Source organism: Artibeus jamaicensis, unplaced genomic scaffold (assembly GCF_021234435.1).
Source record: "Artibeus jamaicensis isolate MK-2021 breed Jamaican fruit bat unplaced genomic scaffold, CSHL_Jam_final contig_335, whole genome shotgun sequence".
NCBI classification, from domain to species: Eukaryota; Metazoa; Chordata; class Mammalia; order Chiroptera; family Phyllostomidae; genus Artibeus; species Artibeus jamaicensis.
Genome location: NW_026521800.1, coordinates 6,759,403 through 6,903,581, shown reverse-complemented (window position 1 = coordinate 6,903,581; position 144,179 = coordinate 6,759,403). Strand labels below are relative to the sequence as shown.

General features: G+C 39.7%; 1 protein-coding gene, 1 long non-coding RNA gene, 1 other non-coding gene and 1 pseudogene across 5 annotated transcripts; 3 read left to right on the top strand and 1 right to left on the bottom strand.

Moving 5' to 3' along the window:
• The first annotated feature begins 2,202 nt into the window (after window positions 1–2,202).
• LOC119034531 (U1 spliceosomal RNA) lies at window positions 2,203–2,365 on the top strand. The gene has a single exon (XR_005079580.2). It is a non-coding gene; the product is annotated as a U1 spliceosomal RNA (small nuclear RNA).
• Window positions 2,366–27,040: 24,675 nt separating this feature from the next.
• Window positions 27,041–141,414, bottom strand: GCNT2 (glucosaminyl (N-acetyl) transferase 2 (I blood group)). 3 transcript variants are annotated; one of them, XM_053664076.1, is made up of 3 exons: window positions 140,059–141,414; window positions 34,198–34,290; window positions 27,041–29,247 (listed from the first exon to the last, which is right to left on the bottom strand). In XM_053664076.1, exons 1-3 carry the CDS (start codon window positions 140,978–140,980, stop codon window positions 29,057–29,059), a joined length of 1,206 nt encoding a protein of 401 aa, XP_053520051.1. In that variant the 5' UTR covers window positions 140,981–141,414; the 3' UTR covers window positions 27,041–29,056. The 3 variants fall into 3 exon arrangements, with proteins under 3 accessions (XP_053520051.1, XP_053520053.1, XP_053520052.1); XM_053664078.1 differs by lacking the exon at window positions 140,059–141,414 and adding an exon at window positions 99,330–100,248; XM_053664077.1 differs by lacking the exon at window positions 140,059–141,414 and adding an exon at window positions 72,328–73,838.
• Window positions 47,815–66,499, top strand: LOC119034526 (kelch-like protein 5; annotated as a pseudogene).
• On the top strand, window positions 99,863–108,342 carry LOC128627216 (uncharacterized). The gene is made up of 4 exons (XR_008391368.1): window positions 99,863–99,928; window positions 100,075–100,288; window positions 107,910–107,981; window positions 108,276–108,342. It is a non-coding gene; the product is annotated as an uncharacterized LOC128627216 (long non-coding RNA).
• Window positions 141,415–144,179: the final 2,765 nt, after the last annotated feature.

Below are 144,179 nucleotides of genomic sequence, written 5' to 3'. Positions count from 1 at the left end.
ATTTGAACAAACAATAAAGGAGAACTTCCCCATTCTGGCAAAGGAAATAGACTTCCAGGAAATCCAGGAAGCACAGAGAGTCCCAAAGAAGTTGGACCCAAGAAGGAACACATCAAGGCACACCATAATTATATTAGCCAAGATTAAAACGAAGGAGAAAATCCTAGAAGCAGCAAGAGATAAGGGGACAGTCACCTACAAAGGAGTTCCCATCAGACTGTCAAAAGAGGATTTCTCAAAAGAGACTTTACAGGCAAGAAGGGGCTGGAAAGAAGTATTCCAAGTCATGAAATCCAAAGATCTACATCCAAGATTGCTCTATCCAGCAAAGCTTTCATTTAGAATGGAAGGGCAGATAAAGTGCTTCTCAGATAAGGTCAAATTCAAGGAGTTCATCATCACCAAGCCCTTATTATATGAAATGTTAAAGGGACTTACCTATGAAAAAGAAGATAAAAAAGATGAACAGTGAAAGGACAGCAAACTCACAGTTATTAAAAACCACACCTAAAACAAAAGCAAACTAAGAAGACAGCTAGATCAGGAGCAGAACCGTAGAAATGGAGATCACATGGAGGGGTAGCAACAGGGGAGTGGGAGAAGGAGAAAGAGGGAGAAGGTACCAAAAATAAATAGCATAAATGGTAGGTAGAAAGTAGTAGGGAGGAAGAAAAGAATAGTATGGGAAATGTAGAATCTAAAGAACTTGAGACACGTGGTCATAAACTAAATGGGGGAATGGTGGGAGAGGGGGTATGCAGGGTGGAGGGAAATGAAGGGGGAAATAAAAGAACTGTAATGGCATAATCAATAAAATATATATTAAAAAGAATCAGAAGATCAGAAAATAAATATTATGTGTGTGTATGTGTATATTCTGTCGTGATCTCTTTTTTCTTGTGGCAAGGAATTATGGGTGATTTGAGTTTTTAATTTTTTTCTTTTTCACATGTTACTTCAGAGGGGAGAAGAAAAGCTCACTAGTAATCTTTTTAAGCAGTAAGAATATAGTATAGCAGTGTATTTAAAGTGCGAAACTGGAGCAGGTATCCATTTGAACATACTAGGTAAACAGGTGGAAGACTAATGCCTGAGCTGGAATATTCCTATTGTAACTATTCTCTCTTCTGGTAAGGATGACTGAGGGATTTTGTGGTGAAGCCAATGAGAAAGACACTGGAGGTCAACCTGTTCTCCAGGCTAAGTTCACGGGAAAAGGACTAACAGTGATGTATTTGATATAAAGGGAGTAAAAGGTGAAAGTGAGCATGTTTACTTTTCCACAAGCTTTGGAATTGGTGGGGATCTGTGGTGGCTGTCTGGAATATAAACTTTGCCTAGTTCTGCTCTGGGCCTGGCAAGCCTAACCTACATGTTGGGAAGGATCCTGGTGGCTGTATTAGATGGGAGGACTAAATAAGGTAAAACTAAATAGTTCTTAATAAAAAAAAAGACAAAGTTCAGAAACTGACGGTCAACATCAAATGTCAAACTGTAGAAATGAATCTAGAGCATTATGTAATCAGGAACTGAGGATATTAGGAAGAATAGGTGAAGAGGTTAGTGCAAGATTAAAGTGAATTATTTATGAACTTCAGGCTGTTTATTTCAGTTAAATTGAATTATTAGTGAAACTCAGGCCATCAATTGTATACAAGGCAAAAATATAGAGTTCTAGAGAGTTTTGTAATAAAACTTTATTTTGAAATAACTTTCAACTTAGAGAAAAATCACAAAAACAGTACAGAGAGTTCTTGTAGATGTTTCACCTGGCTTCTCCTAATGTTAATATCTTAGACAACCAAAGTTCAATTATCAAGACCAGTTTTGTTTTGTTTTTAATTCTGTGCTGGCTATGTGTTGAGAGTTGGGGCCAACTGTCTGTGACCTTTGCACAGGACAGACCAGATGGGTAAGGAGAGTCCTAACACCATGTGCCATTATATCAGACTGAATGACAGAAAGGGAGTGGTCTCAAGTGATACTTCCTGGTGAAAACTGTGCTATGAAAAGGGAAAATCTGTACATCCTCAATTCCAGTCTATGGAAATGAAGTAAAAGAAAGGGATGAGAGAGAAAAACAGATTCATAGTCATATCCCTAAGGAAATTGTGAAAGAAAAGCAGGTGTGTGGTAATTAAAATGTATTTTGCACCCGACAGATCACTGGTTGGAAAAACTCTAATTAAGATTCATTTTCTCACACTTACCTGGCAGGGGAGATACTGTGATCGCAAAGGTTGTTTTCCCAAGGCAAGGTTTATCCATTGCATTCCAGATGTGCTGACCCTTGCAATTTCTCCAAATATGGGAAGCTTGATTGCATAATTTACAATAGGAGGGCTTGCGTTCATGCTTTGCCCTGAGGGAAGAAAAGGGAAAAAAAGAGATTCATTTTCTCAGAATTTTACTAAATAGATTTCATGAGTCATGAAGGAGGAAAAGCACTGATTACTGCCATGTCTACACATTTAAACGCTACTGCTTCACACCTTTGGGGATTCTCTTCCACATACCTCCGAGCAGGTGAGGCATGGTAACTCCACGATTAGCATTCACATGATGGCTTTCACAGATGAGTGAGATGGAAGTGCTTAAATTAGGTTTTCCAATTGCACCATGGTATCAGAGATGACCCAGTGAAAGAAGAATAGTTTAAAGAGTAACCACAGTAATAGCTTGATACTCTTTTGGGATAACAGTTACAAAAAGCAACAAAGTGACTTCAATCCACTACAGGATGGTAGAGAAATATTTGAAAATGTAAAACACTTACTAAAACACTGATGTAGTTATTACCATACACAGAAATTTCCTATCTGGATATGGGATCAAGAAACTTTTCTAAGGAATGGTGGGAATCTGGGCAGATACATTTGAAAATCTTCCACAAATATAAAATGGTGTAAACAAATGTTGTGTTTTCAAAGGACTTTTGAGCATAAGGATTCCATTACATCATTCATTTATATATTTAACAAATAAACTCTGCCAGGTTCATATTCTGGTTATATAGCTATGAATTAAGACTGGTAGATCTTTTATATTCTAGTTGAGGAAATAGAAAAATTACAAAAATATACCAACACAAAATAATTTTAGATAGTGATTTAACACTGTGAAAAAAAGAACATAGGATTAAGTGATAGAGGTCAACAGGTGTGGAGGCAGAGGGCCTCCTTCAGACTATGCTGCAGGCAAAGCCTCTCTGCAGAGGTGACAGTTTGATACTGCAGTTTTCTGTCTGCTACTGATCAGAAAGGCAGTAGTTAGACATCAGGACTTGCCTTTTCCAGTGTATTCCTGGACTTTGTTAAAAATTCAGCCAGTCAAGGGCCATGTAAAGACAAGACTGATCCAGAGCTCAGGAAGGGAAAGTATAGGATGAGTCATGCATACATATATGGAAGAGAAGAAAAACCCCTTACTGTGAAAGATCAACGGATAAACACAGAAAGAATGAAGAAGTTAGGAAATCACTAATGTTTGCTAAAACTAATGGGTGAACAGGATTTTGACATAGTTTCAAAACATTTTTCTATCGATGACATATTAATTACAAATATAAAGTTGTAACTTTACAGTAAAAAAAAAACATGGTGATATTGCCTAATCAAGTGATCAAAGTTACATCACTATCACTGGGCAAACTGACTCACATGCCTCCTGATGAGAAGCACTGAGAAGATAACATCACTCTAGTGGTGTTGCTATCAAAACTGCGTAAACTGAATTTGTAGTTATGAGAAACCATCAAAGCAAAAACTGATCAACAAAATAACTGGCCTGAACTCTTCAAAGATACCAAAATCTAGATAGATTTGCAGAATTGTTCTAGATTAAAAGAGATTAATTAAAATCTATACATACATGACCCTGGATTAGATTCTAAACTGGAGATATGAAGAAAAACTATAAAGGACATTACTGGAACAAGAGGGGAAAAATAGTCTATATACCATGGATTAGATAACAGTATTATGTCAATGTTAAATTTCCTGATTTGTTAAAAAAATTTTTTTGTACTTAGGAAGTACCAAAGTGTTTAGTGATATCTGCAACATACTCTCAAATGGTTCAAAAAAGGTATACACACGGAATGATGAAGCAAAAGAAATTTTGCAAACAATTAGTGGATCTGAGTAAATGGTATAAAAGAGTTTCTTGTAGTATTGTTTCAATTTTTCTATAAGTATGATAATACATCAACATGAAGAGTTACCAAAAAACCAACCAGCTAACCAAACGAACACACATACCTCAAACCTCAGTTGTTTGATCTTCATCTGGTAGTATGATGAAGTCATGATTCCTGAAGGAACTCCACTTCCATGGCACAGCCGTGTAAGGTAGAACCAAGCTCTTATTAACCTGTAACCCTGGATAAGGTAGTAGCAGAAGCCAAGTTCCAACCACACTCCTCTCTGCCCTCTGAGTGCAAACCTAATTCATCCTTCATACTCAGTACTTATCAATCTAGTCAAAACCATGATCTTTCTTTCCATTGGTTTTCCCAGAAATGTAAAACATCCAAAATATCTGGATATTTTCTCAGTGAAATTATTTTCTTATCTTCGAGTAGAAAGACATTATGAAGCAAGCTTCTTAACAGCAATCAACAGAAACTGATTCTGGCTGATTAAAATAGAAAAGAAATGTATTAAAAGATACTATACCTGATTTTTACTTTTGACAATTTAGAACAACATTCATACTGGAAATAACTAGGAAAGCTGAATGAAATATAAAATGTCCTTTCTAACAGCATCAAAGATCTGTAGCAAGACTGTGAGGAATTATTAAGCCAAGATAATAGAAACAGAAATCCAGATATTTCCAACCTGGGAAAAAGAGCTGAGAGTCTGATCAGTGCCTTTGACAGTCTGACTGGGCTAGGGTAGAGTTCTGAAAACTTTTCTTTAAAAGCCCAGATAAGTATTTTAGGGTTGAAGGACATAAAGTCTCTGGGTCTTCTGACATAACTCATCAACTCTGCCATTGTAATGCAAAAGCAATTATACTGGAGATATGTGCACACTCGTGTTAATGGCAGCACTATTTATAATAGCCAAATACATGAAAGCAATCTAAATGTCCACTGGTGGGTAACTGGATAAACAAAATAACACACACACACACAGAGTAGACTATTATTCAGACTTAAAAAGGAAGGAAATTCAAATACTTTCTACAACACAGATGAAACTTGAGGGCATTATGATAAATAAATCAGTAACAAAAAAACCCAAATAGTATATAATCCCACATATATGAGGCATTAAAAGTAGGCAAATTCATAGAAATAGAAAGTAGAATATGGCTACCAGGAGCTGGGGAAGGGAAAAGAAGTTAGTTGTTATGTAACAGGTACAGAGTTTCAGACTTGTAGGATAAAAAAAAGTTCTGGGAGACTTCCACCAAGATGGAGGCATAGGTGGAAGCATTGCACCTTCTCACACAACCAAGTTTAAAAACAACAAGGTTTTAGCAACAAAAACGCAGCCAAACCACAGAAAATTGAACTACACGGAAGTCTGACAACAACGAACCCTTCAACCAAACCAGTAAGAGGGGCAGAGCCAGCAACAGGGTGGGGTCGGGCAGGAAAGACCCACTGGACCGTCCAGGGCACCAAACCCAGGTGCTCCAGCAGCCGTGGGCGGATCCTAGGTGTGGAGTAGTGGGCAAACCCACTGAGGGCTGATCGGGGTCACACATGCGCATGCAGATAAACCGGTGAAGGAGCTAGCGGTGGTGATAGAGACCACACAGGCCCCAGTGGTGGGAAGCAGCAGAGAGAACAGCCACTGTCCCTCTCTGACCCCGTCCCCACCTACAGCATCAGAAACCAGCGACCTGGGTGGCCCCACCGTGGTGAACATCTAAGGCTTCGCTCCTCATACTTAACAGGCACAAACAGATCAAAACATGGCTCAAGAACAACTTAGAACCCCTGGGCCGATAAATCTAAGTGATGAAGAAATAGCCAAACATTCAGGTGCACAGTCCAAAACACTGGTGATCAGGATGCTCACAGAACTGGTTGATTTTAGTCACAAATTAGAGGAATATATGAAGGCTAAACTAATTGAAATGAAGGGAAATGCACAGGAAACCAATAGTGATGGAAAGGAAACTGGGACTCAAATCAAAGGAGTGGACCAGAAGGAGGAAAAAATGACCAAACAGAAAAGGATGAAGTAACAAGAATTCAAAAAAGTGAGGAGAGGCTTAGGAACCTCCAGGACATTTTTAAATGTTCCAACATCCGAATTATAGGGATACCAGAAGGGGAAGAGGAAAATCCAGGAGTGGAAACCTTATTTGAACAAACAATAAAGGAGAACTTCCCCATTCTGGCAAAGGAAATAGACTTCCAGGAAATCCAGGAAGCACAGAGAGTCCCAAAGAAGTTGGACCCAAGAAGGAACACACCAAGGCACATCATAATTATATTAGCCAAGATTAAAATGAAGGAGAAAATCCTAGAAGCAGCAAGAGATAAGGGGACAGTCACCTACAAAGGAGTGTCCATCAGACTGTCAAAAGGGGATTTCTCAAAAGAGACCTTACAGGCAGGAAGGGGCTGGAAAGAAGTATTCCAAGTCATGAAATCTAAAGACCTACATCCAAGATTGCTCTATCCAGCAAAGCTTTCATTTAGAATGGAAGGGCAGATAAAGTGCTTCTCAGATAAGGTCAAATTCAAGGAGTTCATCATCACCAAGCCCTTATTATATGAAATGTTAAAGGGACTTACCTAAGAAAAAGAAGATAAAAAAGATGAACAGTGAAAGGACAGCAAACTCACAGTTATTAACAACCACACCTAAAACAAAAGCAAACTAAGAGGACAGCCAGATCAGGAGCAGAACCATAGAAATGGAGATCACATGGAGGGTTAGCAACGGGGGAATGGAAGAAGGAGAAGGGGGGAGAAGATACAGAAAATAAGTAGCATAGATGATGGGTAGAAAATAGATAGGGGGAGGGCAAGAATAGTAGGGGAAATGTAGAATCTAAAGAACTTGAGATACATGGTCATAAACTAAAGGGGGAATGGTGGGGGAGGAGGTGTGCAGGGTAGAAGGGAATGAAGGGGAAATAGAACAAATGTAATGGCATAATTCATAAAATATATTTTTAAAAGTTCTGGATATCTGTTTCACAATAATGTGAATACACTTAACACTACTGAACTATACATTTGAAAAAGGTTAAGATGTTAATTTTCAGTTATGTGCTTTTTTAAACACAATAAAAATGTGCAACAGTAAAAAAGAATATCAATCAGGGTGTTAAAATAGTGATCAGGATTTTATGGTTGAAACAAACAAAAAAAGTTTTAAGAATCAACAAAGAGACTTCTGGCCAAGATGGAGATGGAGGTAGATACATTTTGCCTTTTTGCATAACCAAAATAAGGACAACAACAAATTTAAAACAAAACAAAACAGAACAAAAACAAAGCAGAACTGCCAGAAAATCAAATTGTATGGAAGTTCCACAACTAAGGAGTTAAAGAAGAAACCTTCATCCAGTAGGTAGGAGGAACAGAAAGGCAGCCAGGGCAGAGAGGATGCAAAGCAAAGGGGCAGATGAAGAACCGTGTGAGTGAGGAGGCAGCTGGCTGTCCCACATTTGTGTGTGGATAAATCAGGAGGAACAACTGGGGAGTGAGGCAGTCTGTGCAACCCATGGTTCCACTGCAGGAAAAGAAAGACTCAAATCATCAGGTTGTAAAAACCTGTGGGGGTTGTGGCAGCAAGAGAAACTCCCAGCCTCACAGGAGAGTTTGTTGGAGAGACCAACAAGGTCTTAAAATTGTACACAAACCCACCCACCCAGGAATCAGCACCAGTAGGTGCTGTGGGTAGCAGAGGAAGTGAGTGAAAGCTGGCCAAGGGCTAAGTAAGCAGCATTGTTCCCTCTCTGGCCTCTCCCCCACATACAGCGATACAACACAGCAACAGTGTGTTGCCCTGTCCTGGTGAATACCTAAGGATCTGCCCCTTAGAATGTAACAGGTGCACCAAGACAATGAAATATGGCCCAAAACAAAGAACAGATCAAAGCTCTAGAAAAAAATACAATCAAGCAATGAAGACAGCCAACCTGTCTGATGCAGAGTTCAGAACACAGGTAATCAGGATGCTCACAGAAATGGTTGAGAAATGGTCAGAGAAGAGCAAAAGTGAAGGCCATGCAAAGTGAAATAAAGAAAAATGTACAAGAAAGCAACAGTGAGGGAAAGGAAACTGGGACTTAAATCAACAGTATGGAGGAATAGGAAGAAATAAATATTCAACCAGAACAGAATGAAGAAACAAGAATTCTAATAAGAAAAGAGGCTCAGGAACCTCTGGGACAACTTTAAACATTCCAGCATCCAAATCATAGGGTGCCATATAAGAGACCATTCTGCTTGGCATGGCCCAGACAGGACCCATGCCCACAGATAGGTTCTTCCATGGGGAATCAGGCCTACATTGTACCTAGACTGCTACGAGACTTGCTTTTGCTACAGCTTTCTCACCCTGAATTGGGGCAGCAAGTCCTTACTGTAACTTTCTAAAGTCTGTACTAAACCTTCCAAGGATGAGTGCAACCAGTTCAACCACTTTTCCCTTTGCATTTGCAAATATCCTCCTTCTCTGATGTGATTAGCAGCATCCTCTCCTTTGTTTTCTGTAAAAGGTAACCACCTAAAGTGAACTTGTGCATAGTAAATGAGAACCATCATGTAATGTGCCCAGAAAAGCAACAAAAGCTTGTCAAAGCAAGGGGTGAGGCTTTTTCTCCTCTTGAGAGAAGCCATGCTGTCCCTTTTCTTCCACAGGACTCGGTAGTCCATGTGAATTTCTCATATCTCATCCACAATGTCAAGGAGCCCACAAGCTGGGGTCCATATCAGTGCCAGAAGGAGAAGAATAACGAGAAATTGAAAACTTATTTGAAAAAATAATGAAGGAGAACTAATAGTGAATGAGCAGCTAAAATAAGAGGGGATGGGGAAGAAAGAGGCCACAAATGAAAAAACAACAGAATTCTCCAGAGGAAGAACTAGATGAAATGGAGGCAAACAATGTATCAGATAGAAAGTTTAATGATTATAAACCATAGAAACAGCCAGTCAGAAATAAAGAACATATATCTGTAGTAAATAATACACTGGAAGGAATAAAGAGTAGATTAGATGAAGAAGAGGATTGAATCAGTGATTTCAAAGACAAGATAGAAAAAAAACCCAACAGAGCAGCAAATAAATAAATTAATTAATTAATTAATAAAAAGTGATTAAGAAACCTTTGGAACAACATGGAGCATAAGAAGCTCTGTATCATGGCAATACCAGAAGGAGAAAAAAGTGAGCAAAGCATTGAGAACCTATTTGAAGAAATAATGTCAGAAAACTTTCCCAATATGATAAAGGAAAAAGACACACAAGTCCAGGAAGCTCAGAGAGTCCTGAACAAGTTGGACCCAAAAAGGAGTACACCAAGACACACTGTAATTAAAATGACAAGGCTTAAAGACACTGAGTAATCCTAAAAGCTGCAAGAGAAAATCAGGTAGTTACATGCAAGGGAGCACCAATTAGACTGTCATTAATTTCTGAACAGAAACATTTCAGGCCAGAATGGCATGAAATATTCAAGGTGATGAAAAAGAAGGACTTACAACCAAGGACACTTTACCCAGCAAGACTGTCATTGAAAATGAAGAAGAAATAAGAGCTTCCCAGACAAGAAAAATCTAAAGTAGTTAACACTAAACCAATATTGCAACAAATGTTAAAGGACTTGCTTTAAGAAGAAGAAGAAAAAGAGAAAGAAAAAAAGAGGAAAAAAGTCTAACAATAAAAAAGTAATAAATAGGTATTTATCAACAATTGCCTAAAATATAAATGGCTTAAATACTCTGACAAAAGACATAAGGTAGCTGAATGAATAAGAAAACAAGACCCATGTATATGCTGCCTCCAAGATACCTACCTCAGATTGAAAGATACTCAACGACTAAAAGTAAAAGGATAGAATAGATACTTTGTGCAAATGGAAAGGAAAGAGAAACTAGTGTAGTAATACTTATATAGAAAAATAGACTTTAAAACAAAGTCTATTGTAAAAGATAAAGGACTCTATATAATGGAAAAAGAAACAATCCAACAAGAGGACATAACCCTAGTAAATATTTACACATCCACCATAGGAGCACCTAAATATGTAAAGCAAATCTTTGTAGACTAAAGCAAGAGATCAACAGAAATATAGTCATAATTGGGGATTTTAATGCCTACTGATTTTAATGGATAAATCTTCCAGGCACAAAATAAACAGAGACAATGCCCTTAAATGACACCCTAAATCAAATTGATTTAATTGATGTCTTTGGAGTATTTTACCCAAAATCAGAAGAATATACATGTTTTTCAAGTATTCATGGAATGTTTTCTAGGATAGACTACATGTTAGGACACAAAACAAGTCTTAATAAATTGAAGAAGACTGAAATATTTCAAACATCTTCTCTGACCAAAATGCTATGAAACGAAATCAACCACAAGAGGAACATCAAAAAACACTCAAAGACATGGAAGCTAAATAACATGTTATTAAACAATAAATGGGTCAGCTATGAGGTCAAGGAAGAAATCAAAATATACCTTGAAACAAATGAAAATGAGAATACAACTATCCAAAAATCTGTTGGACACTGGGAAAGCAATCCCAAGAGGAAATCCATAGCATTACAGGCCTATCTCAAATAGCAAGAAAAAGCTCAAATAAGCAATTTAACTTTACACTTAAAGGAACTTGAAAAGTAAAACCAAACAAAGCCCAAATTGGGTAGAATGAAGTAAATAACAAAGATCAAAGCCGAAATAAATGAAATAGAATCTAAAAAGAATGATACAAAAGATCAATATATCCAAGAGCTAGTTCTTTGAAAAGATAAACATGATTGACAAACCTTTAACTGCCGTGGTCCAGCCTCGGCAGGGTCCAGAGATCCCGAAGGTGGGTAAGGCGTCGGCGATGGGTAACAGACAACATCACGCCTCAAAGGACAGTGAAGCTCTGTTCCGTTTATTGCAAGTACAAGCAAGTTTTTATATTTTCATTTTAGGTAGTGATTAACATTTGCAGTATAGCATGATCAGTTAAGCAGAAAAAATCAATACAAAGGTAACCAGGAAAAATACGAAAGTTCCCATAGATTCAGTTATAATAAACAAAGATTATTTTGACCAGGAGAGCCATTAATCAGACAGTTAGAAATAGCTGTATGTACAGAATTTGAATGTCTTAATTGTATATTAAAATTTCTCAGAATTTATCATGGGGCAAAAGGATACGCTAGATTGAGTAGAGGTAATAGGAAATTTATTATAAGGCCTTTGTGATGTCTAACTTAGCTATCTATTATTTTCTGTCTAAAATGTTTCTCTGTGTACTATAAACTCTGACTCTTTAGTGACTGTTTCTATGTGTTTAGTTTGTAATAACTAGCCAGCTTTTGTTATTTCTTTGCCTGTCTAATTGACATATATTAAGGAGGGGCTGTTACTCCAACAACTTTTAAACATTCAGGGACTATTTCATTAGAGGGAACTTTGTTCTCTGGTCAAGAAATTATTTTTGTACAACTTCATAGGAATTATGTGAATCAATGAACCTGAAATATAAGTATCTAACAATTCCACCACCTTTTGATTACCTAAACAAACATGTAACTTGTTTTTCTTATTTCTGGTACACTATGGCAGTCCTGATAGCTTTAAGTTGCTCAAACCAGGGTAATTTATACAACTTGACATGTTTTCTCTTATGGTTAATGATTGTATTACCCTGGCTGTCGTACTCCCCTGTGTAAGGGAGAGGGGAATCTGTGGAGATTTTTCCATCCTTTCAGGCAGTTTTGTGGGGAATACTAATGTTTTCCCCTGAACTGTTCCTTCCTCTTGGGTGACTTTCACAGGAATAAGTAAGTACAGTTCAATGTCTATATTCAGTAGCAAGAGTAAAATAATTAAAACAAAACAGCCAATTGTTAACCCATTTTGGATGCCACATTCTCTTCCAGGGAGACAAATTCCTTGAACTCAAATCTTCCATGACCGGACCTTGTCAGACAACATGGTTGGAAGAGGATGTGGCATTTAACCAGACTCATCAAGAAAAAAGACAGGGGACCCAGATACAATCACAAAGAAAGAGGTAAAATAACAATGGACACCCAAGAAATACAAAAGATTCTAAGAAAGTATTATAAACAATTACATGCCAACAAACTGGACAATCTGGCTGAAATTGGATACATACCCAGAAGCATACAGTCTTCCAAAACTAAAGCAGGAAGAATCAGAATATAAATAGACAAATTATACCTAGTGAAACTGAAGCACAAGCAAAAGCCCTGGACTGGATGCCTTTACAGGTGAATTTTACCAATATTGCAGGAAGAACTAGTACCTTCCCTTCTCAAATTATTTAATAAAATCCAAGAGTAGGAAAGGTTCCCAAACTCATTTTATGAGGCCAAACCAGATAAATGACATTGCAAAGACAGAAAATTATAGGCCAATATCCCTGATGAACATAGATGCTAAAATCCTCAACAAAATATTAGCAAACTGACTATAGCAATGCATCAAAAAGATCATACAACATGATCAAGGGGGGTTTATTCTGGGAATACAAGATTGTACTGTTGAGAAGTGCCCTGCCTGGTTTCAGAAGTTGTAAACCCCCCTAGGCTAAGGCTGAGTGAGCAACCTTTGGATCATAAGCCACTAAGGAGACAAAGCTTATCTCCCTGGCAGAAGCACCGCTTCTGCTCCTTTTTTCATAACTGGCCCTCAATGTTTGATTAGTTAGCCAATGATGGGTAAGATTCCCAAGGGGGAATGGCCTAAGACAGGCATGATCACGTGGAGGCCCCAGGGAAGGACTTGGGGGCTATGGAGAAAGGGGGTGATGGACCCTCACCCCTCAGCTTTGATAAAGCCTGAGTCTTTATTCTGTCTATGAGAAGTCTCCTAATTTCTTGGCTGCCTTATTCCCCTACCTGACTTAAGCCTGAAACAATGACAAAGGGCAGCAGCCCTGTGCTGGAAAGGGCAGGCTCCCTGGAGATCAGGCCTGAGAAAGAATATGTAAAACCCTGTGAAACCTGTCTTGCTATGGATGCTCTCAAATAATAAGGGTCCGAGCAGGAAATAAGTTAGTTTCCCAAAGTTTTGTAGCCCTTTAGCTAACAGACCCTGACTCAGAATAGGCCGTCATAGTTTTTTGTATGCTATCTATTGTTTGATCCTTACTGCCTAACAATAATTAATGAACTTTACCTGTATTCCTGTTCTAATTGAACCCAATAAAAGCCTGTCCAGGTAAAGGTTGGCAAGCTCTCTCCTTGAAAGAGTAGCCAGGCCACTCTGAGGCACTCCCCCCTTGTGGGAGTAGCCGTGCCATCCCCTTTTTTCCACAGGACTCAGTAGTCCATGTGAATTTGTCTCATGTCTCATCCATAATGCTGTGGACACTACAGGCCAGTTTCTGTGTCATTGTACATTTGCAAATCAATAAATGTGATTCACCACGTAAACAAAAGGATGGAGAAAAACCACCTGATCAAATCAATATATGAAGAAAAAGAATTTGATAAAGTTCAGCACCCATTAATGATAAAAACTCTCAGCAAAGTAGGAATAGAGGGAACATATCTCTGCATAATAAAGGCCACATGTAGCAAATCCACTGCCAGCATCATACTCAATAGGCAAAACCAAAAAGCATTCCTCTTAAGATCAGGAAACAAGACATGGATGACACTTTAACCTCTTATTCAACTGGAAGTTCTAGCCAGAGCAATCAGACTAGAAGAAGAAATAAAAAGCATCCAAATTGAAAAGGAAGAAGTTAAACTGTTTTTATTTGTAGATGACATGATACTTCACATAGAGAACACCAAAGATTCCACCAAGAAACTACTAGAACTGATAAATGAGTTCATCAAAGTAGCAGGATACAAAATTAATATCCAGAAATCAGCTGCATTTTTATATGCCAATAATGAACTCACAGAAAGAGAAATTAAGAAAACAATCACAGCCTGGCTGGTGTAGCTCGACGGATTGAGCATGAGCCTGTGAAGCAAAGGGTCGCCAGTTCAATTCCTAGTCAGGGCACATGCCTGGGTTGCAGGCCAGGTCCCCAGTCGGGGACACATGAGAGGAAACCACATATTGATGTTCCTCTTCCACTTTTTCTCCTTCCTTTCCCCCTCTCTAAAAATAAGTAAATAAAATATTTTTTAAAAGAAAACAATCCCATTCATAATAGATTCAACAAAAATAAAATACCTAGCAATAAACCTAACCAAGGATGTAAAAGACCTGCACTTGGAAGATTATAAGACACTGAAGAAAGAAATTGAAGAAGATACAAATAAGTGAAAGCACATACCGTGTTCATGGATAGGAAGAATTAACTTCATTAAAATGTCCATGCTACCCAAAGCAAACTATAGACTCAGTGCAATTCCTATCAAGATTCCAATGATATATTTCACAGAACTAAAAAAAATATTTCAAAAATTTAGATGGAACTTCAGAAAGCCTCTGCATAGCAACAGTGATCCTGAGAAAGAAGAAAGTTGGAGGAATCATGCTACCTAATATGAAACTATACTAAAAAGCCCTAGTAATCAAAACAGCCTGGTACTGGCATAAAAACAGACACATATCAATGGAACAGAATAAAGAGCCCAGAAATAAACTCATGCACTTATTGTCAATTAATATTTGATGAAGGAAGCCAACATGTACAATGCGCTAAAGATAGTTTATTCAATAAATACTGTTGGGAAAATTGGACAGATACATGCAGAAAAATGAAACTAGACCACTTCTTACATCACACACAAGAATAAATTTAAAATGGATCAAAAACTTAAGTGTTAGATCTGAGACCATAAAAATGCCAAAGTAAAACATAGCAAAATTTGGGACATAGTTCATAGTTCATGTCATATATATCTCCCCAGGCAAGGGAAACAAAAGACAAAATAAACAAATGGAACTCCATCAAACTAGAAAGTTTAGATTTTCCTTTGCACAGCAAAGTAAATAATCAACAAAATAATAAGACAACCACAGAATGGGAGAATATTTGCCAATAGATCTTATAAGGGGTTCATATCCAAAATTCATTAAAAAAACTTAACACAACTCAACACACACACACACACACACACACACACACACACACGCAACTGACCCAAATAAATAATGGGCAAAGGGTCTGAATAGACATTTCTCGAAGGAGGACTAATGGCTGATAGACATGTTAAAAGATGCTTAATATCACTAATTGGAGAAATGCAAATTAAAACAACAATGAGATAACAACTCACGCCTGTCAGAATGGTTTTCAATAAATCAACAAACAATAAGTTCTTGTGAGGATGTGGAGAAAGGGGGACAATTTTGCACTATTGCTAAGATGCAGATTGGTGCAGCCACTGTGGAAAGCAGTATGGAGATGCCTCAAAATTTTTTTAAATGGATATGCCCTTTGACATAGCAATCCCACTTCTGGGAATATATCTGTAGGAATCCAAAACATTAATTTGAAAGGACATAAGCACCCCTATGTTCATTTCAGCATTATTTACAATTTCCCCAAGATATGGAAGCAGCCCAAGTGCCCATCAGTAGATGAGTGGATTAAAAAAATATGGGACATTTACACAATGGAATATTGCTTGGATATAAAAAAGAAATAAATTTTAACCTTTGTGACAATATGGACGGGCCTGGAGAACATTATGCTAAGTGAAATAAGACAGTCAGAGAAAGACAAATATCATATAATTTCACTTATGTGTGGAATCTAATGAACAAAGTGAACTAACATGCAAAATAGAGAAAGACTTGTAGACAGAGAGCTGGATGACAGCTAAGATTGGTGTGTGTGGGGGAGAGGGGTGGAAGAATTGAGCAAAAAGGAAAAAGGACTCATGGACATGGACAACAGTGTGGTAATTGTGGGAGCAAGAGGGGTATAAGGAGCCTGAATAGTAATGGAAAAACATACAATCAAGATAAAATAAAATGAAAATAAAAAATATAATAAAATAGTATTGCAAATTTATGTCAATGTAAGAATGTTACAGAACAGACCCGGGGGTGGTGGTATACAATATCTTTTGTGCTCCAGAGGTCCCCCATCCCATACTAGATTCCCCTTGCCTCCTGCCAGGGAAAGACATCTCTCAATGCCAGAGATTGGTGAAAAGGAAAGGGATTATTTACTTAAAGAGTTATATAACCTTAAGAGTAATAACTTAATGTCTTCATTGAGATCCCAAAGTCCTTTAGAATTCCCACAAACACACATTCCTTCCTTTCCCATTTGCCCAGTCAGGGGTACCATATCTCAGAAAAAGAAATAGTAGTCTGTGGTTCTTCTCTGCCCAAGCTGAGCGGTCGTCCCATGGCTGCTGCACATGGGTTTAAATACCATCATCAATCTTCCTCTGCCACACCATTTCCGACTCTTTCCACAATTCGCCACAGCTGCCAGCATTCCCATATTTTTCCCAGCTTTACTCAGCTGCCATAGTAAGTCCGGGAAGGTGCCACACTGTGGTATGGAGCCAATCATCCCCAAGCTCTTACACAGGCTCTGTAACCAGGGGAAATTGCCTCCCAGTCTCATCATGGGTTGAAGTCACTCCCATCCCCCTGGTTCAAAGCATGGCCACAGCTGTTTAACATATCTATGAAACCAGTTAAAGGTTATAGATGTGTTCAACAACTGTTCTAGAGGTTAGTTGCAAAACTGTTGCTGTTCAAAAACAACTCTCCATGGCCCTGCTCCATGCATCCCATCCCCCAGCTCAGACTTGTGGGGTGAGGACATCCTATATATATATTTCTAATATTTTCTGGACACTGAGTCCTGAACCCCATTACAAATCCTATTTGGGTCCCTCCCCTTGGCTGCATCCTGTTACAAGAAGACAGGAAAAAAATAAGATAAGTTAACATTGAGAACAGAAAATCAAAGAAGTATTCTTTACAGGTAAGTCCCAGAAATGGTGATATATAACACACTGAGGAACATTTAGAAATTGTGAGAAAGTTTAATAAAGTCCACATACAGGATCAAAATCAATTTTTTTCATTATACTATCAATAGCAAAACAGAAAAAGTCTTAAAAAAAACACCCATTCCCAATAAGTACAAAGAACTCTATAAAATAGATGACAATAAACATAACATGACATGTGTAAGACTTACATAGGAAAAACTCTATTAATGAAGGACATAAAAGAGGACCTGAATATATATGTTGACAGCTCACTATTGCTAAGGCTTAATTAATCAGTATGAATTCTGTGCAGATTCCAACATTCCAGCATGATTTTTCAAAGAATTTAATAAGCTATTTCTAATATTTGTCTAAAATTAAATGAGCAAAACATAGCCAAGAAAATACGGGAAAAAAAACCAGTAAGAGATTCTTAATCTTGTCATGTGTCAGAAATCTATAGTAATTTTTGAAATATGGTTTTGGCACATGAACAGAACAAAAGATCAATTGAATACTCCAGAAAAGACTCATAAGTTTATGTGAATTTATAACATGATTGTGTTGGCATTTAAAATCAGTAAGGCAAAGATGGTATTGGGTTAATTGTCTTTCCTTAACAGAGTTAAACATTTAGATCTCTACATGAAATCACATGACAAAATAAGTTCTAGATGGTGTGAATGCTAAAAATTATGAAAACCAAAGAAGAAAATGCAAGTGGAGAGCCTAAAACTGGAATTTATTTATAAAAAATTGTGTATTTATTCTTACATGTTTAAACTTCAGTCATCTAAAAAGTACTCTTTATTTGATGTAATACACATATTGAGATGTGTTTTCCATGGCTCAAAATAGTTTTTGAACTTGTTGATTTTGATGCCTTTTAGTTCTGCAGTTTTTTGTTTCACCTCTTCCACATCAGCAAAACATTTCTCTTTGAGTTTTTTTTTCATCCAGGTTTCCCTTGGATGAAATATAAAAATAACCCCTGTAGTGATATTGCATGAATAGGGAGGGTGGTACACAGGGGTCATGTCGTTTTTGGTAAAAAACTGCTGAATACTCAGTGTAGTGTGGGCAGGTACACTCGTAAATCACCCATCATAAAATGGACAATCACGTTGAGTTTTCAAAAAAATTCACTGAAGTTGAACACAGCCTTTTACAACAATGATAGTCAGCTGGTGCACTGATACAGATAGGCTCCTAGAATACTCACTTATCTGGGGAAGCCTGTACTACCAGGACCCACCCCTCCAGGAACCCATTCAGGACATCACATTACATATAGTCATTATATCTCCAGAAGCTTTTGTGGGGTGTTTCTCGGACTTTCCTTGTTTTTGATGACCTAGACAATATTGAGAATACTAGTTGGGTATTCTGTAAAATGCCCCCTAATTGGTTTTGTATAATATTTTCCTCAAGATTACTTTAGATTTTGGGTTTGGAGAGGGAAAACCATAGAGGTAAAGTGTCCTTTTCATCACATCATATCAAGAGTACATACCATACTGTCGATATGATTTACCACAATTGATGATGACCTTGATCACCTGTCAAGTACAATTGACATAAAATATTGTATCTGTTTCAGGTGTACAACCCTGTGATTAGACATTATATAACTTACTAAGAGATCACTTTGATAAATCTAGTACCCACCTGGTATCATATATAGTTATATAGTATCATTGACTACAATCTCTATGCTTTACATCCCAATGACCATTCTGTAACTACCAATTTTTATTTTTTAATTTCTTCCTTTTTCACCCATTCCCCCAAACCGCTCCCATTTATACACTGTCAAAATGTTCTTTGTATTTATGAGTCTGTTTCTGTTCTGCTTGTTCATTTATTTTGTTTTTTAGATTTCACATATAAGTGAAATCATATGGCATTTGCCTTCCTCTGCCTAACTTATTTCATTCAGCACAATACCCTGGAGGTCCATCCATGTTGTTGCAGATGGCAAGATTTCATCCTTTTTTGTGTCTGAGTCATATTCCACTGTGAATATGAACTAATTCTTCTTTATCCATTCATCTACTGATGGACACTTAAGTTGCTTCTGTATCTTAGCTATTGTAAATAATGCTGCAATGATTATATAGACATACATGTCTTTTCAGTGAGTTTCTTTAGGTAAATATCCAGAAGCAGAATTTCTGGATCCTTTGTTTTCTCTTATTTCTGCCTTTGTTTTAAAGTCTATTTTGTCTGGTGTAAGTATTGCTACCCCAGGATTTCCTTTGTTTATCTCTGTTTTCATGAAATAGCTTTTCCATCCCTTTACTTTCAGTCTGTGTGTATCTTTTGATCTCAAGTGAATCTCTTGAAGACAGTCTATGTAACGGTCTTGCTTTTTTATCCATTCAGCCAGTGTATGATTTTTGGTTGGAGCATTTAATCCAATTTATATTTAAAGTAATTTTTGATAGATATGTATTTATTTCCAGTTTATTATTCATATTTTATCTTTTTATTTCTTCATCTTAAAGAAGATCCTGTAACATTTCTTATAATACTGGTTTGGTGGTGGTGAACTCCTTTAGTTTTCTACTGTCTAGGAAGCTCTTCATCTATCCTTTAATTTTAAATGATAGACTTGCTGAATAGAGTAATCTAGGTTGTAGGAACTTGCTTTTCATCACTTTGAATATTTCTTGCCAGTCCCTTCTGGCCTGCAAAGTTGCTATTGAGAAATCAGCTGACAGTCTTATGGGAGCTCCCATGTAGATAACTAACTGCTTTTGTCTTGCTGCTTTTCAGATTCTTTGTTTGTAACCATTGCATTTTAATTACAGTGTACCTTGATGTGGCCCTGTTTGGGTTCATCTTGTTTGGGAGTCTTTGAGCTTCCTGAACTTGTATGTCTATTTCCTTCACTAGGTTAGGAAAGTTTCTGTCATTTTTTTCAAATTGGTTTTTAATTCCTTTCTCTCTCTTCTCCCTCTGGCACCCCCATGATGCAAATGTTGGTGGGTTTGAAGGTGTCACAGAGGCTCCTTATATTATCCTCATTTTTAAATTCTTTTTTTTTTTGCTATTTCATTAGGGTGTTTCCTGCTTCCAAATCTCTGATTTGATCCTCTGCTTCATCTACTCTACTGGTGATTTCCTATAATGTATTCTTCATTTTTTATTGTTTTTTTAAAGATTTTTTTTACCTCGGTTTTCATGTTTTCTATCACTTTATTGAAGTTCTCACTCAGTTCATCTATTCTTTCCCTAAGTTCATTGAGCATCCCTGAACTCTGCATCTGGTAGATACTTTGTCTACATTTTGTTTAGTTCTTTTTTTTTGAGTTATGTTCTATTCTTTCATTTGGGCCATGTTTCTTTATCTCCTCATACTTTCCTCTGTTAGTTTCTATGATTTATGTAGAGCTGTTCTGTCTCCAAAGCTTGGTAGAGTGTCCTTGTGTAGTAGGTGTCCTGTAGGGATCAGTGATACAGCCTCTCTAGTCACCTGAGCCAGGTGCACCAGGTGCACCCTCCTTGTGGGTTGTGTACACCCTCTTTTTGAAATTGAGCCTTGATTGCTGTTGGGACCATTGCTTAGTGAAAGGGATATACCTCAAAGCCCATAGGCTGTGAGGACTGGCTGCAATGGCTATGGAGGATCAGCTGTGCAGGGGCTGACCCCACAGAGCAAGACTGACATCAGCAAGGCTCTGGTCCTCGCTGAGTCTGCCCATTGAGTGTGTTGCTTGTGAAATTGGTTGGGTGGTGCTTTGATGTGGTTTAAAGCTGTCCACTTGGTGCACGGGTTCTGGGACCTCCTGGAAGGTGCAGGCCAAGGTCAACCACTGTGCCCTGCCCAGCATGAATTACAAAGTGATCTAAAGATGGCTGTTACTTGTTCTGGGCTAGAGGTTCCCAGGAGAGACCAAGCTGTGAGGCAAGGCTACCTGCCATTAATGCAGTGCCTAGGGCCATTTATCAAGAGGTATGGGACATACTGAGGCCAGATGCTCCTTGCTTGAGAGATTGTAGGCAAGTCTGAAGCATGAGCCAAAAGGCCATTCATATGGATACAAATGGCTTGGGTGGGTTCAAAAATTGGGTGGGCAGGGTCTCAGAGAATTATTAAAGTGAGGCGAACAGTGTTAGCCAGGCTTATGGAGACTCAGATATGGTGGCCATCTTCTAGCTCTGTGTGAGGAGGGCCCAGAAAAGGAAAAATGACTTCTATAAGCACTTTCATCTGGGAGAAAGACGCTTCCCTCAAGCTCTCACTCTGATTTCAGACAATTCAATTCCTCCCCACTTATCTCTTGTGCCTCTTGAGCTAATACCTCAGTGTGTAGCTCAGAGAGAGTGAGTATGAGTAAGTCTGTGTGTAGGCCCTTTAAGAGGGATGCCTGAGCTCTGGCCAGTTTGGCTCAGTTGGTTGGAGCATCCTCCCATAATCAAAAGGTTGCAGGTTTAATTTGATTCCAGGTCAGGGCACGTATCAGGTTGCAGGTTCAGTCCCCAGCCTGGGTGCATGCAATCACTGCTCTAGGCATGTAAATGAGGTAATTAATTGATATTTCTCTCACATTGATATTTGTCTCTCTCTCTCCCTCTCTCTCTTTCTCTCTCTCTTTAAAAGAAAGACAACAAAAATTGTCCTTGGGTGAGAAAAAAAAGAAAGAAAAATGCCTGGGACTCCATAAGCTCTCCATCTCACACAACCACAATCCTCACTGGCTTTTATAGAAGTTATGGGGACTTCTCTTGACACTGGAATTCTGGGCTACAGGACCTGGTGTGGGACTGGGTTGCTTTCCTCTTCAGGTGAGACCTCCACAGCCAAGATATCTCTCTGATTTTTATTTGCCACAGGTAGGTGTGGGACAAGCCTGTTCCACTTGTTTATCATTCCTACCAGTCTTGATGTGGGTTATTCTTTATATCCCTAGTATTGTAGTAGTACTTCCATTCAACTAGATTTTAGGTGATTCTGAATGATGATTGTTCTGTACTTTAGTTGTAATTTTGATGTGATTGTGGGGGGATTTGAGTACTGCATTTATCTACACTGCTGTATTGACCAGAACCTCTAAAAGTTTATTTTTAAAGGGCCCAAAAGCAAGTTGCAGATATAATTTCTACTATATACCTACATAATCAATTCATTTTTTAAAAGCCAGTACCTTGTATGTATTTCCACTGACTATCTAAGCACCTATACATAACATATACGAGGTCTCTCCAGAAGGTATCCAAGCATGTAATATGAAAAACAAAGATATTTATTAAAGAGGATATAAGAAACATTGAACATATGATAATGATGCACTTGGGACCTCACACAGTTCTCCCAATCACCATCAGCTGCCCCACTGTATTTTCCTGAATCTCACAGATGTTCTGAAATCTCTTCCATTTCAAAGGTGATTTTAGTTTCAGGAAAAGTCAGAAGTAATATGGCACCAAATTTTGGCTGTGGCGGTGCTCAATCATCTGAGTGATTTGATGTTTCACCAAAAAAATCTGCAGGAGACATGGTGCATGAGTGGGCACTTCATCATGATGAAGCTGCCAACCATCAGTTGCCCATAGCTGAGGCCTTTGAATCATCTGAATAGATTCTGAAGAGGAATGTTCAAACTTAGAACAAAATTTGATGCAGGTTTGGTGCTCTACTCACTCAGTCATTTTGAATGCAATGGCCACACAGTACACATGCTCACACAATGGTGTCCACTACCCACACTGACTAGTAGAGTGGAGTCATTATTGTTTACACATATGCATTTCAGTCCACAATCCTTGGCTGCCAGGGTACACTGATGTGCATAAACCATTCTCGTTATATTAATAATGGCTGTACTTTTTCCGTACAGACTTCATATACCTATAAGCACTGTGCTGTACAATAGCAACTCACGCCTGGCTATTTAAATTTAACTCATTAGATCTATCACTAAATGAAATAAAAATTAAGTAACATTTTCTCAGTCATACTTGTCACATTACAAGTGTTCAGTAGCTAATGTGACTGGTTACTATTTTGGACAGAACAGATAGAGAACATTTTCATCCTTGCAGAAATTCTATTGGACAGCACTGCTGTAAGGTATATACATATGTGTGTGCAGGTATATCACTGCATTGAAAATGGATTTAGAAATATACACCAAATAAGTGCTTACCTCTAGAGAAAGTAGTTCATTGTTATTCTATAATCTTCTGTATTCTATTTTTAATATAGATTTTATTAAGTATATTTTATTAATTATGCTATTACAGTTTCCCATTTTTTCTCTCCTTTATCCTCTTCCACCTCCCACTCCCCCTCCCTTCAGCATTACCCCCCCCACCCTTAGTTCATATCCATAAGTTCTTTGCATGCTCCATTTTCTATACTATTCTTAACCTCCTCCTGTCTATTTTGTGCCTACCAATTAAGCTTCTTATTCCCTATACCTTCTTACCCCATTCTCCCCCACCCTCTTCCCACTGATAACCCTCCATGTGATCTCCATTTCTGTAATTCTGTTTTTATTCTAGGGGTTTACTTAGTTTTTGTTATCATTTTTTTAGGTTCAGTTGTTGATAGTTGTGAGCTTGTTATCATTTTGATCTTCTTTTTCTTAGATAAGTCCCTTTAACCTTCCATATAGTAAGAGCTTGGTAATGATTAACTTGACCTTATCCGGGAAGCACTTTGTCTGCCCTTCCATTGTAAATGACAGTTTTGCTGGATAGAGTAATCTTGGATGTAGGTCCTTGCTTTTCATGACTAAACTCTTTCCAGCCCCTTCTTGCCTGCAAGGTCTCTTTTGAGAAATCAGCTGAGTCTTATGGCCACTCCTTTGTAGGTAACTCTCTCCTTTCCTCTATCAAAAAAATGATAACAAAAACTAAGTAAACCCCTAGAATAGGAACAGAATCACAGAAATGGACATCATATAGAGGGTTTTCAATGCAGAGGCAGAAAGGAAGAATGAGGGGGGAAGATACAGGGAATAAGAAGCATAATTAGTAGGCATGAAGTAGATGGGTAGAGATAAAGAATGGTACAGGAAACAGAGAACTTAAAGAGCTTATATGTACAATCCATGGGCCTGGAGTAAGCAGGGTGGTGGAGGAAGATGCTGGAGGGTTGAGCACTGTAGGGCAGAGGGGTGATAAAAGGGAAAAATTGGGAAAACTATAATAGCATAATCAATATACTTTTTTTTTAATTAAATTTATTTATTTTTTTGAATTGATTATGCTGTTACAGTTGTTCTATTCCCCCCCTCCATTCCCCTCCACCCTGCCCCCCCAACCCCACCATTACCCCCCTTTAGTTTATGTCCGTGTGTCTCAAGTCCTTTAGGTTCTATATTTCCCAAACTATTCTCGCCCCCCCATCTATTTTCTATCTACTGTCTATGCTACCTATTTTCTGTACCTTCTCCCCCCATCTCCTCCTCCCATTCCCCTGTTGCTAACCCTCCTTGAGATCTTCATTTCTATGTTTCCACTCCTGCTCTAGCTGTCCTTTTAGTTTGCTTTCGTTTTAGGTGTGGTTGTTAATAACTGTGAGTTTGTTGTCCTTTCACTGTTCATGTTTCTTTATCTTCTTTTTCTTAGATAAGTCCCTTTAACATTTCATATAATAAGGGCTTGGTGATGATGAACTCCTTGAATTTGGTCTTATCTGAGAAGCACCTTATCTGTCCTTCCGTTCTAAATGAAAGTTTTGCTGGGTAGAGCAATCTTGGTTGTAGGTCTTTAGATTTCATGACTTGGAATATTTCTTTCCAGCCCCTTCTTGCCTGTAAGGTCTCTTTTGAGAAATCTGCTGACAGCCTGATGGGGACTCCTTTGTAGGTGATTGTCCCCTTAGCTCTTGCTGCTTCCAGGATTCTTTCCTTCATTTTAATTTTGGCTAATGTAATTATAATATGCCTTGGTGTGTTTCTTCTTGAGTCCAACTTTTTTGGTACTCTCTGGGCTTCTTGGATTTCTTGGAAGTCTATTTCCTTTGCCAGATTGGGGAAATTTTCTTTTATTATTTGTTCAAATAGTTTTTCCACTGGTGGTTGTGTCTTTCCCCCTTCTGGTACCCCTATAATTCGGATGTGGGGGCGTTTAAAGATGTCCTGGAGGTTCCTAAGACTCTCCTCATTTCTTTGAATTCTTGCTCCTTGACTCTTTTCTGTTTGGCCATTATTTGGTTTCTTCTGGTCCACTGCATTGATTTGAGTCCCAGTTTCCTTTTCATCTCTATGGGATTCCTGTGGAATTCCATTCATTTCCCTTAATTTAGCCTCCATATGTTTCTCTAGTTTGTGGCTGTAATCCACCAAATCTGTGAGGAAGGTGATGACCAGTGTTTTAAACTGTGCGTCTGAGAGTTTTGCTATTTCTTCGTCATTTAGATTTATCTCTGGGGCTTTGAGTTCTGCCTGCGACATTTTTGGTCTGTTCTGGCCCTTTAAGTGGGACAAGCGGCGCCTTGGAGTCCCAGGTCGCTGGGTTGTGACGCTGTATGTGGGGGCGTGGTCAGAGCGGGAAATGGCGCGCCGCCGCTGCCGCCGCCCGCCGCCGGCCGGTCCAACCGCTCACTCCCTCACTCGCGAGCGTCAACTCGTTGCCACCGCCTCCCCACTGTGTCGCTCCCCCGGTGGGCTGCTCTGCTCGGCGGCTCACCAGGTCCAATCCTGGGTTTGGAACCCGCGCGACTGGATTTGCGCGCCCGGTCCCGAGCCCTCCTTTGTAAGTCCTCACCCGACGCTGGTTTCGCCCCTTACCGGTCAGGCTGAAGAATTTGTTGTTAGCGGACTTCCGAAAAGTTCAATTTTCCGTGTTCTGGTTGTGTTTTGTGATGCTAATATTTAGTTGTCCCTAAACTTGGTTGTGTGAGGAGGCAGGCACATCCAGCTAAACCTCCATCTTGGCGGAAGTCATCAATATACTTTTTAAAAAGAGAGAGGATGAAGAGAAAGAGAAACACTTATGTGAGAGAGAAACACCCATTGGTGGCCTTCTGTATCTGCCCCTACTGAGGATAGACTGGGGATTGAACCAGAAACCTAGCTGTGTGCCTTGACCAGGAATCAGACCTACAACCTTTCAGTTTACAGGATAATGCTCCAACTGAGCCCTACCAGTCAAGGAAGCATATATGCATATATTTTAAATATTTTTGTAGTTTGAAATGTTTTTTGTTTTAGTTTGAAAATATTTGTTTTAAAAATTGATGCACAAGATGGCCTTTAAATGAGTTATTTTCCTTAGTATTTCTATCATTTTCCATTTGTCTAGTAGATGTAATATTTGTTTAGCAATATTTATCACTAAAAGACTTCTCAAAAACTTTGGCATTTGATAATCGAGTAATTATGATAATAGTAACATGAGGCTTTTTAAAAAATTGTCTTATTTTTTAAAAAATGAATAAAACAGGTATATATAAAAAGATAACTTATTCCTGCCTCAAATTTTAAAATAGTTGTACCCAATTTAAATGAAATTGATTTTCCATTATTTTTCTTCCCTAATATTCTTGTGCATATTTTCAAAAGATTTTATTTATTTTTAGAGAGAAGGGGAGGGAAAGAGAAAGTGAGGAAGAAAAGCATTGGTGTGAGAAAGAAACAATGATCAGTTGCATCTCATACACACTCAGACCCGGGAGTGAGCCTGCAACCCAGGCATATGCCCTGACCAGGAATTGAACCAGTGACCTTTTACTTTATGGAACAACACCCAAGCCACTGAGCCACACCAGTCAGATCTTTCCTATCGTTTTCAAAACTCTCCCCAACACTCCAAAAAGGGAAAATTTAATTATTTTTTAGTGGATGGACATTTTTTAGACATGTGTTTGTGTATGTATAAATATGCTTCTTTATATATTTTTAAATGCTAGGAGAATTATCTTGTAAAACATGCTATATGATGAATATTAACCAACCATCAAATAAAAATACACAACAGCCCCAAAGGTGGAAAACAATATATTAATTTATTTCCAAGGAAACAATGTGGAACATTATTGAAATCAAACACAGACTCAGTAGTTTTGGGGCATCTCCACAGGAAGGAGAAACCCACTAGCCCAACACTACACTCTTCCAATGTTAAAGTATTAAAGACACGGGGGGGGGGGGTGAACAGCAACGAACATGTAAACATCTATTCCAAAAGATTTCTCATTCTATGTGAGAAAGATCCAGTGTAAAATATTTCTTCTTTTCAGGTGGTGTCATTTGAATAAATTGAAAAATAACTCTGTCATTAGTTCTCGCTGTGTTCCCTCCCTTCAGCCTTTCACCTTCCAATATAGTCCCATCTCTAAGCAGCAGGAGCAAAGAAAGCTTTATTTCAAAGTCACTCCCTTTAAACATGATTAACTTTCAATGGGCACAATTACAGAATAAAGAAAAATTGCATTAATTAAATGCATCATTAGTTGTAGTAAATGTTTTTCATCAGAATAAATATTGAGGAACTCAATAGACCAGTGGAATACAAACACAGACTTCACAGTGTTTTTGAGGTGATGGGACCTTTTCTCAATTTTAACACTGAGATCATTCTTAAAACCTACCTTCTCTGGTACAGTAAACATGGCTACATTTCACCTTCTGTAATATTCTACCTCAGGAAATGAACTAAGACCAGTAGGAGAATCTCAACTGTCAGACAGGAGCTTATTTCTTAGTGCTTAGCAATGGCCTCTCTAAACCTCACTGACCTCATCTGCAACATGGGGATAAATAATGAGGATATCACAGGAGGGTTGTGAGGTTTGAATGGTGAGCTAGCAGAATGCCTTGAACACAATAGGCTCTTTAGATTCTGTCTCCTCCTTCCCGTCTTTCAAATAATCTCTGATTTAAACCTCAATTCGTAATTACTGATATCACAATCTACAATCCTACATGTGAATTAAAATAAAACCATTATTTAAGGTTGTCTACAGCAGTCTTTCCAATGTTAACGTTATTACCAAGATTTTTAGAGTGAAAAAGCCTTCGTCTTAATTTTCCTGCTTTGTCTCAGCACATTTGGTGTACAATAGACACTCAAGAAATATTTATTGACTGGATGCTGAGCGAATTGGATGAGTGAATAGACAAGGGATAAATGAGACAGATGCTCAACCACAAATGAAAGCTCTTAAACATCTACGCATTTTTATCAGTACCAGGCATTGTAAAGCCGCTCAGAAAACACTATGGATAGAATTTGGTCTCCATTTTGCAAGTAATAAAACTTAGGTGGTGGTGGATGGGGTGGTGACAAAGAGGAAAGTGATTCATTTTGAGGCATCAGGGCACATTGTGACAAAATCGAGAAATATTCTGTTCTCCTAAGTCCTTTTGCTGAAGCACCTGGCAGGGACTGCTGTCTTAAAACACATCCTGTCTCCTAATTACTGTATATTCTATACAGAACTTCAAACAAGTAAACTGAAAATGCTAGTTTTAAAAGTTAGGAACAGGATCCAGTTCACAGTTCTAGTAGCTCAAGTTTTAGAGAAGATAGATGAGTTACCCCGAAAGCTGCTTATATGTCTATGTGCAGTTGAGCAAAGAGTGGTGTCCATTAATATGTGACTATAGACCTGTCTTAAAAGATTGCCTCTTTGAAGAAACCAAGTTCCTATTTTCCTAAGTTATATTACCTACAATCCTCCTTTTGATTAGAACCTTTATATATGATGACTATTTGATGCAATGATATGAGGGCACTGACATTGATCCTTGATCAGAACAACAAATAGATGTAGAGGTGAGCATCTAGAAACAGCCAGAATGGCCAAAGTGCCAGGATTGCTCCATGCATTCTTCCTGTTAGTGTATTTCACAGTGTCCAGTGGATATTGTATATGTGATAGGGTAGCAAGGTTCTGAAGCCATAATCTTAGTCCTTAAAATGTTAACCAAGGCAAAGTCTTCTCACAAAGGATCTTCCTCCCAATTGTGATTTCCCTTCAATCATGAATTGCAGTAGATCAAAAATACCAGCTGGGTTGTATTGCAGTTTCACTCTGATTTAGGGTTCTTTCTCGAAGTCTCAATTCTAGGCATTCTACAGTAAGTGGGTACGTAGTGAGCTCGAACTTGTTAGCAAAAAGGCTTGGTGAATTAATCAGCCACTTTAAGTCTCCATTTCCATAGATACAAATGCCATGTACATAGTGGCCTGCAAAGGAGAGAACAAGACACAGTCAAAACATGCTTGCTTTCAAAAGTCAGGGGTAGTGAACTTGCACAGTGGAAGAGTTAGCGCCTGACTATTGAGTACCTAAAACTGGCCAAGTGCTGTGAGATGCTAAACAAATATGATTGTGTCAGTCCAGCCTACAAAGAAGTTCAATTCTTTATAGGAAAACAAGAGGTACAAATACATATTTGAAGAAAATGAGAGTTAAACAACACAAAGCAATAACATACTAAGCATCATGAGCCAATTAATGTATTATCAAATTAAGACTTAGGGATGAGAAGTTCCAGAAGTGTACAGATGTCTTTATAGGCTTCACTGGTCAGGTTGCTTCCTGGAGCTCCGGCCTAGTCTCTCTAAGTGCCTAGATGAGTAATGAACCCAACCAATACAACACATCAGGACCACATTCCTGCAGTGTTGTATTGTAATTTTATTGTTTGGTGCTTTGAGCACTTCTCCCCTTTTTCATACCCCACATTCAATCTGACAGCTCAACTTTCAAACTACTAATAGAATTTGACTACTTTTCTACTACTCCCATCCTACTGTAAGCCATCTCCATCTTCCTGTCTTGAGTTGTTGCAATAATAACTGGTTTCTGCTGCCTCCACCTCACCAGTTCATATATTATCAGCATATCAGCTATGTCTCCTCTGCTTCAATGGCTTCTCAACTTATGTGGAATAAAAGCCAAAATCTTAGCAATGGCATTTAAGACTTCTCAGAGTTTAGCCCCTTGTAACCTGGACTTACCTCTACCACTTGCTCAATCACTTATAACCCTTAATAACCACTGCTCACCCCTTATGGACACAATGGCTTTCTTACTGGTCCCAAGCACACCAGGCATGCTCTACTTGAGAATCCCTGTTTGTCTTTCCTCCCCTGCACTGCCCTCTTTCCCCAGACATCCTCAAGGCTCCCTATCATACCACTCCAGATCTCTGCTTCCAGGCCATCTTCTCAGTAAGGGTATCTTTGATCTTTCCACCTTCCCTGATTAATTTTCATTTTCTCACTTTATGTATAAGCAGTGCCATGAAGAAAAATACTATTTTTTTATTATCTTCCTTAACAGAGAACTGTTAAGATCGTCTTTCTCCAGATGAGAATATGAGCTCCAGAAGAGCTGGAATTTCAGATTGTTTACTCCTATGTTCCCTGTATCTGGAACAGAGATGCGTAAATATTAGGTGTTAAATTAATAATTTTTAAATAAAAGGATGGAGAAAGACATCAGGTGGTTTCACTTGGAGAAAAAAATCCTCTGAAAAAAATGTCAAGGCAGGAATTTTCTGCTAGAATAGGAAGTTTTGTTGGGGAATGGGTTAGAAACAAGAATGGTAGGAAGTTGGAATTTTTTTCAGAGGTTTCTTGGTAGATAATAGAACTACTATGGATGACTGACATAAAACAGAATAAAGGCTTGGGCCTTTTTTGTCCCACAATTGTTAAGAGTCAAAAGATCTTTGAACAGAAGAACCAAATGATGAAATTAATTTTAGTAAGATTAATTTTGCAGACCTTTGCAGGGTACATTAGAAATTGATCAGGAGACTACAAACTTAATGAAAAGCAGAAAGGTCATTCAAAGTTGATGGTTGCTGTGAGTAGGAAAGAAAGGATATTAGAGACAGAACACAGAAGGACTGACAGGTCTTGATGATTAATTCAGCACAGTCGGGAGGAAGTGAAATAGAGAGTGAAGTCACTGGGGAAAGGAGCTGGAGTGATGAGAAGTTAAAGAATAACTGGGTAAGAAGTTTAAGAATAATTTGGTGGTGAGAGGAACTGAATGTATAGGCAGTATATCCATGTTTAAGAAAATGCAAGTGAACAGGAGAGAATACTTCAGTTTGTATCAGGCAGAGGGTATACAGACAACTTGGTCTTCAGGATAAAGGTGATACTTGCAGAGTTCATACTACCAAAGAGAAGAAAAAGAATCAGCAGAGGGGAAACACTGAGAATGCAAGAGAGCACAAAGATAATTTAAGGGGACCCACACATAACAGAGACCACAGATGGTGACCTCAGTTGTAAGGATGGGTTACTTTTCCTTTTGAACCAGGAGAAAACAATAAGAAAATGTACCCAAAATACTCTAAGATGGAGTAAAAGGATGATATGAAAAAGTAATTGATAAGGACAATTTGATGAAATGTCTTAAAAGTTCTTCCCAGAGCTGAAATGTTCATTTTTTGATAGTGGAAAGGCTGGTTTAGTATGAGATTGAGAGCTTAAAGGTGAGGGGAAAAGCTAAAACGGTGTATGTGGGAAGGGCACCAGGAAAATATAATGAGGTAAATAAAAGAATAAGTAGGCAGCTAGGAGCACCTAGCTGGTTAGATGGAAGGTCCCTTATCCATTCTCCAGTGATGTTCTGTTTAGGGAAACACAAGTGGCAAAAAGCAGGTGATGGTAATGATTAAGGGCAGGAATCATCCTTATAGGGTCAAATGGCAAGGGAACCTAAAATGTTAGTGAAAACAGCATGGGATGGTTGACAGAGTACATGAACTAGACAAGGAGTCCTTGGAAGGAAACTAGTAAAGGGAAAAAGCAAGAAAAGTTGAACCTCTGGAAATCCTAATTTTAAAAAAGCAAATACATTTAAAACAACAACAAAACAACATATTTTACATATGAACACAGCAATGAACACTTTGGTTAAAAATGCTAGCCCTCTTGGAGCTTCTATTCTGCTCTTGGGAAAAAGTAAATGCGTATGGTATGTAAATTGGTGAAGGAAATTAGTAGGGTAACCAAGAGATGGCAATCAGAGAGGAGAGCTCTAAGTTCAAGACCATAGAGCTAAAATGGTGCTCTGTGATTCTAAGTGCTAAGAGGGCTTATAAAGTATGTATGCACACGGGTTTGGAACAAATCCTATTACTCATTGCCAAAAGGGAAAGGTCCAGATTGTATTATTGACTTGCTGATTTGTCATTGCAATATTCTACTTCCTTTGGGTTGTGCTCTTTTCTTTTTCCTCTATGGAGGTTTGGGGGACAAATAATTTTTATGCTCTGAACCTGATAAGACTTTCAGGTGTTCATTGACGTAATGTTCCAAGAGAAGAAAAATAAGACATTTGTCTGAGAGGGGCTTGGACTACCCAAGCTTTGTACCCAATACAGGTTCCTGGCCAAGGGCTATGCTCATGGCCACCCCTGCCACATGATCAGTAAATGTTCCTACAAAAATGCAAACATGACTAGCCTATACCCTCTCTGCTGAGATAGGACCTGGATAAAGGTGATGACAAGAAAATTAAGGTAAGGCTGAATTTGGGGGGTGGGCATAGCTGCTGTGCAGTGGGAATGGGAGCTTCTGTGGTAGGGGAGGGCCAGAGCTGCAAAGGAATGTGACTTGGGTACCCGTTGTAGATACAGAAGTCCTGTTGCAACAGGAGAGAAGATGGAAAAGCAGATCAGAGGATGACTGCAGTGGTCCTAGAGGGAGGATAATGGGGGTTATAGAAGGATGTGGAGAAGACACATATATCAAATATTCGGACTCCAACTGATGGTGATGGTCCATTTTCTAAGAGCAAAGCAATCTCCTCCCCATTCTCCTCCTCCCAGTAAACAGGCAGGCCATAATAAGAATGAAGGCAGGTGGCAAGAACTGACCCCTGGAGAAAATGTAGGATAATTGAGGTAAAGGTATGAATGTGCTAAAGAATGGATTGAAATTTCTGCACAGTGATGTGAGGACACTGCCATCCACAGTGGGAGGGGACTCGTAAGAATGAGGTTGAGAGGTGTAGAAAAGCAGCAGTCTAAAATTAAGTGTAGATAAGATGGACCAGTCAGTGAAGCCATGGATTGAATAGAACGTTGGAGAAAGAAAAGCCTCATTTTTTCAGGGAAAAAATTGTCAAATTTCCATATTCTCTCATCGATTCATTCACTTAATCACTCACTCACTGAATACATATTAATTGTGTGCTATTATGGACTGAATTGTGTCCCCTCCCATAAATTCATACCTTGAAGTCCTAACCCCCCATACCTCAGACTGTGACTATATTGAAACAGGTAATTAAGTTCAAATGAGGTCATATAAGTAAGCCCTAGTCCAGTATGACTGGTATTCTTACTAGAAGAGATTGGGACACAGACGCACACAGAGGGATGACCATGTGAAGGAACAGGGAGAAGATGGCCATCTATCAGCCAAGAAGAAAGGCCTCCGAAGAAACCAAACCTGAGGACACCTTGCTCTTGGATTCTAGCTCCCGGGACAGTGAGGAAATAAATTTCCTTTGCGCAAGCCACCCGGTCTGTGGTTATGTATAAAATGAATTTGTTTTGTTATCCCTAGCAGACAAATACACATGCCTACCATGTACCAGGCAATAGTTTGAATGGAATGTATACAGGACTAATAATAACCCTTCTTCATAAGATTCTATAAAGAAATGAAACTACTTAAAATTTCAAGTTCTTATCCATGGGAAGAGAAATCTCTCACTGATGTCACCTGCCATCATGCTGGAGCTGCAGCAAACAACTTCCAGCCAGAAGCCTGCCTGTGGAGGGAGCAAGGCTGACAGGATGGATGGGGGTCCAGCCTGCTCTGTGGGGACGGCATGCCGTCACTGTGGACCCTGCCCACTTTCCTCTCCTGACTACTGTACTCTCAAATAGAACAAAAAGAGAAATAAGCAATAATAAGAGAGCAAAAACTAGCAAGAAGAAAGTACCACTATAATTTGAACCTACCTGGACAAGGTCTGTGAAATGCTTAAATCTACTTTTAAAGGACTGTGTCTTAAAGCCTCTAGCTACTCTTCTAATAACCCACAGATAGGTCTAAAGACACCAGCAGTTTTCTCAGTGAGCACCCTGTATTCTACAACTGCCTTCATGCCAGCACCAACAAGCAATACAGCCTCAAAATGTGAAACAAATGCCTCACCATGGCAACCTCCATGTTTATCTTCCATGTCAATCCACTTGACGGCTCTGAGGTTACCAGTCCATGATGCATTTGGCATGGAGCCAGGGACACCTGCAATGTTGATAAAAAAGAAAAGCATAAATAAGAACCAACAGAGAAGGGTGTCAGTTTCATCAGTTGACCCCACAAGTCATTTTCTTTCAGTGTTATCTTTCACATCAGATTTTTCATCATTGTTGCAAGACCCCAAAGGCTTATGACATGAATGTTTGGTGGTTACAAGCCTGGCCTTGCCACCAGTAAAAACAATCTACTGATTTTTCATACTGTCTGATCAAGCCTGAAAAGTGGAACTTAAGAAATATTGTAGTATAAAACCAAAATGTAGGGAATTTCAGGGGAAAAGGGGGAGGGATTTAGAGGAACTAGTATAAAGGACACATGGGAAAGAGCTAAGGGGGGTGGAAATGGGAGGAAGGTGGGGAGCATGGGGGGGTGGGCTGGGAAGGGAGTAAAAGGCAGAAAAAAACTGTACTTGAAAAATAATTAAATAAAAAAATTAAAAAACCCAAAATGTAGAAGAGAAAGTTGGGGAGTTTTGGTGTCTCATTGGCCTTTAACTAAGCTTACTTTAAATGCTAACATTAAATTTTTTAGGGCTTTCTAGATCGCTTCTATTGTATAGTGAAGGCCCAGGAAGCAGGCTACTCTAGGTTCTCAGTGCAGATCAGAGAGCAATTCCATGGTTGCTCTTCTATAAAGTTGCAATATTAGGCATACAGAAGGAAGACATCTTGTTCACTATGTTTAGAACTCATAAATAAATCTTTTAACACACTATAGTTTCTTTTTAAGTGCTTCTTGAGCATTTGGTATTGACAAGCAATGTGCTGAGAACTGGGGATGGAGAGAAACTAGACATGTTTCCTGACCGCCCAATAAAGATGATGAATTTTTCTACCCAAACAATGAGTTTTGAGCTTTGAGTTTTTCCTGTAAGATTGGTGTACACTGATCCACTCATCTTCTCTATTTTTTTCAGTTGGTCTTTGACCAAATGCTGTTGCTGGCCTGTTTTAAAACATAAACAATTATCTTTAAAAGGGGGAAGGGAGTTTTAGGTTGTCACCTGGCTAAGCGGAGGTTTCTCTAACTTGGCATAATCGATTGATATTTTTGGCTGGATAATCCATTGTTGTAGGCCCTGTCCTGTGCATTGCATGTTTAGCAACACTCCTGACCTCTACTTACTAGAGGCCAGTAATACATACCCTCTAATAGTGATAATAAAAAATGTTCAGACGTTGCCCAGTATCCCCTGGGGGAGCAAAATTGCCCTGTTTGAGAAACACTGTGCTAAGCTACTTCAAATAACCCTCTTCATCTCATTAAATTTTGGATAGTTCTCAGAAATCAAAGGGTCCATTTAATCACATGGGGTAGTTGCACCCCAAGATTTTCATTACTGGAAAAGGAGTATATGGGAATCAATGCAAATGCAACTAGAGAAGGCATATTTAACTTCAAAAGAACCACAGCAATTTTCACCAATGATAAATTTGATCTGAACATAATTTTGATGTAATGGCATTACACAAGTGATACCTGTATTCAAATTGCAACAGTCCTTTCTTTTTAGACCTTACATATTGATAAGATGTACTGCAGTAAGCAGAATAATGGCTCCCCTCCCCAAACATACTCATATACTTAAAGAAGTCTGTATCCTAACTCCTGGAACTTGAGATATGTTGTATTTTATGTGGCAAAGGGGAATTAAGGTTGCTACTCATCTGACCTTAAACTGGGAAATATGGAGGGTGTCCTGATTTACCCAGGTGGGTCCAATGTAATCACAGGGTCTTTAACAATAAAAGAAGGAGGCAGAAGAATTGATTGCACTGGTGTGATATGAGGACTTAACTTGTCTTTGCCATTTAAAAATGAAGGGAGGGGCTAAGGAATGCAACGGTCTCTAGAAGATGGAAAACATAGGAAATAGATCCTGTCCAGACCCCACAGAAAGAAACAGCCCCGTCAACACCTTGATCTTAGCCTGGTGAGACCCATCTTGGACCTGTGACCTACCGAACTGTATACATTTATGTTCATTAAGCTGATAAATTTGTGGAAAGTTGTTATATAGTGGCAAATAAAAAACTAAATACATGTTAATGAGAAAAAGTGACCCAAGATGATGGATATTTTTTAACAAGGAAAAAAATTAGACACAACTAGTATTTTTTAAAGAAGTTTAATTGGATAGGTATATAAAAGTATTTCCTCTTTAAGAATATAAACAGTTGGATAATTGATGTTTCTCTCCCTCTCTCTTCCCCCTTCTCTAGATAAATAATATAAAATATTTTAAACCCTGAAAATTGTTGAAAATTTAAAGAATAAACAAAAATGTGCATTTTCAGAAGAAAAAAAGGCTCTGTTCTTTTGCCCTGATGCCACATGATAATTATATGATGATATAAATCCAGAATTGTATGAAAGTTTCCCTACTAAAATTAAATTCTGTACAGCACTCCTGTAAAATAGCACGAGTCTTTACCCCTAAGGACTTTGTACAAGTCAATACTGTTTTCTGGCTGCCAAACTGGGAAACTTTGCTCATGCATGTCAAATATTTGGGAAAAATGCTATTTGTTAAGCAATATCTCTCCCCACTGTTTTGCTTTACGTTCAATACTTAAAAAATTCATTTACATGTTTGCCTATCCCCAAAGTAGCTTCTTTGTTTTGTTCTCAGCACACATTTTTAAAAACTTGGAATAAACCTTGCCTTGGTTAAGATGGGGTGGGGAGAAGGCAGTCTGGAAAACAAAGAGGTAATTTAGTATATTTATTCATGTCAGCAAGATTGGATTAATATTTCAATTAAATAACTACAGAAGAAAAGTGCGAATACAACAGTGTCATGGTGAAAAGTCCCTTACACTCTTTTCACTGATTACACATTTAAAAGAGCAAGGTATTTTTCTTCCTCTGTCATTCTCACTGACATTTATCAGCACAAACTGACTCTTCCTTAGAATCACATTCCATTACTCTGGAGATAAAATAGTGACATTCATAATTAATGACTGGTATCTTTAAAATAAACACATAACACCTATTAACCTCCTGCTAATAAAATTTCAAACCTCGACTTTGATACTTTCTTTGATGATAAATCTCAATTTTTTTTGTTTAAATATTATTCATGTTTGTGCATAAAAATTACATTTTTCAAAGCAGAAGTAGGAAGGTAAAACACAGATTAAGTTGAATTCCAGTTTGTCTCTTTTTACAAATAATACTGAGACACACAAATGCCTCCAGAAATGGACATAAAGCCTTGCTTTTTCAGCGTGGTTCTTGGCTAGGACACATCATCTGGGAACCTGTTAGAAATGCAGAATCTCGAGCCCCATCCAGACCTCCTGCACCAGAATGAACAAGCTCCCCAGAGGATTCCTAGGCATTACCAAGTCTCAAAAGTTCTGGGCAATCATCAGTGCTGTGAAGAGGACACAGATCCTTTTCCTCCTCTCCTTGAAGTCCTTCTCTCAGCTTTCGTCAAGTTTCTGAATTAGACCCACTCTCTTATTCTCCATCAAATTCTACTGATATGAAGAAATCTGGTGCTACATGCCTTTACATCCTTCAATTAATGTAACAAACTTGACCAACTGCAGGAATATATCAAATATGTGCATTTTAATCAGCTCTTTGAAGACAATCTGCCCAGCTGTTATGGGGAGAAGCCTTGTTGAGCAGAAGGTCAGTCCTCACAGTGCCCTTCATGTCACAGCGTTTGGCCCCCAGGAAACACTGGATCAATGTTAAAGGAATGAATAAATGAGTATAGCACAAAGGGTTGTCTTATCAACTCAGTCTTTAGTGCTGATGGTGAGGACCATTCAGCTTCTGTGTGGGTCAGACAGGCCTGGTTGCTGCCTTGCTTTCCTAATAGGCCACCATAATTTATGGTGAAATAATGTTCTACTTCTCCATATCTAAATGTACTTCTTCTACCCTTTCAGCGAGGGCCAACCTGTGTCAGCTTGCCCTCTGGCAATAGCCTAGGTGGCCATCAGTCATCTTATTCCCCACATCTGTCTTGCCTGGTACAATGAGCTCAGTGGGGAGAAAAATACTGAAGATTTCTGGTGACAGCTCAACTCAAATAATGTGCGGGCCTCACTTAGTTGTTATTTTGAAGAGATAATGGCAAGCAAAAGATTGAATAGCCTAAATGTATAGGGTACCCACTATACATTCAGTAAGTAATTTAATTTGGCTTGAATGAAAAGATATGAGGAGACCTAAAGCTACTGATCCCACCATCTGTGCCAACATCCAATTGTTTCTTCTAGTCTCTACAAGCATCTACTAAGTCTAACTTTGTTTCCTGTTTTTCTTTGAGAGATTTGCCTACAGCAGACCCCATGATGGCATACACACTGGCCATGGAATTGAGGGATTTAGTTCTCATCCCAGCTTTGTCGTTAACCAGCTCTGTATCCTTGTACATCATTTGATGTCACTCAGGCTCACCTTTTGAATGAAGTAGGTAGATTATATCACTGGTTTTTCAACCTTTCAGACTGCAAACAACCATCACACACTCAAAGTGCAAATAAAAGAAAAATAATTCTTAGGCTTATTACATGCAATGCACTTGCCTATTTTATATTATTTTCTGGTCTAGCTTCATGTTAAAAACTCTAGACAAAACTTACTAAAGTGGTTTCTGGATTCACTAATGGTATGCAACTACTATTTTAAAAATACTGGACTAGATGACTGTATTATTGTTGTAGATGTTATGATTATAATTATGGACCATTAAGATTCTAGGAAGGTAGTTGTGAGGTATATGGGTAACAGTCTATCCTCAATTCACAGGTATCCTAGGAAAGATCTATTTTTTATTCTTTCTGGGATGTAGCAAAAAGGACACACCAACATTTTAAACTTTAAAGTCCAATTCTCCTATTTCCTCTGCATAGGCTTATTTAAACAAAATATTTGAGATAGAGTTCACAGAGTAACCAGAGATGTTTTTCTTGGTGCTCAGCCTTCATTAGTCAAATAACTGCATTTGTTGAATAAATGAAAATGATTCTTTGAAACATAAACTTTATTTATATTGACTTGACTTTCTTATCATTCTTACACCGTGTGCCTGCATTTGGGGAGACCTATATCTGGTAACAAATTCTAGCAACTGCTAATTATTTAGGCTCAGATATGTACTTTTTGACTTACTAAATAAACACAGAATTTTGCTTTTAAATGTCAAAAGTCAGTGCTGATGTCAGTTTATTGAAAGAGATTTTCTCAGAATTAAATGGTGGTGTTGTGAATTGGTACAACTCTGGAGAGTTCATTTGAAAACAAGGTAGGAAAACCCACCATAATTGCCAATTCCCTTTAACCCTTTAAACCAATAGTTTCATAAAAACTAAGGAAATGATTCCTTTTTTTCCTTTTTATTGCATTTACTGGGTGTTGCTGGTTTACAAAGTTATATAGGTTGTATATGTACAATTTTATAACACATCATTTGTATACTGTTGGTGGGAATGCAGGTCGGTGCAGCCACTGTGGAGAGCAGCATGGAGTAACCTCAAAAAATTAAAAATAGAACTGCCTATGACCCAGTGATTCCACTTCTGGGAGTTTATCTGAAGAAACACAAAACACTAACTTGAAAGAATATATGACACAGCCCAGCCCCAACAGCTGTCACTCTGTGCTCTATCTGTGAGTCTTTATTTTGGTCGTTCAGTTTACTCATTAGATTCCACACATGAGTAGTATCATATGGTACTTGTCTTTCTCGGACTGGGTTATTTCACTTGCCATGATGCTCTCCGGGTCTATCCATTCTGTCACAAAACGTAAGATTTCCTTCTTTTTTAGAGTCAAGTAGTGTTCCCTTGTGTAAATGCAGCACAGCTTTTTTATCCACTCATCTACTGATGGGCACTTGGGCTGCTTCCAAATCTTGTTGATTGTAAATAACACTTTAATGAACAGAGGGGTGCACATATTCCATTCTCATGAATTTTTTGGAAAAGTTTGAGAAGAATTGGTGTTAGTTCTTCTTTGAATATTTGATAAAGTTTACCTATAAGCCATTGATCCAAGACTTTTGTTTGTTGGGAGCTTTTAAATTACTACTTGAATTTCAATAGTTGTCATCTGTCAATTCAGATTCTCTGAGTCTCCCTGATTCAGTTTTGGAAGATTGTATGTTTCTAGATATTATCCATTTTGTCCAGGTCCATTTTGTTGGCATACAGTTGTTCGTAATATTTTCTTACAATTCTTTGTATTTCTTTGGTGTCAGTTGTTATTTCTCTTTCATCCTGAATTTATTTATTTAGGTCTTCTTTCTTATTTTTCTTGATGAATTTGGTTAAAGGTTTGTCAATGTTGTTTATCGTTTCAAAGAACCAGCTCTTGGTTTTATTCATCTTTTGTATTTTTTTTCAGACCCTGCATCATTTATTTCTGCCCTGATCTTTATGATTTCCTTCCTTTTACTCCCTTTGAACTTTTCTTGTTGTTCTCTTTCCAGTGTAAATTTTGATTATTTATATGAGATTTTTTTGTTATTGTTTGTTGAGATAGGCCTGTAATGCTATGAGTTTCCCTATTAGGCTTGCTTTCACTATGTCCCATAGATTTGGAGATGTTGTGTTATAGTTTTCATTTGTTTTGAGGTATATTTTTATTTCTTCCTTGATCATATTGTTACCCATTCATTGATTTGTAACGTGTTGTTTAGCCTCCATGTCTTTGGGTGTTTTTCACTTTGTTTCTTCGACTGATAACTAGTTTCATACCATCTGGTCAGAGGAGATGCTTGATATGATTTCAATCATTTTAAATATATTGAGACTTGTTTTGTGTCCTAACATATGATCTACCCTAGAAAATATTCCATGTGCACTTGAAAAGAATGTATATTCTGCTGATTTGGGGTGAAATGTTCCAAAACTATCAATTAAATCTATTTGATGGAGGCCATTGTCTCTGTTGATTGCCCATCTGGAAGATCTATCCATCGAAATTAGTGGGTGTTAAAATCCCTAACTCCTACTATATTTCTGTTGATGTCTTCCTTTAGTCCGTTAAGATTTGCTTTACATATTTAGGTGCTCCTGTGGTGGGTGTGTAAATGTTTACTAGGGTTATGTCCTCTTGTTGGATTGTTCCCTTCATCATTATGTAGTGTCCTTCTTTGTCTCTTAGCATAGCCTTCTGGAAAGCCTTCGTTATAAGACTTCTTTTCAGCTAGTCTTCAGATGGTTATTCAAGATGATTTTTCTGGCCCTGGCTGGTGTGGCTCAGTGGATGGGGCACCAGCCTGCGAACCAAAGGGTCCCCAGTTCAATTCCCAGTTAGTGCACATGCCTGAGTTGCGGGCCAGGTCCCCAGTGGGGAGCATGCAATAGGCAACCACAAATGGATGTTTCTCTCCCTCTTTCCCCCATCCTTCCCCTCTCTCTAAAAATAAATTTGTTTAAAAAGATGATTGTTCTATAATTTAGTAATTCCAGTGTTGTCCTGGGAGGAGGTGAATGTAGTGTCCACCCACTCTGCTGCCGTCATGAGCACTGGAAAACCTTTTGGAAGTTCTGACTGTAATCCTGCAGAGAGGTCCACAGTGAAGATTTAGTATACCTCAACAACCGCTCCACAGTGAGCCCTACCAAGGTCCCAGCACTGCTGCTGGACCCGCAGTGTGTCTCTGCCAACCAGCAAAAAACAGCTTTTAAATTAAACTGTTTTCAACTTATTAAAAAGAAAACACCTCAGCTTCTAAATATAAGTGGTCCACACCACTCTAAGCTTTTATCTTACGTTACTTAAAACATTTACTTAGAATAGGCAGGAAGCAACCCTGCCCCACATTAAATGAAGGAAAATCAGAAAATAATGCTTAAAGTGTTAAAATCTGTATATAAAAATGTTCATTATGACATTATTTATACATGCTAACAGCACAGGCTTTTAAGTCAAACAGAAGGCATTTCAAATCACTATCTGCTATTACTGGCTGTGTGACCTTCAACAATTGTGTAATTTTTTGAAACATTATGTATTAACCTTCAAAACCTCACAGGATTTTGTTAGCGTTAAATAAGATAATGTGCATGTGGTGCTTAGCATACAGCCTAGCACATACAGCTACTCAATAAACGGTTGAAAACATAAACCCTCTATTAAAAACATGGGGACATACAGCTATAAAAGACATTGCTTTTTTACTGTAGAGCAAGTTTCTCACCCTTGACATTACTGACAGTTGGGCTGGGTCCTTTTTTGCACATAATTCTTTGCTGTGGGGTTGCTCTGTGTACTGGAGATGTTTGGCAGCAGCACCCCTGGCCTTTACCTACTAGATGTCAGTATCACTGCCTCCCATCCCCCTAGTGCAGCCCCAGCTGTGACCATCAGAAATGTTTCCGGATGTTGCCAAATGTCCCCAGGGAGGTAAAAACACCCCTGGTGAAAACATGGAATCTTACATTATGAATAAAACTGTGTATAAATATTTGCATATGAAATGAAAAATGTTTTAAATTCATAAAACTTTCTTTAATGTTATTATTGTATTGCTCTTATATTTTTACTTAAAAAACTTTAATCCTCACTTGAGGATATGTTTTTTTGTTGCTTTTAGAGAGAAATGAAGAGGGGGAGAGAGAGACATCAACATGAGAGAGAAACACTGGGTGCCTCCTGTATATGCCTTGCCTGGGGATCGAACCCATAACTTAGGTATGTGCTCTAACCAGGGATCAAGACTGCAACCTTTAGTATATGGAACAATGCTTCAATCAATTGAGCCACCTGGCCAGGGCACCTTTATATCTTTTAAAAATATTTTTTATTTATTTATTTTAGAGAGGGGTAGGGAGGAAGAAAGAGAGGAGAGAAACACCAATGTGTGTCTGTCTCTCCTGTTCCCCTTTTTGGGGACCTGGCCTGCAACCCAGACATATGCCCTGACTGGGAATCAAACCAATGACCCTTTGGTTTGCCTTTGGTTTGCCTTTGGCTGGAGCTCAATCTACTGAGCCACACCAGCCAGGGCCACTTTTATATCTGTAAAAGTTTTTTACATACATCTGAATATTACTTGCTTTACTGATTTGGTAATTGTGCTTGCAATAGTGTAAGAATACTTTAACACAATATAAAAACACACAATGTTCATGGTTATTAGCTTTCACAATAAAAATGGAAATTAGCTAATAAGTGAGAAATACAGTGTTAAATAACATATAGCCTCTTTTTCTCATTGTTGATATTTAGGAATGAAAAGATACAGTGTTGTTTTCACCTACCAAAGGTTCATTAATTGCTTGGGATTGTTAAAATGTGAAACACAAGATTGTACTTTGTTTCATGTGGGTATTTTCTGGAGTTCTGCAGTCCCTGAGATAATAAATGGTCTAACATCCTTAAAACGACAGCGCTTCATTCACCTCTGATAATTACCTACAAATTGACTCTTCTTTGGTTGTAAAAGGAAAAGATGGAATGGAGAAAGGAAGAAAAATCCAGAGTTTTGAACTCAGGAATTTTAGAAGTCTCAATGTTTTCGTATTTTAATCTTTTCCTCCTCATTTCCAAGCTGTGTAAACTAGAGTCTAGGAAACTTAAGTGAATTGCTCAGGAGTGTGGACACACTAAATAACTTCTTGGTTTCACTTCAAGATAATTTGTTCACTTATTCAATGGTTTCTTTTATTGCCCTAAATATTTTTTTGAATCTATTGATGTGGAATTGGTTAATAAAATTATATAGGTATCAGGTATTCGATTCTGTATCATCTGTATATTGTATTGTGTGTTCATCGCCACAAGTCCTCAATCACCATTTATCCCCCCCTTGCCCTCTCCTACTTCCCCCGCCTCCTTAATGGCTTTTTGTATGCTTTCCACGTTCTAAAATAGATGGTGGGGTAAAGCCATGAATGAGATGTTCTTAGAACTTTCAGCCTACTGTATCCAGTGGGTTTATATGCATTAATATTTTTACTAGCAGCCCAGGCACCTCTACTCAAGAGTCTTTCCTGGACAGTCTTCTGGTGAAGAACAGGAGAGGTCAGTGGGGCATTTGGAAAGCTGGGCCGTGCTTGTCTCAGAGCAGCTCACATTTCATTACAATCCTGACCTCTATCCATTGGCCCTCTGCTTACATTTCTTTGTGGCTTTTTATGATCTTTAGCTCTCAAACACCCTTTAAATTGTGGCAAATTTTTGTGAGGTAGGGAAGGTCTTCAGTTTCATTGCTTCCAGACTTGTAGCCTGACAACCTTCTCTTGTTTATTCCACTACACCATGACATTCTCCAAAATCCTTCTCCTTCATAATTAACCCAAATCTAGTTAATCCCTTCCAGCTATGACCATTGAAACTTTGTGCTGTACAGGAGTCCCCAACTGATTTCCAATCTACTGGCAGCTTTTCAAATCTTCCCTGGCTTATTAAAAAACAAACAATTGTTCTAGAATGTGAGAGGAGAATCCCAAATTTGACCGATTCAGGGCTGCATCAAAATGATGCCAACAAGGAAAGAAAAGAATACAAACACTCAACCTTTAAGAACTATTTCCCTCCCCAAAAGTGTGGCACAGTACAAGTTTCTGAACTCTAGCACTCTGAGGATAAACTCAGATAAATAATTTGTCTTTCAGCATCTTCCCTCTGTACATTCTTTAGAAGACTGACCTGTGTGAGTATATGTTGTGCTTTTTGTTTTTAATGTCAAAGCAAAATAAGTTTTCTTTCATCTGGTTTGCTTGTCTTTAGTGCAAAATTATGCTAATTCAATGCAGAAACGATATTAAAATGAAGAACAGCTGGTTTATAATTATATGCACTATTCTGTTATTATTTCTCACTCTTTCCTCCCACTAGTTCTGTTTAATGGGTCCTCTCTTTGGCATCACACATCTCTAGCACCGAAAATGGTCATTAGTTTCCCTTTGTAACTTTCCTTAAGTTACCCTGCTTACCTGAGAGTGAAGTTTTGTGAGTAAAGCATGAAGCAGTTAGCAAATTCATTATGACCATGTTGTTTCATGAAAGTCTGAGATCCAGTAGCCTTTCAAATGAAATGAGTGAGCCTTTTATTTGAAGGTTAATAAAAGCACTTAGCAGCACAAATGCACATTACGGTGTCTGCCCAAATCATTCACTGAGAGTGGCAGGGGACCCTTTGAGAGAGCTCTGTCAGGCAAGGCTGATTCCTGGGACAAACAGGAGGGAAGTGTTCTCACACCAGACTGTTATCAAGTGTTTCAGGAATGCTATAATGTCCAAACAACTATCAGAACACTGTCCGTGATATATAAACAGAGTCATCCTCAGACATGCGGCCGAATAACTAGCAAATACGCTGCAAATTGTTGAACAAAAAGCAGAGAAGGAAGGAAGGAAGGAATTTGAAGTACTATTTTCAAACTTAAGAATATATCAAAACTTCTTAGAGAACTTTTTAACATAAAAATTACTGGGTCCTATACATAGAGGGTTTTTTTTTCTTTTTTAAATTGAGATACAATTGACATTTAACATTAGTTTCAGGTGCAGAACATAATGATTTGATGTCTGTGTATATTGTGAAATTATCACCACAGTGAATCCAGTAAACATCCAACTGATTTTCTTGTGTGCTTCAACTGACCTCCAGTTGACTGACAGCTCAGTTCTTCAGGCCTTGCCAGGCTGCCAAATGTGCTGCGTTCCTTTGCGGGCACTGCCCTAGCTCAGGTGCACCACATATTTCACCAAGACTGTTTTAATTGGCTACAAAACAGTCTCTGCTCCAGACTGCCCACTTCATTGGCAGTACCACCAGATGGTTCTGTCTATAATCAGTGTTAACCCTGTTGCTCTTCTATGTGGGGGATGTGGAATTACTCCATCTAATGTCTGTTCCTTCAAGCCATCTAAAATGTCCACAGCCACTCACCCTATGCCATATGAAAGCAAATGCAGACTTACATCCTCCCAGACCTTTCCTGCTGGTACCACTCCACCTCTCACTCGAATCCGGACTCCTCACCCCCATTTTCATTTTACACTGCTGCCTTTGCACCCCCCGGACCAGCCTCACGTTTATGTAATTCCAACAAAAGCTCAACTAGGGTTTTTTTTTGCTTAAAATTGTCACTAATTGCCCTGACTAGTGTGGCTCAGTGGATTGAGTGCCAGCCTATGAACTGAAAAGTCATCGGTTCGATTCCCAGTTAGGACACACACCTAGGTTGCGGGCCACGTCCCCAGCTGGGTGCACGAAAGAAGCAACTGATGGATGTATCTCTCATGCATTGATGATTTGCTCCCTCGTTTTCTCCCTCCCTCCCTCTCTCTCTCTGTAAAAATAAATAATTAAAAAATGTTAAAAAGCAAAAGGATTGTCACTAATCAAGCCCCAGCCATCTCCTCAGAACTGCAAACCTGGCTGGGTCCATTGGTTTGCTGCTCTAGATCACATTCCAACCAGGAAGATACCAAAATACTCACTAAGCACATAAGGACGTTTTGCAATCCTGTCCCCAGACTACAAACAGCCCATAAACCACACCTGATGGGTGTCTTTGGTCTGACCACCAAAGGAGGGTGAGTGGAACACAGTGGTAAACAGATTTCCCATGCAAGTCTGGGTTGCTAGTGTCCGTCAACAACAATTCACTGGGGCTTGAGGGAGCCAGAGGCTCTGCTGCCGCCCTGCTGTCTGTCTAGCCCTGCTGACTTACAGTTTGCAACACTGTTTCCAGGCCTCATCTTTTATCAGTGTCCCCACGCACCCAGCTGTCCTGTCACCCTCTTGGGAATTTCTTGAACAGGTCTTCTTTTTTTCACCTAGTTCCCCATACCTTGGCTTATACAAACATCTAATATAAGAAAACAAACTCAAAATAAATCCTGGGGGTATAATGTACAGCATGGTGACTACAGTTAATAACAGTGTATTGTACATTCGGAAGTTGCTAAGAGTAAACCTTAAAAAGTTGTCATCACAAGGAAAAGATATTGGTAACCATATGTGGTGACGGATGTTAACTAGACTTATTGTGATGATCATTTTGCAATATATACAAATATCCAGTCATTATGTTGTATACTTGCAACTAGTATTATATATTTCAACTATACTTCGGTTAAGAAAAAGGAAAACTTCTCAGTCCGCACCGCCCTCCTTTTGCCCTCCACTTCCCCAGGACGCCATCCCCATGCTGGCGTGGGGTGCGCCTGAACACCAGCCGGAGGTACGCGGAGGCTGGGTCTCTAAGGCACGCTCACCAGCTGCTCACCAGCGAGGAGGGGCGGGGAGCCGCTGGCGCCAGAGCCCCACTGAGGGGCGAGCCTGTGCCTGCCCCGGACCCATTCACCACCCAAACCTCCACCGGATTGCGGAGAGTTTCCCGGGCCTGGTGCTCCTTGACAGAGTCAGAGTTGACCACCCCGGGGGCGACAGGTGCCAGTGGTGAGGCTGCCAGGAAGGGGTTAGGGGACCCCCAGGGGTGGAGTACCCTTCTCCTCTCCCTGTCCGGCCCCTGCCCCTCACCTTCCACCCTGCCCCTGCCCACCCACCCCCACCCCCGCACCATGGGGACCCCAGCCGCCTCAGGAGCCCTCTGCAGTCAGATACTATCATCTTGCCATACTGTGGAACCTTGTTCATCAGGCGAAATTTTCCAGGCCCTTCATCATGCTGAGCAAACACTTAAAAATAACAAGAGAAGGAAAACTACTTGAGACATAAACAGTTATGTGGTGCACTTCTAGTTGCTGATGATGGCTGAATTTCAGCTCATAGATTGGTGCTCTCCTCTGTCTCAGATTATCTTGCTGCCATGTTTACCAATGGTGTTGTGGAAGCAAGAGAAGAATAAAACCAGAAGGTGTAGAACCGAATTTGCCATGTTCCCTGATTCAGTATGTATATACGAGCCACTCTGAATTTAAAAAATGATAATATTGAGTCCCTATTATAGGCAGTTTGCCTTCTTCAGCTTTTGCAGGTTGTGGAAGCTTGCTGGAAGTTTTTAATGAAACAGCTTCACCCACCAACCTGTCTTGGAATCTGTTCTTTTGCTGATGCCCAAGGTTGTACAGGTTTGCATAAAGTGGCTCACAATTATACTATGAAACATTTCATGGAGTGATTCAAACCCAGGAATTCGTGTTATTACCAGAGAGTGAAATTGCAGGGCTTGGTCAGTGATGACATGAACATTCCTAATGAGGAGAAGTGAATGCACTTCTTACTTGAGCCCTTCATGATTTGGAACAGAGATGGAAAGATCTCGGTAAACTTTTGGCTTATAGAGGCTACCTCTTCTTACACCAAAGTTCCTGGTAGATATGGAAAATAATGCACTTTCCCAGGGCAGTGTAGAATGGCAGAAACTCCTTCTGGAAGTAAGGAAGTATCATTTATTACCAGAGAGACGACCCATGTTACAAAGTCCTTGGACAAAACCTAGGAAGTCAACTGTTGGTACACTATTTGCCCTTAGAGGAATGTATTCAACAAAAGGAGCAACAAACATTGAAAAGTATGATCTCTATAAATACATGGACTCCTGTGGCAAATATCAATGGGAGGAGGCTACAGTGCAATGTTGTGGCGTTAGATGACACACTGTGTGTGTTTGGAGGAAGAGATGGACCGAAGGTTTTGAATGCTGTAGAATGCCACAAACCCAGATAAAAACCTGGAGTGCGAAGCCTCCCTTTGTCCACACATAGGCCTGGCCTGGGCGTGGCAGCATTGGAAGATCCTGTGTATGCAGCTGGAAGGCACGATGGCTGGAGCCATCTGAATACAGCACATAGATGCCACCCTCAGGCTCGCCAGTGGAATTTTGTTGCCACTATGTCCACCCCCAGGAGCACAGAGGTGTGGCAGTACTGAGAGGAAAGCTTTATGTAATTGGTGGTCATGACAAAAGTGCTAGTCTCAAATCAGTAGAATGTTTTGATCCTCATACTAATAAATGGACACTCTGTGCACAAATGTCAGAAAGGACATGTTGAGTAGAAATAACTACCTGGAACAGATTGCTGTGTGCTATGGAAGGACACCGTGCTTCCGCACCTACCCTGACTTCCAGACTCTCAGACTCTAAGGAGAGATATGATCCCAAAACAGGTATGTGGACTGCAGGGGCACCTGTGAGCATCAGCAGAGAGGCAGTGGGGATCCATTTACTTGGAAATAAATTATATGCCATTGGAAGGTATGCGTAGTAACCATTGGAGTTACTAATGTTTAAATCTTAAAATAGCCTCCCTTCTTTTAAAAAAAGTTTTAAAATAGACTTTGTAATATTTTTGTTTAGAGCAGTTATAGGTTTACAGAAAAAATTGAGGAGGTACAGAGATTTCCCATATAGTCCCTGCCCCACTCCTTTTTTTCTACCTGTCAGCAGGCAAAGGCTTAGCAAATGCTAGTACCCAGTGGTGGAGAAGGGGGAGGAAAGTGTGGGTCTCAGACCTCACAGTTCAAGTATAAACAGGTGCAGTTTTTAGAAGAACAGTATGACACTCTGCATCAAAATCTTTATGTATGTGTATATTATTTGACTCAACAGTTCCAGGTATTAGAATTTGTCCCAAAGAAGCTATTTGCAAATTACTATTTAAGAGGCAGTATAGGAGAGCAGTTAGGAGCAGAGACTCTGATACTCAATTGCCTGGTTCAAGTGCCTACAATTACTAGCAGCGAGACTACTGACAGATAATCTAATCTCTCTGTTCCACAGTTTCCCTGTCGGTAAATGAGGGTAACGACAGTGCCTCATGGAGTTGTGAAATGCACAACGTACTTAAAACACTCTGACTGGTGCTTGGGTACATACCAAGTGCTTTAAAAGTATCAGTTATCATTGAGTACCAGTTTTATTCATAAAACAATGAACTGTTATTACTGGTAAAATGGTGTAAATATCCATAATTTGAGGCTTTGCTAAATAAATCACAGCACATTCAAATAATGGCATGCTACAGAGCTATTATAAATTATGGTGAAGAATTCTTCATGACGTGGGAAAACCATGGCATACTGTTACATAAAGAGAGCCAATCACAAAAGCAGTAAAAACACAAAAGTTATATGCTTTTAAATGAAAACAGAGAGGGAAAGAAATATACTAAAATATCTGCGTATTGAGTTTACTAATGATTTTTTTTTATTTTGGCCTTTGTCATTTTCTGTATTTTCCTCATTTTTAAATGTTGCTTCTGCAACCATTGTGGGTAGATAGCTATTTTAGAAATGGCTTAACTACTGTTAAATTTCTTTTCCAATGAAAGTTAAATGTGCATTCCCAAAATTAACTGGAAAAAAATTTTTTTACGTCCCACTATCTGTCTTTATCAAATGTCTTTGCTAAAAAAAGAATATAGTTTTATACATTCCAAAAAAATGCTCACGAATTCATCCCACTGCCATTTGCACACCTTCATTCAATATGACTGTAGCTTTCCCATCAAGAAGTGAAGAAAGTTTCTCTACTCCTTGAATCTGGCTTTGGCTATGTGACTTCCTTTGGCCTATGGGACATAACAGGGCTTGTTCTTCACAGAGTCTGCCAAGAGAAGCAGCCCTGAAGAGTTCACTAGGAAATGTGTGTGTGAGGGGGGGGCACACCTTGGGAGAAGCTTGGGTCTGGCAACTGATGCTATGAAGCCCACCCAGCCCTGGTGGAGCTGGTGGTCTTGGTTAGAAGAACTCACAGAATCAGAAGTCACTAAGTTTTGCAAGTTCTTTTCCAACCAGCAAAACCTTAATTGATTTTTTTTTCTGATGCAAATGGTAGGGAATATATGAATGCCAAGTCAATGAGATAATCAATTCCATTCTTCAGTTTTTATTTTCAGCTCAAGCCTTCATTTGTATCAGTGTCCCCCACTGTGGCTACATCTCAGAAACAGCTGTGGAATTTATTACCAATGACTGTGGCTCATCATCTTCCAGATATTCTGAATTTAGTGCATCAGCAGTAAGACTCAGGTGCTGATATTTTTTAAATGCCCTACATGAGTAGCTCAGTTGGTTCCAGCATCGTCCAGAAGCATCAAGGCTGCGGGTTCCATCCCCCAGCAGGACCCATACAAGACTATCACAATGAATGTACAGATACGTGGTACAACAAAAATCAGTGTCTCTCTCTGTTTCTCTTTCTCTCTCTCAAATCACTTTTTTAAAAAAAGCCCTGGATAATGGTAATGTGTAGCCAGGGTTGAGAACACCCGTTCTTCACACAATATTCTATTGAACATCCCTTCATAGGGATAATACTTTTAAGGTTCTAAAAGAAGTACTATGTCTCAGTAAGGGCAGATTTTATTTTTCACTGGATAAAGCAACATGATCTCTAAGCTTTCGAGATTTTATTTTTTTTAAGATTTAATTAATTTATTTTTAGAGGGAGGGAGAAAGAGAGGGAGAGAAACATTAATATGTGGTTGCCTCTCACATGCCAACTGGGAACCAGGCCCTCAACCTAAGCATATACACTGACTGGGAATCAAACTGGTGACCCTTTGGTTCACAGGCCAGCACTCAATCCACTGACCCATACCAGCCAGGGCATAAGCTTTGGAGATTTTAAAAGTACAAAAAGTTAAAGAAGAAACTAGTTATTTTTCAATTCCCCCCACTTAGTACATTACCTTGTGGACCTTTAGTCTTTTCCTCTTAAAAATATTATTCTATAATTTGTAAAAATTGAACAATATTATTAGAATAGATTAAAAAAGCCAAAAAACTACAAAATCTCATAAGTAACAATCATTAAGAAAACATTATTTCACAAAGCATCTTTTTGTATAAATAAATACTTCTATGTTACCATTAGACCACAACATAGCTATTAACTAGTTGAACTAACCTGTATTATTTTTTAATTTAATCTTCATTATATTTTTTCCATTAACATTTAGTATCCTTCTATCTCCCTCCCCCCAGCCATTACCACCCTGTTACCCATGTTCACGAGTCCTCTTCCTTTTGGTTCAGTCCCTCCTCCCCCTAGACTCCCCACCCCCACACTAGCTGTCATCAGTTCTCCATCTATCAGTCTGTCTCTGTTTTGCTTGTTAGTTCAGTTTGTTCACTAGATTCCATACATGAGTTGAATCATATGGTATTTGTTCTTCTCTGACTGGCTTATTGCACTTAGCATAATGTTCTCCAGGTCCATCCATACTGACTAACCTATATTAAATGTAGATTGCAGTAACCTTTCACAAGTGGCCTTTATCATTTACATACAATTGATGTACATGGGTCAGGTTTTCTTAAATTAAGAGGTTAGGCAATGCTTATGAACATGTTTACCGCTTTGATGGGTTTATCAACTCAAAACTCTATGTCCTTACAACTTAGGTTTTATTAGATTAGAGAAATTTGGGAAATTAGATTAGAGAAACTTAGATTAGAGAAACTTTATTAGATTAGAGAAACTTAGAGAAACTTAAAAATACAACTAGTATACGACTCAGCAATTCTACTTCTGGGTATTTTTCAAAATACAAAAACACCAATTTGAAAAGATATATGCACCCTTGTGTTCAATGCAGCATTGTGGAAACAACTTAAGCCATCAACAAACCAAAAAGACAACCTATTGATTCTGTTCCTTGCAGCACATGAACAGCAAGTAGTAAGTTTTCTCTGCGATCTACTTGTTCAGATGTGTTTTTTTCACAGTCTGAATCAGGCATTTACATTTCAAGTCACATTTCCTAGATTTGATGTGACTGTTTCAAATAAAAGTACTTGCAGTATTGATTTGCCTTCTCACTCAAGTGCATGTGAAAGTCATGCTGGGTTGTTCCTTATTGGCACCCGTAGGACATAGCATGCCCTGCGCTGCTTCGTCTGTTGTGTGGAGAAAGGTCCTTAATGGGTCCATTATACAAATTTTCATCTTGCTCTGCACACAGTGCCTTCTTCATCTTCAAAACAAGGTGCCAGGCTACACCCAGTTGAATATGAATCAAGAATTCACTTGCAAGTTGTAAAACATTCTGTCCAATTCCATATAAAAACAACCAAATAAAAATCATGTTTTCTTAGAACTCATCTAATTTTAACCCCTATTTACAACCTAAAACCGACCCAAAGGAGTCGAAGGTCAGTGGTAAATCCTGTTTGCTGCTACATGTACTGGGGTATATATAGATTGCTAATTCTAAGAACTAAGTGATTATTTATAGCAAGCCCAATCTTTTATACAGAACAGCAGACACAGTGCTTCTGCAAATATGATAAACTCTAAATAAACTTTAAAAAGAGAAGAGACATGGGAGAAAAAGCCCTGTGCTGTGCATGAAACATGTGCATAGCCCCCCGCCATCCTTCCATCCCTGACCTCATGGTATTTACAGCATTTTTAGAAATACAGGAAGCCACAGGGTAGGCCTGGCATTTCTTTCTGAAATGTCTATTGAACCTCAACATTTAGAGGAAAAGCACTGGGCTATAATTAGAAGTTACCTCATGAAAGCCATCAACAAACCAAAAAGACAACCTATTGAATGGAAGAAGATAATTGCCAATAATATATCTGATAAGGGGTTAATATCCTAAATACATAAGGAACTCAGACAGCTCAACACACACACACACACAATCTGATTTAAAAAATGGGCAGAGGACCTGAATTGACACTTCTCCAAAGAGGTCATACAGATGGCAATAGACATATGAAAAGATGCTGAATATTCTTAATCATCAGGGAAATGAAAATTAAAACCACAAAGAGATATCACCTCACACCTGTCAGAATGGTCATCATCAGTAAATCAACAACAAGTGTTAGCTAGGATGTGGAGAAAAGGGAATGCTTATGTACTACTGGTGGGAATGCAGACTGGTACAGCCACTGTGGAAAACAATATGGAGGTCCCTTAAAAAATTAAAAATACAACTAGTATACGACTCAGCAATTCTACTTCTGGGTATTTTTCAAAATACAAAAACACCAATTTGAAAAGATATATGCACCCTTGTGTTCAATGCAGCATTGTGGAAACAACTTAAGTGTCCATGAACAGACAATCGGATAAAGAAGGTGTGGTATATGTATACTCAATGGAATATTACTTGGCCATAAAAAATGAAAGGCTGCCATTTGTGACAATATAGATGCACCTAGAGGGTATTATGCTAAGTGATATAAATCAGAGAAAGACAAGTACCATATGATTTCATTTACATGTGGAATCTAAAAAAACAAAACAAAGCAGAAACAAACTCTTAGACACAAAGAACAAACTGATGGTTGCCAGCTGGGAGGCAGGTTGCGGGGCTGGGTGAGAAAAGCGAAAGGATTAGGAAGTACAGACTGGCGGTTGCAGAATAGTCATGGGGATGTAATCAATAGGTAATACAGTCACAGATATTGTAATAACTATGTGTGGTGTCAGGCGGGTGCTAGACTTATCCTGGCGATCACTTCAAAAGTTACATAAATGTCTAATCACTGTGCTGTGTACCTGACTAATATGGTATTGTATGTCAACTATAATTGAAAAAGACAAAAATTTTTTAAGTTACAGAACTACATGAAAAGAGGCAAAACTAATTTATGGGGTGGGATGGCTGTAATTTTTGGAGTAACTGAATGGACACATGGGGTTGGGGGAGTCCTACAGTACCAGTGGTAACACTGTTTCTTGTGCTGGTTACTCAGGGTAAGGGTCAGTCTGAAAATTCAGTGATCCTTTCAGTTCTGACACATGCAGTTTTGGGGATGTATGTTATATTTCAACAAAAAGTTTAAGAAAGTTATAGAGTGCACAGGACTGTGATATTTACATAAATTTATAAAGTAACAGATGAGACTTCAAAAAATGTTGGCCTCTCCAGTTCCTTGCTCTGGCCCCCTTTCCCTTCGCTCAGGGTCATGTTAGGGATCACAGTGTCACTTTTTTTTAAAAATATTTTATTTATTTCTAGAGAAAGGGGGCAGGAAGGAGAAAGAGTAGGAGAGAAACATCAATGTGTGGTTGCCTCTCATGTGTCCCCTACTGGGGACCTGGCCTGCAACCCAGGCATGTGTACTGACTGGGACTCAAACTGGCGACCTTTTGCTTCACAGGCCCATGCTCAATCCACTGAGCTACTCCAGCCAGGGCACAGTGTCACTTTTGAGTAACCAGTTTTCTGGCTTTGCGGGCTTGACTTTTAAGCACTTGAATACTGGTGTTTTCATTTGTGCAATAGTTATTTCAATATTTCATGAACTCTGCATTATGGGCATTTTCTGATCTAGAATCAATAAGTAATATATTGAGTTTATAGAAAAAGAAAAAGCCTTGAGACATCTACAAATGTAGACAGATCCTCTTCTGATAAGAAATCCTATTGAGGTGCTGTGGCCAGCTCATCATGATGCTCCCACACGATATGACTGATTGAAAGACCTCACTCATTATGGGAAGTTTTGTGAGTCTGTCATGTGTGTTCTAGGATAAAAGTGGAACACAGCTTTGGTTATTCTTATTCTTCCAGCTGAGTTCATGGTGTTCCTACTATTTATTCTGAATCATGGATATTGTCAAAGTCAAGGTAACAAAAGCATAGCATATCAAGGTTAATCGTGATATGATTATATGCTTTATCGACTTTTAGTTTATTACCACAAATGAATATTGCTAAAGCTGACCCTACTTTTTGAAAAATAATAAGGGGTCCAGCTGATTTATTATTTATAGAGAATAATAAATAAATAACATGGGAAAAGAAAAGTGAGCTGCCCTGGTCTGGTAGCTCAGTTGGTTAGAGCATTGGCCTGATACAACAAGATTGTGGGTTTGATCCCTGGTCAAAGCACATGAAATAATGAACCAATGAATGCATAAATATGTGGAACAACAAATTGATGTTTCTCTCTCTTTTTCTCTATCTCTCTTCCTATCTCTCTCTAAAAAATCATTAATAAAGAAAAGAAAAGTAAGCCAAATGTAACCAATACTCTATAGATATGAAAGCTGCCAGAAGATATATATGAAACTATTATAGACACCTTGGGAAATACAAATGCATTCATTAAAAGAAAAGCAGAATGGGAAGCTCCTTTTTCAAGCCCCAAAGGCTACATATTCTATGAATTCATGTTATGACATTCCCAAAAAGGCAAAATCAGAGGATGAGAACAGGTCAGGGTTTTCCAAGGGTTTGGACTGGGGTTAGCATGAGAGGATTTTTGGAGGAGATAGCATTGATCTTGATTGTGCTGGAGGATGCATGACGTTTTGCAATTGTCAAAACACATGGGACTGAATACCAAAGAAGGTAAATTCTACTCCAAATAAATTTTAAAATAAAGTAGAAAGCTGCTTCAAATTTAACAACAGTGTGTAACAGAATGGATCACCTTCACAATAAATGGATAAATTTTAATTCTATTTTGTTGTGTACTTATAGAATTTTCATTTGAGAAATACTAATATTCACTATCTTTTAACATAGGAATTCTGAACACTTTTTATAGAAGCTTGTCATTAAAACCCATTTTTCAGTATTAGGCAACATACAGACCAAAATGCTGTTGTTGCCCTTTTACTCCAATATCTAGGGTATTTCAAAGAGAAATTATGTGAAGCACTAAGCATACAAATATGGCTGTACTATGACTTAGAAGTCCTTTCTTCGTGACCCAGTCATCTACAAAATCATGCAATTTGATGTGTTTTGTTTAACCTTAAATGATGAGAATAGCCCTTCCAAGTCCAGTATGAAATTGCCCATTCCACTTCACAAAATCATTCTGTTATTCTTTAGGTAGCCATTCTAAATTTCTAATCCTTCCAGTAACTTCCACGTGAAAAAAAACCAAAACACACCAAAAACCATTACCATATTCAGTGGGCATCTTCTGTATGTAGGGAGTGGTACTACAGGCTTCAGAATTATGGTTCTAGAGTTTCTAGCTATAGCATCATTATAGAGTTATTCCATCACTCACTTCTCACAACATGTGCTCCCTATCACCACCACAAGAGATTATCAATCCTTGGCTGAGGAAACTAAGTTTGAAGAGCTGAAGGAACTGCTCATGATCACAAGCCAGAAGAAGCTGTGATCTGAGCCCCCTCCCCTTTGAGGGAGGGAGATCCACACTGTTTCTTTTTTTATTCATTTATTTATTTATTTTTGGTCTTTTTATTGTTGTTCTATTACAGTTGTCCCAATTTTCCCCCATTTGCTCTCCCCTGCCCTGCCTCCCCCGACTCCTACAGTCAATCACCACCATGTTGTCCAAGTCCATAGGTCATTAATACTTATTCTTTAACTAAGCACTTCCCCTTCTTTCCTCCCTTGTCCCCCTCTCGCCTCCCCTCTGGGGACCCACACTCTTCATTCTATAACAACTCTACAATCCATGTGGACTCTGGGGAATTCTAAAGGTAAATGAGGCCATTTCTATCTCACTTGGCACACCCTTCACTGTGCATGTCCCTACTGGGCCACAATGAATGGAAGCTGAGAGGGAGACGAGCAATGATGCCCCTTACTGAGACCCCTTGTTTCAACACGCTTCAGGTGCCTCCTCATTCTAGTAGAAACAACACTGCACTTTTTAAAACTGGGGCAGAGAAAGGAGATTCAGGTTATTTGGAAAATGCAGGTATCCTCAAGAGTCAAGCTCTCAATACTGATGTAAGATTGTTGTTGGCTACCTGTGTTTCCTACTATTTGAAGTACATGAGTTCATGCACATGGGACAGTCTATCCCACTAACCAGTGTCATATGCTCAGTTATTCTGCTCCTCTCATTTCCCCAAGCAGAGTGAGCCCTAGTAGTATTTTAAGTTGGGGATAAAATCAAGCTGATTTTGTCTGAGTTCTAGCGAAATCTTTCAGAACCTTTGGAGTAATCTCAGAGGTCACTGCATCTTGGAAGACTGCATTTTCCTAGCCCTTGTTTTCCCTTAATGAGGGCAAGTAGGATGAATAAAAACAACTAACAGTTATTGGTATATACTAGGCACTTGATATATATTAAGATACATAATTGGCTTACATTTGTAAGAACTATTGCCATCTCCATTTTATAAATGTAGAAGCTGATATCCAGAGAGATTATACACATTTCTTCAAATCATATATACTAGGAATCTGCAAAGCTGGGTTTGAAGCCCAGTGGTCTGACTCTAGTGGGCCCTCTTCCCTCCCCCACAGTTGATATGCTACTTGAGCCCTGGTCCATCTAGCTCAGCACTTATGGGCACACCCAGAAAATACTCCACAGAAACGAGGGCAAATGTCCTATATTAAAACAAGCAGACAAATGAGGATAGTGTATAAATTCTCAGTACCCAATTTACTCATTTGGCCAGAATTTCAGAGCACAGAAATTGCTTCCATATAGTGCCAAGGGTGATGGCCTGAGTTCTAAATCATGGCAGCAGAAGCAGCAGGCATCCAGACATGGACATAGTAATCATGACAGAGAAAGAAATTCATTGTCCAGAGGCTACAGTTCCATTAATCCCATTGGTCACAGTGCAATATAAATAGGAAAATCACGACATTAATATACCATAGAAAGGAAGCAGGGATGGAGTGGTAATAGAATTAACAATGGCTGAGCTGGGAAGTATACATTCATTATCTAACACCATGAAAACAATCTCATGAAGTTAATATTCTTTCCACTTTATAGATGAGTAGACTGAAGCCCATGTAGGAGAACTGCTCAAGGTCACATAGCAGGTGGATGAAACCTAAACCTGTATGTCTCTAAAATTTTTGCTCCTTCCATTGCATGCTCCAGAGTTAAAGCAAAATAAAGCAGGAACCTCTTGATCACCTTGCCCAATTTCCTCATTTTCAAGGGGAGGGAACTGAGGCCCAGAGAAATTTAAGTGACATGCCCAAGGTGAAACAACTAGTTAAAAACAGGGGCTAGAACCTAGAAAATAATTTTGCATTGAGCACATCTAGGTCAGTGACCCCTTTTGGAGGATCGAGTGACTGGAGTTTGAAGCACATATAAAAAGGAAAATAAAACATTCACACATGCCTCATAATACTTACTGTCTGTTTGCTCAATACTCTACTGTTCTTAACTGTGCCATGAAGCATCTAAAATATCCAAGTCCATAAACTACTGTTCCAATCCATGAGAGCCTTTGGGATAATTTGAAATGTACATCCTTAGAGCCACCCAGAAATCCTCTGGCTCTCCTACAAATGTCTTTGAAAAGAAATATTAGCAAGTCATACTTACTGCTATAATACATATTATTCTCCAGATATATATTTCTGGTGGGGAGGGAGGTGAATTTGAACCAAAACTGCTTAGAATATAATCCTTACTTTTTAATAAGTTCTTAAAAACCTTCCCAACTTTCTGTCATGTTCTAAAACCAAAATTAACTGAGGCTCAGTTTGGTTAAGCAATTTGTCCAGAGTTAGACGAGCTGTTAAGTGACAAGGCTGGGATGCCCACTTCCACATGCTTCCATATGCCCTGAAAGATCTGAAAAATCTCATGTGAAGCTACAGAGCTTGATGTCCAGGCAATCTCAGACTAAATTGCATATGTGAAAAATTGACAAGATAATTGAACCCAGCAAGGAAGGCTCTATGAGAACATGTAGTAATGGAAAATACATTAAGATTTGGCTGAAGGCAAAATTTCTTCATCTCAATTACAAAGTCAAACTCAGAGGGGACTCATAAAATAATAAGACTGCCAATTGGTCCATTTTTTAACAGAGGAAGCAGAATATTCAGTAGCAAGAAGAGATTTTAATAAGTACCTCTAAACACTGCACATGAAACAGTGTATCCCACTAATCAATTTACTGCTCTTAGTAGCATATGCCTCCCATTCTCCATACAGGAAGGAGGAAGACAAAGAAAAGGGAGATCCTAAGAAGCAGAGTTCTGACTTTTGCTTATAATGCCTAAAGAGCAAGTGCTGATAGATTCAGCTTTGTCCATTAAAAAGAAAAAAAGGAACAAGAAATCTCACTCTGGTTGATGTAATATATCCTAAAGTTGAAGCTGAGTGAAGGGACCTTCCCTTTTCAGGAAGTCATTATCACACGATATACGGAAACCTTAGTCTGGAATACTGTATTTTTCACTTCCTTTGAAAAGAGGAAGCTACTAATTTCTGAAAATTAGAGTCAGCTCAGTGATTTGTTATAAATTTTAAGTTTTCTTGCTTTGAGTTTGTTTAGTATGTTAATAGTTGTGGAAAGTGACTAATGGCCACAAGAGATTACTATACTATTCTTAGTGCTATTGTATATTTGTGAATTTCATAATACAGTTTAAAAATTGCCTCTGTGGGGACTTCTGGCAAAGATGTAGGTGTAGTTAGATACACTTTGCCTCCTCCTACAACCAAAACAAATTTAAAAATAAAAAGCAACCAGAACTGTCAGAAAATCAAACTGTATGAAAGTTTGACAACCAACAAGTTAAAGAAGAAGCATTCATCCATACTGGTAGGATGGGTGGAGATGGGCAGCTGGGACAGAGAAGACTCCAGCAAGGCAGCAGCTGGTGGACTGGGTTAGTCAGCAGCAGGTGGAGCGGGCAGTCCTACATTTGCATGCGGCTAACCCAGGAGGAACAACTGAGGAGTGAGACAGGCTGTGCAAACCCAGGGTTCCAGTGCAGGAAAATAAAGCCTCAAAACCTCTGACTGGAAACACCTATGGGGGTTAAGGCAGCAGCAGGAGAAACTCCCAGCCTCACAAGAGAGTCCATTAGAGAGGCCCACAGGGTCCTGGAATATATGCACACCCACCCACCCACCCAGGAATCAGCACCAGAAGGGCCTAATTTGCTTGTGGGTGGTGGGGGAAGTGACTGAAAGCTGACGGAGAGCTGAGTAAGAGGCCTTGTTCCCTCTTGGACCACTTCCCCACAGACAGCACCACAAGACAACCAAGTGGGTTGCCCCACCCTGGTGAATACCTAAGGTTCTGCCCCTTACTACATTAAAAAAAATGTGGCCCAAATGAAATAACAGATCAAAACTCCAGAAAAAATAGAACTAAGCAATAAAGAGATAGCCGACCTATCAGATGCAGAGTTCAAAACACTGGTAATCAGGATGCTCACAGAAATAGTTGAGTATAGTCACAAAATAGAGGAAAAAGTGAGGCTGTGCAAAGTGAAATAAAGGAAAATGTACAGGAAACCAACAGTGATGGAAAGAAAACCGGGACTCAAATCAATGGTATGGAGCAGAAGGAAGAAATAAACATTCAATTGGAACAGAATGAGAAAACAAGAATTCAAAAATGAGGAGTGGCTTAGGAACCACCAGGACAACTTTAAATGTCCCAACTTCCAAATCATAGGGGTGCCAGAAGGAAAAGAAGAGGAGCAAAAAATGAAAAACATATTTGAACAAATAATCAAGGAGAACTTCCCCAATCTAGGAAAGGAAGTAGACTTTCAGGAAGTCCAGGAAGCTCAGAGAGTCCCAAAGAAGTTGTACGCAAGGAAGCACACACCAATGCACATCATAATTACATTACCCAAGATTAAAGATAGGGAGAGAATCTTAAAAGCAGCAAGAGAAAACGAAACAGTTACCCACAAAGAAGTTCCCATAAGACTATTGGGTGATTTCTCAAAAGAAACCTTGCAGGCAAGAAGGGGCTGGGAGCCTTGGCTGGTGTAGCTCAGTGGATTGAGCTCAGGCCTACAAACCACATGATCACTGTTCGATTTCCAGTCAGGGCACATGCCTGTGTTGCTGGCCAGTTCCCAGCAGGGTACTCACGAGAGGCAACCATACATTGGTATTTCTCTCCTTCTCTCCTTCCCTTCCTCTCTAAAGATAAATGAATAAAATCTTTTTAAAAATAAATAAAAATAAAACAAAAAAGGGGCTGGAAAGTATTCCAAGTCATGAAAGGCAAGGACCTACATCCAAGATTACTCTATCCAGCAAAGCTTTCATTTAGAATGGAAGGGCAGATAAAGTGTTTCCCAGATAAGGTCAAGTTAAAGGAGTTCATCATCAACAAGCCCCTATTATATGAAATGTTAAAGGGACTTATCTAAGAAAAAAATTAAAAATATGAATAATAAAATGACAAACTCACAACTATCAACAACTGAACCTAAAAAAACAAAAACAAAAATGGATTAAGCAAACAACTAGAACAGGAACAGATTCATAGAAATGAAAATCACATGGAGGGTTATCAGCAGGGAGGAAGAGCGATATAATGGGGGAAAGATACAGAGAATATGAAGCATAATTGTTAGGTACAAAATAGACAGGGGTGGGGGTTAAGAATAATATTGGAAATGGAGAAGCCAAAGAACTTATATATATGACCCATGGACATGAACCAAGGTGGAGGAATGAGGGTGGGAGGAGGGATACAGGGCAGAGGGGCATAAAAGGGAGAAAAAAATGGGACAACTGTAATAGCATAATCAATAAAATATACTTTTTAAAAAAGTACCTCTGTGTTGGTAGCTAGAAAGGACATTTGTTTTAATATTGAGGAAGTTGAACACTTGAAATGGGAAGAACGTGGTAGGACCAGCAAAAACCTCTATGGAATGATGGTGCAAAACTTCTCACCTCTCTTTCCAGTCTTAACTATGTTGATTTCCTTTTCCAAGAAGTTATATTATGTTCTGAGCAGACATCTTTAGTCCTTTCTATTACACTGTAGGGTTTAAGAAAATGAAACAACCAATTACTCCCACCTCCTTTTCTTTTCACATGATGTGACTCTGAAGGAAACACTCTTCTGAGAGAATACGTACTTTACAGTATTACTGTCAGGACTTAGTGAGGCTTTTTAGTAGTTTCAGAAATACACCAATAATATTAAGGGAAATCAAAATTATAAAGAATAAATACCTTCTTCAACATGTTAAACAGCTTGAACTTTCTTATATTTCCTCCTATTCCTCTTTGGGTATATCTACCTCTCGGTTTACATGGTTGGAAAGCCCTGGTGTAGATATCTTCCTTTTATAGTGAAAAGGTATTTAAAATAATTTGATTTAGCACCTTGAGGATCTTAAGACAAATTAGAACTACTATTCTACATTTAGTTTTCTTAATATTATTCATACTAATAATGAATTAATACTTAACCTATCACTCTACAACTCTCCCCCCCCATTTAATTCTCAGAACAACCTTACTAAGTAGCCATCCTTAGGTCCACTCATTCTCTACCTTACTAAGTAGCCATCCCAGGTCCACTCATTCTGAGTGGAGGCTGAATGAAAATCCTAGAAATGGTTTTGCCAGTTCTGAAGTGGCAGCTACATTAATCCTTTCTGCTAGAGTTATATTCACATGAATTTAGCTTCGTGGATGTTTACCAATCATACTGGTATGTATACTTAATTAAATATTCATACATACTTTATTCCATTTTTAAACTGTGACTCTACAGATGAGGAGTCTAAGGTTCAGGGGTAGCAAAAGTTGCAGAGCTAAAATTCATCATCAGGTTTGTCTCACTACAAACCCCAGGATATTTCCTCAATACATTCCTCGGAGTACATCCGAAACATCAGTCATTTGTATACCACTTTTATAATATCCACTTTATACAATCAATGCCAAAAAGCTTTTCCTTATACAAAGTCACCTTCATTTTCACTGGTGGCTACCTATTTTCTTAGTCAAGGACAGCCTCTGATGGAAATGAACAGAACCAACATTTGCTGCACATCTATAAATATGCTAGTCTCTGTAAAAGACAGTCTATGTCAGCAGTTCTCAAAGTGTGCTTTCTAAGCAGAAGTGCCAGTGTCACCTGGGAACTCGTTAGAAATATAGGTGCCCCAGACCCACTGCATCAGAAACTGTGGGGTTAGTGCCCAGCAATCTATGTTAACAGGTTCTGAGCCACGCTCTGTCTGAGAACTACCACACTAGATACATGATCTTATTTAAAACTCATAAGTTCTCTGAGAACTAAGTACTATTTATTATTCCCATCATCACAGATAGGTAAATGGAGGTGCAGCACAGACTAAGGCCAGTATCACATAGTTAGAGAATGAGTGAACCTGGGACTTAAAAAGTGTACTTGGCTGGTCCCTTTTCCTGGAAGCAAGTGAACTCAAAATGAGGTAGGCAGAGATGCTGTTGTAGTGGTCTAGAAAAACAGAGATATTTATGTTAAAGAGATTACTTAGACATTGATTATAGATTTGTTAAGGCTTTGATATACAGCTAATATTTTTTTTTGTTTTGAGAGTCACTGAAATGAAATTTATGCTTTTGTTAAAAAATGCTGCTTCTAGAAAAGATTTGTCTTGTGCAATTGGGAGAGGATGATGGGAGGTTGAATGAAAATCCTAGAAATGGTCTTGCCAGTTCTGAAGTGGCAGCTACATTAATCCTTTCTGCTAGGGTTATATTCACATGAATTTAGCTTTGTGGATGTTTACCAATCATACTGGTATGTATACTTAATTAAATATTCATATATACTTATTTTTAAACCTTGTATAATGTTGTTCTAGAGATTAGAAATTAAAAGCTAGTGAAGGGCAGGGTTTCCTGATTATTTCCTTTAATAGAGTTGGAGGCAAAAAAACCGACTGGGCACAGGTTCCCCAATAAAGATGGTGATCTAAATATTATAGCACAGCCAATAGCTAGAAGCATCATAAATGACCCCTCATCTGCCTATGTCTTCAGTATAGTTTAATTATGTCTAAGGTTTCTCTGTCAAGAGCTCAGTATGTTATGACTGAAGCTCCTCAGTCTAGTACTGAAGAGCCAGGACAAATCGCACATTAGAAATCTTCCTCAAATTACTGGCCTTAAAAGAGCCTAGAGCCCCCTTTACCAACAAGGAAAAACACACTACACAGGCCCAGATTACTAAGACTATGTTTTGAAAATCATGTCCAAATTTTCTATGTGTATTTAATATTACTAGGCTATACAAAGTGATATAATTTTTAAAGCTGTTAAAGAGGTAGAACACATGAATATATTTGTTTTGTATACTTTTTCTTTCCATTGTAATTTATTTCCATGTCGAGAAAAATAAGTATCAGTGTGAACTGTCATATGGCCACAAAAAATAGCATTATTGTAGGCCTGAATGTTCTAATGACATTTATTAAGACCTGATTTTACAGCCCATCAATGTTTATCATTCTAGGTTGTTGTTATAATCAGTATGATTAAATATATCCTTTGTGGTCTTACAAACTAAATTCTAAATTTGGGTCAATGTACAGAGAACACAATGCATGAGGTCATGTGCCCATAATAATGTTTTGTTTAATGACACCTAGTGACATTGTAGCTGTCCTGATGTCATAGTGCATAGGTTGCAAAAAAATAAGAAGGCTGTGCCTGAGATGGCAAACGATTCTAATTTGGGTGTGGATGAAGATGTCACTGAGGAGCTCCTAGGTGTGGTTTCTAAGGAATTGACTAATGCAGTAATTTTCAACCAGTGTACCACAAGAATATTTAAAACATGCAGTACCTGGCTATTTAGTCAAAGGCATTGGCCTCTTTCCCCGTAGACTGTCTAATTAAAAAATGACAACAGTTAACACAACAATAGCCATCTGGCATGAATGAATGAAAATTATACCTATTTTTTGTCAGATCGGCAAAATACTCATAATATATTTTTTGATGTGCTGCAGAATTTCAATGATTAGTTTATGTATGCTGAGATGAAAGTAGTTGAAAATTGCTGGGCTAATGAGTAGTTAGCGTTAGAACTGAAACAGGAGGCAATAAGAAAGGAAAGTGCAGAAGAAAAAAGGACCTCCAAGAAAATTCACTGTGAAGGGTTTGGCAGAAGCTTTTGCAGGCCTCAGAAAGCTCCTTAAAAAGTCTAGGGGGAGGAGGGTACAAGGAGACTAAGTGGTAATGGAAAAATATATAATACAGATTAAAAATTAAAAAAATAATAAACATACACTTTCATTTACTTGTCCAAAAAAAAAAAAGGAAGGTCTGAAAACACAGACACCCCCAACACTGAAAGGTTTTCATTAATAGAGAAGAAAGTTGATGGTATATCATCTTCTTACAAGCAAATCTATGATGACAAAAAGGAACAAGTTAAGCAAACTACCACGGACATATTTCTAAAAAGAGTGATACCTCCACAAGAAGAGCCGCAGGCAGGTCCTGCAGGAGGTCTTCCAGAAGAAGGCATTGCCATCACAGGAGATGACAGCTCCATGTGTGTTACTGTCCTGGAAGACCTTCCAGTGGGACAGGAGGTGGAGGCGAAAAACGGGGATAGTGCTGATCCCGACCCTGTGTGGGCCTAGGCTAATGTGTGTGTTTGTGTCTTAGCTTTTAACAAAAAGTTTTAAAAATATTTAAAAGTAGAATGGAGCTCATAGAGGATACGAAGAAAAAAATTGAACAGCTATACAATATGTTTGTGTTTTAAATAAATGTTATTGCAAAAGAATAAAAAGTTAAAAATAATTTTAAAGTTTATAAAGCAAAAAAGTTACAATAAGCTAAGATTAATTCATTATTGAAGAAAAATATTTTTATAAATTTAGTGTAGCCTAAGATTACAGTGTTTATAAAGTCTACCATAGTGCACAGTAATGGCTTAGACCTTCACATTCACTCAGCACTCCCTCACTGAGTCACCCAAAGCAACTGCCAGTCCTGCCAGCTCCATTCATGGTAGATGCCCTGTACAGGCCTACCATTTTCTATCTTTTATACCATATTCTTAGCACATCTTTTATTTTCAAATATGTTTAAATATACAAATACCTACCATTGTGTCACAGTTGCCTCTGGTATTCAGTACAGGCTGAATACCGGTAGTATAGTGACTACACATCACTGTAACGTGTAGTACAGGCTTTTAGGCTCAGAGCAATAGACCATACTGCAGAGCCTAGGTATGTGGTGGGCTGTACCTTCTAGGTTTGTGTTACACTCTGTGGTGTTCACAAAACTATGAAATCACCTAATGACATGTTTTTCCAGAATGTATTCCAGTAGTTAATGACTATCCCTTAAAAAAGACTGTGACTGGTTTTGGCCAGGTAGTCCAGTTTGTTAGCATGTCATCGCCATACGCCGAGGTTGTGGGTTCAGCCCCGAGTCAGGGTACATACAAGAATCAACCAGTGAATGTATGGATAAGTGGACCAACAAACTGATGTTTTTCCCTCTCTTTCTCTCTTTAAAATCAATTTTTAAAAAATTTTAAGGACTAGGACTGGTCCAGCCACACCCAGATTTAAGTCCCTAGTAACCTTCCTGCAGAGAACACAAACAATACCTTCTAAATAGCTCAATGTTTATGTTTGCTGACAACTATACCTAGAGAATGTTTCAAGTTTCTTTCTGTTTTTGTAATATCTTAACCTTTCATTTCCTTATACTCATGTTTCTTTCTAAGCCAGTAGTAGTTGAGGAGTAGTCTAGATCAAATTAAGACAGAAGAAGCCTATTGCACATACTGGGAGTAGGCTCTGAATAGTACTGACAAGCAGGGCTGGAAGGGTGCCAAGTTGTGGGAGAAACACAAACCAGGTGCAAGAAGGCAGCAGTTGGAGGCGTTTACATAGATTGCCGGCACTTTCTCTTGGCATCAGATGTAACTGCATGATGGGCCCAGGTTGGCTAACTGGGAACCAGATTTTCTAAGGAAGGACTGCTCTGTTAACATTCAGACTGGAACTCTAGAGCTTACTAACTCTACAAGAACTTTCTGGTATCTTTCTCTCTTTTTTTTTAAATATATTTTATTGATTTTGCCATTACAGTTGTTCTATTCCCCCCCTTCGTTCCTCTCCACCCTGCACACCCCCTCCCCCACCATTCCCCCCTTTAGTTAGATGAACAGTGAAAGGATAGCGAACTCACAGTTATTAACAACCACACCTAAAACAAAAGCAAACTAAGAGGATAGCTAGATCAGGAGCAGAACCATAAAAATGAAGATCACATGGAGGGTTAGCAACAGGGGAGTGGGAGGAGGAGAAGGGGGGAGAAGGTACAGAAAATAAGTAGCATAGATGGTAGGTAGAAAATAGATAGGGGGAGGGCAATAATAGTAGGGGAGACATAGGATCTAAAGAACTTGGGACACGTGATCATCTTTAAACGTTCCAACATCAGAATTATAGGGGTGCCAGAAGGGGGAGAGGAAGAGTGACAAGTGGAAACCTTATTTGAACAAATAATAAAGGAGAATTTCCCCAATCTGGCAAAGGAAATAGACTTCCAGAAAGTCCAGGAAGCTCAGAGAGTCCCAAAGAAGTTGGACCCAAGAGGGAACACACCAAGGCACATCATCATTACATTAACCAAGATTAAAATGGAGAGAATTCTAGAAGCAGCAAGAGATAAGGGGACAGTCACCTACAAAGGAGTTCCTATTAGACTGTCAGCGGATTTCTCAAAAGAGACCTTACAGGCAAGAAGGGGTTGGAAAGAAGTATTCCAAGTCATGAAATCCAAAGACCTACATCCAAGATTGCTCTACCCAGCAAAGCTTTCATTTAGAATGGTATGTTTCTCTTTACTGATATTATTTGTTGGCCTAGCTATTGTGGAATTATACCTTCAAGCGGTATCTTACTCATTGTTTCTCTAATCCTTTCTCTAAAAAACTCCCCCCACCCCACACACCCAGGTACAGAATGCTTTTATCCATCCCTCCAGTCTTCTCATAGCTATCCACCCACTCCCACAGATCCAACCCACAACCATCTGGCACTCTGCACATCCTCACATCAGGCACAATGATAGGTGGTAGTGTGGTGAGTGATGGGGAGACAAAGATGGATGTCACATTTCTTACCCTTAAGAAACCCCAAAACTAAAAAGGTAGGGAGGAGGAGAGTATTCAGTTAGCAGTTATTATAATTCAGTGCTGGCAGCAGTGGCATTGAGTGTAAGAGAACCCAGAGTTGGAGCACCAACCATCTGAGAGGTGGGTCATCTGAGGTGGCTTCCGGAGGGGGTGACATCCTGGGTGGGTTATAAAGGATGGATGGGAATTAGATAGAGATGCTAGGAAGGGTATTCTAAAGAGGACATCATAAAAAGCCACCAATAAAAAATCAGGTAAAAGTTGCAGAAGTGTACAGAGCCAAGGGGTTGGTGGAATATAAAATATGAGGCATCAAGTAAAAAGAAATAAGGGTAGAGAGGTGGGTGGGGAAGTGAGAGGGCATCAGGTCGTGAAGGTCCTGCCACATTAAGAGCTTCACCCTGACCCTCAAGATGATGAGGAGCCACAGTACAGCTTTAAACAAGGGAACAACAGGTGCCCTGCCAGGCTTTCTGGGGGTTCACCACTGTTGGACCCTGGGGAGCAAAGGTCCCTAGTGCCTTCCTCCCACAAAATTCCTAGGACCTAGATTGAAAAGTCCTTCAAAATAAGAAGAGAGTTTTAAATGAGCTCCCTAAATGTCTACATATGATCTAGTTAAATAAAAAATACATCTTGTGGTATTTTGTTTCTCACTTAGAGACAACGGAGCATTTAAAATAAGAACAATTTTTTCTTTTTGCTGTGTATTTTTGTGGTGAACTTTAAAAAAGTGCATGTACTATTTTCCACACATGTTTAATTAGTTTTATTATTTATAAACATAATAAAATATCTCTGCAAGGTTATATAAGAAAGCAATAATCCGTAGTTGCTGATGGAGGGCAAAATTAAAATTTTTTAAACCTTGTAAATATATTTCCTTTTTTAAAAAAAAGATTTTATTTATTATTTTTTGATAGAGTGGGATGGAGGGAGAGATAGAGGGAGAGAAACATCCATTGGTTGCCCTTCGCACTACCTGGCCCTTAACCCAGGCATGTGCCCTGACCGGGAAACGAACCAGAGACCTTTCAGTTCACAGGCTGGCACCCAGTCCACTGAGCTAAACCATCAGAGCTATTTCCTGTTGTTGTTTTTTTTTTAAAGCTAACTTTAAAAATTGTTTATAAAATAGGGATAAATATTTTGGGGGGAGGGGACCATTTTATGAGAAGTTGGAATGGGGAAAATTAGCCTAATATTCTAAAATCATACTGAAATGAACTCAATATACTAAACAGTCACTAAATTTAATGTTCAACCATTCGAACCCTGAAACTTAAATTCCACGAATCATGTCTGTCTGCTTACAGAGGTACCCTCAGTACACAGAACAGTGCTTGGTACAATGAAAGGTTAAATTAATATATGTTGGCTGCCAAAAATATGTCAAAATACTCTATTCTCTTTTTGAAGACTTTTTTTCTGTACTGTGTGAAGACAGACTCCTCAGCACATTCCATGAGCCAGACCAAAGCCTGGCTCAGATGAGGCTCAGGAGGCTAGCACAGATGCCTGTGTGCGTGCGGTGACCTGTTCCGGCAAGGACGACCCCGCCGTGACTCGAGCCACACAGCAGCCCACGAAGCCTCAGCACGCTGTCTCCCAACACTCACACACACACACCCTGCTAACCTTACTTCCAGCTTAAAGTGGTGAAGTGGAGCTTCCTTCCACTGCCCTCATTCTTCCCCACCCTCATCTTTTCTCCTGTCTGTGTTTCTGTGGGGACTTTGCTTTAACATAAAGAAAAAGTAATCATTCCTTCTTTTCCTGGGGCAAGAGAAACAGTTCAAACTTCAGGCCACGCAAGTCCGGGATCAGATCTCACTTTGCCTTACACGAGCTCCGTGGAGAAGAGCATTTCAGTCTCTCTAACCTCTTTTTCTTCATCTACATAGGGGATAACAATGATTACTTCTTATAATTAAAAGAAATGATGTAGAACATCACATATTTGGCAGAAACTGTATCAACGAAAAGAACATTAAATCCCACATATATAATATTTACATGTGTTTTAAATAGTTACTTATAAATAATGATGAACACCTACTACATTATGGTAAATGTTGGTTCACTCCCCCTCCTATAAGTCTTCATGATCTGACAATTTAATATATCTGAAAATAAATTGCTCAGAGCATAGCACATGTCTCTGTGCCCAGTCACCTTGCTGAACCTCTTTATACCTCTTTCTCTAGCTAGATTTCTGTGACCACCACTCTAGTTTAGCTCTTAGGAATGCTGGGTTTATTGGACACTGAATAACTCCTGTGAGTGTGCTTCCAGATATGGGGGTAGTTTTGAACAGCACTCAAATGCCTCAATAATAATACATGATACAACAATAATGATAGTACTTGTAAGAACCGGGAGTTATTTCAAGCACAGTGGGCACAGGGTCACCCTTGCACAGGGCTGACACCCACAGGTAATCTCTGATAATATATAGGAAACAGAATTTTGCAAAGAAATGCAGTCCTGAATCAAAGAGGGAGTGTGGTGCTGTTTTATGCTTTCAGTTGCCTGGCATACATCAGACCCCTTTCCACATTATCAGTAACAATGGAAAAGACTTCACAGCATATAAACACAAGAAGTTGCAAACTGGAATTTCTAATAAAAATCTGTGCCTTAAAAATTAGGCATTTACTTTGGCTCAGCTCCAGCTAGAATGCCTCCCCGTATGTTTCATCTCATTTTTCTAGGCAATAAACTATCAAACTAGATTTATTGAACCAAGTCAGTTGAGACCTGGATATTTGTCCAGGTCTTAGACTAGAGACATTTAAGCCACAGTGATAATTTGTGAATTATCCAAAGAGACTTCAAAGATTCTGAAAAGAGCCCCATGAACTTTGAGCAATGGCTTTGAGAATCAGTGCAGTGCTCTAGAACATCTCCTGAAAGAAATACTACTTACTTCAACTCTTAAGCTCTAGAATGCTTATGAAATTATCAGTCTCATTATGCTACAGCTGTGCTTATGGAGGACTACAAAAAGCATTCATTCCAAAAACTGTGCTAAAATGGACAACTATGTGATACATGGTCAAAGGTGGCTTTGCCAGAGCTCCTGTAGCTCAACAGACCTCTGAGATTACTACATTACACATAGTTGTAAGACAACAGAGCTAGCACCAAACTGTCACTAAAAAGCAACCAGACTAATAGTTTCCTAAGCATTTCAATTTTTTAAAAATAACTCCAAATGAGTCAGATCTCTAGAGGAGCTGAATGGTAGTAAGAAACTCAATCTATGAGTAAGAAAAAAAAATGGTAATGGAAATTAGTACCTACTTGGAATTCTATTAAGTGTCACCCAGAAATGTTCATCAGGACTATAGGTATCTTTTGACCAGTGCAGTAGATCAATGGCCCTTTTGTCATGGAAGACAAAGTTGACGAAGTCTCTGGTAAGGGCCACGTAGGCAGTGCCAAAGTAGATGGTCAGCTGATGTGGAGGAGAGGTTTTCAAAATGTTAGTATTTTTCACAAAAGAGCCATCTTTGCCTATGTGCTCTCGGTGGACATATTTAGTCCGGCCAATTGCGTGAGCTGGAGGCAGCACCCCGGGGGTAATGTTTTTCCCTTTAAATCCTTTCAGATACTGAACTATTTCCTTGTTGGTTTTCAGGGGGAAATCTTGCCCGCAGGTGTTGATGGCATACTTCCATGGGATCTCCGAGGCTACCAGGTCTTTAAGGCAGTTCAGGTCAGCCTGGAGCCTGGAAATGCCAGCATAGACCACAGGCTCAATCTTCGAAGCAATAAAAGCATTTTGGAAGCAGCTCAGTAACTGCCACACAGTTTTCTTAAACTCTGCTGTGGCTTTCTCATCCACGTGAACACAGTAAACATTTTGGGGCATGTAGATAGCCCTGAAAAGCCTTTCAAAAGTATCAAAGTCTTTGTGGATGACCAGGACATATGCCAAGGGGAACTCCACTTCTTCTTCCGACAGGGGGCTAGTGATGTAGTGATTCTGGATCAGATAGTCCTTGCAAGGAACACTTCCCAAAGGTGATGTCAATGTCTTCTCCCAGAAAAAAGTTGACTTATCTTCTAAAGCGTCCTTACAGGCATTTATTACAGAATACCTTTCGCTGGAGCTATTCAGCCTCCTTTTTGGCAAGATTAATTGGCTATTGTAAAGTATCACAAAAATAACTACAGTGAGCACAGTGAAAGCAAAAAGGTAATACTTCCAAAAGTTCATTATTTTCGCTACTTTGAGGAAAGAATCTCTCTCCAGGGATTGGGAAATGATGAATCAGTCCCTGAAATCACAGGTGTGAAGACGCCGAATGGACTTCCTTTGCCAGTCTTGAATGTCGACAGCCTCTCAAACAGGCTTCCTTCCCGGAGTCCTTTAATCCTCATTTATTCTCTACATTAGTATCTCGTCCATCCTCTTGGGAAGTGGTGGGAGAGGACATGCTTCTCCAACGCTCACTGGTCTCAGGCCCCAGGCGCTGGGACGAGAGAGCGAGCAGACTGCAAACAGTGCGCAGACAACAGAGAGCAGGGTGGAGGCTCAGCCGCCGCAGCCTTCGGAAAGCCCTCCTCATTTGCATATGAAATGCAAGTGGTGGATCACAGCAAATTACGTTCTGGAAAGGAATGACCGGTCCTTTTCACTGGGGTTGAGCTTCTCTTGCTTCACCCCACCCCTTTCCATCCAATCTATTCCGATTTTATCTCCCTTCTCTTTTCACACTTTCCTCTGGCGTTTTAGAATAAGAGGTTCTTCTTTTTCGGGTCAGCCCTGTGGCCTGCTAGCACGCCTTGGAAACCACTGCATTTCAGACTAATGCTCCTCTGCTTTATATCTCTTTCTGCTAAGCTTTATCTCTTTCTGCCTGTCTTTTCATTTCAGTGTTATCTCTGCCTCTGAGCACATACCGACACAGATAAGGAAAAATGCGCTTGCAACAGCAAGTTATCAGCAGCTAAAAAGTCTCATGAGGAGGTAGGTGTTTGCTGGATTAAATGAGACAGTTTCTGATGGTGTTACATAATATATATATATATATATATATATATATATATATATATATATATATATGAAGAGGGAAATAAGGATTACACTGTTGTGGGCATAGGGTGAAGGGAGAAGGAACCTAGGAGTGACTTGAAACATTAAAGTGTTGCTGTGGATGACATGAATGAGATAAGCACACCTTAGTGCCTGCCAGAGAGAAAGGTGATCGTCATTGTTCCCAGAGAGCAAAAGCTGGTTTCCATTTCACAAAGAGCTTCAGATAACTCATGTTGTTGACAGGGTATTATCTACAATATGTAGAATAACTACCCACTGGGTCTCTTTATAAGCCCGACCTCTTGAGATTTGAGGGCATTTCAGAGAAATCCAAGTATTTTACCTCCCACCCAATGCCCTCTCCCACTTCCTTATTCTGAAGAAAGAACTCAGACTTCCCAGACTGCAACAAAATTCCCGAAAGTATCAGTTGGTGAGATTCAGAGAAGCCAGGAAGAGAAGTCCAGCAGGTCTAGTCACATTGCAGAGGGGTTCTCAAAACTCATGTGTGTGCCAGGTGCCTCCAGTGCTCAGCAAATATGGAGTGAGCAGCTGCAGACTGATGCAGGTTGTAAGGATGCTTCTGGGGAAAAGGAACGAGTCCTTCTAAAAGATTAGCGCAGCAATCACAGTGGGTGTGCTCAGATCTCACTCCCACAGTCCCCCAGCTATCCTACCTGTCTGGGCATGGTGTAACAATTGAAACAGCTGCCCTTGTTAAGAAAACAGCTAGTGTACAGTGCAACAATCTCTCTATCCTCTCCTATCTGACACCACCCCTCAACTTCCTGTAATACCCTACAAATGAATGGCCACAACAGCATGGATGTGACAGAATGATTTAGAGATAAACTCAAAGTGCTGGCAGGATCTTAAAAATCGCCTGACCCAAACTTTATTTTACAGATGAGGAAACTAAGGCCAATACAAGTGGCTTTTTTTTTTTTTTTTTTTTTTTTTTTTCAGTTATTCCCCTGGATAGAAGCCAGCACCTTAATGCTGCAGATCCAGGCCAGATGCTAGAGCCCGTCTAATTGGCTTCAGATCCCAGCTGGTCAGTGACCAGCTAGCTATGTGACCAGGGTCAAGTTACTTAGCCTCTCTAAGAACCATGTTCTTCATCTGTGAAATGGAAAATAACAGCAGTTGCTATTTCACATGGTTAGGACATGAAATGAGATAACTCTTGCTCAGGGTTTATGTATATATTCACATATGTTTAGTCAGCATTAGCAATTTTTGTTGTTGTCATTCTTATTTTGAAAAATATGTATCTCTGGCCCTGTTAATGAAAGAACTTTTTTTTCGCTGCAACTCAGTAATTTTTATTGCAGCTGGAAGACAATACAGCACAGAAGCTTTATAGTAAGTCTGGGGAAGAGTGTTATTTACGATAAATGACAAAAATTTATCTTTGGCAATCTGAGTACATATGAAGAATGCAAAATGCAAGTATGGATCTGCTATGAGCTTTGATGGCCTCAACGTACATATTAAGGAAAAGCTGGATGTTTAAGGACTGAAATGGTGCTAAATTTCATCTAAAAGGGTGTGTGGGGGGGAGGACTCAGGCCACAGTAATGAAAGGATGAAATACAATTTCTAGGCTTGACAGATTCAAGATATCGAAGTCTTCAAGATCCAATATGGAATATCAATTATTTGCAAAAGCAGGGAAGATTGTTCTCCACTTTTGCAAATGAAACACAGTGGAAATCACTATTGTATGTGTCCCAGATAAATAGTCTTGGTTTCAATACTAACAAAACAAACAGAAAGGGTACTTGTGAGCACATCACAGGTAAGCCAGAAGTGATCTTTCATCTGGGTAGATTTTGGAAGTACAATGGACAGCAGGCTACAGCACCTGTACAGACACATCGTTTTCCGCTGGTAAAAGATGGATTCTTTTTAAAAATCACATTTTCCTTCTTAATTTTTGGTCAGTGAAGCTTGCAGTTCTTTGTGGAACTGTAAAGAATGGCAAGGTCACACTCATTTTTCATGATAAAGCCACCCAGCTGATGAGTCTGTGCTTAACTCAAGAATGACCAGCGGGAGAGAGAAAACGGAGTTCCCTGCCCCCAGGAGTGCTCTCCCAGAAGAAGAGGACTTAGCAGGTGAATTCACACAGGTAGGCAAGTCTACGCAGAACCCCGAATGCCGTGCCTAAATCCTCCTGAAACTCCAGAGACAGGAACACCACGCTGTGCACATCCTTTGGTTTACACACTCCATGACAAAGGGAGAAAAGGACAGCAATACAACTTTGTAGCTGTGTTAGCTGCAGTATAAACTGAAGTCCTGAGTTTGGCAGATAACTAAGAGAGGGTTATCCACTTAGGTTACATAACAAAAGTGTTGGTATATATAGTAGTATAAATAATGAAAAGGTATTATTTAAATTATAGATCACAGTGCTGCATTATGTGCATAACAGTTTTTGAGATCGTACTGGAGGGCCAGTACCTGTGACACTAAGGATTTAACGGTCCGCACTGGTGAGTCACAATCAAGAGGGGACACAGAGTTTAAATGTGCTCTTCTTGTGCCAAAAATCCTAAAGATGAAAGAAAAATACTTCTCTACAGAAATATAAAAACAAATGGCCACATGTGGGCAGCTGGGATCAACCAGAAAGAAGACTCCCAACCGGAATCAAGTGAGTCAATTGCAAAATGAGCTTGTCTGTGTCCTCACCAAGCCAAGGGGCAGGAGGAGCCCTGTCTCACTCCCTACTCCAAGAGCAAGAGAGCAATTAAGCACAAGCCTATTTGTAAGGGAATATTTTGCTCAAGTGTAATTCACTTAGGCTGGGAATTCCTTCCCAGATGTCAGGTGTTCTTTCAGCTTCCAAAGTAGCAAATGTATTCATTGGTCTGACAGGTTGCTGAGCACCATTCGGGGGTGTTGGCAGTTTTGCTTTCATGTCTCTTGCAGAAGTGGAGTCTGGTGTGTCATTGCAGTACCTCATGTACTTACATAGGAAGTGGGTAGGGGGACCAGGGAACTATAGCAATATTTAAAGATGCTTTGGAAAACAGCTGTGAGCACCTCAGCACCATGACATCTACAGTTACTTGCTGTTGGCTCTTGGACACATTTAAGAGAAAGATACTGTAGCTCTTTAAATGTCATACACATAGACAATTATTTTTATACTACTACAATTGTCTTTAATCTTTATCTAGTGCTATGTGGAAAGGGTTTGTTGACATGATAGATTTTTCCCAGCCTTATAATATACCATAACTTCCTACTTTTCCTCTTCCTCTCTAATCGTCCTTTCAAGAAAAGGTTTTTTGGTGAAGCTATCTAGACCTAAAATGAACCAAACCCACATTTGCAGGGTGGTTGGAGACAGCTATGGCCAAGACAGTTGTGGCAGGTTTCAGTCTTGGGACGGCTGAGTTTTTAAGAAGGAATGTATTCGAGGCATTTTCCAGGAACTGATTTTTCTTGTAGTCACACTGACCATGGTCCAGCAGTCACCACCATGGGGCCATTTCCTTAAAAGGTGTTCCTGCCTAAGGGACAGCATCAGACTGTGGGCTGTGTAGAGTGAATACCACCCAGATGGCTTTCTTGCCCAGCTCCTTCCTGGGACACACCAGGACTGCTGGGTGCCAAGTGCTACATCACATACCGCAAGTGCGGGCCTTAGCCTCTCGTTGAAGGGCTCTCGGGGAAGGAATCAGTTATGTACAAATGACTTACATGGGAGGGTTTTCCATATGGGACTGGATTCAATTCAGTGTGACTTCTGAAACCTTTAAACTTGAAAGGATAGTTTGATTTCTGTTCTTACTAATGGAAAAAAAACACTTACTCTCTTAAGGCTCTTTCCCTTTAAGCTTGAAAGGATATTTTGATTTCTGTTCTTACTAATGGAAAAGAAAACACTTATTCTCTTAAGGCTCTTTCCCTTTAAGCTTGAAAGGATATTTTGATTTCTGTTCTTACTAATGGAAAAGAAAACACTTATTCTCTTAAGGCTTTCAAATGGGTTGAAATAGGTACACCCACTCAAAAATAATGAAGGTTAAATTTCATTCTTCCTCACCACTATCCCCCTTCACACCCCCACCCTTCCCACCCCAGGGAAGGGAGCAAGGGAGATAATAGGAATGTGGCTAGATAAAGGGAAAAACTGAAAAGTCCATTTTGATGTCTTCACTTTGCTTCATTCTTACTAGAGCCACGCACTTTACTGCAAAATACATCTGGACTTGTGGAGAGCCTGAGGTGGCAGGGAAAGGGAGTAATGCATGGGGGGAAGGGAGGCAAATGGCTTGCAATGCAAGCTAGCTGTTTTTCCCCCTCTTTGCCTTGAACCTTGATCCCGCAATAGGGAGCTCTGGTGAAATGCCAGTGCAAAGCAAACTCAACGGATCTTTAATCATGATTTAGTCAAAGCAGATTGCTAGTGGGAATGTAACACAACTTATAGTTCAAAACAGTGGTATCCAAAAAAAAAAGTATAGTTTGTCCTGCCTTATTTACAATGGTTTAGGTGAACAGCTTGAGGTTAGAATGTGATACTTTTCTAGCAGCTGGCCTGGCAGGAGATTTGTTTTGCCTGGTGTCTGTGGTGACTGAACAGGTATCGTCTCCCAGCAAATAATTGGGTGCGTTCAGCCATTAACTTCCAGCCAGGTCATTATTTCTGCCTCTTTCACTTTAGTTGCTTAACATATTAAAACTGTCATCAAGTGCACATTTTGTATTATTCTTCACCTCGCTCTGGCCCAGGATAACCTTATCGTCACCAAGGAGGACAAGGACAGCAATAACACATAGTCCCCTCAGCTCAACATTACAACAGAAGGCTAAGCTGTCCAGGTGTGTTCTGCGACACTGGTGGGATCTTTTTCCTTCTCACAGACAGTCACTTAGTTCTCATTAACCTTACCTGACCTGTGCATCTACCCTTGCTGGGCTATGCTAGGCAAATGCCAATGCTGGTATTGTGGGGGCAGGGTTGGTATTCAGGCTTGACTTCTTCCCAAGTCCTCATAGTTCTCTACCTCAGGTTGCTTCTCTCGGCATAATTATTGGCTACTGAATAAAGGCAATGCTTTTGATTAATCCACTCATTTCCATAGACTTGACACCACCATTCTACTCCCCATCTAAGGCTCTGGTCGCATCAGTCTGGCAATCTCATACATTTTGGCCAAAAGCGAGACACAAAAAGTAAATAAGAAAAGACCTCCCAGCAACCAAAACAATGATCACATATTGTAGGCTGGATTCACACATTCGAATCTGTACAGGCAGGTAATATTCTTTAAAAAGTGAAGCTAGTTGGAGGAAAAGAAAAAGAGCTAGTGAGTTCACAAGTGGCTGCTAACACTTGGCCCTAGTGTGATAGACATGAAGGGAAGGTGGGGATATTGGCGAAGAGATGTGCCCCACATGAAGCGAGCAGTTCCTCTCAATGCTAGCAATTAATTCAAGCTGGATCATGGGGCCAGGGCTGCCAGCTCTTTGGATATTTTAACTGAAGTGAAAAATCTGAATTTGATTTTTTTAAAAAATCAAAAATTCTTTAAATGTCATCAAGTAATTAATAAAATTTTAAAGCACAAGTGCATGCATACATATGTACCATTAATTCTCAGGATGCCAGTTTATCATCTTTGGTTTAAGCACCAAAGGCCTAAATCCTTTTTGAGATTTAGCCTATTAATTCTTAGTTTAGACACAACTTAAATTTTTTGCAGACCTAAGCAGGTAAGAAGTAACAGATTAGGAGAGGGATGTAGACCTGGCAAATTTGGGTACCCTAATGTCAACAATAGGTGATGAAGTAGGCTCAAGAAAAACTCCACAAGCAGATCAGTGCAAGATCATCCAAAGACAGGATGACTTGACATTATTTGTACAGCTAATTGACCATTTTATTATTGTTGATCAATACCTCTAGGATTTATAAGTATCAAATAAGTTAACACCTGGGAAAGGGCTTAAAGACTCTGACAATCAGTGCTAGCATTGGGCCATTCTTCTATAAAAAGAAACAGAGTCCTAACATTTACTGAAATAGAAATATAAATGTATTAATCAGTATCTTTTTCTTCTGGCCAAGATGGAAGCATAGGCAGATACACTTCGCTTTCTTGTGTAAAAAAAGTAAGATTACAACCAATTTTAAAACAAAAAGCTACCAGAACTGCCAGAAAATCAAACTGTATGAGTTAAAGAAGAAACATTCATCCAGACTGGTAGGAGAGGTGAAGATGGGCAGCCAGGGCAACGAGGATGTGTGGCAAGGTGGAAGCTGGCATACGGAGTGGTCCCACATTCACTAGCAGATAAACCAGGACGAACAACTGGGGAGCAAGATAAAATGTGCAACCTAGGCTTCCAGCTCCGGGAAAAGAAAGTCTCAAAACCTCAGGCTATAAAAATCTATGGGGTTGCAGCTGCAGGAGAAACTGCCAGTGTCACACAAGAGTCCATTTGAGGGGTTCACAGGGCTTAGAATGTATATGAGCCCACCCACCTGGGAATAAGCACCAAAAGGGCACAATTCACTCGTGGGTAGCAGGGGATGTGTCTGAAAAGTGGGGTGAGAGCTGAGAAAATGGTATTTTTTTCCCTCGCTGACTCCTCCCCCACATATGGCACCACAGCCCAGCCAAGTGGGTTGCCCCATCCTGGAGAATACTTGAGTGTCTACTCCTTACAACATAACAGGTGCCCCGAGACAAAGAAAAATGGCCCAAATGAAAGAACAGACTAAAACTCCAGAGAAAGACCTAAGTGAGGAGGAGATAGTTAACCTATCAGATGCAGGGTTCAAAACACTGGTAATCAGGATGCTCACAGAAATGACTGAGTATGGCTGAAAAATAAAAGAAGAAGTGAAAGCTATACAAAGAGAAATAAAGGAAAATGTACAGGAAACCAACAGTCAAGGGAAGGAAACCAGTACTCAAATCAATGATTTGGAACAAAAGGAAGAAATAAACATTCAACAGGAACAGAGTGAAGAAACAATTTTTAAAAAATGAGGAGAGGCTTAGAAACACCCAGGACCACTTTAAACATTCCAGCATCCGAATCATAGGGGTGCCAGCAGGAGAAAAGAAAAAGCAAGAAATTGTTTCACTTATTTGCAAAAAATAGTGAAATAAACTTTCCCAATCTGGTGAAGGAAATAGACATATAAGACCAGGAAGCTCAGAGAGTTCCAAACAAGTTGGATCCAAGGAGGAATACACCCAGACACATCATAATTCCATTATCCAAGATTAAAGATAAGGAGAGCATCTTAAAAGCAGCAAGAGAAAAGGAGGCAGTTACCTACAAAAGAGTTCCCATAAGACTCAGCTGATTTCTCAAAAAAAAAAAAAAAAAAACCTTGCAGGCAAGAAGGGGCTGGAAAGAAGTATTCAAAGTCATGAAAGGCAAAGACCTACATCCAAGATTGTTCTATCCAGTAAAGCTTTCATTTAGAACAGAAGGGCAGATAAAGTGCTTCTCAGATAAGGTCAAGTTAAAGGAGTTCATCATCACCCAGCCCTTGTTATATGAAATACTAAAGGGACTTATATAAGAAAAAGAAGGAGATGAAAACTATGAATAGTAAAATGACAGCAAACCCACAACTATGAACAACTGAACCTAAAACAAAAAAACCCCACAAACAAACAAACCAAACAACTAGAACAGGAACAGAATCACTGAAATGGAGACCACATGGAGGGTTAGCAGCAGGGAGGCAGTGTGGGAAGAACAGGGGAAAAGGGACAGGGAATAAGAAGCAGAATTTGTAGCCACAAAATAGACAGGAGAAAGTTAAGAATAATATGGGAAATGGAGAAGGCAAAGAACTTATATGTATGACCCATGGACATGAACTAAGGTGGTAGAATGCTGGTGGGAGGGGCAATGCAAGGCAGAGGGGAATAAAAAAAGGGACAACTGTAATAGCATAATCAATAAAATAAACTTAAAAATGTGAGTGCCAAGAAAATAAACAAAGTGGGGGTGTGAATTATGTTTATAATTAAATTATATATTCATATATAAATTTGAACATTACAATAAAAATTAAAATCTTGGAAGAATTTCTAAACAACAACAACAAAATAGATATTTTCTACATATATTGTGCATATTTTATTTTAAAAGGCATTTCTGAAATATTTATTCATAATAGTTTTTCTTTAATTAATCATTTTGCACACAAAATAGTGGGCTTTCATTTACATAGAAAATTCACAATTATGACAAAAATTTTTCCTAAAAAATGTTAGACAAATATGTGTGCCACATGATTTCCTTGGGCATCAGCACTTCTGCTGTAAAGGGCAGGTAGTGAAAGCGTTAGGCTGGTGGACCATTTGTTTTCTGAGGAAAGCACTCGTCTGCTCCCGTAGCATGAAAGGAGCCATGACAATATATGAAACTGTTTATGGACACTAGTGTCTCAACGTCTTCTCATTTTCATGCCATGAAATCGTCTTCTTTTTATTTTTCCCAACCATTTAAAAGTGTAAAATTATTCTTAGCTATGGGCAGTATAAAAACAGGCCAGACTGAGCCCATGAGCTATATGGTTTTTGCTAACCTCTGTTCTAAATTATAAATCAGGTTCTTCCAGGCCTAAATTTTGCAGTACTGAAGACTTTGCAATCACCTATCATTTCCGTATCTTTTCTGATGAAGAAATGAGAGGGAGTAATAAACATCTCTATATAACTGCCCGTTTTGTAGTGCAGAGCACTGGACTGTAAGCGTGGGTTTCTTTTTCTTTTATTTCTTTAAAGATTTTATTTATTTATTTTTAGGAAGAGGGGAAGGGAGAGAGAAAGAGAAGGAGAGAAATCAATGTGCAAGACATATATCAATTTGTTGCCTCTCACACACCCCCAGTTGGGGACCTGACCTACAACCCAGGCATGTGCCCTTACTGAGAATTGGACCAGAGATCCTTTTGGTTTGCAAACCAGTGCTCAAACCACTGAGCCACACCAGCCAGGGCTGTGTTTCTTTTCTTCTGTAAAATGCAGATACTCAGAACAGTGACCTCACAGTTTTCCTATAGTTTAGTACACAAAAAGAGCTTAGAACAATATCTTGCACATAAAAACATACTCAACAAATCTTCACTCATCTCTCTCTGTTACCCAACTCAGCTTATTCTGTAACACCTGGTCCCCACTCCTCAGTACATTTAGTGAAGAAAAGCTGTGCTTGAGGCCTACTTCTGCCGCCAGTGCACCCTGACCCCCACCCCCAGCCAGAAGGGAATGGCCCTTCATTCCCATCTGCAGACTCTGGAGCCTATTCAAACTTCGTGGTTTGGTTCCCTGTTCAGAAAACCAGCCTGCCAGTGCACCCTGCAGAGAGCTGACAGTGCACACAAATTTGTAACATGGCGGTGAACCAAGGCTTTGGTGCAAGTTATAAAATCTGGCTCTGCTGTTCACTATCTGACCCTGAGAACATTTCTTGGGATCACTGCCTTAATTCCCCACTTTTAAAAAGGAGTAGTTTCATCAATGTGATTTATAAATTTAAAAATACACACACACACACACACACACACACACACACACACACACACAAGCATTTGCTTCTAGTCTACCCAAGTGGAGGAAAGTAAATCCAGCAAAGAAGCCTTCTGAGTCTTCTCCCCCTCCTATTCCACATGCTGCCAGTTTACCTTATTCTTCCAGGGCCACACTGCTTTTTCTACTTCCCTGGCAGCCTCCTTGGGGTAGCACATTTCTTTCCCTCCTGGGATTCATCACCCAGATTTAACTCTAATTATCCAATATAATACAAGAAAACCCCACAAACAAAAACTGTACTTTTGCCCATACCTTGCTAAATTTCCAGGAAAAGAACAGGTGACTCTGTCTTTCTGTGCAACTTTCTGTTTCCAAATGTCTCCATTGAGAAAAAAAAAGACCACAAAGCTTGAGAACACCTCGTATGCCCAAGGTCTCGCCATGTCCTTCTGGTATACTTCTCATACCAAATACCTCCAAACTCCTCCACGTCCATATCTTTGAATGTTGAATTAAAGTTGCAAGGGGGTACTATAGTATTTCTACTAGGAGATAGTATTTTATAATTCAACTGCTGCCAGAGATGTACATCTTGAAGATACTTTTTATATTCTGAACATTTTCAAATAAATGAAAACAAAATCATCTTAAAATAGAGACAGGCAATGGTTTCTTCAAACTTTTAATTTTAATAGCTCTATTTCATTCTTGATTCATTTTCAGTTTATTCAATCCACTGTCTTACTAGCTGCTTTCCTGTAGAACTGGTCATTTACTTGAGTTCACACAGTTTGTTAGGCAGAATGCCTGGGTAAATCTCCCAGAATAAATGTTTCTTCTGCTCTCCTAGAAATTAAATCTAGAACAAGCTTTACTTACCCTATGTTTATACTTAGTTGAAGAAAGTCTTTACATTTGATTTTCCCAGTGCTTAGAGTGGCTTTAAACTCAAATTTAATGTTTACCAATCCTCCTTTTAGATGACATCCTTAAACTCTTTCCTTTCTCTGCAAAAATAATGGAAACATTGTTATAAAGAGAGTAGGCTCAGCTTTGAGCTTTGGTTAGGGCCCTCATGGCTGATTGTGTAATTTGGTTCACTGCCCTTTTATGTGTCCTCAATGTGTTTTGACCTACGTAGCTGAGTGGCTTTGATTATAATTATTCCAGGTTATTGATTGGTGCTATTCTGTGGAACATAAATATCTAGGGCACTAATTCTCAATCCTGAGGTGCCCAGGGCATTGGAAAGGTGAGCAGCAACGGTGGCAGGAGGACACAGGGTGACCAACTGTTCCAGCTTACCTAGGACTGAGGGATTTCCCCAGGCCGTGGGATTTTCAGTGCTAAGCCTGGGAAAGTCCTGGGCAAACCAGGGTGAATTGGCACCCTAGATACCATCAGTCCTACTGAAAGATGTACCCACTAGAGGGGATTCAGTAACTGGTCAGTGTGGAAGGAGAAGAAATGTTTAAATTGTTCATCTGTGTGGGAAGAGCATACAGATCATCAAAAGTCTGCAAATTGTAGTGCGTGGAAACTCTGCACGATGCTTTCCCTGAGCAAACCACTGAGGCACGGGGACAAAATGGTTAACACTGTGGGGTAGCTCTATAGTAAATGAACATAAACCATTTTCACTACACAGAAGTTCTGCAGTGGATACGAGAATGCCTTAGTAGCAATCTATCTAATGATGAGAAACCTAAAAGAAAAATATTGTTTTTACAATGTTAACTGTATCTGAAATCCACTCCCTTCACACTGCATGTGACCTGAGAGATCTTCTTTCTGTAAACTGGAGGCTAATTGAAAAATACGGGGTCCTGTGAATGGAAGTGCTTGCTTTAACATTCATAATAAATGGGCAATGAAGCCAGAAAATTTTTAACTTATTTTACTGAACAGCACAATCAATGAGCTGTTTGACCTTTTTGACTCTCCATTTCCCAAATTTATAAAACTTTAGGAGTGGAACTAGCTGTTCCCCAGGGCTCCTTTCAGCCCTAAATACTATGATCACTATAGCATCTGCACAGAATAAAGAAGAGGCTGATTTTTACAGGAAAACCATCCTGGGGAGTTATGTTTAGAGGAGGAAGTGCAGGGGAAAGTCCAAAATGAGGCGGGATAATTGACCCAGAGATCAATCAAGAAGGCTTGGGGGTGAAGTGGAGGGCACTTAGCTCCTCAGAAGCCCAAGGAGAGCAAAAGCCAGACAGAAGGTGTTCTACCTCTTCAGCAGCCACCCAGCCCCCAGCCAGGACTTCAGGGGCCGGGGCGGGCAGTTTTCCCATGGGACGTGGGAGGGCGTTTGGTGCCCTAGGGAGGACGGGCTTCATTCTGTGGAACCATAAGAAGCTCAAAGAAGGAGCTCTAACTGAGGAAAAAGTTATGGAATTTCAATAAACAAGAAATTATTTGAGGATTGGGGCTAAGGAAGGGATGGCTGAAGAAGAAATAGCTAGAAGAGGGTCTGATTGTGGCAGGAAGCTGGCGGCATTAGGATGATCTCAGTATCTTCAGCTTGCTGTAAAGCTGACAGATTTATCTTTCGATGTGTCCACAGTTAAGTTTTGATGTTTTAAGTTTGGCTGAAGAGAAAGATTATGGGGAATGGCTATCATCCATTTTCTGAAAATGTGGCCCTAAAATGGATACGAAGTAAATATATTTGGGGAAAACCGTCTGCCACTCATGGTTTTGTTCAAAAGCATCTCCGAAAAGAATACCACATACTGTGTAGGTCAGAAGATGAGAAAAAGATTGGCTTGTAAGTGTCTCTAGCACTGAGAAACCATATTAAGAAATGGTTAGTGAGGAGAGTAATTAATATTACTTGCTTCTTTAGATTTAGCTTTCGAAGATTGCAAATGGCCAACTCTGAAACTCAAAAAAAAATATCACCAAAAATCATGAAACAGGGTCATTTGCTTCACCAAATGATAGGTTAATTCCATCAAAGAAGCAGCCTTTAAAAAGCCCAGATTGGCCTTAAAAACAAGGGCCTATGCTGTTACACTGTTATTTTTAGTCTTTGGTGCAGAGTAAAACACCAATTTGAGAAATGCACAGAGGGTGGGCCTCAAAATGAAGCACAGTCCAGCTTGAGCCCGTGCTGCCCCCAAAATAAACTTGGCTTTGAGCCGTATTCCCAAGATGAGCCAGATGCTCTGGAAAAATAGAGGGAGAGAGAACAGAAGCAGAAAGGACTTCAGGAAATGTCCCAGAAAAATTGGACATGACTAGCAGATCCTATCTGATGCTGACGCCTCAGGATTTGACAGGGTAATCTAGTCTCTCTCTCTCTCTCTCTCTCTCTCTCTCTCTCTCTCTGGTGATGGGGGTGGTATGGAGTGGATGGTGATTTGCAGCCAACTGGGCAGCAGTGCTGAAGGACATATTAAAAATTATTTTGCCCTGGGTGTATGAGAAGTTCTCAGGAATAGAGGGAACATGGAACTACATTGATGTTCTCTCCTCTTTCCTTTTTTATTCACTTCTGGTCAAGATGGAGGCATAAGTAAACATGGCTCATCTCCTCACACAACTACATCAAACTTACAACTAAATTATAGAATAGCCATCACTCAGAACCATCAGAAATCAAGTTGAATGGAAGTCTGACAACTATGGAATTGAAGAAACCACAACCATCCAGACTGGTAGAAGGGGTAGAAACATGGAACAGGCTGGTTCTACATTCACATGTGGTGGATAGGAAATTGGGAAGGATATCTTGGGAGTGAGGAGTCCCAGCTCCATACCAGGCTCCTCAGTCCAGGGTTCCAATGCCAGGAAGGTAATTCCTCACAACTTCTGGCTACAGAAACCTGTGGTGATTTAGTGGGTGGAAGAAAATTCTATAGTCCCAAGCAGTTCTTCTTAAAGAACCCACACACAGACTTAATCAGATTCACTCTCTCTGATCTCCAGTAATGGAGAGCAGCTTGAAAGGCACCAGTGGCATACAAGGAGGAACTGAAGTGTCTGGCATCAAGGTGAGAGCCAGGGGACAGCTTTCTCCTAGACAGAAAGGCAGGCAGAGGCCATTGTTTTTTTTTTTCTGAACCCTCCCCCAAAAGAGCCATAGAACTAGTCGGTGGATTCCATACCTGAGAATCAATCAACCTGGCTAACACTGTTTACCCTGCCCTGTAGATACCTTGAACTCTGTTCCACCCAGCTTATGGACTCACCCAAACTGTTAATCATGACTTTTCTATGTGAATGGCTTGTCTTGGATCATGCTTTACAGCATCCTAAATCGTATCAAACAAGCAACAGCCAGCTTCAGTGACTCCCCAGACCCTGTTATCTGTGGCTAAGTGGTCCTAAGCCTGGCACTAGCAGCAGCCAGCCCAGATCCACAGCTTGGGTTTACCTGAGAATCTTCAAGCCTAGCACAAGTAGCGGCCATCTCAGACTGCTTTATACTCCAGGCAGGGTGGCCCTGGGCAAAACATAGATGGGGGCTGACCTTGGTCTGCATCACACAGGAAACCCCTGGGCCTGCATACTCAGTAGACAGATACAGACCACACTGGTGCACCACAACCCTGCCCTTGCACAGCTGGTCCTCCATGGAGAGCAGATAATGATGGTCAGTGGTCACAGCAAATCCTTGCAGTTGACTGGCCTGGGTAAATCCCTCCCAACAGCAACCAAGGCTCAACTACAAGAGGAGGGTGTATTCAGCCCACACAAAGGGCGCACCTTGAGTACTCCAGCTTGGGTGATAGGGGAGCCTGTGCCACGGTATCCTACAGGACACCTATTATATTAGGCCATGCTACCAAGAAGGGGAGTTACAGCAGCTCTACCTAATACATAGAAACCAACACAAGGAGCCTGCCAAAATGAGGAGATAAAGAAACCTGGCCTAAATGAAGGAACACAAACTCCAGAAAAAGAACTACACAAAAGGGAGATAAACAATCTATCCAATGCAGAGTTCAAAACACTGTTTATAAGGATGCCCAAGGAACTCAGTAAGGACCTCAACAGCATAAAAAAAGATACAGGCAGAAGGATACACTAGCTGAAATAAAGAACCGTTTACAGGGGAACAACAGTAGAGTGAATGAAGCTAAGAATCAAATCAATGATATGGTATGTGAGGAAGTGAAAAACAAGCAATCAGAAGAACAACAAGAAGAAGAAAGAATCCAAAAAGATGAGGACAGTGTAAGCAGCCTCTGGGACAACTTTGAGCATCACATGGGTTCCAGAAGAAGAGAAAAAGCAAGGAATTGCAAATCTATTTTCAAAAAAATAGTGAAAAAACTTCCCTAATTTGGTGAAGGAAATAGACATGTAAGTTCAGGAAGCACAGAGTCCCAAACAAGATGGATGCAAAGAGGCCCACTCCAAGACAAATTATAATTAAAAAGTCAAAGGTTAGCCCTGGCTGGTGTGACTTAGTGGATTGAGTGCCAGCCTGCAAACCAAAGGGTCACCAGTTTGATTCCCAGTCAAGGCACATGCCTTGGTTGCAGATCAGGTCCCAGTAGGGAGCAGGTGAGAGGCAATTACACATTGATATTTCTCTCCTTCTCTTTCTCCTTCCCTTTCCCTCTCTCTAAAAACAAATAAATAAAATTGTTAAAAAAAATGCCAAAGGATAAAGATAAAGAGAGAATCTTAAAAGCATCAAGATAAAAGTAGATAATTACCTACAAAGGAGTTCCTCTAAGACTGTTAACGGACTTCTCAAAAGAAACCTTGCAGGCAAGAAAGGGCTGGAAAGAAGTATTCAAAATCATGAACAGCAAGGGCCTACATCCAAGATTGCTCTATCCAGCAAGCTATCATTTAGAATGGAAGGGCAGATAAATTGCTTCCCAGACAAGGTAAAACTAACGGGGTTCATTACCACCAAGCTATTATCATATGAAGTGTTAAAGGGACTTATCTAAGAAAAAGAAGATAAAAACTATGAACATTAAAAGGGCAACAAATGCACAACTGCCAACAACTGAATCTAAAAAACAAACTAAGCAAACAGGCAGAGCAGCAACAGGATCATAGACATGGAGAACATTGGAAGTGCGGCCAGTGGGAGGGGGTAGCGAAATCGGGGGAAAGGTGAAGGGATTAAGAAGCAGAATAGGCAGGTGGATAGGCTGGTTAAGAGCAAGTATAGGAAGTGGAGTAGCCAAAGAACTTATATGCATGACCCACGGGAATGAACTAAGGTGGAGGGCGGGGGGGGGGGGGTCAGCCTGAGGGAGTGGGTGGTGTCGCATAAAGGGAGGAAAGGGGGAAATACTGGGACAGCTGTGATAGCATAATCAATAAAAAAGTTTTAAAATTATTTCCATGTGACTTAATTCAATATTCAGTAAATATTCATTTTTTGCCTCACTGGCTGCTTGCTAGTTGGACTGCTAAAAATAAAAGACTCCAAAGAGATTATAGCCCAGTCAAGGATATATATTTACATTTGTAATTATAATACGAAGATTATAAAATGACATAAAAGAGTTACTACAAAGGTTTATAAGGGTGTACAACTAAGAAGAAAAAAATCAGGGATAGCTTCCTAAATGACAAGCCACTGATTGCAGGCCTATTAAGGTCACTATTTAAGTGGGAGGGTAGTCGAGATTGGCCCCAGTAAAAGAATAACTTGCAGAAAAGCACCAAAGGCATGGTGGTTTTTCTGGAGTGTCCCTGTTGGGGAAAACAGCGGTAGGAATTGATGGTGGAGTGATATTGAGGTGAAATTCAATACAGATATACTGATACTCAACATGCCATGCTGAGATGTTTATACTGAATAATTCAAGAAGCTGTTGAAACTCACTGAAGCTTTTGGGATTGAGAACTTATTCTTAGAGCTATGCCTTAAGAAGGAAAATATGTCAAGAGTGTTAGAATGGTCTGAAAAGGGGGAGACCTGGGCCAGAGAGAACACTTGGAAGGGTCGAACAACCTACTTGAGAAGCACTATGGGCCGGGGTTAGAGTGGTAGTGATGGGAATAGGGAGGGTGATACTAGAAACCTATCACACACAGAATGTGCAGAATGTGCTGATTAGATATGGGAGCCTGCAAGAGGAGGGCTGGCTGACTTGGAGAATGCTGGTGCCAGTCACGGGCATTCTGGAGAAGAGTGTTAGCGGGCAGTAGGGAGGAGGAGCCAAGGACCCATTGGCAGGTTCCAAAGGGAGCCGCAGGGGGAGAGATCCAAATACAGGGAGAAATGGGGGTGGGGGGGGCCTGGGAGCATAACAAAATTATCCACTTAAATACAAGTTTCTCAAAGAGGGATTATAAAAGCTATGCCCTTTAGCACATTTGGCAACATACTAACCTTCTAAAAATGCTGTAAGTCTAGCCAGAGTTTCCATGAGAAAATCAAAATTCTGACAAATTGTTCAAAGGCTTCAGTCTTCTAGAATTGTGTCTTCAGAGCACTTGGGCCCCATCTGCCTGGCTAGTGAAAATGACTTTTAGAAAACAGCAATTCTATATATCGCCTTGTGGATCGGGGACAGAATACAGGAATAGAATTAAAACTATCTGAACTTGTGCACTGACTTTGCTAATTACTAAGTGCTCTAGAAATTCAACACATATTTAGAGATTAGGTTGCAAAGTCAATGTATAAAGGAAAACAGCATACAGTCAAAATTCCTCTGGGGGAAACCCTTGGGAATGTGTCACATTAAAATGACACAGAGTCCCCAATTTCTAACACAGCCAGTTTCCTCTTTAATCTTGGTCCAGAGTGGTTTCTCACAATGAGCACCAGATGAAGCAGTTGGCTCAAGCTGAGAAGCTATGAGATGTATACAAATCTTCACATTAATCAGCATGGGAGCCAAGACTCAGCATGCAAATGAGCAGAAACCGCTTCACACTCACTCTGGACCCCGGACTCATTGGATGGAATGGAGGGCAAGGTGGGATGGTTGAAACCATTTAAACTTACATACAGTGTGTGCACATATGCACACATCCATGTGTGTGTGAGAATATGGTTGAATTGGATCAAGGTAAATAAATACAAGCTGAGATTCCATTGTACTGAGCATTGCTCATGTGTCAGGAACTGTACAGATGCCGCCCTTGAAGCCCAGTCTGGAAGGCCACAGAAATACAAACAGCATTGTGAGACTAAGAATAGTAGTATAGTGTGATACAGGAGAAGCAAGTCCACAGAAGCAAGAATTAGGAAAGGCTTTTTAGAGAATGTGAGTCTAAGCTGAACTGCAAAAGAAAAGCACGTCAGTCAGATGAGGGAGGAGGGTGGCAGAGCATCCCAGAGCGTCCTGGCAGAAGGACTAGCCTGGGTGAAGGCAGGAGGTAGAGGTGAACATTTGGGAACCACAAACCATCTAGTAGAGCTGGAGTGCAGTATGGGGTGGGACACACAGTGAGAGAAGGCACTGGAAGGCCGAGGGCCAGATTGCAATGAGCACCATGCGCCCAGTGAAGGGGCTACAATGTCACATAGGGGGTGACAAGGATCCACAGAAAGCTTCTGAGAAGAAAGATGTGTTCATGTGGTCAAAGTGCACCTTTACAAAGGTCATCCTGCAGAGAATGGGTTTAAGCAGGCTGAGGACAGAGTCAGGGAAAGTGCTTAGAGAGAAATTAGACCACTTTAGGAGAGAGATGGAGAGAGATGGATGGCAGCACAAAAAATGGAGAGGAGGCCAATAGCAGATCCAGTTTATTGATTGTTGACTCTGTGGCAGGCACCATGCCAAGCAATTGCACACATTGCAAGTGCTTGACTGCTTCTGCCAATAACCCTGTGAAGGGGGTACTGCCAGGCCATGTCATCTCTGTGGTCTTGCCAACCTCATGCCTGGTGCAGCCCTCACCTTCACTCATTCAGCCTCAGTCACAGCCACAGGGCTCCTTTTCCACTGCTGAACATGGGGAGCTCTTGCTCCCCTCAGGATCTTTGCAACCCCTCTACCCTCGGCCTGGAGCCTCTTTCCCAAGTGCGTGGCTGGCTCATCCTTGTACAGAAGTGCAGTTCATATGCTACTCTCACCAAGAAGCCTTTCCTCACCTGCCCCATTTAAAGTAGGTCCCTTCCTGTATCAGCCTCCATTTTCTTTATAGTACTTACTATAATTTCTAATTATCTTATCTGTCTACTTTTTATTATCTGCTTCCTACTTCTAAATATATACTCCATGAGAGTAGAGACCTTATTTGTCTTCTTCATGACCATATATCCCAGTACCTAGTGCAGCCTGGTGCTCAATAATAACAACAACAGTTATAAAAATGAACATTTAAAACACACGCCAGGCACTGGTCCAGCTCATTTAAGCCTCACATATTTGATATAAATATTAGTTCCTCTATTTTATAGGTGGGAAACTGAGGCCCCCAAATTTAGGTAACTAATCCAAGGTCCACAGCTTGTAAATGGCTAAGCAGGATTCAGATTCAGGCAGACTGGCTCCAGGGTATGTGCTTCCAACATCTCTGCTACACTGTTACTCTCAGAATGATTTCCAACTGTCAGGTCACATGGTGGTGATGGAGGAGCTAGGAAACCAACCCAGTTCTCTCTGTCTCTGGCACCCAAGCTCCAGGGAAAGGCGAATCGACAGGGATCGAGGTAATGAGAACTAGAGAGATAGAAACCAGGTAGTAGTAGGTCTGAGCCAATAGATGACGGTGCTGAATTCAGGGGCACACAAGGGTGAGTGTAAGAGCTGAGTTCTGAGCCTGGTGAATATGAGGTGTGCTTCCTGTTTGGCAGCAGGGCACATAGTCAAGCTCCCTGAGCCCATCTTCACCTTTGCAAAATACAGCTTTAATTACTGACCAGACAAAATTCTTGGGAAGATTAAACTGAGGTAATTCAGGTCCACAGGCAGATGTTCAGTAAACATTAGTTCCCTCTTTCCATACCTTCTGCTCATGAAAAAGCTAAAGTTCTGGAGAAGTGGGCTAAACATGAAGAAGATATGAGGAACAAGAGGGTATTCTTGGGTGGGTCTAATTATATAATCATTCCATAAACTTAATAAGACTTACAATTAGCTAAATTTCACCTTCTGAATGCTTGTACTGCAATAATTAAATGAAGAATTTGTAAAACTAGGTTTAATTTAATGTAAATGTATATCACTAGTGTTACTTCTCCTCCTCCTAGATGTTTCCTTTTATTCTCATTTCTTGCTAGGCATATGTAATATTTGTCTTTGACCAAGTCATGTATTTTAATCTTAAATTTTTTCATCTGCAAAATGGAAACAGTAGTTCTCTTACTAAGTTCTTATAAAAATTAAAGGAGCTAATGTACATGAAATACTTTTGCAAACTATTCAAATATAGTAAAGGAACATTATTAAAAATGTGTTTATACCTCAGCTGGTGTAGCTCAGTGGATTGAGTGCAGGCCTGCAAATCAAAGGGTTGCTGGTTCGATTCCCAGTCGGGGCATAGGCCTGGGTTGCCAGCCAAGTCCCCAGTAGGGGGCGCATAACAAGCAACTGCACACTGATGTTTCTCTCCCTTTCTTTCTCCTTCCCTTCCCCTCTCTCTAAAAATAAATAAATAAATAAATTTAAAAATGTGTTTATGAGGGAAAAGTAGTACGCTTAATGAGCTCATGGCACTTCCACCGAAGCAATAAAATTAGTATTCTCCAAGTTAAATAGTTTAACTGCTTACAGATTTGATTAAATCAGTGATTTTCAACCAATGTACCACAAAAATTTTTAAAACATGTCATACCTGACTATTTAGTCAGAGGCACTGACCTCTTTTCCCTTAGATTGTCAAATAAAAAAATGACAACAGCCAACACAACAAACACCACCAGAGTGAATGAATCAAAATTACACCTATTTTTGTCAGATCGGCAAAAAATAAAATAACAGATTTTTTGGTGTGCTGCAGAATTTTAGTCATTACTCTATGTGTGCCATGAGATGAAAAAGGTTGAAAATCGCTGCATTAAATCTTGCCCCTCTGATACGTGCAGATGGTCAAAACGACACTGCCTCTAGGACAAGGAACCATCCTGCAGTGGCCTGTGCTTCACCTGCCCAGCATCTTGCTAAGTAACTGCCCTCCACCTGAGCCTGCCCCTAACCTCCAGCTCTGGTGTGAGAGAGCAACCCAAGAAAGGCTGGCCAGCATTCCTCACGCCCCTGATTTATTTAGGGATACGGATTTGGAACAAGCAGAACCAGTCTGAGGACTCCCCTGACTGTTGCTGGAACTATCAGGCAAACAACTTTCTTTTCCCCTAGAAGTGGCAGCTCTCAGAACCAAATACCTGGAGCTATGTCTGACCACCTGACACCATGGGGGGAGGCCCTGCCTCAGTGAGACCTAAAGAGACAGGGGCAGAGAGGTAGGGTAACCAACGCATCCCAGTTTGTCTGGGACATTCCTGATTTCAGCACTGAAAGACCCATCCCCAGGACCCTCCCTCAGACCTGGGAAAATGGAGAGGTGACCTGGCAAGCAAGAGTCCTGAATACATTGTTTGAACTTCTGATCCAGTTTTATTTGGAGCCCTTACCTTTGAATGTCTTAATTCTGTGACTCAGTAAGTTCTGATGTCTGTTGAATCAACACTGAGTTGCATTTCTGTCACTTGTAACTCAAAAAGTCATACCACATTCCCAAAGAATGTCCACATAAAAATAAAACTCAAAGTTTAAAAAGCAAAGTGAATCAAAGTAGGAAATATGCTATTTTTAGAATTGAAAAATGAGGAAATGTGATTCATGTGGCCACTTTTGAGGTTGAGATAATTTATTTGACAAAGGAGCTCTGAAAAAAATATACACAAAGTAGAAAAAGGAAGAGAAGCAAATGAAAACATTCTTATGGGAGAAAAACATCATGGCATGAGAAAGGTCAGACTAATGCACGAGCAAAAATTCACAAGAACAAACTTATGCGGTGAGAGAAAAAAGTGGCTGAAGCCAAACCCTGTAGCAGCTTTGCCTTTTCAGTGGAAATGGACCTTCTCTGAATGGACAGCAGGACAATTTAACCATAGGAATGAAATAAAAACTAGACTACTACAAGCTTCCGCCGATACCGAAAAACTTCACTTGAGTCAAAAATGCAGGGGAGGGGGTGAAAATGGAGACAATTGTACTTGAACAACAATTTTTTTTTAAATGACACACACCCAAAATCTAAATGGCTTTGACACTCTGCCCTGGGGCAGGTAGGCAAAAAAACATGTTAGAGCACAGATGGCAAACACAGGCCCTCCAGCTTGTTTTATCCGCCCCGGCACTTTGTTTCTATCTGGCGGCAGCTCTGAGCTCCTTGCCCCTAGTTAAGGAGCAGTCACATTTATACAGTCCTAAAATTACATTTGGCTCTTTCAAGGCCACCGCAAGGCTGAGGTGGCTCCCCGTGAAAATGAGTTTGACAGTCCCCCTATGTCTAACCTCCAGTTAGAGGAATAATCAGAAAAAGTAGAGAAAAGAGGCTTGTCTTAAGGTGACACAGTAGCAATGATCACAAAGATCTGAGAAGTTAGAAAATATAAGTGTGCACCAGAATTCGGGGTTAGGTCCTGCTAGCAGAGCTGGACGTTTTGTAATGTGAGTCAAAGAAACGTGTGCCCTTGGGAGGTTTCCTACCAGAGCGTGGCCAGGGGCTGTGAGGGGGGGGGTGTGGGCCATCTGTCTGACCACGAGCCGGAGGATGGCAGGGCAGCCACTCTGTCTGGCCTCTCCCGAAGAAGGCTGTGAGGCTTTGGCTCTCAAGGACTCTCTCTGGCCCCACCATTTCTTTTTCTAATGCACTACGGGAAAAGCCTAAGGGTTAAACACTAAGAGGGAAGTCATTTTTCTCAATAGAGAGGCAACATAAAAAAAGAGCAATGTGAAGATAAGCAATTTAGTGCTACCTCTATAAATCACCTTTTTATTGAGGCCCACCAATTTTAAACTATCTTCACTTTGTTTTCCGATATCTCACTGTGGAGTACTAATCATTTTCTTAGGCGTAGTGCTCTAGTGGGTGTTTGGAGGAACCTGATGTGCCTGTACCAGGTCTTTCTAACACAAACCCTTTAACTTGGGGTATTTAGGAAAAAAAGAAGGAAACATTGAGGAGGGAGGAACAGCACTCTCTGACTTGCACATTTGCAGAAGGGATGCTTATGCTGTATTTACTGAAGAACTTTCCCTTTAAAACATGACATTGAAAACAGAAAGAAGAGCTGATACAGTTAAAGCTTGTCTAATAATAAAGAAGCAGATTCACACAGGAAATCTTAAATCACAAGGAATGCTCAAGCATGAAAACGGACAGGAATACTGGAGCATGAGACCGAATTATACGTTGCTTCTGAAGATGAGATAGCAGCACAGGGGCTAGAGTGTCTGAGAATTTTTTTTCTTTAATCACTTATAATTTGGGAAGGCTCCACCTCCAAGCAGGACATTCTTTTGCTGTGTCCCCAAACCAGGATGCCAACCAGACTCTAAGAAAGGACGGAGGCGATGCCCCAGGAAATGTCACCTTATCCTGAACAGCTTGCCCTGCAGGATCAGACCTGAGTGCCCACTGACCTGCCTGTGCTCACCTGCCTCCTGGAAGAGATGCTCCCTTGGCAGAGCTTTCACCTCCAATTTCCTGCAGGGGAAACTGAATTCATTTGCCAGAGCTAATGGGCAATTTGTCCAGACTCCCCAGCATTTTCACTTTCTTAAAAATTCTCGATAGTCATATGCTGGGTGTTTAGGTGGTTCTGGGCATTGTGTCTTTTGGGGGGAAAAAAAGGTAGGTGCAGGAACAAAAAAGGGCCTCCCTATCTGTGCCCTAATTTTGTAGTGGAAAGATTTGAAGTTCTAAGACGTTATGTGATTTACACAGGCTCATATTGTCGCTGTGACAGGCAGAAGCCAGCGTGCCACACCAAAGACCTATAGCAAACGTGGTTCCTCTCTAGGCATCTTTCTAGGTATCATTCTTGTTTTCCCACCTTGTTTATTTGATTAGGGCTGGGAAAGGAAAACTCTGGGGCTAGGAGGGAAGTTTCTTTTTTCCTTGATTTTGGCATGTTGATTTGACATTGATAAGACTGACCATCCTTCTGCAGACTAACCACAGAAAACACTAATCAAAGCCCATGCTTTTCTTTTCTTAAAAGGCAGCAGTTCGGGCTTTTGCTAAGTTACGAAATGCCTTCATCTCAGTGTGATATCTAAGGAACCACATGGTTAGAACCAAACCGCTGTAAATCTTAATGGGAAAGTGAGAATAGAAAGGGAATAAATATTTAACCGTGAAAATCAGCTCCTAAGTACCTAACAGTCTCAAATGATATGTCAGCAAAGGAAATAACAGATAAAAGGTGAAGGGATGGTGGCTACAGGAAGAGGGAGGTCAGGAAAGGGGGATGCACGGGATGAGAGCCAGCCCTGCTCCCCCACCCGTCACCCTGGGATTCAGAGCCCAAACACAGTATTTTCCAGAGAATGCTGGTGTGTTTATCGCCCAGCAGGCCCTGCCCTGCAGCCTGAGAGCACCTACCAGAGTTTCCAACTTGGCAGCCCCCCAAGAACAAGAACAATGATTGCTTTTCTCTTGCTATAATAATGCTGTCGAGTTCATCAGAGATCCATTTTGTATTTTTCATTGAGTCCAAAGCATGCTGTTTCCTTCAGAAGAAATTCTATCGTGTTTTTGTATAGTTTTTTAAATAGTTGATCTGCTCCATTAGTAAAGGTAGAAATATTTTGATGAAAAGAATTTCTCCTAGAATCTCATTATTTATCTCAAAAAAATTTATATATATATGCATATATATATATATATAATTTTTAGGCCTACACCTATAATATTGTACATGCATCAGTCCACACATTTCACAGTTTACTGAGTCTTAGGGGGGCAGTTGTGGTGTCGTAGTATGGCCACATACTTTGCAATTCGTTAATTCTCTCATCTAATACATATTTACTGAGCATTTACTACATGTTCTAAGCATTGAGGATACAGCAGTTAACAAGATAGAAAATGGCCCGACTTCATGGAGTTAATGCAGAAGAGGTCAAAAACAAACTCATGCAAATAAGTTAATGTGGTAATTCCAGGTGGTGATAAACTCTTTGAAGGAAAACAGGGTAAAGTGATCAGCTCAGACGACATCTGGATGATAAGAAAGAGCCTGTGCCACTAGAGGGGTAGGCAGGAGAATGGCCCAGGCAAAGGCCCTGGGGGAAGAACAAGTTTGACAAATTCGAGAGAAAGAAAGAACTCCAATGAGGAATGAGAACAATAATATCTATTGTAGTAAAGATCCAGTAAGATGATAAATGCAAAAGAACATGATGAACTGAAAAGTATTCTTTGGCCACACTAGAATATTGTATTATCACATTAAAACCATCCTGCCCTGACTGGTGTGGCTCAGGTGAACATCATCCTGCAAAGCAGAAGGTCACTAGTTCAATTCCAGATCAGGGCACATGCCTGGGTGGCAGGTTTGGTCCCAGGTCAGGGCATGCGTACAAGAGGCAACCGATTGACGTTTCTCTCTCACATCACTGTTTCTCTCCCTTTCTCCCTTCCTCCCCTTTTCTGTAAGAATAAATAAAATCTTTTACAACAAACAAACAAAAAATACCACCCTACATTTAGAAAGGATTAGGATGAGAACTATATTTTTCAGTTTTCATCTTCTATTTAGGTAAAAAGAAGCAGGCTCTTTGAAAACCCCTTTCAAGTGTGGCACACTGCTATCATGTGAAACAGGGACTCTCACATACCTGGAATCCTATTGAGCGTCACCCAGAAATGTTCATCAGGACTGAAAGTGTCTTTGGACCACTGGAGCAAATCAACAGCCCGTGGGTCATGGAGAAGAAAGTTGGAAAATTCTCTTGATAGAGCAACATAGGCAGAGCCAAAGTAAATGGTGAGATTATGGGGAGGAGGTGGTTTCAGAGCTGTGGTTCTTATCACATAGGACAGCTCTTTGCCCAGGTGCTCTCGGTGGACATATTTAGTCCGGCCAATTGCGTGAGCTGGAGGCAGCACCCCAGGGGTAATGTTTTTCCCTTTAAATCCTTTCAGATACTGAACTATTTCCTTGTTGGTTTTCAGGGGGAAATCTTGCCCACAGGTGTTGATGGCATATTTCCATGGGATCTCTGAGGCCACAAGATCTTTGATGCAGTTCAGGTCAGCCTGGAGCCTGGAAATCCCACCATAGACAACTGGCTCCATCTTGGAAGCCAGAAAAGCATTTGGGAAGCAGCTCAGCAATTGCTCCACTGCATCTTTAAATTCAGCTGTCGCCTTTTCATCCACGTGAACGCAGTAGACATTCTGAGGCATGTAAATAGCTCTGAAGAGCCTTGCAAAGGTATTGAAATTGTGATGGATGACCATTATATATGCCAAAGGAAACTCAGCCTCTTCTTTGGATAAAGGGGCTGTGATATAGTGGCTCTGGGTCAGGTATTCTTTGCAAGAAGACTTCTCATATATCATTAGTTTGTTTCTCCACAGGAAAGGGGTTTTGCCTTTGAAAAAGGATGTGCAAACTTGAGTCAGCAGTAGAGTGTCTGAATTATTCAGCCTCTGGAAGCTCTGCTCTCCCCCAAAACTGAACACATAGAGCACGATAAAGATGATCACACAAGACACAGAGACTATGAAGAGGCAACGCATCGAAGACGACATGCCTCAGAGATGAGAGAGACTTCAAAGATGGTGAAAATTTGTAAGTCCTTTCCCAAACTTACTTTTTTTCTCTGAGTTCTTGTTTTGATACATACTCCAGCAATTTCTACCCTGAAAGAGACGCTGTGAATTTATTCCGTTTCATGCCGGGAATCCAGCTGCTGGCTCTGTCCCCATGCTGATATTAGCAACTGATCCCTCCTCATTCTCTCTGGCTCTCTCAAACCGCCTTTGTCTAAATCCCAGTAGCAGGTTGTTAAGCCCAGCCTCGTTCCCTCCCTCTGCCTCCCGGCTTGCATCTGCCAGCCGTTTCACAAAACTCTGGTTAGTAACTGCTCTCTCCTGCAGATTCAGTTCCTTAGATCTCTTTCATTTCCCATTCCTCCTGCCCCACCCCCACCCCTTGTTATTGCCATTCAGGGAATTAGCACAGTGAAAGCCAAAATTGAAATGATGTGTTCTGGCAGGCACGCATTTCCTGCTAGTCATCCGACAGGCTGCGGCACTCAACCCCTCGTTCAATGGCAATGATCCACACTCCCAGTATGATCCATGGGATAGAATGTAGTCCCCACTCTTAAAAATGCTGCTTTGATGGGAAAAAAAAAATGACTGAGGTGACAAGTAAAATAAACTTCATCTGTCCTGGCTCTTTCATAAAGCTTTCCTGCCCTCCCCAACTGTGTTCTAAAACAAGAGATTGCAGGAGGTCCAGTCCTAGGGGATCCTGGTCCTATGACTTTGAGATTAGGTGATAGCCCCCTCTCCTCCCACTTCCAGCATCCAGTGTGGGTCCTGTCATAGAAAGATGGGGTCAAAAAAACAAGTTTCAAGCTACACCCCCTGATTTAGATGAGTCCTTAAAGCTTCACTGCAAAAACTTGAATCTGGCCATAGTGATGTTCAGATTACGGGACCTGGAGAATGTTTAGGTTTTAACCACCCAAAGTACATCATCTAATGCTAGGGAAGTGCTTTATACCTGCCCAGTCAAGTTTTTCTACCACCTTGGAAATGAAGGTTGTTTTCGTTATTTGTAAATAATAGTGTTTTGCTTAAGGAGTGTCAAGCTCCTCCACTCAAAAGTTTCTCTAACCTTTCACTTTTCCACCAGTTATTTTTAAATACAAATTAGTATATTTTATTTAAAATGACTCTGAAACACCAGTTCAATGGCTGAATGCCTTCCTAATTTCTCCACGCTATTTATCTGAACTTTTTACTTCCCTCTACCCTACAGTCTCACAGTGGAGACTGAGCCCCACCCCACCCCACAAAGAAATAATGTTGTTTAATGTACTTTCTCTCCTTCCTTCTGAGAAGTCTCTACCCTGCTATTAAGGGAATAGAACAATACAAGTCTGCTGATTCCTTGCTTTCAGTATGGGCAGGAAGAGCAATGCTGTCCCCCAGGATGCAAGGCACTCCACAAGCCCTGAATGACACATGACTTCCTGAGCACACTGTAGTTTTTCATTCTTCTCATTTTTGTTGTTCACGTTGCTCATTCTTCCAGCCTGGACATTATTTTCCTCTCTGCCTTACTAAATTCTCCTCATGGTTTAAGACCATCAGAAATAAACTCGACACAGAATCGCCCTTTTGGATTTGTAGGCAAAGTAGAAAAACAAAACGCAGCCATCACGTGGGTGAAGCAGATCAGTTGCATTCTCAGTGTTTCTCTGGAGTAAAGCAAATAACCAAAAGTTTGTAATGTTGGAAAATTCGATCCCAAGCTTCTCTGTTTCTAAATAATACCTTTAAATATTAAGTTATTGCATATTCCGTTTCAAAACCACAGAGAGTAATTTCAGTATCTAGTTTGGGAAAGCCTGTTGACTTAGAATGGATGTTAAAATATTTGGAGATTGGCCAACTGGTCGGTATACAGATATTGTTTACATTATTATTTCCTACTGGCCAATAACACAGGAATTCAATATACAAGGCTTAGGGGACAGGCATTAATAATGTTTCTGTATTAAGCAATATAGACAACCAGCCAAATTAAGAACTTTCATGATACCTCTGTATTCAGTCCATTGTTTCAAGTGGCATTGCTTGTGTGCTGAAAATATAGCTGTTTCTTCTCTCTCCTCTTTTGGTCATCCTTGGGCAAACTTTCCCACCACCCTCAAGTTTTGTCTTTAAGAAATCCCTGTGGGAGGACTTTGAAAAAAAAAAACAACCCTCTTATTGTAATAGTGTAAGGCTGTTTACCATTCCATCCTCATAGGCATCTGGCCTGCTTATCCAGAGCAGACACCATGAATTTTTTTTCTTTTTTTGCTACCAAGACTGAACAGCTCAGCCTTCCCAACCTGCCTTTGACTGCAGGCAAGGACAAGGTTGACTCTCGTAGTCCTAGCAACCGTGCCTGTCTTTCTCTTTGTAAGCAATTATTCCCGAACAAGGCAATTATTCTGGCTAGACATATTTATTCTCCCCAGGGCCACCTTAAAAGCTTATTCTTCATTTCATTTAGAAGTCTTTACTTTTTTTACATTTTAAGAAATTTTTCCAGTTGTGATAATGCCTAGAACACAGCTCCAAAATGAAGAGGGTATCCTTTTTTTTGAAATGAGGGGAGACTCAGAGTTTCAGTGAAATAAGGAGATAATCAAAGGGGAGAAAGACTATCCTCTGACACCTTTGCACTTCCAGACTTTGCATGTGAAGGGGTATGGGGAGCACTTGCTGAGGCTGCAAGACCCAGAAAAGAAGGCGCTAAGGGGAGCTGCCCCACAAGGGCTTGCTGCTTGCCAGGCTAAGTTGGACCTCTGAGGGACATGGCAGGCGGTTGTAGAAGACCTTGCCTGTTGCACTGAAAAGCTAGAACACTTCAACCTGCTGCCAAAGGAGCACCAACCACCAAAGACTTTAGGTGGAGGGGTGATCCCAGGCAGCCTGTGGAGGAAGAACAGGAACAAAATAAGTCATGGCTCGAAAGTACACGTCAGCCCACATGTGCATACTGCACACTTTAAAGGTAATGAAAATATTAGATGTGAATAAAGCCTCTTAAACTCTGAGGTAAAGGTGCTAACTACTCCTTAATGAATAATGTGTCCTAGAAACAATTCCAAGGCTCTAAGGAGGCTTTAAGCTTGTAGATTTTCACAGGGCATCAGATCCTACATATTATTTGAGGCTTTTCTTAAATAAAGAAATGAAGATAGGGGAAGGATTTAATGTCCAGGGTCACTAAGGAATTTACATCACAATAGGGAATTAGAGGAAAGTCTTGAGTTATTTTTCCATCCCCTCCATCTTGTAATGTACGGTACCTTATTTACACTATTTTTTTTACTCATATATATGTGTTGAATGAGTAAATGCAGTCCACATCTCCCATGGTTCTGGGTGCCCATGGGTAAATGAGCTCTTAATTAGAATTGGCAACAGAGCAACTGGTATCTTTTATTTTGACAAACAAAAACTCTGACCAGACTAACCAGATAGATCAAATGATTAAAAAACAACTTTCAATCACATTTTAAGGGAAACATGAAAAATGTGTTTCTCTTGTGTGTGAAGGAAGGGCTGTCCACTAGGCCCCACAACATCACTCATAGGGCCTGGTGCACATCACTCTCCCACCTTTCACTGAGCATATGATCTTAGATCCCCACTTGCTTCTTCTTTAAATAGGATGTTCCCTATGGTCCCTTCCAGCTTAAATGAGCTATAATACAGTACGTGTGAGGCGAAGCTGCCAAGCAGTGATGGAATTCAAGTGTGACTATGACCCCTGTACTGTAGGAGATTATATCTTCTCTAGGATTTGAAACACTTACAACCGAAAATATAACCAACAAAACAGGAAAGATTATGGTTAAGTTCCATACAAGAGGTTTTCTACTAAATGCGATCGAAGTTCAGAAGATGAAAGTTCCCTTGGAGCTTGAATGGTTAGAACGGGCTTCCAGTGGTTAGATTCAACACTCAGAGCATGGAGGAGGCACTGTAGTTGGAGAAATTGTAAGAGAGAGCAAGAACACAAAACCAGGAAAACCAGTGTAGAGAACTTTCCCAGGAAGAACTGTGAATCTAGAACTTCTCTGTCATGGCAGCAGATTTTCAACTCAGTAAACCATTATCTCAAAGTACCCACCAGGGACCAGGTGAACTCCAGGAGTGTCAGGACTTTTGCCTCCTGTTCCTATGATAGCCCAGCAACTGGATGAAGGCCTGGAACACACTGCCTTCAGTACTGTTGAACAGGTCCAGAATCACCTGGGCATCTCAAAAGTACAATTTTCAACGATAAATCAAAGGAGTGTTGAAACCCATGTTTACACAATGTTTTAATTTATGTATTAGAATAGCATGGACTAGGACAGCCCTCCATGATTTTTTTCTTTAAACTGATTTCTAGTTACCCGGAGGTATGGTTTGACTGCACAAGTAGTGTTTTTCCCTCTCTTTTTTCAGCATAGGGCTGCAGAGACCTAACTATAAACACATATCAGCAGTGAACTCTATTCTCAACATCTCATGCATCTTACCTTTGTTTAATTGCATGTACTAATTCAAACTTCATTATACCTTCATAATTGTTCTGGGACTTGTTTTTCCATTCTCAATTAACTACTATTCTTCAGTTGGGAATGAAATTGAGGGGACAGAGGCTTGAGCAGAAACACTAGCTTTATAATGTTAAATAATAGCAAAAAGGGCACTTAAAGGACTGGCACTGATGAAGTTTGTTGAAGTAGCATTGACAGGGTAGGTTATATTTGCAGAAAGGTTAGGTAAATTAGATGAGATTTTATCATTCCTTGGGCTCATGGATAGCTATTCCTTGAAAGGTCATTTTCGTGTGTTTGCTTTGTTATTATAGCACGTCAAGTGACTCAGGAAATCATTCTTAATTATAAAATATGAAGATTAATTTCTTTTTCCCCTTGAACTAAGAATAATTCAGCAGAAGAAAAAGAATTGTGACAGTTCAATTCACTCTGGATAGCCAAGTGAGTAATTCTGTTCTGGGTGACCAGCTGGCTTGTAAATTGAGTCTTTTTTTTAATGATAATGATAATGATGCTAAAGAGAAGAAGAAAGGAGACACTTTCAAGAACATCTTTAACTAAGAAGACGATTCTCTCATAACTGAGAGCCTTCCAGTGCAGTTCACTGGGGAAAATCCACCTTCTCCTGGGATCCACCCATTTTACTTTCTACACCATTCATCCAATTAGCAACCAAAGAAGTTGTTGTCTAAATCATGAGTCCAAAAGCATTATTTCAAACTCTCATCTTAGAGAAGGAGAAGAAATTTAATGTACAGAATTTTAAAGGCTAAGGTGGCAGGACCAGAAGGAGGTCGCACTCCCTCATATCATGGTAGTGTGAGTTGAAGCAATCTGCATCCAATTTTGATGCAGCAAAGGTATCATGGAAACACTTCCTGAAAGCTGGAAGATGCTAAGCAAATACTTGCAAAAGACAATATACACAGATTCAAATAGGCAAATTCAAAGCACGCACTGATAGGCAGCAATTTTCTAGTAGCATAAATGTAGCAATTAGAAACATGAAAAGTCTGAAGTTTAGGGGCTTAGAAAATGAAAAGTAAATTACCCAAAATAAGTCACAGCCAATTAACATTTCAAGATGAAATTTACCACTATATTTACACATGGAAGTTAATTACTTAACCCTAGCAGAATAACTGACTCAATTATTTTACTGAAACATTTGTTTTCAAAAGTATTCAGTCAAACTAGTGGTGTCTATGGCTTGGAGTAAAGATAGTTTAGATCCACAGTTTGCAAACTTTTTTTTAACATCTCATCACCTTTCTGGTTATTAAAAATACAGGTTACAGGGCCCTGACCCAAAGAGGTCAGTAAGTTTCAGATGGAACTTAATAATTTGCTTTCCTAACAAGATATCAGGGCCAACAATTGAGAACTAATGGATCAGAGACCCAAATTCTTTATTTTTTTCTCAGTTACCACATCTGATCTATTTGGCAAAGACTAGGCAATTTACTCTGAAATACAACAAAACACATGGAGGGCTATCAGTGGGGAGGGGAAGGGAGAGAATGTGGGGGTAGGTACAGGGAATAAGAAGCATAAATGGTAGGTACAAATAGACAGTGGGAGGTTAAGAATAGTATAGGAAATGTAGAAGCCAAAGAACTTATATGTATGACCCATGGACATGAACTAAATGGGGAATGGTGGTGGGGGGCATGCAGGGGAATAAAGGGAAGAGAAAAATGGGACAACTGTAATAGCGTAATCAATAAAATATACTTAAAAACAAAACAACCAGTGTTTTAGGATAAACAATACTGTATGATTGTGGAAATGCTTATAAACATGAACTCAAATGGTGGACTATCTGATCTCTTGTAAAATTTACTATGGAAAGCAATTGGAACTCCTCTAAAAAATGAAAGGACATCAATATACAGAAAGGGGCCAGTGCTTTTATTTAAATGAGAGAAACCCTAGGTGCAAGTGGTCCTGATCCAAATGCAGTCTCTAATTTACTATACACAGCAAACACACCTTGGCATAATCCCAGTCTTTCATGAAATGTGAATAGGATTATTTACTGACAAACACTGATGTTCTGAGTGTATAGTGTACCATATGCTAAATGAGGGGTAGATGTACATGAATAAAAACAAATAAATAAATGAGAAAAAGGCAGAAAACACCAAATGTTGGTGCAGTTGGGAAACAACCTAAATGTTCATGTACTGCTGGTGGAAGTGCAAATTGGTACAATTGTGAAAAACTGGCAGTCTCTAACGAAGGCTGAGCATAGGCATATCCTGTGACCCAGAAATTCTGTTCCTAGGTGTCTATTCAACAGAAATGTGTACATGTTTATAAAAGGACATATAGCTCAGTGTTCACTTTAGCCATACTCATAACAGACCCAAACACTCATAAACAGTTATACATCAGGGTGTCTCAACCTTGGCACCACTGGCATTTGAGGTGAAATAAGCTTGTTGTGGGTGCTTTTTTTGGTGCGTTTTAGGAGATTTAGTGGAAGCTCTGGCTCAATGCCAGTAGCACCCCTTGCCAGCCCAGCCCAAGTTGTGACAAGCAAAAATGTCTGCAGATATTGCCAATGTTCCCTGGGAGGCAAACTCATCCCTCCCCACCTCACCCACCTTCTCCTAACTGCAATGATAATGAATAAATATCAACGCCTACAATAACAACAAAAAGTAAATCTCACAAACATAACATGGAGCAAAAAGTGCCAGGCAGAAAAAGAGTATAGGCTGTGTATTTCTATGTATATAAAGGACAACAGCAGGTCAACCTAAGCCAGGGGTGTCAAACTCATTTTCACCAGGGGCCACATCAGCCTCCTGGTTGTCTTCAAAGGACTGAATGTAATTTCAGGACTGTATAAATGTAAGTACTCCTTAACAGTTAAGTGAGAGCTCAGCGCTGCCACCAGGTAGAAACAAGGTGCGGGGCTCAATAAAACAAGGTGGAGGGCCGGATTTGGCCCGCGGGCCTTGTGTTTGCCACCTGTGACCTATGCTGTTTGACGTCAGTGTTGTGTCTGGGATGCTGGTTGTGTTCTATGTCTTGATGTGAGCTGCACGGGTGTGTTTGTTTATGACAATGTGTCAAGCTGAATACTAATGATAGATATTTGCATTTTTCTATGTTATACAGTGTTTCACCAAAAATGAGTGAATGACTGAGTCATGGGCCTCCTAGGAAAATTCTTGCAGGGGACTCTTGAAGGTGAGTGGGGAACAGGAATCATTCTTAAATAACTGATATTTATGGGTATTATTTATGACCAGATACTCTGCTGTACCATACACTAGAACTTACACCACCTCTTTTTTTTTAAGATTTTATTTATTTATTATTAGAGAGAGGGGAAGGGTGGGATAAAGAGAAGAAGAGAAACAACGATGTTTTAGGGACAAACATCTACCAGTTGTCTCTCATATACACCCTGATCGGGAACCGAACTGCAACCCAGGCATGTGCCCTGACTAGAAATTGAACCAGCAACCTTCTGCTTTGCAGGATGATGCCCAACCAACTGAGCCACACTGACCTGGACAGCCCACATCATCTCTTCTTTAAGCAGACTAATGGGTAAGGGTGTTTCCATTCTGGTTCCTGATGCTTGCCACCCTTAGCATGACCAAACAACCACTGCTTCCTACCAGTATGTAATGTTCAGAAGAAAAGGAGCAAAAAGAAAGCAGAACAGAGCATTAAAATTTAATTTAAAAAAAAACCCTTGTGTTCAACAACACTGAACTGAGTGCCAGCCCTTAAGGGACTTGTCATCTAGATCAGATAAGGATGGAGGGAGACACCTGCACTGAAAACAGAATGTCTATTATAACAAGGTACTGAGAAATACGAATGACAAAGCTGATAGCTGGCATTATGGACTATCACCCCCACTTGTCCAATGAGGAAATTGAGATTTGGAAGCTCATTGTTCTCCCAGGGAACCAGTCCAGGGTCACTCAGCTGGGAGGGACTGGCATGGGACTTGAATGTGCACAGCTTCATTCCAGAGCTGTTGCCACCTATCCCCTTTCAGGTAGACCGAGAAAGGTCTTGGTCCCCCCACCCAGATCCACTTCATGGAGAAATCATGAGGGATAGGAGAGCTGTGTTCACTTCCAGTAAGATCCACACATTCTTTTTTCCAACACTCCTTTTCTTTCTCTCACATTCCATCAATCAGCATGTATTGAGAAGACACCTAAGCCTGAAACACTGGGACATTTCTTTTCTTTTTCTCCCAACATATTTTTTTTATTGTTCAGAAAACCATCTGCACAAATCTTTTTCTCCTGGCCCATATTATGATTGACTTCCAAATTTCATCTCTCCAGCCAGCATTTCAGGTGATGACATTTTTGCATGATTTGACCAGTTTCAATCAGAAGGCATGATCCAGGGAATATCTGGCCCATGCAGAACTGGGTTTCAGATGGCCTGGCCTTGGAACTAATTAACCAGTAATCTCTGGAACAGAGCTCCTATGCATCATGCTTGTCTCTTTCTGCCTGCAGAGAACTATTCACCGAATTCAAAGTGCCTCCTTTGTCCTGATTTGGACTCCAGGTGCTAGATCCTGCTCTCCTGCTTCCTAGACTCCCAGCCTTCTGTAATTCTCAGAACTCCCACTCTCCAGATCACTTTTGCCAAGTTTGTTTTTATGTTTTCCTTTTGGAGAGGACTAGGTCTAAAACTATCCAGATGACTGTATTGACAGGGGTCCGATACACAGCCACAAGAATTCCATCAGAATCAGTTACCAGTTTTACAAAAACATACCACCAAAAAAGTTGAATAATTAAGCTCATTGTTTCCACTTGGCCCTTGATGTCCCTCACCCACCCCTCCCCTGGCAGGAGAGCTGACCAGTATAGAATGTGTCAGTGGGCTCTGGATCTGGTGGGTTTTTCAGTGACAGGGAGACGATCAAGGTGTTTACACCCCAGCCCCTATCTTGCCACTTAGAGCAGAATAGCTGTCTTCTTTGACTGCAGTTATTTGCAAAGGGCCCTTGTCCACAGTGCTTTTTCAAGGCCTTTCTTGACTAGCCTAATTTGAGCATGCTATCTGTTTTCTTGCTAGGGCCCTGACTGATACAATAATAAAAGATAACATTGAGCTAATCAGGTGCCAGGTATTTGGTCAACATTTCTTGTAGATTACCATTTAATGCTCACAACAACCCTGTAAAAGTAATAAGCACATTATTATTCCCATTTTATAGATAAGCAAGTAAAACTTCATTACCCAAGGTCATGAATTCAGGTAGCGTTAAAGCAGGACTTTGAGTTTATTATTTATATGCTTATCTGCCTCCTAATACAAATAGACTTATAAAGGTATCAAAATCCATTCAGAGCTCCTTATTTCTTCCCAGGGACCCAGGCTAAAGTTGATAAGAAGTAGGTCTGTATGTCCTGGATCCAGGACTTCAGCTAAGTACCATGAGAGGACTGGTTGGTCATACAGTGGTACTGAGAAAATGAGTGAATGTACTGAGGTTAATGGGAGCCAGGTTTCTCACTGCTGCAGAACAAAGTGGAGAGAATAAACCCTGTGTTGTTGGATTAGAATTAGAGGTACTGTGAAACTGTGTTTTTAATATATTTTTTAAAAATTAAAATATAGATAAGTATGCATGAGTGAGATGAAACCATGTTCAAATTGGAGTACGTGTTTGAGAATGCACCTGTGGAAGTTTTGTCCAAGGTGGTGGTGTAGGTGGAAATGCTTCATTTCCTCACACAACCAAAAGAAGGGTAACGACCAATCTAAAATCACTAAACAACCTGAAGTGCCAGAAAATCAAACTGGAATTTTAACAACCAAGGAGCTAAAAACAACGTTCACCAAGACTGGTGGTGGGCAGCTAAGTGGAAAGGATGTGGGAGGCAATTTGGACCAAGGGAGGCTGGCTGAACAGGAAACTAAAGACTTAAAGATAGCTGTAAACTATTACAAGGGTTGCCAGGGTGGGAGAAACCTCCAGTCTCAAATGAGAGAGAAAGAGCTCGATAAAAAGTGGGGCTACAGCGGAGCAAGTGAACAGAATTCTTCCATCTCTGACCTCTCCCCCACAGATAGCATCACAATGCAGCAAAGAGGGTTGTCCCACTGTGGTGAATACCTATGGCCCCCCCCCCTTACAACATGTCAGGTGCACTGAGACAAAGAAATATGGCCCAAGTGAAAGAACTAATCAAAACAACAGAAAAAGAGCTAAGTGACAAGGATTTGGCCAACCTATCTAATGCAGAGTTCAAAACAGTGATTATGAAGATGCTCATAGAACTGATTAGCTCAGTTGCAAAATGAAGAAACAAATGAAAGCTACTCAAAGTGAAATAAAGGAAAATTTACAGGGAACCAACAGTGAAGGGAAGGAAACCAGGACTCAAATCAACAATTTGGAACAAAAGGAAGGAATAAACATCCACCTGGAACAGAATGAAGAAAAAAGAATTCAGGAAAATGAGGAGAGGGTTAGGAACCTCTAAGACAACTTTAAACACTCTAACATCAGAATTATAGGGGTGCCAGAAGGAGAAGAACAAGAGCAAGATATTGAAAACTTATTTGAACAAATAATGAAGAAAAACTTTCCCAGTCCGGCAAAAGAAATAGACTTCCAGGAAGTCCAGGTAGCCCAGGAAGCCCAGAGAGTCCAAAAAAAAGTTGGACTCAAAGAGGAATACAACAAAACAAATAATAATTACGTTAGCCAATATTAAAGATAAGGAGAGAATCTTGAAAGCAGCAAGAGAAGAGGAGACAGTTACCTACAAGAAGTTCCCATAAGGCTATCAGCTTATTTTTCAAAAGAAACCTTGCAGGCAAGAAGGGCCTGGAAAGAAGTATTCCAAGTCATGAAAGGCAAGGACCTACAGCCAAGATGACTCTATCCAGCAAAGCTATCATTTAGAAGGAAAGGGCAGGGACTTCCACCAAGATGGAGGCATAGGTGGAGACGCGGTGCTTTCTCTCACAACCAAGTTTAGAGACAACTATATATTAGCAACAGAAAACACAGCCAGAACACAGAAAGTTGAACTTTTCCGAAGTCTGTTAACAAATTCTTCAGCCTGACTGGTAAGGGGCGAAACCAACAGCTGGCGGAGTGGGGTTACACAGAAAAACTCGATCAGACGGACTCAGGCGCGTGGAACCCAGGCGCAGGGTTGGACCTAGTGAGCCACGGAGTGAGCGACTGAGCAAGCGACAAAGCCAGCGACCTCGGGGAAACAGCGAGGGAGCAGGGCTGCGGGTTGACTGTGGTTGTGCATTGGTGCTCGGATAGACAAGCGAGGGAGTGGGCATTTGGACCGGGACCCAGTGGGTCCCCTCGGTGAGTGGCAGCAGAAGGCGCCGTCATTTCCTCACTCTGACCACGCCCCCACATACAGCATCACAACCCAGCGACCTGGGAGTCCAAGGTTCCACTCCTCATACTTAATGGGCGTGAAAAGACCAAAAATGGCTCAAGAAGATCTCAAAGCCCCAGAGCCTATAAATCTAAGCAATGAAGAAATAGCAAAACTCTCAGACGCACAGTTTAAAACACTGGTGATCAGGATCCTCACAGAACTGGTTGATTATAGCCACAAATTAGACGAACATATGAAGGCGAAACTAATTGAAATGAATGGAATTGCACAGGAAACCAATAGCGATGAAAAGGAAACTGGGACTCAAATCAATGGAGTGGACCAGAAGAAAGCAAATAATGGCCAAACAGAAAAGAGTGAAGAAGCAAGAATTCAAAGAAATGAGGAGAGTCTTAGGAACCTCCAGGACATCTTTAAACGCTCCAACATCTGAATGATAGGGGTACCAGAAGGGGGAAAGGCACAGCCACCAGTGGAAAACTTATTTGAACAAGTAATAAAGAAGAATTTCCCCAATCTGGCAAAGGAAATAGACTTCCAGAAAATCCAGGAAGCTCAGAGAGTCCCAAAGAACTTGGACCCAAGAAGAAACACACCAAGGCACATCATTATTACATTAGCCAAGATTCAAATGAAGGAGAGAATCCTAGAAGCAGCAAGAGATAAGGAGACAGTCACCTACAAAGGACTTCCCATCAGACTGTCAGCTGATTTCTCAAAAGGGACCTTACAGGCAAGAAGGGGCTGGAAAGAAGTATTCCAAGTCATGAAATCTAAAGACCTACAACCAAGATTGCTCTATCCAGCAAAACTTTCATTTAGAATGGAAGGACAGATCAAGTGCTTCTCAGATAAGATCAAGTTCAGGGAGTTCATCATCACCAAGCCCTTATTATATGAAATGCTAATGGGACTTATCTAAGAAAAACAAGTTAAAAAAACATGAACAGTGAAAGGACAGCAAACTCACAGTTATTAACAACCACACCTCAAACAAAAGCAAACTAAAAGGACAGCTAGATCAGGAGTGGAAACATAGAAATGAAGATCTCAAGGAGGGTTAGCAACAGGGGAGTGGGAGGAGGAGAAGGGGGGAGAAGGTACAGAAAATAAGTAGCATAGACAGTAGATAGAAAATAGATGGGGGGGCAAGAATAGTATGGGAAATATAGAATCTAAAGAACTTGAGACACATGATCATAAACTAAAGGGGGGTAATGGTGGGGATGGCGGGTAGAGTGGAGGGGAATGAAGGGGGGAATAGAACAACTGTAATGGCATAATCAATAAAAAAATTTAAAAAATTTTTAAAAAAGAAAAAAAAAAAGGAAAGGGCAGATAAAGTGCTTCCCTGAGAAGGTCAAGTTAAAGGAGTGCATCATCATCCAGCCCTTGTTATATGAAATGTTAAAAGGACTTATCTAACAAATAGAAGAATATCAAAACCTATGAACAGTGAAATGACAACAAACTCACAACTATCAACAACTAAACCTAAAAAAATGAAAACAATGGCTAAGCAAAACAACTAGAAAAGTAACAGAATCACAGATATAAAGATCACATGGAAGGTTTTCAGTGGAGGGGGGAGAGAAGAATGGGGTCAAAGGTACAAGGAATAAGAAATATAATTGGTAGGCATAAAATAAATGGGGAGGGGTTAAGAATGGTATAACAAACAGAGAAGTCAAAGAACTTATATGTACAACCCACAGACATGAATTAAGGTGGGGCAGAGCAGAATGCTGGAGGGTTGGGGTATACAGGTCAGAGGGGAGATAAAGGGAGGAAAATCAGGAAACCTGTAATAACATAATTAGTAAAATATACTTTAAAAATAAAATAAAATAAATATTTAAAAAGAGAGAGTTTACATGTGAGTGTGTCTTATGTGTAAGATACACATTTTTTTTGTAGCTCTGATCCCTGAAAGGTCATAGTTGTAATAATGCCTTTGAATGCTCAGATCTTGGTTTCTAAATATTATTCTTTACTAAATGCAATGAGGATTCCTTAAAGAAAATGGCTGATTCCAAGACCTGGGCAGGTTAAGTATAATGCAAAATTAATGGAATGTCTCATGCCAGAAAGTAAGGAAGTACTCAAAAAATATGGGAAAATATTGAAAAGACATAGGAATCAGCTTGAAGGGGCACCCACTGGCTAAGTCTGGAATATTTGAGCAGCAAAAGAAGTATAAATATAGTAATGGGTTGTAATCCATTGAGTAAAATGGGAACCCACATCTATAAACAAACAAACAAAAAACCAAGTGAGCACATGAGGAGATGAGAAGGGGAATGTCAACTAAGTGAACACAGAAGGATGGAATCAGAAAAAAATAAGTTTGGCAACCACACGGTAATCATTGGGTCAGGCAAGAACCATCAGTGAACTGCAGAACTGGAGAGTGAACATTTGATGAAGAACAGGATATCTAAATAGTCTCAAACTGTCTCCCCATAAAATACTTAGTAATTAGTAGTAAATACAAAATACAAATCTGTCAGGTAGATCTTAACCAAGTAAAAAAAGTTAACATTGCCACTATCAGAACAAGTCAACTTGGCATGCTCCCAAACCATTATTTCTCTGGTATCTTTGCCCAAAAAGCATAACTTGAATCCGATCATGAAGAAACATCAGACTTCCATTCTTCAAAAATGATGAGACCTTGAAAGGCACAAAGAGACCAATTGTTCCAATTAGAGGAGACTAAAAAGATATGACATGTAAATGTAGCTCGGAATCCTTACTAAGATCCTAATTTTGTGAAAGACATTTTTAGTAAGTACAACCAGTGATACTGGAATAGAGTGTGTGGATTGAAGAGAAATGCTGTACCGCTTGGTGACTGTACTAAGGTTCTGTAAGAAAGTATCTCTGTTGCTGGTGTTAGAAACATGCTGTGAAACAGTAGGGAGCAACTGGCAAATGGTTTAGGAAAAATGTATGAGAGAGTGAAAGAGAGAGGGAGAGGAATAAGATAAGGCAAATGTGATAAATTGTTAAAGTGTTATGGGTTGAAAAATGTAGGTGAAGGGTATAGGAGAGCTCTTTATACTCTTATAAGCATAGTAAATTTGAAATTAATTTAAAATAAAAGGTTGAAAACTCATTAAGATCTTTTTTTTAATTGGGAGGGGAAGGGGGGGGTGGGGAGTTAGATCTTAAACATTTTCTAGTTATTCAAAGAGTAGTATTTTTATTAAATACATTGCTCAGCCATGGGAACTTTTGAAAGTCATAATGCCTGATCATAAACCAGGGGTCAAGTAAATACAGATTAAGTCATTCTACTTTCTGGAGCACCAGTTTACTTATCTGCAAAATCCTTCTCAAGGATTTCTGTGAAGTTCAAATAACTTAAATAAGCACAATGTTAAGTTTTTCTGTTCTCTCCTTGAGAAAACATTTGTGCTGTAGGATTTCTTTAACAGTGCCAGGATTGGAGTCTTCTAGGATGTGGAAATAGCCCCATTCTATAGAATTAACATAGGCCATTCATTAAAATAAGATTCTACCTAAAGATAGATGCTTCATTAATTACTAGATTCAGCTCTTCTCTACCTTTTATGGCCAAATGGAAACTGTGCCCCTCTGAGATTTTGAAATCTAGTTTCAATTTGGAAAGGTATATTAAAGAAGTACTTTTTGCCCTGGCTGGTGTAGCTCAGTGGACTGAGCACAGGCCTGTGAACCACATGATTGAGGTTCGATTCCCAGTCAGGGCACATGCCTGGGTTGCAGTTCCCAGCAGGGGACCCACGAGAGGCAACCATACATTGATATTTCTGTCCTTCTTTCCTTCCCTTCCCCTCTAAAGATAAATAAATAAAATCTTAAAAAAAAATAAGTACTTTTCAACAGGTTTTCTCACCAACACACATATTGAAAACAATCATTTGTCCTTCACCTATTAAAAAAAATGGACAGTGCTGGCTGGTGTGGCTAAGAGGACTGAGTGCTGGCCTGTGAGCTGAAAGGTTGCCAGTTCGATACCCAGTCAGGGCAGGTGCCAGGGCTGTGGGCCAGGTCCCCAGTTGGGGGCACTCAAGAGGCAACCAATTGATGTATCTCTTGCATATTGGTGTTCCTCTCCCTTTCTAGGTCCCTCCCTTTCCCTCTCTTTAAAAATAAATAAATAAATAAAATCTTTTAAACAATATAAGAAAATGCCTATTTTTAAAAAAATGGACAAAGTTCTTTCAACCCGAGGTGTTTGTGCAAGGGATTCCAACTGCCCTGGGCCTTCTGTGCCACACGTACTTCTGGGGTCAACAGGCAGCCGTTCTACAAACACTGCCAGCACAGCACATAGCGTGCACAGTCAGAAGGACAGCAATGAGCACACAGTGTAACAAAGAAAGAGGCTGCCGTTACAGGACACAGATGGGTAATAAGCTAAAGCACATCACACACTGGCAAAAGATAGAGCTATTTGTAGTTGCACTATGAATGAGAATGTGCTGAGATGTACGACCTTCCAAGCAAGCTCAGGTTTGTATTCTCAGGCTCCACATCTTATCAATAGTGACTTACGATTGTAATTAACTTCACTCTCAACCTTGCTTTGTTCTTTCAAAAAAAAAGATTTTATGTATTTACTTTTAGAGAGAGGGAAAGGAAGGGAGAGAGAAGGTGAGAAACATTGATGTTAGAAAGAAACATCCATCGGTTGTCTCTTGCATGTGCCCCAACCAGGGACCGGCCCACAGCCCAAGCATGTTCCCTGACCAGAATTAAACCAGTGACCTTTTGCTTTGTAGGACAATGCTCAACTAACTGAGCCAGACAAGTCAGGGTCTGACTTGTCCTTGATTTCATTTCCCCTCCTATCTTAGCCTTTTATGGCTTCAAATCTGGAAAGCAAGAAGAGCCTTAAACCCTGTCCCTTGCCTAGCTTTCGGAGATGCTGGAGGCTCAGAGCAGAACTGAGGTCTGCAAAGTCTCAAAAGCAGCTAAAAACAGCTGCGCATGCCTCAGAATTTGAATGGAAAATTCTACAAGGGTGGCTGATTTACCTTCCATAAAAATGTTATGCTTTTTCATTAAAGCTAGACAGAGGTTAATTAGAATTGCAAAAATGATACAAATTTGTCCATCTCATTTCTAATAAGAAGAAAAATAGACACATTTATGAATCTTCTGAGGAAAAATTGTGAAACCCTGTCAGAAACTGCCTGAATCTGTCAAGCTCAGTAACACAGTAAGTAGTATTTGAAACAACAAACTGATGTGGATTTAAACAAGCTCCTCCCAAGTTTCTGGGTGGTCACATGTACATAGCACAGACCAATCAATACACACACCCAAATGGTGACCATGGGCAAGGAGCAAATCTCATTCATGAAATGAAAAAAACAAAAAGTAAAAACCACAGCCCTGGCTGGTGTAGCTCAGTGGATTGAGCACGGGCCTGTGAAACAAAGAGTTGCCGGTTCGATTCCCAGTCAGGGTATATGCCTTGTTGCAGGCCAGGTCCCCAGTAGGGGGCACATGAGAGGCAACCACACATTGATTCTTCTCTCCCACTCTTTCTCTTTCCCTTCCCCTCTCTCTAAAATTTAAAAAAAAAAAGTAAAAGCCACCAAAATACTAACTAGGACTCCAGCACAAACCCTTCATCTCACTGCTAAAGAACTGGGATAATAAGACCAGTGGACAAAAAAAGCAGGGGGAGGGTGGGGCTCTGTGATAAATTTCACCAAAAGTAATCAATCTCTCAGAGTGATCTGATCACAAATTCCTAACTGGACTGGTCTTGGTGGGTAGTCACTCCCCAGGCATGTAACTTCTTTGGTAAAAGTTTATTTTGCCTTAAGCAAATCCTGTGCATTGTTTCTCTGCCTCTAGCTTAACATACCTTTAAAATGCCTCTTTACTAGACACCTTGACCACCCTGAAAGATCATATAATTTTATTGATTATCCTGTAATCCAGTCCCTGCCTTGATTTCTTCCACCTTCATGTAATCTTCTTTTTGTTCCTACCTTAATTCCAGATGCATAAAAGAAATTACACACCCACTATCTGTTTGTTCTCTGTTCCATTTTATCAAGAAACATGATTCTCATTGCTGCTCATATTTTGAAATCTACTATTAGTGTCAGTTTAAAGAAAAAAAGAAGTTGCAAATCATCATTCTCTAAAGCATTTGAGATCTTGTTTCCTAGAGATTATCATCAGTTTGCTCAAATAAACTCATAAAAATCTTCTACAGGTTTAGATGTTTCTTATGTTGACAGGATATACACTAAAGATAGTCAGTGTGGTTTTATTGGAAAAAAGGGAGTTGCAGCCATTTGAGTCTTAAAAGGAGGATGACTTATAGTTTGCATAAAACAACAGAAAAGGGATCAAAATACAGTAAACGTTTTAGGACAGTATCTCAGTTGAATGGGTTGTTTTATTTTAAAAAAAGATTTTATATATTCATTTCTAGAGAGAGGGGAAGGGAGGGAGAGAAACATCAGTGTGCAAGAGAAACATCCATTGGCTGCCTCTCCCATGCTCCCACAGCCCATAGCCCAGGCATGTGCCCTGACTGGGAATCCAACCAGTGACCTTTTGGTGGGCAGCGCAGCACTCACTCCACTGAGTCGCAGCAGCCAGGGTGGGCTGCTTTATTTATCTTTTTGAATGAGGCTTAGCTAATGGTTTAGAAGATTTGGAAGGTAGAAACCTAAATTAACATTTTGGCCATGCAATGTGTCTTTAATTCAATGTTGGACGATTTCATCTCTTAATCCTCTAAGAGGCACTTTTTCTTCTGCTAAGAAGATACGCCAAAGACCAACAAGCACAGGAAAGGGTATTCAACATCATTGTTCTTTAGTGAAATGCAAGTCAAAATCACAGTGATATATTATTTCACATCCACTGGAATGGCTTAAGTAAAAAGACAGGCAATATCAGTGTTGGTGAGGGTAAGGCATCATTGCAACACTCATAGACTGCTAGAGAAAATGTAAAATGGTGCATTCACTTTGGAAACCAGTTTGGCACTTCCTTAAAATGTTAAACATAGAGAAATCATATGAACCAGCAATTTCATTCTTAAGATCTATCCAGAAGAAATGAAAATGTGTCTTTACAAAGATTTGCTCAGGAATGTTCATTGTAGCATTATTCATAATGGCCAAGAAGTGGAAACAACCCAAGTATCTATCAAATGAATGGATAAAGAAAATGTTTATCCACATAATACAATAGTAGTCATCCACATAAAGGAGTGATGTCCTGATTCATGCTACAATGCTGGTGAACCTAAAAAATATTACACTAATTGAAAGGAGCCAAATGTGAAAAAACATGTATGATTCAATTTATGTGAAATGTCCAGAAAGGGTAAATCCATACAGAAAAGCAAGGGTTGAGTGTAGAAATGTAAAGTAGCTATAAATGAACATGAGGTTTCTTTTGGAGGTGATAAAAAATATTCTAGATTGGGATCTTAGTTCCATAATTGTAAATATAATAAAAATCATTGAATTGTACACTTGAAATGGGAAAATTTGGTGAATTTTAGAACGTGTGAATTATATGCCTGAATTACATACCTTATTTTTTTTTGTAAATAATAAAGCTATTAACTTAGGGGGGAAAAAGATAATTCATCTGGTGTTGGACACTGTTCAGGATTCACGATGATGATGGCTTACATACCTTCTAGAAAGGCTCTGCAGTGCCTACACTGGGGGCTCAAAAAACAGCTGGTGACTGTCTATTGTAGGTTATCAGTGACTTGGACAGTAGAAAACTTCTGAACTTGCATGAAAGCAACACCCTATTTTCTTATACTAGCAACATAAAGTGGATCAAATTCAATCTGAAGCCTAGCACAGTGCTGGTTGAGGCTCAAGAAGTTATAAAGCTTATGGGACATCCAGGCCTCTGCGTCTGTCAGTTCCCACAGATACCCAAACTACAGACCCTAACAAGAAGATAAGGGCTATCTATGAGGTGAAAACAGAGCCCTTGGGGCATGGAGAACAAAGGTCAACTCTGCCTGGGCAAGGGGGGATGACCCAACAACATGGTGAGGGGCTTCTCAAATATAATCAGGATTTCTCCATGTGAAGAAGGGCTTATGGGGAAAACTAGCATAAACAGGTCTGTATGGAGCTTAACAATTATGCAGGGAATTTAAGTTGTAGCTAAATAAACCACTTTAACTATATTATTTGAATATCATCAATCAAAGCCTCCCATGGCTAAAGTGACTCTGGCAAATTTTACTAACTGTTGACTACTTTTTTAGACCTGAACTAAAATATATAATTTCAATAAAGAGGTTATACAGACCTTATAGCAATCAGATAATTAATAACTCTCACAGACCAACACCAAAGTATTTTCTAATGCATTCAGCATAGGTGGCAAAGGATGTCTGCCCTTTAGAAAAGTAGGGAGAGGGGCCCTGTAGACAGTGTAAAAGCTGAACCAGAATTCAGAAGAAAGAAAATAAATTTTGAGCAAAGTTGCAGGAGAGTTTTCTTCATTTATAGAAAATATTGTATTAGATAAGCAGAGTAATACTCTTTTCTCTCCCATTCATTTGCTCCTCATTCGACATTATACTAGAACCCCACAGAATGATGAGGCTAGGCAAATGTCTAGTTCACATTCTCACCATTAGAGAGTACATGCAGTGGGGAAGGGGCAGAGATGCAGGGAGGAAGGGACTGAGATCCACACAAACAACTAATATGCAATGAAGGAAAGATTAACAACCGAAGGAGACAGTCACAGATAGTAGATTCCTGGAAATCTCGAACTGACTGCCAAAAGTCAAACTGGGCCAACATCTGACATCACAAGAGGTGAATCCAGAAAGAAAAAAAAAAACAGTGCACCTGCACAAAAGCACACAAGACATGGTGGGTATATTGACCTTCAATGAACCAACTAAAGGGAAGGACCCACCAAAGAACTAGCCAACAGCAATCAAAACCCAATTACATCGAGAGAGCCAACATAAACAGCATAAAGGAAATCCCAAGAGCATCAAGTTCAGGAGATGAAGAGGCCTGCACCACTGAATCTCACAAGTCTCTTACCATAGAAGTTCAGCACCACAAACTCAGGTAGTCAAATAGATCAATTGAAGAAGCAGAAGCAAAGAAGAAGAGTTTCACAAACAATGGAAAAATAAAGAAATAATGCCCAATCAAAAGAAAAGGAGAAGTCCTCAATAAACTAGAGGCAAGACAACTATCAGATATTGAATTCAAAACAATGGTTACAAGGAAGCTCAATGAGATCAGTGAGAATTACCAAAAACTATAGGGAAACTACAATGAACTCACTGCAAAATATATCAGCATGAAAAAGGACATAGAAACTATCAACAGCAGCCAAGAGGAAATGAAAAATATAATTTTTGAATTGAAGAACACAGTATAAGAAATCAAAATCAGACTAGATGAAGGATAGGATTAAATCAGTGAGCTATAGGACAAGGTAGAAAAAAACTCCTCAAAAAAATAAAAAAAGGAAGAAAGATGAAAAAAGAATGAACAGGGCTTAAGGGAACTAAAGGACAACATGAAATATAATAATACCTGTGTAATAGGGATACCAGAAGGAGAAGAGGACCAAGGAATACAAAACCTGTTTGAAAAAGTAATGATGGAAAATTTACCTAATTTGATGAGAGAAAAAATCACAGAAATCCAGGAAGCACAGAGGATTCCAACCAAGAGGAACCCAAAAATGCCCACTCCAAAACACGTCATAATAAACATGGCAAAATTCAAAGACAAAGAATCTTAAAGACAGCAAAGGAGAAACAGGAAGTAACATACAAGGAGCCCTGATAAGGCTTGAAGCTGACTTATCAACAGAAACACTACAAGCCAGAAGGGAATGGCAAGCAGTATTCCAAATAATGAAAAGCAAAAGTTTACAAACAAGTCGACTTTACCCTGTAAGGCTCTCAATTAAAATGGAAGTTGAAATAAAGGTTCCCAGACCAAAAAAAAGGCTAAAAGAATACACCTCTACCAAACCAGCACCACAAGATATGCTAAAGGGGCCGCTTTAAGAAGATAAGGAGTGAGAGAGAGAGGGACACAGGTATAAAGGGAATAAAATGGCAATGAAGAAGTACAGATCAATAATAAACATGTGTAAATGGATTAAATGTTCCAATCAAAAAACATAGGGTAGCTGAAAGGAAAAGCAAACATGATCCACACATATGCTTCCTACAAAAGACCCACCTCAGAATAAAAGACTTATGCAGGCTGAAAGAGAAAGGTTGGAAACAAATATTCCAAGAAAATGGACAGGAAAGAAAAGCTGGGGTAGTGATACCTATACCTGACAAACTAGACTTCAATGAAAGGCCATTAAAAGAGACCCAAAGGGATACTTTATAATACTCAATGGAAAAATCCATCAAGAAACATATATGCACCCAACACATGAGCACCCAAATATCTAAGGGTGAAGTCCTGGGAGGACTTCAAAAAAGATGTAGACAGCAACACAATTACAGTAGGGGATTTTAACACCCCATTGTAAACAATGGATAAGTCTTCCAAACAAAATATCAACAAGGATATTGTGGAACTGAATGATGCATTAGATCAAAAGGACTTAACTGATATATATAGAACCTTTCATCCCTAAGAAGCAAAATAAACATTCTTTTCAAATGAACATGGAACATTTTCAAAGATAGACCACATGATAGGACACAAGATAAGCCTCAACAAATTCAAGAAAATGGAAATCATATCAAGCATTTTCTTGGACCACAAGGGCTTAAAACTAGAAACAAACCTCAAGGAAAAAACTCAAAAACATTCAAACTCATGGAGATTGAACAGCATGCTATTAAACAATGAATTAATAATGAGATCAAAGAACTAATCAAAAAGTTTCTGGGAATAAATAAAAATTAACACACAATAGTCCAAAACCTGTAAGACACAGAAAAGGTAGTCCTGAAAGGGAAGTTCATAGCAATGCAGGCCTACCTAATAAAGATAGAAAGATTTCAAATAAATAACCTTACCCTACATCTACCCTATTTGACAAACAAAGCCCTGAGTGAGTAGTAGGAAGGAAATAATCAAGATCAGAGCAGAATTAACTGACATAGAACCTGAAAGAACAATTCAAAGGATTGATAAATTTAGGAGTTGGTTCTTTGAAAAGATAAAGATAATCAGCAAGCCTTTAATCAGACTTATCAAGAAAAAAATGGAAAAGGACCCAAATAAATAAAATCAGAAGTGAAAGAGGAAGGATTACAATTGATAGCAAACAAATACAAAGGATAGTAAGACATTACTATGAATAACTATATGCCAAAAATGTGAAAACCTGGGTGATATGGACAGATTTCTAGAAAAATACAATCTTTCAGAACTGAATGAAGAAGAATCAGAAAGCCTGTACACATTGTTAACAGCTGGTGACATCGAAGCAGTAATTAAAAAATCCTGGCACACAAAAGCCCTAGCCAGAATGGTTTCACAGGAGAATTTTACAAAACATTCAATGAAGAGTTAACCTCTATCCTTCACAGACTATTCCAAAAACTCCAAGAAGAGGAAAGACTCCCAAACTCTTTTTATGAGGCCAGCATCATCTCAATCCCCAAATCAGTTAAAGACATAACAAAGAAAGAAAACTACAGGACAATATCACTGATGAACATAGACGCTAAAATCCCCAACAAAATATTGGCAAACCACATCCAGCAGTACAGGAAAAAGATTATACACCATGATCAAGTGGAGTTCATCCCAGGGATGCAAGAATAGTACAATATTCTCAAATCAGTAAATGTAATTCATCACATAAACAAAAGGAAAGACCAAAATCACGTGACTGTATCAATATATGCAGAAAAAGCATTTGATAAGGTCCAGCACCCATTTATGATAAAAAGCTCAGCAAAGTGGGAGAAAGCATACCTCAACATACTGAAGGCCATATACAAGAAACCTACAGTCAATATTACACTCAATGGGCAAAAGCTAAAATCTTTCCCACCAAGATAAGGAACAAGACGAGGATATCCACTTTCATCATTCCTTTTCAACATATTATTGGAAATCCTAGCCAGAGGGATCAGACAAGAAAAAGAAATAAAAGGAATCCAAATTGGAAAGGAGGAAGCAAAACTGTCATTATTTGCAGATGATATGATAGTGTACATGGAAAATTCCATAGACTCCACCAAGAAACTACTTCACCGAATAAGTGAATTTGGCAAAATGGTGGGATACAAAGTCAATATTCATAAATTGAAGGCACTTTTGTATACCAACAATGAAATATCAGAAACAGAAATGGGGGGGGGGATCCCATCTGCTGTAATGACAAGAACAATAAAGTACATAGTAATAAACCTAACCAAGGAAGTAAAAGACCTGTACTCAGAAAACTATGTAACTCCAAAGAAAGAAATCAGAGAAGACAGAAACAAATGGAAGCATGTACCATGCTCCTGGATTGGAAAAATTAACATCATCAAAATGTCCATACTACCCAAAGCAAGTTATAGATTCAATGCAACCCCTATTAAAGTACCCATCACACATTTCACAAATGCACAAGAAACATTTCAGAAATTTATATGGAACCATAAATGACCCCGAATCACTGCAGCAATTCTGAGAAAGAAGAACAAAGCAGGAGGAATCACAATACCTGATATCAAATTGTATTACAAGGCCACTGTAATCAACACAGCCTGGTACTACCATAAAAACAGGCACATAGACCAATGGAACAGAACAGAGAGCTTGGAAATAAACCCAAGCCTCTGCAGTCAATTAATATTTGACAAAGGGGGAAGAAGCATAAAATGGGGTAAAAAAAGCCTCTTCAACAAATGATGTTGGGAGATCTGGATAGCTACATGAAAAAAATGAAACTTGATTAACAACTTACACCATACACAAAAATAAATTCAAAGTAGATAAAAGACTTAAATATAAGTCATAACACCATAAAAGTCCCAGAGGAAAACATCAGCAGGAAAATCTCAGACAGTCCAGCCAGCAGCATCTTCACTGATGTGTCCCCTAAATCAAGGGACATAAAGGAAAGAATAAACAAACAGGATCTCATCAAACTAAAAAGCTTCTGAAAAATAACTAAATAAAATTTTAAAAAAGAAAAAGAAAAAGAAAAAAAAAGCTTCTGTATGGTTAAAGAAAACAGCATTAAAATTAAAAGAGAACCAACCACATGGGAAAATGTGTTTGCCAATGCCATCTTGGACAAGGGTTTGATCTCCAAAATATATAAAGAACTCACAGAACTCCACTCCAGGAAGACAAACAACCCAATTTAAGAAATGACCGAAAGACTTGAACAGACACTTCTCCAAGGAGGACATACAGAGGGCCCAGAGGCATATGAAAAGCAGCTCAGCAACACTAGCCATCAGAGAGACGCAAATTAAAACCACAGTGAGATACCACTTCACACTGGTCAGAATGGCCATCATAAACAATTAAACCAGTGTTGGAGAGGTTGTGGAGAAAAGGGAACCCTAGTGCATTGTTGGTGGGAATGCAAACTGATGCAGCTGCTGTGGAAAACAGTATGGAATTTCCTCAGAAAACTAAAAATGGAACTACCTTTTGTACCATCAATCCCAGTGCTGGGATTATACCCTAAGAGCTCTGGAACCCCAATCCAAATGAACCTATGCACCCCAATGTTCATAGCAGCACAATTTACAGTAGCCAAGTGCTGGAAGCAACCTAAGTGTTCATCAGCAAATGAGTGGATCAAAAAACTACGGTACATTTACACAGTGGAATTCTACACAGCAGAGAGGAAAAAAGGACTTGTACCCTTTGCAACAGTATGGACGGAACTGGAGAGCATTATGCTAAGTGAAATAAGGCAGGCAGTGAAGGACAAATACCATATGATCTCACCTTTAACTGGAACATAATCAACAAAAGAAAAAATCAAACAAAATATAACCAGAGTCATTGAAATTAAGAACAATCTAACAATAGCCATAGGGTGGGGGGAGGGAACAGTGGGAAGAAGGGTTTTCAAGAACTACTATAGTCCTGGCTGGTGTAGCTCAGTGGATTGAGCACAGGCCTGCAAACTAGACAACTGCAGTTTGATTCCCAGTCAGGGCACATGCCTGGGTTGCAGGCCAGTTCCCTGCAGGCCAGTTCCCAGCAGGGGGTGCATGAAAGGCAACCATACGTTGATGTTTCTCTCCCTCCCCTCTAAAAATAAATAAATAAATAGATAAAATATTTTTTAAAAAAAGAACTACTATAAAGGACACATGGACAAAACCAAGAATGAGGATAAAAACAAGGAAGGGAAGTGGGTTTGGAGGAGGTAGGGAGAATATACAAACAACTGTAATTGAACAATAATAAAATAATTTAAGTTACAAAAAGAAAAGGAAAAAAGTTAGGGAAGAAAAAAATAAATGAAGGTATATACCATGTTCAAGCATTGGAAAAATTAACATCTTCAAAATGTCCATACTATCCAAAGCAATTTATAGATTCAACATAACCCCAATTAATATGCAAATGACAGGACTTCAGGCCAAGATAGATGCATGGGTAGATACATTTTCCCTCCTTGAACAACCAAAAGAAAGACATCAACAAATTTCAAAACAAAAAACAACCAGAACTGCCAGAAAATCAAACTGTATGGGAGTTCAACAACCAAGGAGTTAAAGAAGAAACATTCATCCAGACTGGGAGGAAGAGAAGAGACAGTTAGCCAAGGGAAAGAGGATGGGCATCAAGGAGGTTGCTGCAGGACCAGGAAGGTAAGGTGGCAGCTGACAGTCCCACATTAGCATGTGGATGAACTCGGAAGAACAACTGGGGAGACAGACCACATGACCCAAGATTCCAGTGCAAGAAAAAAAGATTCAAGACCTCTGACTGTAAAAACCTGTGGGTGTTGTGGCAGAGGGAGAAACTTACAGCCTCACAGAAGAGTTTGTTGGAGAGACCCATGGGGTCCTTGTACATACACAAACCCACCAACCTGGAAATCAGCACCAGAAGAGCTCAAATTGCTTACAGATAGCAAGGGAAGTGACTGAAAGCTTGACAAGAGCCAAGCAAACAGCATTGTTCCACCTCTGGCCCCTTCTTGACATACAGCACCACAATGCATCAATGTGGGTTGCCCCAGCCTGGTGAATATTTAAGGCTCTGTCCCTACAGGTACACAGAGACAACAAAATATGGCTTAAATGAAGTAACAGATCAAAACTCCAGAAAATGAACTAAATGATGAGAAGACAGCTAACCTATCAGATACAGAGTTCAAAACACCAGTAATCAGGGTACTGACAGAAATGATTGAGTACAGTTGCAAAATAAAGGAAGAAATGACGGCTACACAAAGTGAAATAAAGCAAAATACACAGGGAATCAACAGTGAAGGGAAGAAGACCAGGACTCAAATCAATGATTTGGAGCAGAAGGAAGAAATAAACATTCAAGCAGAACAAAAAAAAATGAGGAGACATTTTTTTAGGGACAACTTTAAACATTCCAACATCTGAATTATAGTGGAGCCAGAAGAAGAGGAAGAGCAAGAAAGTGAAAACTAATTTGAAAACATAATGAAGATTTCCCCAATCTGGCAAAGGAAATAGACTTCTAGGAAGTCTAGGAAGCTCAGAAATTCCCAAAGAAGTTAAACCCAAGGAAGCACACACCAAGGCACATCATAATTAAATTACCCAAGATTAAAGATAAGGAGAGAATCTTAAAAGGAGCAAGAGAAAAGGTTGACAGTTACCTACAAAGAAGTGCCCATAAGACTTTCAGCTGATCCCTCAAAAGCAACATTACATGCCAGAAGGAGCTGAATAGTATTCTAAGTCATGAAAGGCAAGGACCTACATCCAAGATTACTCTGTCCAGCAAAGCTATCATTTAGAATAGAAGGGCAGATAAAGCATTTCCCAGAAAAGGTCAAGTTAAAGGAGTTCATCATCACCAAGCTCTTATTACATGAAATGTTAAAGGGACTTCTTTAAGAAATAAAATAGATCAAATCTATGAACAGTAAAAATGACAAGAAATTTACAACTATCAATAACTGAACCTAAAAACAAACAAACAAAAAAAAAACTAAGCAAACCACTAGAAGAGGAATAGAATCACAGATACGGAGATCACCTGGAGGGTTATAAGTGGGGAGGTGGTGGAAGGAAGATGGGGAAAAAGTACAGGGGACAAGAAGCATAAATGGTAGGAAAAAATACACAGAGGGAGTTTAAGAATACTATAGGAAATGGAGAAGCTAAAGAACTGGTATGTATGACCCATGGACATGAACTAAGGAATGCTGATGGGAGGGGGTTGCAGGGTGTAGGCTTTAAAGGGAGAAAAAAAAATGAACAACTGTAATAGCATAATCTACAAATATACTTTAAAAAACACCAATGACATATTCTACAGATTTAGAACAAAAAATTCAAAAATTATATGGAACCACAAATGACCCCAAAGAGCTGCAGCAATTTTGAGAAAGAAGAACAAAGTAGGAGGAATCAGAATACCTGACATCAAACTATACTACAAAGCCACTGTAATCCAAACAGACTGGTACTGGCATAAGAACAGACACATAGATTAATGGAGCAGAATAGAAACCCAGAAATAAACCCAAGTCTCTATGATCAATTAATATCCGACAAAGGGGGAAGAAGCATAAAATAGAGTAAAAACAGCCTCTTCAACAAATGGTGCTGGGAGATCTGAACAGCTACATGTAAAAAAATGAAACACTGCCAACAACTTACACCATACACAAAAACCAACTCAAGGTGGATAAAAGACTTAAATATAAGTTACAATACCATAAAGTCCTAAAGGACAAGATAAGCAGGAAAATCTCAGATATTCTACACAGCAATATTTTCACTGATATGTCCCCTAGAATAAGGGACATAAAGAAAATAATAAATAAATGGAACTTCATCAAAATAAAAAGCTTCTACATGGCTAAAGAAAATATCAGCAAAATAAAAAGGGAACCAACCACATGGGAAAATATATTTGCCAATGATACCTTGGACAAGGGTTTGATCTCCAAGATATATAAAGAACTCACATAACTCCACTCCAGGAATACAAAAAATCCAATTAAAAAGTGGGCAAAGGACCTGTTCTTCTAGGAGGACATACAGAAGTCCAGAGACATGTGAAAGGTTCCTCAGCATCACTAGCTATCACAGACATGCAAATTAAAACCACAAGGAGATACCACTTCACACTGGTCAGAATGGCCATCATAACCAAATCAGCAAAGAACGAGTGCTGACAAGGCTGTGGAGAAAAGGGAACCCTACTGCACTGTTGGTGGGAATGCAGACTGGAGCAGCCACTGTGGAAAACAGTATGGAATTTCCTCAGAAAACTAAAAATGGACCTGCCTTTTGACACAGCAATTCCACTCCTGGGGTTATACTCTAAGAACCCTGAAATAGCAATTCAAAACAACTTATGTACCCTCAATGTTCAGCAGCACAATTTACAATGGCCATGTGCTGGAAGCAATATAGGTGCCCATCAGTAAATGAATGGTTCAAAAAACTGGTACCTTTACACAATGGGATATTATGCAGAGGAAGGAAAGAAGGAGCTTCTATCCTTCTCAACAGCATGGATGGAACTGCAGAGCATTATGCTAAGTAAAATAAGCCAGAAGGTGAAAGGAAAATACCACATGGTCTCACCTATAAGTGGAACCTAATCAACAAAACAAACAAGCAAACAATATATAACCAGAGACATTGAAATAAAGAACTGACAGTAACCAGAAGGGAGGGGGGAGGGCAATAATGGAAAGAAAGGAGTCACCAAGGAACATATATAAAGGACACATGGACAAAGTCAAAGGGGAGAAAGATTGAAGGTAGGAGGTGGGGGAAGGTGGGAGGTGGGGGTGGGTGGGGTGGCAGAAAGCGGTGGCAGGAAAATGGAGACAACTGTACTTGAACAACAATTTTAAAAAAGATGCAATGGAGGAGATGTTGTTACGAAAGTATGAGTAAAGTATGAATGAGAGTGGCTGTTTCTCTGAGAAGAAAAGGGGCAGGAAAGGCTTCTTGAGGAACTGGCATTTCCAGTGGATTTTGAGAAGTGACTAGAATGAGCAGCAAGAGTACAGAGCATTTCACAACAAGGGGACATGAGCAAGGATGGGAGACCATTTGTCTTCAGACCAGTCTACAAGTGACAGAGTGATGCTTTCAACTAGTCCAAAGATACTGCTTTTTAATAAGAGGAAAGAGAAACCAACTACTTAAAACTCTACACATGTCACATTGCTAACTAAAGCTACAGCTCAGGGATATCCTGTGTGGGCCACGTACCTTATTCTAGCAAACAAATTATCTTTGCAACTTCAAAGCCACATGTTCAAAGTTTTGTGGGGGTTTTTTTTTTGTCTTTTGGTTTAACACACAAGTTTCAAAATAGTAACATTAAAACCTCAAAACTCATCTAAGAAGTTAGTCAGTTTCTCCTCTGAACATTTAAGGAGTTCCTGCAATGCACCACGTGTGATTTGTATACTCTAATCCTTCTAACAGTCTGACAAGGAGATAGTTTATCCTCAAGATATAGATGAAGAATCTGGACTTCCGCCAAGATGGAGGCGTAGGTGGAAACACTCTGCCTTCTGGCACAACCAAGTTTAAAGACAACAAAACCATAACACAGAAAATTAAACTACCAAAATCCAACAACAAGAGACCCTTCAGCTAGACCGGTAAGAGGTGCGGAGCCAGCGGCTGACAGAGCGGGGTTGCACAGGAAAACTCAGCCAGACCGATCCAGGCGCAGTAAGCAGTTGGCAAATCCCCAGGTGTGGGGTTGTGGCGGGCAGACCCAGTGAGGGCGCAAGGTGGCAGGCTGACCACGGTCACACATTTGAGTGCAGATAAACCATCAAAGGAGCGAGCATGAGACAGACTGAGCAGGCCCCAGCAGTGGGAAACAGCAGAAGGGATCACTATTGCCCCACTCTGACCCCACCCCCACATACAGCATCACAACCCAGCGACCTGGCAGCCCTGCCCTGGTGAACACCTAAGACTCCCCTCCTCATACCTAATGGGCATGAACAGACCAAACATGGGTCAAGAAGAACTCAAAGTCCCAGAGCCCATAACTCTAAGCGACGAAGAAATAGCCAAACTTTCAGATGCACGGTTCAAAACACTGGTGATCAGGATGTTCACAGAACTGGTTGATTTTAGTCACAAATCAGAGGAACATATGAAGGCTAAACTAATTGAAATGAAGGGAAGTGCACAGGAAACCAATAGTGATGAAAAGGAACTGGGACTCAAATCAAGGGAGTAAACCAGATGGAAGAAAAAAATGACCAAACAGAAAAATATAAAGAAACAAGAATTCAAAAACATGAGGAGAGGCTTAGGAACCTCCGGGACATCTTTAAATGTTCCAACATCCAAATTATAGAGGTACCAGAAGGGGAAGAGGAACAGCCATGAATGGAAAGCTTATTTGAACAAATAATAAAGGAGAATTTCCCCAATCTGGCAAAGGAAATAGACCTCCAGGAAATCCAGGAAGCTCAGAGAGTCCCAAAGAAGTTGGACCCAAGAAGGAACACACCAAGGCACATCATCATTACATCAGCCAAGATTAAAATGAAGGAGAGAATCCTAGAAGCAGCAAGAGATAAGGGGACAGTCACCTACAAAGGAGTCCCCATCAGACTGTCAGTGGATTTCTCAAAAGAGACCTTACAGGCAAGAAGGGGCTGGAAAGAGGTATTCCAAGTCATGAAATCCAAAGATCTACAACCAAGATTGCTCTATCCAGCAAAGCTTTCATTTAGAATGGAAGGACAGATAAAGTGCTTCTCAGATAAGATCAAATTCAAGGAATTCATCATCACCAAGCCCTTATTATATGAAATGTTAAAGGGACTTATCTAAGAAAAAGAAGTTAAAAAAACATGAACAGTGAGAGGAAAGCAAACTCACAGTTATTAAGAACCATACCTAAAACAAAAGTAAACTAAGAGGACAGCTAGATCAGATGCAGAACTATAGAAATGAAGATCTCATGGAGAATTAGCAACAGGGGAGTGGGAGGAGGAGAAGGCGGGAGAAGGTACAGAAAATAAGAGGCATAGATGGTAGGTAGAAAATAGATAGGGGGGAGGGCAAGAATAGTATGGGAAATATAGAATCTAAAGAACTTGAGACACATGGTCATAAACTAAAAGGGGGGAATGGTGGGGGAGGGGGTGTGCAGGGTGGAGGGGAATGAAGGGGGGAATAGAACAACTGTAATGGCATAATCAATAAATTTTTTTTAAAAAAAGAATCTGGCTCAGAGACATTCAGCATCTTGCCCAAAGTTATACAGACTCTATGTAGCAGAGCCAGGACTGTTTGGTTTTAAATCCCATCAGCAACTGGGAGCAGTCATTTACTCTACAGTGTAATCACATCTGTAGATCACTTATTCAATGTACTCTACAGTCTGCAAAAGTCTGAAACGCACTCTGTTTGATGACCACTGACTTCAGTCCAGTTGAGCCTAACCCTTATTTTTATATCCCATGGCAACTCTGCAACTGCCAGACTGTTCCTCCTGACCCCTCCACCTCTCCCACTCAGTCCCCACTCCCCCACATCCAGCAACCACCAATCGGCTGTCTGTATCTATGACTCTGTTTCTCTTTTGTTTGCTTATTTATTTTGCATTTTAGATTCCACACATAAATGAAATCACATGGTATTTGTCTGTCTCTGCCTGACTTATTTCACTCAGCACAATACAGTTTAGGTCTATTCATGTTGTTGCAAATGATAATATTTAATTATTTTTATGAGCGAGTAATATTCTATTCTATTATACATATATACCACCTCTTCTTTGGCCAATAAACTGTTGGTGGGTACTTAGGTTGCTTCCATATCTGAGCTATTGTAAATAATACTGCAATAAACATATGGATGCATATATCTTTTCAAATTAGAGCTTTGAAATTTTGGGGGTAAATACCCAGAAGTCAAATTAAGTCAAATTGGGTCATAAGGTAGTTCTATTTTTAATTGTTTGAGGAACTTGTTTTCCACAGTGGCTGCACCATTTTGCAATCTCACCAACAGTGCATGAGGGTTCCTTTTTCTCCATATCCTTGCCAACGAGAAATACTGTTCTTGAATAGTATTAATAATACTTTCATTAAATTAATTAAATGATTAATCAATTATATATTAATTTATTTCGTTTAATATTAGTATTAAAACAGGGTCACTGTTCTGATTACTCCTCAGAAATCCCAGGAGATGGTATAATTAACAAAGCAAACATGTCCATGTTCATCATCACTATTATGCAAATCATTTTTTATTATAATATATGTAGATATTTAAGAAGCATATAAAAGGACTAAACTACATTTTAGGGCAATTTCTGATTTGCAGAAATTTTAATCTTATTTAAAACTAAAAAAAATTGAAATCTCCAATGGTCTTCTTTTCTGATGAGCCATCTTATTACTAAGAAATTAAGTTTATTACTTCATAGAAGATACTGAATGTCTAGGTGCCCTGTGTCCTATTGGGGTTTAACTTCCAAGACAACACAGGTAGGAATTATCCTCTTGAGAGAAAAGAAACCAGGAAAAAATAGTCTAACTTAGCTAAGAAAGGAAAAAAGAGGAAGGTAAAGATATAGTATGAGTCTTAGAATGCCCAAAGAACAAAACCAGTGACCAGTGAAGGAGGGCTGTCAAAAGTATAGCAAAAATGAGATCATCCATGAGTTAACCCCCAGCCATTTCTTCTGGATGAGCTATAAAATGAATGCCCCTGTTGCTTTGATAATGTACTGGTATCAAAAGTGATGCTTGTCATTCCATTTATCACCTTCTCAGGAGACTATATTTCCTTAGTAAGAACTCATAGGGGTTCCAACTTGCCAATTATTTTTCCTATGAGTTGACAGCAATCAGTATTTCTAGCAGATATAAAAATGGAAATTGTTCAAGCTAATAGTAAATCTTATTCTTAAATTTTTCCTCCCCTGCAAGTCTACCCACATACCTAGTGATCTTGAAAGCGTTGTGAGCAGGTGTTTGAGGAGCATAAATTCCCTCTATGTATTAGGAACCCAGCCAAATCACTGGGGCCCTGATATGAGTTCTCAAGACCATATTGATTCAGATCTATCTTTCCTGCCTCCTGCAGTCACTTCTCTCAAGATTTCAGCACTCAGCACCTCAGTTTGTATTTTTACAGATATAGGGACTACAGCCTGTCTTTAATAATGACAAAAGGTCAGGCCAGTATGGACTCTACATCAAATGGAAATTCAACAGAGTTCTCCTACGAGGGATACAAGAATACCAGAAGAGCTTGTCCAGAGGCTGGCTCCTAGGGGAGAAAATGAGAAGCAGATAGAGTCTGGTTCCAGACCCATAATTTCCACTACTCTTCTTTTCTTTAATCCTTCCCATTCGGGTACCTTGGAATTCCTCTTTCCTCCTACCTGCAACCAAACCTGCTCTCAAGAAGGCTGTTTTCACAACTACTCACATTTTAATAAGAATTTGAAAGAAACTCCTATAGAATTATATTAAAATATTACTTTATAGCAAGTGAGGCAGAAATCATTGGTCATTTTTTATTTATTTTATTTTATTATTATTTTTTGGACAGAAAAGAAGGGGGGAGAGAAACACTGATTTGCTGTTCCACTTATTTATGCATTCACTGGTTGATTTTTGCATGTGCCCTGACCAGGGATCAAACCAGCAATCTTGCTGTATTAGGACAATGCTCCAACCAACTGAGCTACCTAGTCGGGGCCATTTGTCAGTTTTTATTATTTATTTATTTACTTTTAACATATTTTAAGAGAGATAGAAAAAAAAACATTAATTTGGTGTTCCACTTAATTTACATACTCATTGGTTGCTTCTTGTCTGTGCCCTGACTGGAGATCAAACCCAATACCTTGGCGTATAGGGACAGCTCTCCAACCAGTCGATCCACCTGGCCAGGGCCATTGGTCGGTTTTTAAATCTTTAAATCCAAGAAATACAGATAAATGAAACAAAGCCACTGAAAGTCCCTGTCATAGGCAGAACCCAGAAAAGCATATGATCAATAACTCAGGAGGAAAGTAGCAGTAGCACCTCAGGGCTGCAGGTCCATCTTCCCTCTAACTGGACATCATCCAGGGCTGAGTCAGAGGGTAAACTAAAAAGTTGCTATCTTGCTTCAGACTGGATTAGGGAAAAGAAGTGGGAGGAGTTGAGAGGACAATAGAGAAAAGTTGGGTGGGGGGAAGAAAGGAGGACAGCTAGTGAAGTTCACTGGCTGTCCTCTTTAAAGCCATATGTGAAGTCCCTTTCTGTAACATGCTTGTCCTCATGGGAAACTTTGCAAGAGTAGACCATACAGGAATTCTGATCTTCTGAAAGCCTTCCTGAGGACCTGCCACTTCTTAAGAAACTTACTGTGTGTAGGTGGGCATATTTTGTTTTGCACTTTATTTATTTATTTTTTAAAGATTTTACTTATTTACTCTTAGAGACAGGGGAAGGGAAGAAGAAAGAGAAGGAGAGAACATCAATGTCTGAGAAAAATATCAATTGGTTGCCTCTCATACACACCCCTACAGGGACCAGGCATGTGCCCTGACCAGAAATCCAACCAGTGACCTTTCACTTTGCAGGATAATACCCAACCAACTGAGCTACACCAGCTGTTTTGCACTTTAAAGCACATGATTCTGCCACCCTGGCCACAGCTGACAGGAACAACATGGGGCCTAAATGAAAGACAGTTATCTACAGAGAGGTCAGCAGCAGCCTATGAAATGTGTGAAATGACAGGGATACTCATTGCACAGTGACTACATGACCCAAAGTAAGACTGTCTAAAGCGGGTACAAAGAGGAATGGCTGTGAGCAGAGTAGCACAAAATCTGGCAACACAAGGGGAAAATGTAGAAAGTAGAAGCCACAGAACTTTGGGCCGATGAGTACGTAGAAGCCCTGAAGCAGGAGTAGGAATTTCAAAGAAAGAAAAATCAGCAGAGATGAAGATGCTGAGCCATGAGCCTGGCTGGCTTCTCAGCCTGCTGGGGCAGCACGTCTGCTGCCTGAACTTTCTGACCAGAGCAGGAGGGATGCATGGCCCACCTGCCCTGTCCGGTACACTAGTCACCAGCCATGAGTACAAATGTGATTTTATATTGAGTTAAATAAAATACATTATTTAAATTAATTTTGCCTACTTACCTTTGTTTCTTTTCATGTGGCTAATAGAAAATCTAAAATTACATTATGTGGCTCACATTATATTTCTACTGTGTCTTACTGTTCTAGGTCCCCATGAGGCCATTTCATTTATGAGGTGCTTTTTCCCCCCTAACTTGTTGCTGCTTTGAGAATCCTAATTAGCCCCCAATCATTACAGTTGATTAGAACAGTCTTTAAAATGGCCGGAAGCAAACAACTCAAATATCAACCAGAAGGGCCCTCAAAACAGAAACGACCCAGATTTCCACACAGCAGGATAACAGTTAAATAAGATGGCCACCTACACTCTGGCCACCCCAGGTCCTGCAAGAGTTGGTTGCACCAGTGATGGGCCATAGCCTCTAGCAAGTACCCTTCATATATGTGTTGAAACAGAGCAGTGCATTTATTTTCCATTTCTCTGCTGAACTGTAACTGTTAAGCAGAGGTATAAAAATCCAGTTCCAACAGATAAATAATATTAATAAGTCTGGTGTTACTCTTAAGTTTCTGTTTAGTAGACTAGTTTCATTCAGGGTCATGGACACTCAGAGTCAAAGAGACTCACAATCCATTTTGTCCAACACTAGAGAAATGAGTTTCTTTTACAGCCTTTCTCCAGTTTCTTCTTCCACATATTCCTTGGGCTTGTTCAGCACTGAGCAAGCTATCCCTTCTAATTCCAGGTGAATGGGTTCTTTCCTCTCCTATCACTGACTGTAGACAACTGTTCTTCTTTCAAAACTACAGAGTTGGTTTAATTTCTTGCTCACCAGCAAATTTTAATGTGGAAGCAATGATATAACTTCAAACCTTTTTCAGATTAAATATTCTTTTTGTTTGTCATTGATAATTTTTAAAAAATACCATTTGGCCTTTTATCCTTCTTGGCTGTTCTCTTTGGAACCTGCTTTGTCAATGTCTCCCCTTAAAGTATGGTGCCCAGACCTGTATCTATCAGACGTGGTCCAAGCGCCACAGGAGAGAGAACTGAGGCTTTTACTTTCCTTATTCTGTATACTACTAATCCACTGGAACAGCTGTATGGTTAAACCTCCCCCACCTCACTTTCCTGAGCTCTGATTTCTTTTATCACTGTGGCTTTACCCCTTCCAGATTTAAAAGAAAATGAAAACATTAACTGAAAAAGATATCTGCACCCCATATTCACTGCAGCATTATTTGAAACAGCCAATATAGGAAGACTACCTATAGGTCCATTGCTGGATAAATAGATAAAAAATGTGGTGTCTATATATACTGGAATATTATTCATCCATAAAATAGCAATCTTGCCATTTACAATATCATGGATTGACACTGAGGGTATTATGTTACATGGTGTAAGTCAGAGAAAGACAAACACCATATGATCACACTTACATGTGAAATCTGGGAGGGAATAAAAAGAAGCAAAACTGAACTCATAGAGAACATATTAGTGGTTGCCAGAGTGGGGGTGAAGAGGTGGGGTGTTATATAGCAAGGGTGGGTGGGAGAAATGGGTGAAGATATTCAAAAGACACAAACTTTCAGTTTTAAATAAATAAATCCTGGGGATGTAAGGAACAGTCATGGTGACTAGTTAATAATACTATCTTGTATATCTAAAGGTTGCCAAGAGAATAGTTCTTAAAAGTTCTATTTTTAAATTTACTGATTTCAAAGAAAGAGGAATAGAGAAACATCAATTTGTAATCCACTTATCCATGTAATGGTTGGTTGATTATTGTATGTGACCTGACCAGGGATCGAATGCATAACCTTGGCATGTGGGGGCTAACGCTCCAACCAACTGAGCTACCTAGCCAGAGCAGGGTTTTTTTTTTTAAGATTTTTATTTATTTTAGGTAAATGGAGGGAGAAAGAGAGGGAAAAAAACATGAATGTGAGAGAGACACATCAATTGGTGTCCTGTCCAGGGATGAAAACAACAACCCAGGCATTTACCTTAACCAAGAACTGAACCAGCAACCTTTCGCTTTGCAGGATGACACCCACCAACTGAGCCACACTGGTCAGGGCAGCCAAGGCAATTCTTAAAAGTTCTTATCACAAGACAAAAATATTCTAAACCTGTGTGGTGATGCACACAGATCTACTAGATCTACTGTGGTGATCATTCTGTAATGTGTACGAATATCAAATCATTATGTTGTACACTTGAAATCAATATAATGTTATGTTGAAGGAAAGAAAGAGAGAGAGAGAAAGAGAGAAAGAAGAAAGAAAGAAAGAAAGAAAGAAAGAAAGAAAGAAAGAAAGAAGGAAGGAAGGAAGGAAGGAGGGAGGGAGGAAAGAAAGAAAGAAAGAAAGAAAGAAAGAAAGAAAGAAAGAAAGAAAGAAAGAAAGAAAGAAAGAAAGAAAGAAAGAAAGAAAGAAAGAAAGAAAGAAAGAAAGAAAGAAAGAAAGAAAGAAAGAAAGAAAGAAAGAAAGAAAGAAAGAAAGAAAAAGAAAAGGAAGAGAAAGTCTTGTTTTCCAATGTTTGGGGGGAAAAGCATTGTGAGGCTAAATCTTTGTATACTAATATCTAAAACTAACAGCTATAATGAATGGTTCATAGCCCTGGCTGTTCCTGAGTCTCCTGGGGACGGATCAAATACAGAAGGTTAATTCACCTAGGAAGTCAGGCCCCCTAGGAAATGGGGCCTGGCCTCATGTATTTTTAAAAGCTCCAGTTGATTTTAGCATGCATCCAGGGTTAAACCATTAATCTCAAGAAACCATAAACCTGATTCTCATATTGATTCAAGTTACTTTTCCCTTGAATTGTGATTGAATTTCTATTTTGAATGGAACTAGCCAAACTGAACTGGTTCACTGTAAACAACTTGAGATCATTCAAATCTCAAGTTGTTTGGAACTTGGGCCAAAGGGAAAAAAAGGAGTTAATTTAGTAACAACCGAGACCTAATTGAAAATCAAGTTAAAAAGAACATGAGGCTTAGGAAACCTGGTTTATAATTGGCATGTTCACTAACTACCTGGGTAATTTGAGCACATCATGTAACCATACCGAAGTTCTTTTTCTATAAAATGAGGGTACTAGTCTAGAAATCTTTAAGATGCTCTCAATTCTGTTTTAAGTTTGGGAAAGAACTTTCATGTGAACAGTTTAAAGTTGTGCTCTGTTCTATTTTGAAAGAATCTGAATTTACCCATAGGAGCTCCAATGGGGCAAAAATATAATTAAAATGTTCAAATTGCCATTCAAACTTAATTCATAATATTTATTCCTGATTATGAATGCCATCACACTTAACTGGGTTTAATCTTGTTTGCATAGCCAGTGTTCCCTCAGCCCCCTGCCATGTCTCATGGCTGTAGCACACATTTGAAGTGGGTGTCTGGGTACAGAAAGGCAGCCTGGGATATCAGCAAAATGAAGCCAGACAGTAGAGCTCTTCCACTGCCCTGCTAATCACTATGCTTTGTTTCCTCATCTGTAAAATGGGCATGAGTTATCTCAACATGCTCTGTGAGCAGAGCTGCTATCAAATTTTTTAACTTTAAAGATCTTTGAAATATTAAAATTTTCTATATTTTAAGCATTTTAGTCAATATTGAACATGCAATGTGTTTTCATAAAAACAAAAATTAAGAGACATACTTACCAGGAATCCTATTGAGTGTCACCCAGAAATGTTCATCAGGACTGTACGTGTTCTTGGACCAGGACAGTAAGTCAAGTGCTTGCTGATCTTGGAGGACAAAGTTAGCAAAGTCCCTTGTGAGGGCCACATAGGCAGTGCCAAAGTAGATGGTCATGTTGTGAGGAGGTGAAGTTTTCAATTTTGTTGTTTTAAGCACATAGGAATTTTTTTTGTGTAATATTTCTTGGTGGACATATTTAGTCCGTCCAATAGCATGATTGGGAGGCAGCACCCCGGGGGTAATGTTTTTCCCTTTAAATCCTTTCAGATACTGAACTATTTCCTTGTTGGTTTTCAGGGGGAAATCTTGCCCACAGGTGTTGATGGCATACTTCCATGGGATCTCCGAGGCCACAAGATCTTTGATGCAGTTCAGGTCAGCCTGGAGCCTGGAAATCCCACCATAGACAACTGGCTCCATCTTGGAAGCCAGAAAAGCATTTGGGAAGCAGCTCAGCAATTGCTTCACTGCATCTTTAAATTCAGCTGTCGCCTTTTCATCCACGTGAATGCAGTAGACATTTTGAGGCATGTAAATAGCTCTGAAGAGTCTCTCAAATGTGCCAAAGTCTTTGTGGATGGTCACTGTGTAAGCCAGAGGAAAGCCAGCCTCTTCTTTGGAGAGTGTTTCTGTTATGTAGTGACTTCGATTCATGTATTCAAAACAGGCAGATTCACCAAGGGTAGTTTTCAATGCATTTTCTGTTAAGTAAAAAACCTTCCCCTTAAAAATCTGATGACAGGTTTCTGTTAAGAGTGAAGCATTGGAAAGAGATACCCTCAGAAAACTTTTCTTATCCCATAATTTGTTATTGTAAACAACTATGAAAATCAGAGCAGTGATAAGGGACACACTAAAAAGACAGTGCTTCCAGGAACCCATTATCTAGAACCAGGAAAAGAGTAAAATGTCTCTTGAGATCTGATCAGAGTGGAGATACATTTAACTTACATTTTCTCCAGAATCCATAATCATCCTTTTGGTACATGCAAAAGGCTGTTTTCATGCTCTTCCAGTTGACCATTTTTGTCTTTTTCCTTTCTTTCTTCCCTCCTCATTTACTGCTGTGTTGCATGTTCGACTTTCTTTGACACATTTCTGAAGTAATTCCTTTGGAGTTGCTTTGCTCAGACTCCCACTAATCTGCAACCTGTTACTACACAAAAATAAGTTGCATGAGGGAGGTTGTGATTCTAATGTGTCCACCTATCCCCACAGTAAAATTGTTAAGGGGTGAGGTGACTATTCTACAAATCATGACTGTGAGACTTCAAACCCTGCCTCTTCTCTTGGCCAAAGGTTGTCAACTCTATCAGCTCCCCAACTTCCTGTTAATCATTGTGCTCAGCTGACTGAATTTGTTTGCTTAAACAGCACTGCCAAGTTAAAAGCGTTAGTTCTAAGCATGTGAACACCGCCTGGAGAGATATTCTGTCAATAAATATTTAGTACTTAAAAATAAAACACTTAACCCTGTCTTTTTCCACACAACCCCTGCCCCCGCCCTGCTCCCATCTCCATATTGGCTAGGTATGCTATAAGGTGAGGTATATGAATGGCTGTTGAGCCAATTCTTTCCATGACTTAATTTTCTCTGCTGTTAGATAAGGTCTTTTACAACATACACCTAATGCACTCCACAAAGTGACTGGGGCACTCTGATGAATAAAGACTATTTTTTTAAGCCAAAAAAAATTAACAGCCTGTTATCATCCAAAAGTTGAGTAGAGGTTAAAGCTGAATGTCAAGTTTATTTCAGCTTAGCCCAAAGAGGATATAGGGGAAGCAGCCTCATGCATGTCCAGAGGTAGGAGGGAGCATCCGTCTTAATTTGGCACCATCCAGAATTTAAGGAGAGAAGGTCCTTCGATTCAGATTTATAAACCCTTTCAAAGGAGTTTCCTTAACTAAAAAAATGAAAATATACAATTTTACCACCTTCATAGGTCAGTCATGACAATACAAACATGATCACATGTTGTAAAGAGTTCATAGCCATGCCCAGCAATCAATGGGGAAGCCAGAGAAGAGTAAACAAAAGCCTTTTCCCCACACCTGCATGTCAAGAAAATGACACAATCACTACTTCTTTGAAATCTTCTTATCATTCCTTACTTCTTCCTCTGTGAGCTCCTGCCAGTGATATCATGCATCTACAACAGCACGGATCAGTTTATTTATTTGATGGTTACCTGCAAAGTGGTGTGAAAGTGTCCTGTGCGTGCCTGAAGAATGGGTGTTGTTAGCTTTGCTCTCACTATTCTTTATCTATATCTTGCTCCCACAATTGACTGTACATACTAGACAATTAAATATTTATTGGTCGAGTGTTCAAGTTTTCATTTCTGTTTCCCTGTTCACATTTAGTGTGAGTTTCCAAGTATTATCAATTTGTAATCTATATTTATATCTGTGGATATGGGTGCATTCAACTACCTATTTTCCCCAATACATCTTAATTATATTTTAAAGACCACACAATATTACAGAGAGTCTTAAACACCATGTTTTCATGTCCTGTACTCTTATTTTCCTCCTGCCCAGATACATACACATTTTGTTTTATTGTGAAGACAGGGGACATGCAAGTTTCCATCATTCATTTTGCAAGTCATATCCCAGCATAACTTTTTCATGTGTTACTCAGTCTCCACTGGGCATTGTCTTCACAATCATTACTTTAGAATGTATTACTTTAGAACAAAATGTTTAGAACATTATTTGTTGTTTTTCCCCACCCCAGCTGTAAGCTAACGCATTGATGAAATGGTTGCCAACTCTGTTTCATAATTATCAGTGTTAGACAGGACATAGGGTCTCAAAGCCTGGGCCATTTTAAATGATCTTTCTTGCTAAATGTTAAAATACAGCACAGTAGTTTTTCTGATGCAGCAGTAAACAGGATGAGCTGACAGGAATTCAACCTGGTGAGTATAGAGAACTGCAAAAAAAGAAACCATTGTGTAATTGACCAAAGAGTGTGTATTAGCAATGATAAGCCTCCCTTCAGGAAGACAGAGATCTGGAGATGAATACCCTGTCTCCTCTATTTGCAGCATGTAAGTAAAATTACCTTGCCATAATCACCTCGTGGTTTTGAATAGAGCCCTCCAAGCCGTGAACCCCTTGTGTTCAGTAACATCTGAGGCAGAGGAAATGATGATAAGAAAGGACCCAGGGAAATCATTTCAGAGTAAGTGAGTTAGTCTTTACTTGTTTTAGGAAATAGATCCACATCATGATGCAGGTGCATAGTCTGATCTATGTGACCCAGATGTAATTCAGTCAATCCCAATACTTATTTACTTAGCTATCTTTCATGTATCTATCTAGAATTCTTTTGAACAAATCATTTCTCTAATACTGTAGTCATATAAGAACAATCTTTTCAGAAATGATGACTATTAAAACATTGATTTGAAGATATATGCATCCTTATGCTTATTGCAGCATTATTTACCACAGCCAAAACAGAGAAGCAACCTAAGTGTCCATCAACAGACAACTAGATAAAGAATATGTGCGCCCTGGCTGGTGTAGTTCAGTGGATTGAGCATGGGCCTGTGAGGCAAAGGGTTGCTGGTTCGATTCCCGGTCAGGGCACATGCCTAGGTTGCAGGCCAGGTCCCCAGTAGGGGACACATGAGAGGCAGCCACACATTGATGTTTCTCTTCCTCTCTTTCTCCTTCCCTTCCCCTCTCTAAAAAATAAATAAATAAAATGGTTTTTTTTTGAAAAAAAGAACATGTGGAGCATATATATAATGCAATGTTACTTGGCCACAAAAAAAAGAATAAAATAGTAAAATCTTACCAATTTCAACAACATGGATGGACCTAGAGAGTATCATACTATGTGAAATAAATCAGAGAAAGACAAATACCATATGATTTCAATTATATGTAGAATCTAAAAATATAACTAAATAAATGAAAAATGAAACAGACAACCTCATAGATACAGAGAACAAACTGATGCTTGCCAGATGGGAGGGGGTCTGGGAGATGGTTGGAAAGGTTGAAGTGATTAAGAAACACAAATTGGCAGTAACGAAATAGTCATGAGGATATAAAGATCATC

Excerpts from the sequence above, each read along its gene's own strand:
- GCNT2 (XM_053664076.1), bottom strand. The coding sequence starts at position 140,980 with ATGGGTTCCTGGAAGCACTGTCTTTTTAGTGTGTCCCTTATCACTGCT. Across the intron at positions 34,291-140,058 it reads GACACTCAATAGGATTCCTG|GTGTCCCTGGCTCCATGCCA; the intron begins GTAAGTATGTCT and ends TCAACATTGCAG. Across the intron at positions 29,248-34,197 it reads TAAACATGGAGGTTGCCATG|GCCACTATGTACATGGCATT; the intron begins GTGAGGCATTTG and ends TCTCCTTTGCAG.